The 144,179-nt window shown below is 39.1% G+C and overlaps 3 protein-coding genes, 1 long non-coding RNA gene, 3 other non-coding genes and 3 pseudogenes across 10 annotated transcripts; 8 read left to right on the plus strand and 2 right to left on the minus strand.

Annotated features, from left to right (window-relative positions):
- The first annotated feature begins 3,913 nt into the window (after nucleotides 1–3,913).
- Nucleotides 3,914–7,768, plus strand: LOC136792372 (uncharacterized). Its single transcript, XR_010836047.1, has 3 exons — nucleotides 3,914–3,993; nucleotides 5,157–5,212; nucleotides 7,506–7,768. It is a non-coding gene; the product is annotated as an uncharacterized lncRNA (long non-coding RNA).
- On the minus strand, nucleotides 7,355–26,059 carry LOC131767639 (pantetheine hydrolase VNN2). The gene is made up of 7 exons (XM_059082899.2): nucleotides 25,824–26,059; nucleotides 25,575–25,705; nucleotides 18,348–18,543; nucleotides 16,118–16,406; nucleotides 14,445–14,818; nucleotides 12,646–12,816; nucleotides 7,355–8,657 (listed from the first exon to the last, which is right to left on the minus strand). The coding sequence occupies exons 1-7, from the start codon at nucleotides 26,034–26,036 to the stop codon at nucleotides 8,466–8,468; spliced, it is 1,566 nt and encodes a 521-aa protein (XP_058938882.1). The 5' UTR covers nucleotides 26,037–26,059; the 3' UTR covers nucleotides 7,355–8,465.
- A 5,357-nt stretch (nucleotides 26,060–31,416) lies between these two features.
- LOC131767817 (splicing regulator RBM11 pseudogene) lies at nucleotides 31,417–32,070 on the plus strand (annotated as a pseudogene).
- Nucleotides 32,071–33,459: 1,389 nt separating this feature from the next.
- Nucleotides 33,460–59,007, minus strand: SLC18B1 (solute carrier family 18 member B1). Of its 3 annotated transcripts, XM_059082905.2 has the most exons (14): nucleotides 58,774–59,007; nucleotides 57,437–57,576; nucleotides 55,225–55,320; nucleotides 54,828–54,901; nucleotides 53,966–54,113; nucleotides 51,639–51,795; nucleotides 46,541–46,677; nucleotides 43,725–43,826; nucleotides 42,332–42,423; nucleotides 40,416–40,511; nucleotides 38,639–38,713; nucleotides 37,403–37,496; nucleotides 37,254–37,306; nucleotides 36,258–37,026 (listed from the first exon to the last, which is right to left on the minus strand). In XM_059082905.2, exons 1-14 carry the CDS (start codon nucleotides 58,814–58,816, stop codon nucleotides 36,960–36,962), a joined length of 1,374 nt encoding a protein of 457 aa, XP_058938888.1. In that variant the 5' UTR covers nucleotides 58,817–59,007; the 3' UTR covers nucleotides 36,258–36,959. The 3 variants fall into 3 exon arrangements, with proteins under 3 accessions (XP_066866907.1, XP_058938888.1, XP_066866906.1); XM_067010806.1 differs by lacking the exon at nucleotides 37,403–37,496 and having other exon boundaries at nucleotides 33,460–37,026; nucleotides 58,774–58,968; XM_067010805.1 differs by lacking the exons at nucleotides 37,254–37,306; nucleotides 37,403–37,496 and having other exon boundaries at nucleotides 58,774–58,930.
- An 18,171-nt stretch (nucleotides 59,008–77,178) lies between these two features.
- Nucleotides 77,179–79,829, plus strand: RPS12 (ribosomal protein S12). Of its 2 annotated transcripts, none has more exons than XM_067010807.1 (6): nucleotides 77,179–77,199; nucleotides 77,385–77,435; nucleotides 77,616–77,732; nucleotides 78,676–78,778; nucleotides 79,227–79,328; nucleotides 79,736–79,829. In XM_067010807.1, exons 2-6 carry the CDS (start codon nucleotides 77,422–77,424, stop codon nucleotides 79,796–79,798), a joined length of 399 nt encoding a protein of 132 aa, XP_066866908.1. In that variant the 5' UTR covers nucleotides 77,179–77,199; nucleotides 77,385–77,421; the 3' UTR covers nucleotides 79,799–79,829. The 2 variants fall into 2 exon arrangements, with proteins under 2 accessions (XP_066866908.1, XP_058938890.1); XM_059082907.2 differs by having other exon boundaries at nucleotides 77,181–77,255.
- LOC131740302 (small nucleolar RNA SNORD101) lies at nucleotides 77,955–78,027 on the plus strand. Its single transcript, XR_009330893.1, has one exon. It is a non-coding gene; the product is annotated as a small nucleolar RNA SNORD101 (small nucleolar RNA).
- Nucleotides 79,067–79,143, plus strand: LOC131740309 (small nucleolar RNA SNORD100). Its single transcript, XR_009330900.1, has one exon. It is a non-coding gene; the product is annotated as a small nucleolar RNA SNORD100 (small nucleolar RNA).
- LOC131740308 (small nucleolar RNA SNORA33) lies at nucleotides 79,483–79,612 on the plus strand. The gene has a single exon (XR_009330899.1). It is a non-coding gene; the product is annotated as a small nucleolar RNA SNORA33 (small nucleolar RNA).
- Nucleotides 79,830–79,929: 100 nt separating the features above from the next.
- LOC131767818 (small ribosomal subunit protein uS2B-like) lies at nucleotides 79,930–108,185 on the plus strand (annotated as a pseudogene).
- Nucleotides 108,186–115,680: 7,495 nt separating this feature from the next.
- LOC136792373 (small ribosomal subunit protein eS12-like) lies at nucleotides 115,681–116,164 on the plus strand (annotated as a pseudogene).
- Nucleotides 116,165–144,179: the final 28,015 nt, after the last annotated feature.

Below are 144,179 nucleotides of genomic sequence, written 5' to 3' on the forward strand. Positions count from 1 at the left end.
AGTTCCAATATCCATTATAAAACCTGCTTTCTATTTTTATCATCAGAGTCCTGACTCTGTGGCCAAGAGTTACTCTTACAGGCCCTCCATCAGCCCTTCTGATCTCACTCCTCCCAAACTAATCTTCAATCAATACTGCAAACTATGGAGTTCTCTTAACCCTTGCTTTCATTAAGTAAAATGCTTCCCATGTGTATATCAAATCAAGGCAGACAATCAGATCCTTCTCCCACTGAGTCCCATTTTACCTTTCCTGTTCTTAGCTAAGACCACCCTTCTTATTATATTTTAATACACTTAGCACCGCTCTCATCCTGGGTTGATTCCTCGCTAAATCCTGACCTTCCAACTCAAGTTTCTCACCTCTCACCTCTGTTGCTGTTCACTTCTCTGAACTCTGAATGCACTTACGGTCAGTAGCCACATTACTAATTACTTTTCATTCTGTATTCTACCGTCTTGCCCCCATAGTAGATCTTTTCTACTTCATACCTTTAACTACCCTCTGTGAACTGAAAACTATTCTCTATCTTTAGCTCAAACCTCTCTCCTGAACTCCAGGATTGTTTATCCAACTAAATAGACTTCCACAAGCTCCTACAGAGCATCAATCCACTTGCCAACATCCATGCCTATCAAGTCCACCTCCCCTCCTCTCACTATCAATGACTACTTATGCCCCTCTCTACGTCCTTTCCTTATCCTTGTCCACTGGATCCCAAAGACATTGCTTTAGAAATTCTCTCTCTTCCTCCTTATCATCAATTTTTCTTTGTCTATTGGGTTAATTCCATCAGCATACAAATATCCTGTTGCATTTCTTACCTTAAATAAAAACAACAAAACCCTCTCTTGATCTGACAACCCCTTCCAGTTCCTGTCTCATCTCTCTGTTCTATTGTACAACAGAACTCTTCTACATGGTTGTGTATACTCTCTGTCTTAATTCCTTCTTTCCCACCAGGATTTTGTCCCCATGACTTCACCGCCTTGTCAAGGTCACCACTGATCTCTGCGTTACTAAGTTAGTTGACGTGCTGGCAGCATTTGACACAGCTGCCACTACCTCATTTTTGAGGCACTTTCTTTGCCCACAGTTTCCTGGTTTTCCTCATTCTTTCTTCTTGGTTTTTGTACTTATTTACGTCAGAGTTTTTTGTGGGATTTTTTTCTTCCTGCTTCCTTCTCATCATCCCTAACCTCTCAACAATGTTTGCCTTGGAGCCCAATTCTTAGAAATCTTCTGTTCCTATCTACACTCACTACCTAGGTGAATTCATCCATTTTGTGGCTTTAAATACCATTTATATGTTAGTGATTCAAAGATCTCTATCTCAGACCTCTCCTTGAACTCCAGACTTCTGTGTCCTAAAAACTTTGTCTGCTCAGAAGCTCCACTTGGATATATAAAGGCGTATCAAACCAACACAAACAAAACTGAGCTTTTGGCCTTCCATTTCCGACACTCCTGAAGTTAGTCTTTCAGATCTCAGTTAATGGCTTCTGTAAACTATCAGTTGTTGAGGCCAAAGCCCTTGGAGTTATCCTTCCTTCTATCTTTGTCTCTCACTCTATACATGTTCAGTCAGGAGGTCTTTCACTACTGCAACTCTGGTCCAAGTCTACCATCATCTCTGTCCTGGATTATTCCAATACTCTGCTACCTGTTTCTGGTACCACTTCTTATATTTTTCACAACAGCAGTTAGAGTGATCCTATTAAAATGTAAAACTAATTGTGTCAATCTGCTCAAAAACTTCCAAAGTCCTCCTACTTCACTTTTCAGAGTAAAAAGCCAAGGTCTTGCAATGCCTGCAAGATCCAGCCTTCTGTTACTTCTAACATCAACTCCTAGTGATTTCCTCCATGTTCATTTGGCTCCAGTTGTATTGGCCTTGGCCTCCTTGATGTTCCTCAATGTGCTATTCTGCTACACTACCCTGAGGGAACTATTAGAATTGTCTCCTATATGGCTACCCTACATTTAGAATTTTCCCTTCTTATCTATCCTCCAAACTACTAGCAAAGTAATTTTTTATGGAAATTTAGTTGATTTACAAAGTTGTGTTAATTTCTGCTGTACAGTAAAGTGATTCAGTTATACATATATATACATTCTTTTTTTGTATTCTATTCCATATGGTTTATCATAGGATACTGAACACAGTTCTCTGTGCTATACAGTAGGACCTTGTTGTTTATCCATTCTGTATATAAAAGTGCAAAGTAATTTTTAAAACTATTTAGTTCATCACGATACTTGACTCTATAATCCCTCAATGGGTCTTTTAGCTTCAGGATAAAGTCCAGACTTGATTTGTGCTTCAATGATCTGGCCCTTGCCTATCTTTCTGGCCTCATATTTTTTCATTGTCTCTCCTTACCCTTCCTCCTTTTACCCTCCCCCAGCCTCAATATATTGGTCTCTACTTGCAGCATGCCATTCTTCCATGTCTTTGTATGCATGACTGTCTCTATCTAGGATGTTCTGATTGACTTACCCAACTGGTCTCTGACAACTCTCTTGTCTTCCAAGGCAAAATTGACCCATTATAATATTCCGTGATGTTCATTACATGTATTAAATGAGATACTTGAAAATGCATAACACAGTGTGAGGCATATTCTATTTCCTCACTATTTGATTATTATGATAATGAGTGACAATGATGGTGGTGATACTCTGTCTCCTAGACTGAGATTCTTAGAAAAGAAACTTTTGTTTTATTCATCATCACCATCCAACACAAGACCTTCCTGACCAGTTGTAGGAATCCAAAATAAGTTGTTGGACTTCTTAAGATGCACAGGGAGATATGTACAAGAATGCTCAGAGAAGCTTTATTTATAATAAGAAATAATATTAATAATAAGTATAATAGGTAAAAAAAACCCCAAAGTAAAAAAACCTAAGCATCCATTGAGCTGGACTAAACCACAGAAACAAACACAGGGACAAAGACTGTTGAAACTGGTGATTCAGAGTCAGCTGATGTTACCTTTTGATTCAGTTTGTCACTGAGAATTCATATAAGTTCCACAAAGTATATATTTGAGATCAACGATACGTGTCCCCAAAGCCTCTTCTCCCAGAGGTGCACCCAAAGTTTATGGTTTCGGCAGCCCTCCTGTAATGAAGAACCTAGCAGCTCAGAGGAAACCAGAGAATGGTCCTGCTGCTTTTTTACTGATGTCTGTGTGAGAGGCCATGACAACATGCTTGGGACCAACACTGCCTCACAGTTGACTGCTTCCACATTTTGTCCTTTACTATATTATCAAACTTACCCAAGATTTCAGTGCAGTGGGTTTGGCCATGTCCACCATATCTGGCAGTAGGAGAGAAGACAAATGAATATTGTCTTATCCATTGTATCAGATGATATGCAACCAGGAAAACAGAATCCACACCAGTTATTTTAAGATAATTTAACATAGGGATTTGGTTAAACAGATATTTGATGAATGAAGGACAAAAAAGGAACACTGAGGTAACACAGACAGGATAACTGAGGAAAGCAGCTACCACTCCTTATATACGTGAAAAAAGGGAAGAGGAGAATGCCAGAAGCTAGAAGCTTTCCAGGGAACCCTGTGGAGCTGGGGCTCAGACCCCTAGGGAGACGGTGATCTCCAGCTGGTGCATATAAGCCAGCACCTCAGAGGAGGACCTCCACAGAGCTGCAACTCATCGCTTGAGGAGACACTGGTTGGTGCTGACATTTTTGAAGGAGGGTAATGACACTGGTTCTGAAACTATGGAAAAAACGGAAAACTAGAACCACGTGCTACTGGAACAAACTACTGCTGTCAGGTACAGTACTGCTGATGGGACGACACTGACAGGTGAACGGAAGTCTCTCTACTACTCATCCAATCTTCTGTTTCCCTCTAGAGTCCTCTATTGGCAGAACCTAACAGGGAGCCAGGTGACAAAGGAGAAATATGTTTGCCTAGTCCCAGCCTCATCATCACAAAGAAGAATACAGAAAGGTGGGTTTGGAGCTGAGAGACGATAGCTGAATAACTGGCACACTAAGGCAACTGTACAACGTACACTGTGAAAATGCATGAGGTAGATTGATGCTTGTTTGCACAGATAAAGCTCAAAGTTTCTTATGTAAAAATAAGAAATATGCAGAATGATATGTATAATTTGATGCCACATATACAAAATTTTTAAAAATGCAAAATAGTACTAAGATATTTATGTACTTATGTAATAAACTACCAAGAAGTCATGGGAATGATCTAAAATAACCTTAGGATAATGACTTCCTCTAATAAAAGCAAACAGGGAAAGGAGAAGAATGCAATCGGAAGGAAATACAAAAGGACCCCGTTCTATTCATAACATCTTATTCCATAAACGGGGCAGAGGGTACATATTCTTTCACTTAATTTCTTGTACTATCACTTTATCATCTTTTCTAGTATATTTGGATTCCTTTCAAATTAGTGAGATGTTTAATTGATGAATAGGTTCCTAGCCACGAGGCATGAGTTAGGACTTAATAGTAAGGCACATATCTGCGCTCCAACTACTGCCCTCCTACTTCCATTTTCATGTAGTCAAGAGCATATTTATACTAGATGTCTCCCAGCAGGAGTAAATTATAAGCAATTGCTTTTCCATCATGTCCAAATGACAATGCTCTCACAATTCACTGATATGTTCCATGAATTGCTAAGATACTTAAACTTAAATTCACATATGGTCATATTGAAAGCGTCATCTGGTCAGTGAAAGATTTATATCTTGTACAGTAGGATCTACAGAACTATCATGTCCCAAATACAAACGGACACCCATTCTGGGCACCCATTCTCTCTGTTCTTAGTAATTTTTTTAGTTCATTCAGCAGCTTTGTCTCAGGCACTGTGCCATACATTAGAAATACATCATGATGAGTAAGCATGATTTCTGTCCCTGAGAAGTTCATTTCAGTGGTAAATATATCAAATGCGATGCTTTTTATAACATGAAGTGTTACTAGTACTTACCAAGGCCATGAGGGTTGTAAGAGTTTATAATGGATGTAAAGTCTTGTAGGAATAATTTATTTTAGGCCTCACATTCTTTGCTTTAAAATCTACCATTTCTTATATTTTTAATTAAGTCTTAGATTTCTTTAGCTCTGGCTTTTCAATTCTAGCACATGGAACCTTACCTGTAATCTTGAAGTTGCTATGGTGGACCTCCTAATTACAGGTAAGAGAAGGGCAGGCTAAATGCAGGTGGGTAGGGAATGAAAGTCAAACAAAAAAGCCACCTGAAGTGTATTCTATGTAAGGTCTGATGCCCAAAACATTAAATTCCTGTCCTATCACTGGCACTCACGTGAGTGTCCTTGTAATGTTGTCTGTGAAAACCCCCATTTTAGCCTTCTGGAATTCAAATATTTTATATGTCTGTTATGCCCGCTCTTCATTTATAAAGCCCCTCTGGCTCATTAGTCATCCTGGGTAACTGTATTTAAGTTTGCACTTCTGATTCTAGAAGATATATAAACTGCCATTTTTCTTTATCATAAAAAATGAGCATTGACCTTTTTTGCCTCTTTTCTTTGTTCATAAAAAAACAATCAGACTCTCTTAGAAAACTCATCTTCAAACAGTATAATGAAAAACTCAATATTAGCAATCTCCTAAAATGTTTTCATTCTTTATTAGTTATTTTACTAAAAAGATTGAAATTATAGTGTAAAATGACCTTAGCATAAGAATTCCTGAGTCTCCAGCTAATGGACTGAATTTCGAGAGTTCAACAGGAATAAGTGAAGGGTAGCGTATCTTTCTAAAAATTAACATCTGGGATAAAAAAAAATGAAATGTACATAAGAGGAGCAGGGAAACAAGGGCTCATAACTCTTATAACTGATCAAAGCTATCATCAGGGTTGTTCGATCCATATTTATATGAGGTGTCACAAGATATTTGAGGACAGGTAAGTTAATATCATACAGTTCATCCCTATTATTTTTCTCCTTTGACTTACCATCAAGTGGCCTGGAAATTCTCTAGGAGATTGCTAAAATATCTTCTTTCCTCCTCCAAGTACTACTTCAGGTCTCCAGGTCCAGTAACTCAAGAAATCCTCTTCCCAGTTTTACCGTTTTTATTCAATACATCCAAATATATTTTCAAGAATGCCTTTGTTAGAGGTATCTTTGTGTGGCTAAGGGTTTGAGAGTGTGTGTGTGTGTGTGTGTGTGTGTGTGTGTGTTATGACCATATTTACTTAAGCAGGCATCAGCCCTAAGATTTTTTTAGAACATTATCATCTATGAGATACCTAAGAGAGATGGTCAGAATGGAGTTAAAGAATGTGAATGGAATTTAAGAGAGGTCAAAACAGAGAAAAAAATGCCACTGGAAATCACTTATGTAGATGAATATGCTAACACCATGAGGATGGGTCAAAATGCAAAGAAGAAATAAAAAAGTAGAAAGTAGAGGTAGTGATCCTTGCAGAGTAGGCTGCGAATATATCACAGAAATTACTGGACTAGATTATATGACAGGGGCAGTGTCACAGAATGAATGGTAAAAAGATCAAAGAGAATGCATAGACCATGTCCCAGTACCTAGTGCCTGGAACATAGTATGAAATCAACAAATGCTATGTGAATGAAAGAACAAAAGACAGACAGTGAGCACTGAGGGAAACCTGAAGCTGAAGGAGCAGCTTTGCAGTACAGGTGCCAGCAACTGGGAAGCTGTGACAGCGCATTTTAGGAAGAAGCCTGGTGAAATCCAGGATAGGTGGAAACCAGAACCTTGTTTATTCCCTCCAGAACCACAGGAGACTGAAGAACTAACATGAAATTTTAAGGTGAGACAGAAAGACGCTTATCACAGAAACTGGACTCTGACATAAGATTCATTAGAAACTAAAGAGCTACTCCCTCAGGTGTATTTCCCTAAATCAATGCCAAATGAAACTGCTTGAGTTGTTTAATAAAACACAGTGGGTGTGTGAAAACCACTGATGAGATATGGGTTAAAACATTGTGATGCAATTTTGCAATTAAGTAGTCTTTATTTTCCTTGGGACTGGTGTTATTTGTTTTTCATTTTTGTTTTTATTTTTAATGAGTTGAAGTACAGCTGACAGCTCTAAGTGTGAATGAAGGGAAGAACTGTCCCTTAGAATCTGTGAGGATATCCTTGTTTGTATCTTTCTCAAACCAGTGGGTTTAGTTTCAGAGGTCAACTGGAAGTGAAATATCATTGCCCAAGTGTCACAGAACACATCGCAAAACCATTGCATAATGTCTAACTTCCTCAAGCGAAACCTGGCTAACCTGAAATGTTCTATATTTTATGAAGAGATAAAAGAACACACAATTTTGATGATTATGTGATTTTGGACTATTTACATACATGTACATTCACCACCACTAAAAAAGCAGATACTCAATGTTGAAAATAGTGTTACCATTAACAGTCATAGTGGGGCTTCCCTGGTGGCACAGTGGTTAAGAATCCGTCTGCCAATTTAGGGGACACGGGTTTAAGCCCAGATCCGTGAAGATCGCCCATGCTGCGGAGCAACTAAACCCGGATGCCACAACTACTGGGCCTGTGCTCTAGAGCCCGCGAACCACAACTACTGAGCCCGCAAGCCCCAACTACGGAAGTCCACGCGCCTAGAGCCCGTGCTCCGCAACAAGAGAAGTCACCGCAATGAGAAGCCCATGCACCGCAGCAAAGAGTAGCCCCTGCTCGCCACAGCTAGAGAAAGGCCGTACACAGCAACAAAGACTCAACACAGCCAAAAATAAATAAATAAAATAAATTTAAGACAAAAACCAAAAAACAGTCATGGTCTTTGTGTTACGGGATTTGTTCCCGTTAGATTACACCACAGCCTTTAGGCAGGACTGTTTGGAGCTATGAATACCCATTAACCTGGACTAGCTGTTATTTCCTCTAGAACATCTCAAAACAACTTTCACTGTTAAGATGAACTTCAACGTTGGAGTTTATGTTTCCAATGAAACTCCAATGAGTTTATGTTTCCATCTGATTAGAAAGCAAATCCTCCCCAGTCATTAGCACAGGAAACTGGATGAGTTCAAACTGTCTTTAATGTCAAATGGAATTCCGTCATAAACGTCTCTGTTCCCATCATTACGGTTCTCTCCAAAGGCTGCCACTATATGTACAATGTCCCTGGAGCTCTTCACTCTGTTCATGCACACACAAGCACACACAGCAAATAAGGCTGGAGCCAGGAGTAATCCTCATTTACATGGCCCAAACCTCACTTATACCATTATACCATATACTGTATTATTTCAGCATAGCCAAGAATGAGGCAAAATTACCATAACACTTAAATATAATCCTTGATGAGAAAAAAATATATATTTGGAAATCATTGGTCTATACTGAGGAGCGAGCCATTCAAAGTTTCTTAGTAAACTTGGATGCAACAATGAATGTGATAAAGCGATGTCCTACACCATCACAATATTTTGCAAAGCTATGATCATTAATAATGTGGATATTATCAGGTAAGTTGTTGCTGAGTTGCTGATCCTGCCTGAGATGGAACGTATGTCTTTAGTGTACCATCTGCCAAACAGTGACACTGTCAGGATAGGCTCAGATGATCCATTCTTGTTTACCAAACGCCCATCTTTTAGTACCTAAAGAAAAAGGGGGAAAAGTATAGTCAACTTGATTAGAATATACATTACAAGCAAACTCATGATTTTGAAACCATCCTAGATATCATGGTAGGTAAGGGAGCTAGGGCTGGGGCTGGGGGTTGGGGAACAGGTGGGAAAGATAGGAAACAGCTATTTTCTATGTAAGGAAGACTAGAGCCATTCTAGAGGGTTCAATAATTGAGTTTAAACAATCAGATGTAACCCTTAATGAAAAGTCAGAAATCATCAGTAGCAAAAATTTATTGAGTCCAATTATATGCAAGATAACCAGGAGCCAGAGGAACACAAATAACACCCTCCCCTCAAGAAGCTTAAAAGTTAATGGTGAAACTGAGAAGATCCCACATATAAAGAGAGAAATCAGTATATTAGTATATTGCAGAGAGAAACAGGTATGTGCTTAGGAGGTCTGAGAAGGAATAGCTGAACTGCTCTGCTTCCCAAGGTGGGATACAGTCTGCTACAAGGAGCAGTTAGGAATTTCTCCCTGGGGCTGTATGATGGAAGACTTTATGCCAAGTGGAAATCAAGCAGCAAAGGCTCATTCTGAGACAGGAAGGTATGTGACAGATCTAGGCAATGTGCTTTCTCACTCCAATTTGGTTAGAACAAGTTGTGTGCTGGAGCCAGTGGTGTGTAAGCTCACAGCAACAGACTGTTAAATCTCCAGGAACTTTGACAGCTGGTTGTTAAACATGGCTGTTCTTGAAATTGATGGTGGTGAGAATATTTACATCATGATAACTGGCAAATGCCACAAATAGGAGCTTTTCTTTTTCTTCCTCAGAGAGTGGCTTGTTACAATTTACAGCACATCACTAGCTGGAGTTGAAGATTATTGAAGAGGAGACTAAGACCATATGGTCAAAGAGAACTGTAGGGATCGGATTTGTGAAAGCCATGAATGATCAGATCTATCCCGAAGGCAAGAGGCTTCTCTGTAAGGGAGTAATGTATGCAAAGTAATGGAACAAGAATAGAAGAAAACACAAATAGACACGAATTAAAGAAAATGAGTTCATCATCAGTTGTGAGAAGGACAGTTTGGATGGGGAAGAGCTTAGAAGGTGAGAAATTAGATACTTTATAACTAGAAGTAGAAAATAACTAAATATCCTCGAAGATGATTATTGTGGTGATACATATACACAAAAACATAGCTCACTGACAAGTCGTCAAACACACAACCTGTTGGTAATTAAATGAACAAATATAAAATGTTAAATGTTCATTGTTTATTAAGTGTTCATTGTTTCTAAATAGTCCCTTGTTTATTAAATTGTTCGTTAAAGAACAAAAATGAAATAACAGAGGTATATTTCAAATTACATTTGGGTGAAAGTTTGAAACAAGTTAAACACAAATATTTAGTTTTCTTGTGACTTTTCATCAATATAGTAAAACTGTGTCTACTTTGACCTCCTTGGAATTAACTGTTCCACATCAGTGATTGTCCCTTGGGGTCTAGTTAGAACTTAGCATTTTTACTGTTTTCTTGTTACAAATTTTCCTAAAATATACTATATAATTAACTGGCCTTCTAAGTTACACACTCAAGATAATTTGACCTTTCTGACTATTCCCTTAAACTGGTAGTTTTTACCCACCAAAATCACCTGTAGGACTATGAAAAGTATAGGTCTCATCCTCAGAGATTCTGATTTACTGTATCTACAGTGGAACCTGACCTCCTACTCCTCCAGTCTGTCTGCACATTGATGTATACTTACATGATGTTCAGTACATGTGGCCTAATTCTGGCAAGCTTTTCCTCCAGTTGTTGATGAGTTTGGTTAACTAGGTAAACCTTTTGAGGTAAGTACCTAAAAATATATCCTGATATTTGTATAATGCTTCACTGTTCACAAAGTGCTTTCACATGCATTACCAAATCAGTGAGGAAGATATTCTCCCCATTTTACAGGTAGGAAATTCAGAGGTTAACTGACTTGCACAAACTTACATAACTAGTTAGTTGCAGAGGCCACACTTCTGATAATATACCTAAAATGCTAAAGCAAGATGTTTCCCACAGTTGTGGTGATGGTCAGTAACACTTCATGCTCTTAGCGTAGAACTAAGGATGGGGAAAAGATAGGCAATGAATATGCTGGAATCTCTGCAGAAGTGATCCGCAAAGATAATGTGTAAATATGTGTTGATGGAGAGTCCATCAGTCAAGGAAACTGGGGAAATACTCAGGAAGACATGGTCAGTGTGACTCATGTAAAAACTTGTCATCTATGGCAGGGGTCCCCAACCCCCGGGTCACGGACTGGTACCAGTACCAGTCCGTGGTCTGTTAGGAACCAGGCGACACAACAGGAGGTGAGTGGTGGGCAAGTGAGCAAAGCTTCATCTGTATTTACAGATGCTCCCCATCACTCATGTTACCGCCTGAGCTCCGCCTCCTGTGAGAATCTAATGCCGCCGCTGATCTATTTTTTAAAATTGTACTCAGAAAATTAGATTGTGTGCTAAATTTAAATGGCAGGGCTTACAAGATATAGTGCACCCATACCTAAGCTTACCTGGGTGAACCCTACTCGCCCATCTCTGACTTCCTTGAATTGGCCCCTGAAACTTTCAGTTCATTTACACATATTTGTGCCACTCTAGCCAACTTTCAACTACTGGATTTGAGTTCCAGACCCCTTACTTCAGATCTGATCAAGATTTTCTGTAGTTGGCATGTCAGCTTTTATTCCAGCCTCAATTTGCTCATGAGATTCTGCCTAACTAGGTTCTATGGCATCCAAGGATTCCCATTCTCTGGGTTTCCCAGCCTTAAGGCTGCACTGTGTGTTGAACTGTTGGTATCACAGAATTAAATATTTTTATAAATATGACCAATTCCAATCTGATAAAACAGGCAGACACAGATATATGACCATAAGCAATCTGCAATTTTAAAGATTTCCTTGCTTGATGTTCTGGATTAATTAACTTAGATCCTATTTTTCTTTTATAAAAAACAAATGCAGTGATTTCACTTTAGGTTCTGAAACTCTGCCACTGTTTGGCACAGTTCAGAGAAGACATTAAGGGCCAAACTTGTAGAGTATGTTTATATACGTGTGTATATGTGCCATGTACTGCCTAGAAGATACAAACCTACAGAATCTTAATGTTAATTTGAGACTAGCTTAATTTGTGGATTAATTGGCTATGGCCACTATGGTTTATGAAATAAATATTTGATTTTCTGTTTGTGACAAAAAGAAACATGTGACAAAAAGAAACTAAAAATCTGTAAGTAAATATTCTGAAATGAATGTTGCCTCAGGCTCATAGGGTCTAGGTATCTTATGGTGTTATTCCAACAAAGTGTCATCACTTTAGAATTAGTTGCTGTATGTTGCAAAAATGGTCACAAAAATATCCCCTCCTTTATCCATACCCTTTGCATTATGATTTTACAGCTCTTCCCATCGAGAGTTCTGCAGCATTTATTTCTCCACCCTTTGAATCTACCTTGGTCATGTGACTTGCTTTGGTAGATGAGATATTTGCAAATATGTTGCAAGCAGAGACTTGAAAAGAACTGGCCTATTGTGTCTTTCCCTATTTATGCTCTTGGACTCCTTAATCTAACATGTGAACAAGACAAGGCTTTCTGGAAGATGAGGGACCACAGAGGGAGAGTGGCCCCAATCATCCCACCTCTCTGAGACTATGCCATCACAAACCAGCCAGCCCCAACTAACCCACCTGCTAGTGGCACATGCATGAATGAGCCCAGCCAAGATCAATCGAGCCTCTTATAGTCCAGAAGAACAGCCTAGCTACACCCAGTTCACATCACCAACCACAAAATCAGGGATAAAGAAATGGTTATTGTGTAAAGCCATGAAATTTTGAGGAGTCTTTTACACAGCAAAAGTTAACAGATACAGTTGTCATAGCCTGTTTTATGTGACTTTAGAAAACAGATAAAATGAAGACACTCTTAAAGTTATCCTACCTCAAATTTTCCAGGTGCCAGATTGATTTTAGTAAGTAGCACTTCAGGGAAAACATACTCTGTTCTAAATGTGCCACTTAGGGAGAACATTTCAAATCTTGTCAGAGCAGTGTCTACTGGCTGTCCACATGTTGTCAGATTAGTAGATTTACATTTCACCATTGTGCATACCTGTGTAGAAGAGACGCAGATAAAATGCAGTGTCTTGCATCTAAGTTACTTGTACTAGAACTGTTGACTCAGTTTATAAACGTAGCAAAGTAAATATTTTCATCATTTGATAAAGGGATTTGGATCATATAATTACCTGCTTTATTGAAAATGGCAAATGATTAAGAACCAACCCCCACTTCCTGGGTAACTAGCAGGATTGAAAGAAAGAAGCCAGTTTAAAACTCGATTTGTAATAGGAAAGAACAAATCCACTCCATATTGGATCTGTTTCTCTTTATTTAAACCTTTGTAGTCTACTGCTTTTGCTACAAGTTAATCACTAAAGGCATGCTGCCTATAAGCTTTAAATTATACATAATGAACCATCTCTGAGAATTCTGCCTTTCATGTAATGAGCTAAAATACCTTTGTTTAGCTCACAGGAAACTTCCAGACCAGCACACCTATGAATCGCTGCAGGAAGGAAAAAATAAACACATCCCCTCCAGAGTCTGACTGGAACTAAGATTTTACCCCCTCCCCATTTAGTGTAAAAGAAGTCTGAATTCTACCTCAGGGAAGATGGTTCTTTGGGACACTAGTCCACCATCCTCTCAGTCTGCTGGCTTTCCAAATAAATTCACTATTCCTTGTTCCAACAACTCATCTCTCAATGTATTGGTCTGTCATACAGCAAGCAGTACAAGCTTGGACTTGGTAACAGATAAAACCATTAGTCTGGCATGTCAGATGATGGCATTTGAATTTTTTTTTTTTTTTTTTTTGCTGTACGTGGGCCTCTCACTGTTGTGGCCTCTCCCGTTGTGGAGCACAGGCTCCGGACGCGCAGGCTCAGCAGCCATGGCTCACGGGCCCAGCCGCTTCGCGGCAAGTGGGATCTTCCCAGACCGGGGCACAAACCCATATCCCCTGCATCGGCAGGCAGACTCTCAACCACTGCCTCACCAGGGAAGCCCAGATGATGGCATTTGGCCCAAGAAAGTAGAGGTATTTGGGCAACAGGAATACAAAAGCCAAAAGGATGATTAAAATTTTGATCTACTCTTTTTTTTTTTTTTTCATATCTGTTTCCTTAGGAGAAGGCAATGAGGCAAAGAGTAAAATAAGAAAAAACAAATGCATAGCCAACATTATACAAAAAGTTAAAAAAAATTGTAACTGGAAGGGCATGAAATGATCAGGACATTTGGTTACAAGAGAAGTTAAAATAAAAGTGATATCCCTACTTATTGTTGGTTTTAAAAGTTAAAACAAGACTTTATATTCAGATGTGACAGCAAAGCTACTTAAAGAAGCCTTCTTGAAGTTCACTTCAATATGTAAACTAGTTTCATTAGTCAAAGAGAAAATCAGCATCATCAGGCTAATGTATTCTTTTAATGTGCTCAAAGCAAGCAATCAATGATACTTAGCCCCCCTGCAAATATCACATGATTAATCCCAAAATGTGTGTGTGTGTGTGTGTGTGTGTGTGTGTGTGTGTGTGTGTGTGTGTGTGTATGAGACATTGGCAATGCATACAGTCATGCCAAGGAAAAGCATCTGGTTCCCCGGGACAAATATGAAAACTTAACCCTGGAATTTACTGACATCCAAACACTCCCTTTCTCTCGAGCTGAGATTACCTGCCAATACTCTCTTCTCCTTCGGCCATGAAGTCCAGCAAAAGCTCCTAGAACATACACTTCATTCTCCTCTTTTCCTAACATTCTGTAGCTTAAATGACAGCACAGCTCTTTTTGACACACAGTAAGGTTTCCTGCATTTTCAAAGAGTTCTGTGAAGTTGAACTCATCTCGGGAAATAAAGCCCCTAAAGGAGTTTTTCTGTCTTGGGAATGGTTTGACGGTGGTGGCGTAGGCACTCCAATTCACAGCTGGTGGGTAGGTCGGAGAGTTTTGGGGATACGAATCCACCTCTGCAAAGAGGATCTTTCCCAACTCTGTTTCCATATCATAATGGTATACTTTGGGAGAGTGTGGTGCATAGATACCACTGCCTGTGAATGGAAGACAAGTCTTTTAAAAACAAAAAGCAAACCCAACATCACCAGTTTCCCCATCAGAATTGAGCATGTGGTCATGTCACAAGATTAGTCACAATGAGAAAGCACAAGGCACTGAACACCTAAGTATAATACTTCTGCTATTCTCTACTGAAGGAGATTAAACTACATGATCAGTGGTCTCATTTCAAATAAACTTTGAATATAATTTACTAGCGTTATAGAAAATTTAGCCAAATATTAAAATTGTTGTACTCAGGCATTCCTGAGAGATAGGGAATTTAATACAAAATTCCCTCCCTTTCTCCATTGTGGTGGTTTTCAAGTATGTTCCAAAATTCTTCAACACTCCTTTCTCCGATGGGTGGATCTAATTCCCTTCACTTTGAGTGTGGGCTTGACTTAGTGACATACTCCTAATCAATAGAACATGGTAGAAATAATGGTTTGTGACTAGTCATTAATGGCAATGCAGCTTTTCTCTTTCCCACTCTCTCTCTATCTCCCACTCTCTCTCATTACTTGCTCTGGAGGAAGCCAGCTGCCATGTCATAAGGATCCATCACACAGCCCTATGGAGAGGCCCACGTACAAGAAATGAAGGTCTCCTCTCAACACCCACTGAGAAAGAGAGGAACCCTACCGATAACCATATGAGTGAGCCATCCTGGAAGCAGACCTGCCAGCCCCAATCAAGTCTTCAGATGACTTAGCCCAGCCAACAGTTTAATGTAACCTGAAGAGATGGCCTGAGCCAGGACCACCCAGCTAAGCTACTCCCAAATTCCTGACCAACACAAATTGTAAGATACTAAATGTTTATTGTTTTTAAGCCACTTTCACTTTTTACTTTTAAAGCAATTTGTTATACAGCAACATGTCAATGATACACTACTCTGCCTTGCCAGTTATAGGGCATATCTTGTTTAGTTCCCTGCTTTGCCCCCTACTATCTCGTGGCCTTTGACAAGTTACTTGCATTTTTGTGTATCTCAGTTTTCTAATCTGCAAAATTGGAATGATAGTACTCAGCGCATACGTAGAGTTGTTGTGAGGCTAGATGAAATAATACACATAAAAGTCTTAACACAGCCATAGCTGTTATAAGCAAGCAGTAGCTTTTCTTTTCTTCTTCCTCTTTTTTTTTTTTTTTTTTTTTTTCTTAATGAAAGGATACAAACATAGTGAGAAGTCCCAACAAAGAACCAAAAAATTACAACAGGTCATATCTGAGGCCCAAGTTTCTCTGCATTTAGAAATATAATCGGCAAACCACATCTGGTCATGAATTACCTGTCATTTTTAGGCTGACATTATGTGTGTTGGCCACAAGAAGATTAACTCTCATTCCCATTGCCCAAGCTGAATGAAATTCAATAGCTGTCAAAAAGGGCAAAACATTCATCCAAGCTGTGGGAAACAATATGGTGTCCACGTGGAAATCTTTCACCAGGGTCACAGCAGGATCATGGAAGAGAATATCAAAGCATGTGAAAATGCCAAACTTTCCAAAGGAGGTGTTGAAAGTCACCAACTCCGGCTTTTCGGGGACATCAAACTGAAGCTCAGAGTAGAGGTTGTACTATAACAAACACACAGGATAAAACCAGGAAAGGCTTGTTTATTGAAGAGGTGACACATGAAAACTCTCCAAGGTGGTAATTTTGAGATTTGACAATGCTCAATAGCAGGAAATCTATAGAAGGTGAATGACTCTGGTGAGTGGAAGTTAATTTCCAAAGAAAAATATGAAGAAATATAGTCTCTCTCATTCCCTCTCTCCCTCTCTCTCTCTCTATCTTTCCCTCTCTCTCCCTTCCTCTCTCTCCTTATGTTCCCCCCCTCTCTCAATCAGGAGCCAAATACCTCCCCATAAATCCTAAACACTATGTACTTCTTGAAAGCTGAAAACATACGTCATTTTTCTTTGAGTCCCTGATACCTAGAAACATAATAGATATACAATAAATATCTATTAATCAAATGAGGGAGGTCCTCTCCCTCTTTACAGCAACCCATCCAAAGTAATTTCAGGGACTCTTACTCAGCTTTCAAAATTGTTGTTAAAAATAAATATTTCATTTCATTCTCTCTGATTCCTTCCAAGTAAACTTGAGAAATTAACCTAGTCTAACTTAATAATCAGGGTCAACAGCTTAATAAAATGATTTGCAAAGTAGGAAAGACTGAGGGTTGGGAGCCAGACTATTAAAACTTCTCTCTAAATTTATTTTCTACCTAAAAAAAATTTTTAATTGAAATTTACTAGCATTTTAAGAATTGATTGACAAAAGTACTCTTATCAGATCCATATGTCAGAGAGCATGGGTCACAAACTGTTCCAAGGGACCCTGATGGAAGAGTGAGAGCTTCTCACTTTAGGGTGACCCAGGTCCTCATTAGCTGTCCACATCCAGTGCACTGTGCCATCCTGCCGTTTACTGGGCCTGGATAAATAGATTGACCAACTATGCTACCAGTTTAACTAGGTCGACACTTACAGAATGGAAGAGTAGCTGCGAAGAAAGAGCCTTTAAAAATGATACTCACAATGTGAACACAGTCTCAGAAACAAGGAAAATGGAAGTACTGACATCTCTATTTCCAGTCTGAGACACATTTTTGAGAACAAAGAAGTTTAATTACATATAAAAACAAGTTGTGAAACCCACAAGTTTATGAAGAAAACTTTTTGAAAGTTTTGTGTTTTATTTATAAATACACAAATAAACACACAAATAAATATAAATATATTTTATTTTGAGGACTCATATTAAAATTTTTTTCCATATAGAGGTATAGGATCAAAAACATTTGAAAGTCATTGGCTCAATATCACTCCTCTTGAGTAGTATTTATTTTTCCCTAGGACTTCCAGGAGATAATTTCTCCAGTCAGAAGATTCTGAAGCCACAATTAAGACACTTAGAAAAAATATGGGAGAGGAAAAGGGACATTCACACTGACCTGCACATCCCATAACCATTTAAAAGGTCAGCTTCTCTCCCGGTCCAATTTAGTATAAAATTATGACTTCAGGTTATTTTACTCTTTCAATTCAGATTTTAAAGTAAAAATTTTATGATTTGACCTTAAATCAATAAGAGGGTAATTAAATTAACTGGTATAGAAACTAAAAGAGAAAGATCATTTTTGTGACTTGATAGAAAGCAGGGAAATTAACTTCCATACAGCTGATTCATACAATGTGAAAACATCTTTTATCATTTCAAAATTAAATGGTATCCAGACTACAGTCATCTCAGTATCTTTTATATCAATATTTAAATTACTTGTTTTATATATGCAAAAACTTTATCACAATCCTGGACTATTACCAAACCTTTCTTATAGGTCTCTGCCTACAATTTTTTCCACATTTCTAAAGTGTCATTTTCTTTATTGCTCGCTTTAAAAAAAATCTTGGTAACATTGTGTTATAAGAGAATGAAGCTCTAACTCTTAAACACAGCATCCACCCCCTCATAGCAGGCTCCATATTACACACTCGCCCCCCTCTTACCTTATGGTAACGTGCCACCAGCTTTCCCTTTGCATCATACACCACGTTGGTGTTGTATTGATAATGGCCATTAGGAGGACATGCAGAGTCACAGGACGGATTACATGGCTTTTTGTCCCCAATATTTGCCAAGACATAGATAGAGTTATTCTTGGCCAGGCAGCTGAGTCTTGCTTGTACTGGTGTATGACCAAATCTAAATCCAATTTTAATTGACATTTCAGTAAGTCAGACAGAGAAAGACAAATACTGTATGATATAACTTATATGTGGAATTTTTAAAAGTCAAACTTGTAGAATGGTGGTTCTAGGGGCTGGATTGTGGGGAACTGGAGAGATGCAGTTTAAGGGTACAAACTTGCAACTAATAGAGAAATAAGTCCTGGAGACTGAGTGCATAACATAGCGCTTATAGTGAACAATCCTGCATGATAAACTTCAAAGTTGCTGTGAAACTGGATCTTAATTGTTCTTATACAAAAAAGGAATGATAATTATGTGACATGATAGAGATTATACGTAGAAGTCACAAATTATGCCTAACCTTGATGAATTTTTTTCCACATTGTATCTATTGCTCCAGCATTTATTATTCACTCCCCTGCATCAACAGTTGTCATCTCTCTACTAGATCATTCCATCAGCATGCAAATATGCTCTAGTACCTTTCATCTTTAAACAAAATAAAATAAAAACCTCTCTTGACCTCCAGGCCCCTCTACTTTATGCTCCATTCCTTAGGTCCATCTTACAACAAAACTCCCTGGAAGAGCCGGACATTCTGCTATCCTCAGCCCATCCTCTCCCTTGCTCTTTAGAAGGGCTCAGATCAGCTTTCATCGCTATCATCCCACCCAACAACTCTCACTAATGCTGACGATGACATCCACATGATGTCATCATCATGTGACATCTTGTGATCTTGTGCTACTTACCTGCAGCAGTTGACACAGTTACTTACACCCTCCTCCCGGAAACACTTCACCTTGCTTATTGGACCCCACGCTCTCATTCTCCTACTCACTGCGTGCTTCTCTCCATCTCCTTTTCTGGTTCCTCCTCATCTGCACTGAGTCTAAACACTGTAGTTTCTTATAGCTCAAGCATTAGATCTCTTCTCTAACTCACTCCATAGGTGAACTCATCACGGTGTTAAAATTTTTTTTCTCCCTCTTAGCGGTAAGTTTCTTTTCTTTTTATAAAGGAAGTTTATTCTTTTATTATTTCCAAAAATAATCCAGCTCCTAAAGTCTTGGAGTTTAAGATGTATTTGGGAATTTGTTTCTTGGTAGTTGGGGAATAGCCAAATGAGCGTTCCTTCTGGTGTGAGGGCGGAGGTAGGGGTCTCAGTTTGTTAGTGGTGGTAATCCGAAACGCAGACGTATTATCTGGGTAGTGCAGGAACGGAACACCACTGGAACTCCCCTGGAAATGGTAGTGCTGTGAGCCATTAGACCAAAGCCAGCTCTCAGTGCCCTGACGTTCGGAAGCCCATACTCTGAAGATACCAAGATGACTGATAAATAAATAGCAGACTACAGCAGAAGGGACATTATTTTTACCTTTGTGACTTTCTTTTTAGCTGTAACTCTGTGGCCTTATATTATGCAAAGCTGTCTATAATTCTTTTTTTTTTAAAACATCTTTATTGGAGTATAACTGTTTTACAATAGTGTGTTAGTTTTTCCTTGCAACAAAGTGAATCAGTTATACATATACATATGTTCCCATATCTCTTCCCTCTTGCGTCACCCTCTCTCCCACCCTCCCTATCCCACCCCTTATAATTCTTATCTTTGGAGATGAAAGGAGTGTGAACAGAAATGTTTGCAGGACTTATAGAAAATTTGACTACTGTGTCTTTACAATGAATTGAATAACTTTATATGATGAGACTAACTTTCCTACTATAGAAATACTTTTAAAAATTTATGTTTAAGGACATGAAAACGTGCTTGACCGTGAGTGCCTAGAACTGTGCCACTAAAGAAGGGAAAATCCTATCTAAGGAGGTACATTTCTGTACCAGAGCTGTGTCGTAACCATCCTTTGGACCCTCTGCTGGAAAAGTAGAATCAAGTCTCAAATATCTTTTTAATTATATCCTATAGTATTACAGATGTAGGACAGTACTGTATCATACCTCTGTGAAGGTAAACTATCTTATACCTGCTTTATGATACATAGTAGTGACCATGCTTTACCAGATCTATTTATAATGATGTTATTCTAGAATGTTTTCTTTCCAGATGATGATTGAGAAGCTAATAAAGAAAATGGTGCCAGGTACCACAACAGTAACAGAACTTTGCTGTTTCCTGAGGTTTTGTTTTTTACCTTTTTTTTTTTTTAATGGAGTGTGCTATATGTCTCTATAATTTTTTTCAGATGACTGCAGAACCTGGAAAAGCTGTTGCTGCTATTGATGCATAAAATACTGCTCTTGGTCTTTTTATATAAATAAATAAATCTCTCTATATATATACACATATATGTATATACATAAAATTGGAATTTTTGGAAACTTTAGCTGTGCTGTCAACTTTGGAAAAAGTATCTCTGTTGTACTGTGTTGGGTTGGCACTGTACAGAAATTAACAGCTATATTGGTCTAGAAACGTTAAAACATAATTTTTTCCATTTGTACAGGGGTAACACACTGTATTAAATATGTAAGGTCTTATCTACATGGATTTGATTACAGAAACTAACAAAGTATTCTCTAAATAAAAATAAAAATACAAAAATTAAAATGTACTTGAAAGGTCTCTATTTTTACCCCGAATAAAGAATATGTAGAGTGTTTTTTTAATTTTTGTGGTTTCATCTGTGAATTGGTAACTCTTTGAGACATTTCTGCTTCCACTGAGGACCAAGATTTTTTGCTCTTTGACATTACTGACCAATGTGGAGTTGGCAAAATACTTATTGATAAGTTATTAACCTTACTTGAGAATAGTCACACTAAATGTGAAAGGAACAGCGTGAGAGCCATGTCAGGCTTTTTAAAACTAAATATGATTATCAATATTTAAAAATGCAACTTTACTATTCTTGCATAGATGATAGATATTGTGTTTTATTTCCTAAAGCTTAATAGGTTTGAACACGGAGTTTATTTATAGAAGGCAAATAAGAGTAAATTTATAAAAGTGAGTGTCTGAATAGAATGATGATAAACTTATCCATCCTATAAACTACATTATTACATTAGTTTCATTAAGAGCAATGTGATTTGAAAAAAAGGCCGGTATTGGGCTTCCCTGGTTGCACAGTGGTTAGGAATCCGCCTGCTAATGCAAGGGCACGGGGTCGAGCTCTGGTCCAGGAAGATCCCACATGCCGCAGAGCAACTAAGCCCGTGCGCCACAACTACTGAGCCCGGGTGCCACAACTACTGAAGCCTGTGCACCTAGAGCCCATGCTCCGCAGCAAGAGAAACCACCGCAGTGAGAAGCCCGTGCACCGCAACGAAGAGTAGCCCCTGCTCGCCGCAATCAGAGAAAGCCCAGGTGCAGCAACAAAGACCCAACGCAGCCAAAAATGAATAAATTAAATAGATAAATTTATATTTTAAAAAAATGCCTGTATGTGAGAACATTACTGTGGACCTAGATTTACTCAGGAGATATTTATAGATGGTTCCTCATTTGAACTGCCACTGCTAGAGCACATCCCCGACCTCACCAATGAGAATCTAGTAAGATTCATCTTTGATTTTTATAGCACAATTATGTGTTTTGGAGCTTGCATTTAACAGGCAGTCTGAATTCAAACCTCAGTTGCTTCTTTATCATGACTGCACCTCCTGCTTCCTTACTGTAGCTCTTTATACATTTGCTGGTTACATGGGTGAATGAGTGAATGAATGAATGAAAAGGGATGGATTGATAGTTACTCTTATCCAGATTAGTAAATCTGATTTAAAAATTTTTTCTCCCTGACTTTCTCCCTCCAACCCTGACATTGTCTTTCATGCCAGACTCGAATATGCAACTGCGAAGGTTATATCTCCAGTTGGATATCTATTAAATCACAGCTCAAACTTCAGATGCACAAAACTGATTTCCTGAGTTTCATCCCAGACCTTCTATTCCTTCAGTGCTTCTGTAACCGAGAGGACCCTATGGGACCTTCCCAGGACAGGCTCCCCCCATCCTCCATGTCCTCTACCTGCTTCTTTTTTTGTGGAAAAGCTTTAGTCTCCCAGGCCTTCCCTGAGTCACAAAAATCTGGCTCAGGAATTAATGATTGGGGCTTCCCTGGTGGCGCAGTGGTTGAGAGTCCGCCTGCCGATGCAGGGGACACAGGTTCGTGCCCCGGTCCGGGAAGATCCCACATGCTGCGGAGCAGCTGGGCCCGTGAGCCATGGCTGCTGAGCCTGCGCTCCGCAACGGGAGAGGCCACAACAGTGAGAGGCCCGTGTACCGCAAAAAAAAAAAAAAAAAAAAAAAAGAATTAATGATTGGAAGAATGTAAACACATAGTAACAAAAAAATAGTAGTTGGGCGGGGAGAACTGGTAACAATTTAAATAATAGATTAGCTATACAGCAGAGTCACAGAATCTTTAGTTCCTCCCCAAAGAGCATAAATAATAGAATCTGACACACATTCCTCAATTGTTTTGCAGATACGAAAATCCCCACCAGATGGAAGAAGCTAACTGCATGATGAACATGAGCACATAACTCCCAGACTGGCTGGAGCCTGAGGATAGATGATGTTAACCCCTGTGACATCACCCTGTTACCTCACCATCAACCAATCAGAGAACTGTGCAAGAGCTGATCACACACCCTGCCACTGTCTCCCTCACCTTGCCTTTAAAAACCCTTCCCTAAAATCCATCGGGTAGTTTCAGTCTTTTGAGCATTAGCTGCCTGTATGCCTTGCTTGGCCCTGCACTTTCCTTCACTACGGCCCGGTGTCAGTAGATAGGCTTTACCGTGCCTGGGCAAGTGGACCCAAGTTTGGTTCAGTAACACTCCCTATGTCTGTAAATGCCAATTCCACACCTCCAACTGCTCAGGCCAAACACTTGGGAGTCCCTTTTTGTTTATTTGTTTTCTTTTGTTTTCTGGACGTGCCGAGTGGCCTATGGGATCTTGGCTCCCCGACCAGGGATTGAACCTGCGGTCCCTTCAGTGGAAGCACGGAGTCCTAACCACTGGACCGCCAGGGAAGTCCCATTAGCAGTAATCTTTTGATGTTGGGTTACCTTCTTTGTTTTTTCCTTTGCGGGGATTGCAAAAATTCCTATATATCTTGTCTCCTACCTTACCTCTTTGGAACTGTCTGAAGACGTATCTGAGGGGCTGTATCCCAGGCTAAAGTCCTTGGTAAAGCCCCAAAGAAAACATAATTGTCAACTATTACGTTGTGGTTTTTTTTTTTTTTTTTCAGTCAGCATCCCTATTCTTATCTCCAAATGACATTCTATATAATAAATGAGTTTGTTTACATCTATCTTCTCCCACTAGAATATTCATAAGCCTCAGGGAGGGCAAAGACTTTGTTTTAATAAGTGCTGTATCTCTTATTCTTAAAATAGTATCTGGCACACAGTAGATGCTAAATAAGTAACAGTTAAATGAATTAAATGTAACTGTATTGGGTGACAACGTAAGCCCATTGTCTGTCAAAATTTCTTTTTTCTAGTGTAGAGCTATGAAAGAGGTATTTACTAACCATATGGAATAGACCTCTCTCCAACCTTCACCAGTTTCCATAGCTACTGTGATATTTGACTAGACCATAAAGTTGCAACATGTTGTTTTTAACAAGAAGTCCATCTTACAATCCTACTGTGAGATGAAAAAAAATGGGTTGTCCCCCTTCTCAAAACTTCTAGGCAGAAAGACCGTCCAGGGCTTCCCTAGTGGCGCAGTGGTTGAGAATCTGCCTGCTGATGCAGGGGACACAGGTTCGAGCCCTGGTCTGGGAGGATCCCACCTGCTGCGGAGCAACTAGGCCTGTGCGCCACAACTACTGAGCCTGCGCGTCTGGAGCCTGTGCTCCGCAACGGGAGAGGCCACAACAGTGAGAGGCCCGCGCACCGCAATGAAGAGTGGCCGCCGCTCGCCGCAACTAGAAAAGCCCTCGCACAGAAACGAAGACCCAACACAGCCAAAAATAACTAAATAAATTTATTTTAAAAAAAAGGAAAGAAAGACTGTCCTGCTATTGCCTCTTCTTCCACAAAAGTGTTTCTTACAAACATCATAGGAAGCATCAGCTCAGAACAGGAACGATTGGTAAGTGGAGTGGTTGACTGCAATGTAACCCGATACTCTCCTCGTTGTGCGGTTGGTCTCTTTAGAGCTGAGACTCCACTCGACTGCAATGTAACCCGATATTCTCCTCGTTGTGCGGTTGGTCTCTTTAGAGCTGAGAAAAGCCGCTTTCTGATAACGCTTATATAAAATTTACACTAACCAGGAGTGCCTCAAAAAGTGTGGTATCCATAGTCCTCCAGCAAGAACATGGCAAAGGGATGTTTAACAAACTTAATTTGAGGTACAAGAGTGAGAGAAAGTGCAAGAGGGTAAGAGATGGTGAGAGGATGTGAGAGTTGAGAAAGAACGAGTGTGAAAGAGTGAGGGACTTTTTACTGCCTGTATGGAAGTGTGCATCCATGCCTCAATAATTCAAGCCTTAGTAGATAGTGGGAGTTATAGATTAAATGTACACACGTATATTAAATATTTTACATTAGAAAGTTTCTAGATTACTTTTTCCCAGGAAAATTAGCTTTATGAGCCTAGGAAAATGCAAAGTTTCAAAACATAAAGTCTCACTAGAAAGTAGATAGTGAGGTCTTTCTGCCTGGGAAACAGATTCTAGAGCAGAGAGACTATGAATTGAAATATAGTACCTTCAATAGAGATCTTGGAGTATTTTCCAAACACAACCCGTGTCCACTTCAGAAATTAATTTTCATGAGAAATTAATATTCATGAGATCATATTCCCCTTAGTTTCTAATCCCAGTAAGAAATATTTTTATATTTCTCCAAATTTAATAAAGATACTAGATGATAAATAATTGTTAAATGGCATTTAGGTACAATTTTTAAAAATCTAATGAATGCCAAGATATATATATATATAACAATAACATACACCACATACATGATCATTCAGGATTTATCATTTTGCTGAAGTGAACGTGTACATTTTAGAGAACCACAGCACTTTTGTACAAACAACTAGGATAACTCAAATACCTGTGTGGGTCTTGACATGGAATCCAATTCACCAGAGGATCTGGAATATCCTCCAGATAAGGGAAGATGGCTTCCCTGGTAAATTTCCATCCATAAATTGCATCTTCTGGAGTCACAATGATCTGAGCACCCTGTTTAAAACAAGTTAAATGAAAATGATTTCTCTATGTATGTAGACAATTCAACACTCCAATCTTCACCAGCTCTCATGCCCCTCATAAATTATGATTAGCAGAAATAAAAGAATACCTGTTCAGCAGCCTGCTTAATTGCTCTCTCCAGAATATCTATATTCTTGTTCATGAGGAGCAAGGCATCATCCTGAGAAACACGTGTTTCTGTGTGATTTGGCAATATGACAGCATGTTCATATACTGCAGCTTTGAAAGTATCCAAAGCACTGACATGCAGAATAATTAGGGCAAAAACTGCCACGGAGGTTTGAAAAGAGGAAATGATCATGGCCAAGGTCTAGTGAGTTCTGCAAGTGAAAGTAACATTCATGTAGTATTTATAGAGGAAGGAACATTTAGGTAACATGACTGCCAGCTCTTACTTTACAATCTCATGAATATTATGCCTGATAATTTTGGAGGAAAATAATTTCAGTTCCCTGAATACAATCAAAAAGTATTACAAGGATTGTACATGTACTATTAATAAGATTTAATGTCAAATTTCAAAACGACAAAATTCAAATATAGTACAATTGTACCCTTTTATTAATAGAAGGAAAATAGTAACTAAATTAACTCTCATGTGAAAAACCATAATACAACAAATCTCATTTATTAAATTACAAAAACTAGGTAATAATTTTTTTTCTGTTCTGTTGACAGATCTACATCATGTTTATTTTTAGAAGAGAAGAAAAATTTTTAAAATATTTACTACTAGGAAAATGCAATACAGGGCAATATTGGGAACAAAATTCACCCAAGTCAACACTCTGACTTATCTATTAAAGATTCTGAGCTTGCACTCCATAAAAACAAGATTTTGTGTCCGGTTTGCTCACTGCTTCATCCTTAGTACCCAAAGCACTGACCCTCCAGGTACTGGTCCCTGGTGTTTAGCCAGAGGACAAATCAAGAACTTCTGCTAAGGGGGCCCTAACCTTCCGGGGACTAAGCCTCCTTCCTCCCCCACTCCTTTCCTCCCCATCCCTCTCTCCTTCCTTCCTTCCTTCTTTCCTTTCTTCCCTCCTTTCCCCCTTCCTTCCTTTCTTTGGAGATAGATGGAAGGGAAGGGAAGCGTCTTCACCCGGGCTGGTGATTATAAAGATCATCTCTATTATAACCCAGATAAGATGTAATTTTCATTTTTGTTAGAGGCAAATAACCATATAAATGAGCTTTAAAAAAAACCCTCATATGTTATGTGACCTCTGATAACCTCCTAGGACATCCATATTCTCCCTTCCCCAGTCCTAATCCTATCACACAAGAATTTAGAGGGGTTTTTCGGTTTTTGATTTTGTTTTTTAATCTGAGTCTCTTCATTCAAATACTTTTAGACGTCATAGAAGAGTAGAAACAAATGAATAAACTTCTTTTATGTTTTCCCTCATACTGAGATAAAGTCTTGATATAGGTGAGGTCTAAGGGCTATAAACGAGGTCTGCTCATACTTTCTGCTTTGAATAGAAATTTTTAGTAAAGAAATAACTTCTTACCTCTATAGAATAGAAAATTGAAAATAATTTTTAGAAAAATGGTCAAGGCTTTTAGTGGATAATGTGAAGGGAAAGATATTTTTATAATCTATTTTTATATAGTAGATTATGAGTGCCTTTAGAGTCTACAGAGCATGTAACGCCAATGCTCACAATTTACAGGACAGGAATCTGAGTCATAGAGAGGCAGAGTGACTTAGAGCAGGGCGTAGGACTTTTCACTCCTGTTTCCAGAATCTTCCCCGATACCCAAGACATCATGCACGAGTCTGTACTCTGGTTTAATGTCTGCATCCAAGTGTCTGGACACTTACTTGCATCTTTTTTTTTTTTTTTAATTTATTTTTTGCTGCATTGGGTCTTCGTTGCTGCACACTGGCTTTCTCTAGTTGTGGAGAAGGGGAGCTACTCTTCGTTGCGGTGTGCGGGCTTCTCATTGCAGTGGCTTCTCTTGTTGTGGCTCGCAGGCTCTCGGGCGCAGGCTCAGTAGTTGTGGTGCATGGGCTTAGTTGCTCCGTGGCATGTGGGAATCTTCCCGGACCAGGGCTCGAACCTGCGTTCCCTGCACTGGCAGGAGGATTCTTAACCACTGCGCCACCAAGGAAGTCCCTCACTTGCATGTTTTAAGGAACCCCATTCAAAATGACCACCTTAGGAAGACCACAGATAAATCTAAATACTGAGCGAGTACTTGCTGTAATTGAGAACTGTAAGCTCTTTCATTTCTACAAGTATCAATAGAATTTGGATCATGATCTACTTCTTTGTGATTTGATCTCACCAATTAGTAATACTTCATTATCTCTTTTGCTTGTAAGTAGTTAGGTAAGCTGGTGAAAATAAACTAACATCTTTACTTTTGGAGGGTAAGAACAGAAACAATCATATATGTCTTTCACATCTCAGTGTCCCCACATTTCCTGGACGTTTTTCTCTCTCTGTGACTATAAACAAGAGAAATAGTGTCTTGTTTATTCGGGTTTTTTGGCTGGAGGGCGAAAGGGGAAATGGTTTCTGATGCGAAGTCAAGGTGATTAAGCTCCTTTTTTTTTCTCTGCAGCATTTCAAAATTGTCTCATAAAAACTGAGAATCTAAAAAAAAAACAAAACAAAAAACTGAGAATCTGAGTAACAAAGACAATGGCATGGAAGAGTCAGAAGCTAGTAAATGAAACAACAATTTAAATATGGAAAAATCCATAAGACATAAAGAAAAAAGTGAATAATTTTTACATACATTTGTCATAGAAGCAGCTGATATTGTTTTAAATCTTCAGAGGTAAAAGAGTAAATTCAGGACATAGAACTTTACGAGTTTACATTTTCATGCTCATAAAGGTGGTTGATTAAATAAGGCTTAATTAACTTTTTTAACTCTGTTATAAAATAATGTTACCTGGCCACAGGGTGCATTGATTAAGTATTAGTCACTGGTAATAGGACCTATTTACTAATTTACCAATTTGTGATTAATGGAATTGATTACGAGGGTGAAAAGTTCCAATCAATTCAAAATTATATGGTCAAAGGGCCAGTATAAAAAAAATAGACATAGTTCAAATATTTGTTTCTAACTGGGAATCTGATCATCTCTTAAAATAATATTCAACTGGACTTGGTTTTCTGGCTGTAATAAGTAAGAAGAGTAGAAGTGTAGTTTCTGCTTTGCTCTCCACTTCTCTGAAACTCTATTTCTCACCTAAAAGTTCAGGTAATCAGGGCTTCCCTGGTGGCGCAGTGGTTGAGAGTCCGCCTGCCGATGCAGGGGACACGGGTTCGTGCCCCGGTCAGGGAAGGTCCCATATGCCGCGGAGCGGCTGGGCCCGTGAGCCATGGCCGCTGCGCCTGCGCGTCCGGAGCCTGTGCTCCGCAACGGGAGAGGCCACGGCAGTGAGAGGCCCGCGTACCGCAAAAAAAAAAAAAAAAAAAAAAAAAGTTCAGGTAATCATATCTGCTCTATCACCTTCACAAAGTTATTCTGACAGTCAAAGACATATGAAAGTCCTCTGCAAGACTATGATGGGATGTCAATAATTAACCAAAAAGGGGAGACAATTTAGTAATGTAATGATCCTGACTCCATAATTCATCGTTAGGTCCACAGAGCTACTATTGTTCTGCTGGACAAATCTGGTCCATCGGGGGCACAGTGCTGAGGATGGGATGGGGACACAGCACCTGGGCACTTACTCCTGGGTCATGCCCAGCTGGGCCTGGCAGATGTACATCCTCGGCACGGCGAAGGCATCGTAAGAGCACCAACGCCCCAGAAAGGCAAAGGGGTGGCTCCTGGCTCTGATTCAGGCCTCAGGACTTCCTGGTCTGGCCCCTCTCCCAGGTGTGAAATGACATTAACAAAGAGTTGGAAATAGCATGTACAGTCACTGATGGCGTTTCCTCACAAGCAGCAAAGAGGACATCAGAAAATAAGTAAGCAAAAGAGAAAAACCAGGCCCTACTTTGAAAACTATTTTCTCTTGATACTGTATACCAAAAGAAGGATGATACTGTACCCCCCCCCCAAAAAAAAAGTACTTGGTGGTAATGAATAATGTTTCTGTCCCTGTCCCCATCGGAGACTTGCATTGGTCTTTAGCAAGCCTGTCTGAGTCAGCGTTTGAGAAAGGAAATGGCTGCTTGAGCGGAAGCAGCCTGAACGTTGACCATCTTTGGGGGCCATATCCCAGCCCAGGTGAGGTGCTCCTCCAGCTCTGGACTTGGATTGGTGTTCAGCTCTTCAGACAGTTCGCGCAGCTCAGACCAAGAGAGGACCTGAGAGGGTAATTATTCATCACAGCCTGCTGTTCCCACAATGGATGGAAAGGGTTGTGCCATAGGAAGTTGCTCATCGCCACCTGTTTTGGACCTGCAGCAACAGTGATTTCATGTGGTTCAAGCTACCCTTCTGCTTTCTGCTGTTAGAAGTTTAGGATCGTGGTTTGCCGGGCTGCAGTGGCCCCTTTGAACTGGCAGTATGCTCCCACATTGCCTGAAGTTCCCCTCTTCCTCAAAAGAAAGATAGTAACAAGCTCTCCTCTTGATGATTTCACTTGCAAATCCTTTATTTTGTTCTGATCCAACTCTGCCAAAGCTCATTGACTTCACCAACAGGAACTTCTGAAATGTCTGTTAGTTGGTGTCACAACCTGAGCGTTTGGTTCCACCCCCCCCCCCCAACAAATTCATATATTGAAATCACATCCCCTGTGTGGTGGTGTTAGCAGGTGAAGCCCTTGAGAGGTGATTACATCCTCAGGGTGAAGCCCTCCTGAATGCGATTCCTGCCCTTACACAGGAGATCCCAGAGAGCCACCTGCCCCTTCCACCATGTGAAGACACAGGACCACCATCTATGAACCAGGAACTGGGTCCTACCGGACCTGAATCTGCCAACACCTTGTTCTTGGACTTCTCAACCTCCAGACTGTGAGAAAGAAAGTTCTGCGGTCTTTGAGCCTCCCAGTTGATGGTATTCGGTTGTAGCAGCCTGAACTAAGACGATATTGGGTGATGGTTAGGGGTATGGACCCTGTAGCCAGAATGCCTGGGTTTGAAACACTTCCTATCTGTGTGGCCATGAGCAAGTTATATGTCCTCTCGGGGCTGCAGTTTCCCTCACCTGCAAAATGGTGCAAAAATGTGCTGAATAGTTTTGGCTGTTATTATTATCTCACACCCACGAGATGGAGGCCCTATTGTGAGGGTAATGCCCAGTGCAGTGTTGACCCACGTCTTTAAATCTCTCTGGTCAGATGCTCACCTGTTCGTGGCCACTAACTCACTAAAAGAATGTCAATTAGTTCACATTCTCTATTTTCTCATTGTTCTGTTGCTTTCCACAAAGTCGCTCATGTTTCCTGTCTTCTATGTCAATCTGACCTGAATGGCTTCTCCAGGGATTATTAACTTAAAGTCCATTTCTACGACCTCATCTGGATGGCTTTTCCTCCAGCAGTCCCACAGATTCGCCCTCTGATCAATAGGTCTCCCTATTTCACACATCATTCTATTTTTTTAAACCACACACACACACACACACACACACACACACACACACACACACACACACACACACCTTACCAAAAAAAAATGGGTTACTTCTGTGTTGCTGTTGGGAAGATTGTGAAATGATACAGCCACTCTGGAAACCAGCTTGGGAATTTCTATATGAGCTGCTTCTTCAGTTTCTTATAAGCTGGGCCATTAACCAAAGTGACTATATTCAAAGACACAGAAGAAAAGCTGAAGTCTGCGTTTGTCTGCTTTGACCACCCAGAATCCAAACCTTATGCTTTGCTAAATGGAATTTGTTCATATGGAAGATCAATTAATTAACTTCTTAATTAATCAGTTAAGAAGTCCCAGCATCTTTTGGGGACTTCTTGCTCTTCTGAATCAACTAACCAAAGTCCTGAGAGCTGCATTAAGACACATTAACCAGGTACAGGAATGGAAAAGTGTGGGCAGATCTTCCTTCTTATGCAGTTTTTTTTTCCAATTAATAATGCTGTTTTACTTCAAGAATATTTTTTCTTTCAGAGAATTTTCAGTGACACGCATGAAATTAAACCCTGCAGCTTCCTTACTACCAGATGGCAGTGCCACTTAATGCACATCCCTGTCCACACACTATTCGTGTTCCAGATCTAGAGGTTGGACCCAGCTCTTAGGAATGGACACATCGACAACCGGGTAACCCTGATCTTTATCAGATAAGTAAATAAAAGAGGTAAAAGCAAACCAGTAATAGCAAGAGAAAACAACAGAGGAAATGAATATAGCCATTCATTTCACCTAAGTTCTGAAAGTGAAAAGTATTAGTGTGATGTTTGCAAAAAATTAATAAACAGAAATCTCAATAAAGTTGGGAGACCAGAGAGGAAGCTCTCACACCCTGCGAGGATAGCAGAGCCCAACAGGGAAAAGAAAAATTCATCTTCTTTCCTGGCAAGAACTCAACCAACGAAACACCATGGGCTGTTTGTTTACCAGAGCCCTCCCAACTTCCTTCTTCCATCTATAAAAGTGTCCTCCTTCCCTTGCTGTGTGGGCACTTGTACGAACCCTGAATTGCAATTCTCTATTGATTCTAAATAAACCCATCTTTGTTAAAGAAATATCTGGCTGTCTATTTGTTTCAGGTCAATATGTTCAAATGAAATATATACCTACACTGGTTTTAATTCTCAAAAGAAAAAAACCCTATTCATATTCATCCAACAACTGATTTCATGGCTGTCATTTTTTTTTTTTTTTTTTAGCCTCAATGGGCAGCATTTGGGATCTTAGTTCCCCAACCAGGGATCGAACTGGTGCCCCTGCAGTGGAAGTGCAGAGTCTTAACCACTGGACAGCCAGGAAAGTCCCTATGGCTGTCATTTCTGAAACATATAATAATGTGACTTAACTGATTTGGTATTCAAATTTATCTTAAATGACAAAAACTTAAAAATGATAATAATGTACTGCTTTTTGTACTTGTGCTACTGTTGACCATGATCAACCAGAAATGCATTTGGCTTATTTTAGTACTGCTGATGCAACTGCACTAAAGTATAAACCAGAAGTTATTATTGAACATCATGCTTTCTCAGATTGTCACCTATAAATAGACTGGGATTCGAAGTGGAGCTGCGGATTTTCTGAAAGAAACTAGTGCAAATATTTTAAGAGTTTCGAGTTGTTCCTAATGAAAAACTAAATAAGTAGGCTTTTGTTTCATTTGTTAATACTTTGGATAACATTTTATTTTTTCTGTCTTAAGTATGTTGTTTCTTACTCTCCTGCGTGTTTATTTCACAAACTGAGGACATATGACAGTGAGACCAAAGGAAAGCTAACTATCATCATCTTTGGATCATTCCCTTTTGCTATGATCGTATATAAATAAAAGACATCGGCTTTAATTCTCATTTATTAATTGTACTTAATGAAAATTAGTTGGTTATGTCAGTATTTATTACCCACCTCTTTTGCCAGCTAGATATGAGAAGGTATGTTTAACATATTTAAATCTTGATAACTTAATAAACAATAGAATATTGCATTGATGTGTGATATTTAATCTTTATTGTCCAAATCAAATTTCCGATGTAAAATATATGGGTTATTTGGGGAAAAAAACTAATCATGCAATTACCAAACCACCCAGCAGTTGTATTCTTGGGCATTTATCCCAGACAAATGAAGACAGCTTCACACAAAAACCTGTACATGAATGTTCACAGCACCTTTATTTGTTTTACCCACAAACTGAAAACAATCCAGATGCACTTCAATGGATGAATAAACAAGCTGTATGTCCGTACCGTGGAATACTACTCAGTAAGAAATGAAATATGGACCCATGCAACAATGTGGATGGATTTCAAGAGCATTCTGCTGAATGAAAAAGGCAATCCCCAAACATAACATACAATAGGATTCCATTTATGCAGGATTCTTGAAACGACAAAATTACAGAAATGGAGAACAGATTAGTAATTGCCAGAGATTAAGGAGGGAGTGAGGGTGAGAGAAAAGTAGCAGCATGGGCAACTGAAGACTGGGAATCTTTCTTTATCTCAACTCTACCAATATATCCTGGTTATAGTAATGTACTGTTAAGTGTTGCGAGATGTTACCATTGGGGGAAGCTGGGTAAAGAGTACAGATGATCTCTGGGTATTATTTCTTACAACTGCATGTGAATCAACAATTAACCTCAAAATTTTTTTTAAAGTTTAATTGAAAAAACGATTTGTGATTTTAAAAAACGTGTCCTTTTTATTTTAAACACATAAAAGATACTTTTTTTTTTTTTTTTTGCGGTACGCGGGCCTCTCACTGTTGTGGCCTCTCCCGTTGCGGAGCGCAGGCTCCGGATGCGCAGGCTCAGCGGCCATGGCTCACGGGCCCAGCCGCTCCGCGTCACGTGGGATCCTCCCAGACCGGACCACGAACCCATGTCCCCTGCATCGGCAGGCGGACTCTCAACCACTGCGCCACCAGGGAATCCCAAAAGATACTTTTAAATTTATTATATTCTACATTCAGTCTCATTTTTTAAAAAGTGCTTTTAAACTGGGCACTTTGTTACATTTAGATGAATATAAATATAAACACATAACACAGATTTCCTTTGATAATTTTGACCTACCTTTTGGTTTCAAAAGGTTCAAAGTTCAGCTATTGTTTCTCATATTTTTAACTTTTTTGTCATTTATCTTAATACTTCAAAATCATAAAATGAGGAAGGGGCAAAGTTGTTTTTGTACAAAGCGGCTTCAAATACACTGGTATACACAGCAGGTACTGACAGCGGCGTGTTGGGAGGGGGAACAAAAAATTCTCTAGCCAGTAAGCCTGGAATCTTTGCGTTGACCTTGCACTAGTCTCAACAGTCAACAGCGCTGGTAACGGTAATAGGCAGACAGCCGAGTGACGCCGGGACGCCAGATGGGAGCGGTGCGAGCTCGGGCGCCGTGGCCCGGCTTTGAGCTGCTGGATCCCCGCGGTGCTTTAATAGCGACCCCACGTGGTACAAATGGGAACTACAGGCATTCGGCGGCATCCTCGGCCACTGGGCGGAGGAAGCGCGGCCCCGCATTAGCCTGCATCCTGGGCCCAAGGAAGGAAAGCCCCGGAGAGGGGCCAGGACGGTTTAACCCGGGAGATCGAGGCCTGGCCCTTTCCTCAGTGCACACGAGTGCAGGGGGCTGGGGTCACACTCGTCCTGGTGCCGCTCCGTTAAGCGGGTGACAGGCCATTTGTGCTTGGCAGTCAAGCGACCAGCCTCTGGAGTTCTCAGGGCGAGGGGACTTGGGGGAAGAGGAGAGTGAAGAGTTCATGGGAACTGTGAATATTCAGTTTTGGGAATTAATGCCAAACAGTCTTCCGAAACAGTCCGTAGTCCAGTTGCTGTCCATCTTCTCCAACCTGGGTACTGTGATCCTTTAAATTTTATTTTTCCCTTATGGTGGTGTGAAAGGGCATGGTTTAATGTGCCTCTTCCAGATCTGTTTCTCTCCCATTCTTCCCCATTTCACTAAGAGGCACCAGCTGACCATCCATGCCCTCAAGCCAAATCCTAGGAGTCTTCCTGAATTTCTCTCCCCTTCTCTGTCCATTATCAGCAAACCCTGTTGGTTTTACTTCCAAACACATCCTTTTCTCTACTTCAGCACCACCCTCCTGATCCAAACCATTAAAGTCTCTCTCAAAGCTTCCAAAGATTTCCCTCCACCCCTGGTAACCTGCATCCCCACTCACCTTGGCCATGCAAACACAATGACCTTCCAGGTATGAATCAAATTCTAGAATCCTCCATTCAAAAGCCGGCTCCTCTCCCCCGCCCAAGTTTCTCTGTTTACTAGACTCCAGCCATGTGGGCCGCGGCCTTCTCTTTGACCATGTCAAGCCGTTTTGTACATGCTAGGGAGGGCTCTCCCCTCAGAATGGCTGCCTCATTCTCATCCTTCAGAGCTCAGTTCAAGGCCTTATCTAAATGAGGATCCTCACACCTAATCAGCTCCAGCCAATTACTCTTTCATATCACCAGGTTTTTGTTTCTGTTTTTGTTTTCCATCATAGCATCTCTGCAAGAGAACTAGAGATTCTGATATTTATTTCTTGCTTGTCCCTTACACTGGAATATTAGTTCCATAAAGACTAGACTCTGTTTATCTTGATCACAGCTAAATCTGTAAGATCAGGCACAATGTCAATTCAGAGAAGGCATTCAATAAATATTTTTGAATTAATAAATAGATAAAAAATAGTTCTTCTACTAAAAAGGGGGGTGGGGTAAATGGGGCTACTACACCATGAAAATGGATCAGGAGGTATGAGAGTTGCACAGCATAGATGCAGTCACTTCAAACAACAGCATGGATTTTACCTGAAGTCAGAGGAACCCCTTCCCTAACATAGAACAAGCATTCCTGTGGGCTCACGTGCTCTGGGAATGGGATACATCTATTGGGAGTATGTTTTTTTTTTTTTTAAATGATAGAACTAAAACAGAGACATTAAGGGAAATGAATAATATTATACCAAGCATTGTTTATAAATCCAGATCCTAATTCACAGCATGTTACAAAATTGGAAGTGTTAAGTAATGTTATTCTTGTATCTTTCACACAAACAAAAGTTTTAGAAGAGTTGATGGCCAGGGTATGCAACAGAGTTTTTCCACAGTAGGATGGAATTTTGCCTTTTGAACAAAAACAAAAAAATCTTAGGACACAGAGAAAGCAAATATTTTAAAAACTGATTTCACACTAATTATTCTGTATATTTTGAGTTATCTTTATATTATTTTTAAGCATATCAAATCAATTCATTTCTTTCCCTGTTAATAAAAAGGGTACAGTCACAGAATCAGTGCCCTCAGAATAAAAAGTAAACAGAGGAAACAGGACACCTAGGGTCAGTAACATCCTCAGGGCCAAGTCTGGTCACTCAAAACCAAAAACTTTTGTTGATTTTCAACAACTCTTTGCATACTTAAGGTTTCAAATACGGCTGGCTCAGCAGACCAGCTCTTCAGGACAACAGTATGTGCAGCCCAACACAGGATCATCCAAAACTATGTTACCAATTTCAGGATGCTGGTGTGGAGTCCATGGAGTTTTGTGTGTAAAAATTAGGAAAATCCTTAAAGCGATGAAGTTCAAGCCCAGGAGCATCCATCTCCCAGCCCCGTATCAGTAGGGATTCCTAAGGTAAGGCTACGTTTCATCAGGCAAGAGAGCAGTCCGTTCCTCCTCTGTGCCGAGGATATTTTGAAGTTTAGATCTACGTTGAAGGAAAGAAGAGGCCAACCTCAATATTTCTCACCTTAAAAAAAAATTCAGTACCTACACCTCTACCCAACTACTTCCGTACATGTGTCTATCAAGTGATGAGGCTCAGAGTGCCCAGAAATCTCCAGAGTGGAAGACTGGATGGAAAATGGTATCTTTTCTCCACTCCCACAAGCCAACTTGTAAAGGGAGAAAAAAAACCTCAAGAGTTGACCATACCTCCTTCTTCTCCTTGAATGCTCCAATAGATAAAACAAGCCCATCACTAGTCCCTTTAACACAATGAAAGGTACTAGTTAATGTCAATTATCCAAGTCACATTTCTCCATAAACATAAGGAAAATGAAAGTAAAAGACTAATTACTCACACTTGTCAGAGCCCAGAGACCCTGTAGAGCAGCTGCCCATTCAAAACCAATTTTCTCATACAGAAATCCCCCCAGCGTTGGTCCTACAAAAGCACTAACAATGAAAAGAAGAAAGAGGATTATAGTGCAAAAAAAAGTTACTCCTTATAGGCTGCATAACCGCTTCAATTCATTATATTGAAACTATAAACACTAACGAAAAAAGCCAATTCCTGGATAGAGCATTAGGTGTAAGAAAATAATTCTACCTGATAATGATGATGTTTAAAATTTTTAAACAATCCTAAAATTATAACTGCTTCTGAAAAGTTGGTGCCTTATATGAAAAATTTTAAAAGATATGCATTCAAAAGAACCTTTAGGGCTTCCCTGGTGGTGCAGTGGTTGAGAGTCCACCTGCCAATGCAGGGGACACAGGTTCGTGCCCCGGTCCGGGAAGATCCCACATGCCGCAGAGCGGCTGGGCCCGTGAGCCATGGCCGCTGAGCCTGCGCATCTGGAGCCTGTGCTCCGCAGCGGGAGAGGCCACAACAGTGAGAGGCCCGCGTACAGAAAAAAAAAAAAAAAAAAAAAAAAAAAGAACCTTTATATTATTCTCTCTACTCTTCTAGGTATTTGTATTTAAGACAACTCAGTACATACTTATTGATGATAGCTACATAGCCAGCATACAGTTATCCCTCTGGTATAGTAGAGAGTTAAAAATAAATATACAAATGAATGAATAAATGAATACATTTTCAAAACTGAGACAGGCTCCTGTTAAAGGAACTTTAAAATATCACTTAGGGCTTCCCTGGTGGCCAGTGGTTGAGAGTCCGCCTGCCGATGCAGGGGACACGGGTTCATGTCCCGGTCCGGGAAGATCCCACATGCCACGGAGCGGCTGGGCCCGTGAGCCATGGCCGCTGAGCCTGTGCGTCCGGAGCCTGTGCTCCGCAACGGGAAAGGCCACAACAGTGAGAGGCCCACGTACCGCAAAAAAAAAAAAAAAAAAAAAAAAATCACTTAAATAAGACTTAGTATATGAGACGATTTTGATTATGTATTAAAACTGCTGGTATAACCATTGATCTTGAAGTCAGACAGCTGGATTAGAACTGCAGCTCTGCCCTAAGTGAATTATGTGCCTTCTGGCAACTCATCTGACCTCTCAGTGTCTGAATTTCTTCGTCTGTAAAGTGGGGATAGCATTTTCCAACTTGCAGGTGTGAATGGAATTCAATAGCTACTCACCCAACTGACCACAATGCACCAAAGAGACCTGACACAAGTCCCAAGGTACTTAATCCTTCTTCAAATCCATTTTCACTGCAAAGAGAAACAAGAGTGTGTCTGTGGTTAAAAGGGAAACCTGCATGAAACAAAAGAATAGTGTATGGTATAAAAATAAACCGGGGATAATCTGGATAAACCCAACAGCAAGAACATTCCATTTCTAAAATAAAAAGCTAATCTCATTTGAAGATATTACTATAGTAATATTTCCTCCAGGGTTTTCTAAAAATACTTCTACTGCATATATAGGATACAATATTAAGAATCGTGACCCACTTGCATTAAATGTTTATTAAAGTATATAATGAACTAAGAAATTCTTCAAATGAGATGAACATGTAGAGAGAACGATGGGCCACGTTTAGAAAATACAGAGGCAGCTCCTCATTCCTTTGAGACTTGTTGAACTGACAACAGCGGAGCCATCGGTGTTCTCCCTGCTCAAGCTCACTTTGTGTTCTTCAACATTATGCCTGCTAAACAAAAGACTGATGGCCAAGTGACAAAGATAGGACACATTTGGTCTTCTTCGCCATTTCTGGCACACAGTTCCTAAAACCCGTGGAATTTCTTAAGGGATGAAAGCCATTAAAAAAAAGTGTCTTTTGTTATGTTAACTGATGACTTTGGGACTAGCACCCATGTTGCCTGGAGAACCAACATGTGATTAGAGGGTTGGAACTTCCAGCCCCACACATCCCTCCCCCATAGAGAGAGGGGGTGGAAGTTGAATCAACTGCCAATAGCCAATGATTTAATCAGCCATGCATATGTAGTGATGCTTCCATAAAAACCCAAAAGGACTGAGTTCAGAGAGCTTCCAGCTTGGGAAGCCAGAATGCTTCCATGTGCCACTGTGTGGGCCCCAAACTCCACAAGGACACAGGCTCTGCTCCTTGGAACCTTATCGCCCTATATATCTTGTCATCTGGCTGCTGATCTGTATCTTTTAATATCCTTTGCAGTGAGCCAGTAGCTAGTGAGTGAACTGGTTTTCTGAGATCTACGAGCTGCTCTAGCAAATGAAGAGAACCCACGGAAGGGGTCGTTGGAACCTCTGATTTACAGCCAGTCAGTCAGAAACATCGGTAACAACCTGCATTTGAAATTGGCATCTGAAGCAGAGGGCACTCTTGTGGGACTGAGCCCTTAACCTGTGGGATCTGACGTTATATTAAATACTGTCAGAATTAGTTGAATTGCAGGACACCCAGCTTGGTGGTGTGAGGGAAGAAAAACCCGCACATTGGAATTGATACTAGAATCCATTAACCTGGTCACTCTGTGCCCTTGTGTGGACCTCCTCCATGAGAGGGAAATGATGCTGAGGCCTTCCCATTGTGCTTTGGCTTTTTTTTTTTTTTTTTAAATTTATTGAAGTATAGTTGATTTACAATGTTGTGCTAATTTCTACTGTACGGCAAAGTGCTTCAGTTATACATATATATTGCTTTGGCTTTTTTAGAAGTATACCTATACCGAAGTGTAAACTAAGCCAAGCCTCTATCCACAACCCATTTTACCTATCATTGTATTAATATTACTATTTTTTATCATTTATATTATTGTATTTTTGCTTATACTATTTATATCACAATATTGCATGACATGAAATCATGAAGATTTAGTATTGTAAAAAAATATCCAACATCCTTCAAAATTGAGAAATTCAAGAAAGCTTGTGATGTTTATTGCTAATCACAATACAATTCTTCAAGCCACGGAAGTAACTTACTGTGCGCAACTGAGAATCTCCGGGAAAGTTGAAATTAAACTCATTCCAGCAGAGATACCATTTATGACTAATATCAGCACCAACAACCAGAGGTGACTGCAAGAGAGTTTTGGAGAAAAATCAACATTTAAAGAGACAACAAAGCTTCACGCCGAGGAGGGCAGGCAGGATCTCAGAGAGAAGTTCGTTTCACAGATGACATGACTAGTCTGGTCCTTATCCCCATCTGATCCCATTTTGTTCAGTGAAAGCACCTTTTAACTCCTTACATTTTTGAGGGGGAAAAACGATCAATTTATCCTGCTATCCCAATATCTTTGGTCACACATGTCACACGCCTAGAGTCAACTTGCCTTCTTATCACCATGTAAAAAAGCCTTTGAAATTTGGTTAAAATGTCAGTGTTAATGTTGCTCCTTCAAGTACTTGGCTTTGAAATTCCACTGACTGAAAAATGGCACAGAAGGAAAATGGTAAAGGAAGTGACAGGAACCTGCTACGTGTTCCATGTCGGGCCCTACGTCAGTTACTTCACATCCATTATTCTACTGAATCCTTGCAGCAACCCTGCCATGTAAGTCTATTAAAAATGATTAAGGAAGACAATCTAGGTGATACAAACAAACTTTATTTAACACTTTATGAAGTGGATGGTCTCATTTTGGAGAACTGAAAAATGGGATGGAAGGCAGGAAGCTTTTACAGGTTAAGGGGGGAAAAAAAAAAGGAAGAGAAGATGGGGCTATGCAGTCCATCTGGTTTGGGGTGCGTGGCCCACAGTTGATGGCTTGGAGTTTGGGGGTGACTGGGTGACTGGATAGACTGCTTTTCTGGTCAAGAGGCGCATTTACAGGGACATGAAAGTTTTCTAAGTTTTGGTTTGATGACCTGGCCCCCTGGGCTGGAGCCACTCTATCTTGAGCCTAGAAAATTATTTCAACAGTACTATTATTGGCTTTTTTGGTGGATAAGAAAAATGAGGCTCTTGGAAGTTAAATGATTTGCTCAAGTTCACATACCAAGGAAGGGGCAAAGCCCAAATACAAACCCAAATCTGAAAGACTCTGAAATCATTCCTTTTTCCATATCATGTTTTGTCCCAGAGGTACCTAAAAAGCTCTAAGTAGCTCACTTTATTTTAGCAAATAAATTATAATAAACAAGCTTTATTAAGCAGCTACCATATGCTAAGGATGATACAGAAACAAAAAAGATTTAGTTCCCTCCTCAAGAGGCAAGAAGGAATAGAAGAAACAAAAGTATATTCTAAGAACTATCAGCTAAAGGTAGATAACAAATGCTACTTTTAAAATAAAGTACAGGACTTCCCTGGTGGAGCAGTGGGTAAGAATCCGCCTGCCAATGCAGGGGACACGGGTTCGACCCCTGGTCAGGGAAGATCCCACATGAGGCGGAGCAACCAAGCCCGTGCGCCACAACTACCGAGCCTGAGCTCTAGAGCCCACGAGCCACAACTACCGAAGCCCACGCGTCTAGAGCCTGTGCTCCGCAACGAGAAGCCACCACAAGGATCCCACACACCGCAACAGAGAGTAGCCCATGCTTGCCGCAACTAGAGAAGACCTGTGCATAGCAACGAAGACCCAATGTAGCCAAAAATAAATAATAAATTTTTAAAAAATTAAATAAAATGAAGTACAAATGTGCAATTGAAGTACAAAGGGAGAATAAGCATTTTTATCATTTGATTCAATTTTATGCATTCCTGTTTGCCTAGACCACTGCTAGCATCCAGTAATACTGTCAGTAAAACAAACAATTCAATATAGTCCTAAATTTGGTAATTATTTAAATAAGATTCAAAGATACTAAGCATATCAGTGTTACAGCAAAAATTTTAAAAATAATTCCTAATGTTATTTTGCCACAAATTCAAAAGAAGAAAAAAAAATTACCTCTTAATGTGCAAGAACGGGGCAGGTCCTAAGAGCATGTAGCAGCCTGCTGTGATTAAGTTTCCAAAAACGAGAAGCCATTTCCTTAGATGCTGGTAAAGAAAGTCCACAGAAACTCTTAGAGGTAAAGATCTTCCATAATTCAGGAAAATAAAGAAATCATTGAAGAACCCAAGTCATGATATTAAAAAATCCAAATACATTGGAGAAAACAAAAATTTACATGTAAGAGAAAACAGGTAGATGGTAAACACGAAAGCAAGCACAATATACCCCAAGACAGGGGTTGAGCAAAGGACAAGTATTCCTTGGAAAGGGAGTGTATTGCAGATTTTGCACATGATAAACTGTTCCAAATATAACAATTTAAAAAGCAGTCACCACAAGGAATGACCAAGTAGATGCACTATCTAGAAAATTCACATTATTAAAAAGTACCAAATAAAATGTTTCCTTATAAACTACTCAAACACAGGCTAAAAATTATAGGAGTACTATATCTGTTCAGTTATATAAGTCTATGCCTTAAAACTAAGTTACAAACACTGTTTAAGACACTTGCTTTTTCCACCTGGATTACCAAGTAATCTCCATGTAATAAGTCTTCATAAATATATACCCACATCTAATTAAGAGGGGAAACACAAAAACAAGCACTAAAGTCATAGAAGCTTGAGACCTGGCTAACAGTAGTAGCTCTGTATACTAGTCATCTGGACTGAACGGTTTAGACCTAGTTAAAGGAGAACAGAAAGGATTTTCTGTTAGGATGGCTATGGGATAACTGATGCATATTTACGTGACCAATCCTTTCACTCCCACAGAAAAACTTCTATCCTCTCAACTTGGTCAAGTCCTAACTACTTTTGGCGCTCTGCCCTAATTATTAACGTCAAGCCACTCTTTTGCAGCAAGAGAACTTTTTCCTTTAGAAAGTCTAACCCAAGAGTTTTTCAACAGTTTTAGCATAAGACTCCTCTTTTCCTAGATAAAGCAATTAAAAAGTGAATCTGTTCAGGGTCATGGCAGGTTGGCACATACTGAGACCTCACACTGGAACCTCTCCATCAGCTTAAAAAATTGAATATATTAAAATTTAAATGTTCTCACTGCTCTCCACCCCCCCAAAAAGGTAACTGTGGTGATGGATACGTTAATTAACCAGGTGGAGGGAATCCTTTCTCAGGGTGTATGTATACCAAATCACCATGATGTATACTTTAAATATCTTACAATTTTATTTGTCAACTATACCTCAATAAAGATAAAATTTTTTAAAACCTGAATATGTTAATTCTAATCAATGGACCTCTAGAGTTCAGGAAATACAGTTGGACAACCACCAGTCTAGACATACAAAAGTAACTCTTAAATATAGATGAAGCATACATACTGGCATTTTATCACTGAGTAGGCCCACCAGTGGTGAAGAAATGGCGTAGGATAGTGCCAAACCCAGGAATACCAGTCCCACATATCCAGCTGGTAAATTAAACTGTAAAAGAAATCCTGTGTTAAAGTTACATGGTTAAGTCATTTTTTCAATAAATATCTATCATTTCCTTCTACCATTTCTTCAGCTCTTACTATCTGCCATGAGGCTACTACTAACAGTCAGCATCCTTCCTAATTTTTGTCTTACTCTTATAAACGGATTACTTTTTCTCTATAGGCAAAAAATCCTAACCACAGGTCAGAAGTCCTGGATGTTTTTGATTTGTAGCATTACAAATTACAACATTAAATATAGTATAATTATCCTTCTATGAATCATAGCATTTTTACATGTCAATCAGTGCTTTGCAAATGTTAGTATGCACAAAAAATTACCTAGAGAACTTGTGGGTTTAAAAAAAAAATAAATTTATTTCTTTATTTTTGGCTGCATTGGGTCTTCGTTGCTGCGCACAAGCTTTCTCTAGTTGCTGCGAGCGGGGGCTACTCCTCCTTGAGGTGCGTGGGCTTCTCATTGTGGTGGCTTCTCTTGTTGCGGAGCACAGGCTCTAGGTGTGTGGGCTTCAGTAGTTGTGGCACACGGGCTCAGTAGTTGTGGCTCGTAGGCTCTAGAGCACAGGCTCAGTAGTTGTGGCGCATGGGCTTAGTTGCTCCGAGGCATGTGGGATCTTCCCGGACCAGGGCTCAAATCCGTGTCCCCTGCACTGGCACGTGGATTCTTAACCACTGTGCCAACAGAGAAGTCTGGAGAAGTTGTTATAAGAGGTTCTTGGACGCCAGCCCTAGAATTTCTGATTCAAAAAGTCTGGGATGAGGCCTGAGAATGTGCATTTCTAACAAAAATCCCAGGTATGCTCACTGCCTGCAGACTGAAGTGCACTGGTGTGAAAAACACTGAAATTATTAATATCTATTCTATCCATCTCAAAGAGATATTAATTTCTAATTAAATAATTAGATGGTATAACACATTTTAAAAGGCTTCTAAAGTAGTAAGCTACCTCATAACTCTGCTACTGTTACTGTTCCCAACATGATATAAATGCCTTTCTTGGTTATCTGAGTTGTTCTCATTTTCCTTAACTAATCCTGAATTAAGCCCATGAGATCTATTTATACATCAGTATATGGTTGAATACTTTTAATGACATAACTCAAGCTAAAAATCAGCCCTTTAAAGACAATAGCAAGATACAAAAGTCAGAAATGTCCTCTTCTGATTTTACAACAGGGGGAAGACAGGGTGGAACCCTCCTTCCCTAAAAGGCTGAGCAATTGGACAGCAAACAGCCAATACAAAAAACTGTTAAGAAGGCAGAAGAAGGGTAACAGGAACAAAAATGTGATAGAAAAAGCAGAAAGTACATTTCTAAAGATTTTTCATAAGTTAAACACGAGCAACTTGGGTTTATGAGAGATTGGTTACAAATTTTTTTTTTTTCATTGTTTGGACACACTTCTTAAAAGGACAGAAAAATGACTTAAAGAGACACGTTGGGCTTCTCTGGTTGTTCAGTGGTTAAGAATCCGCCTGCCAGTGCAGGGGACATGGGTTCGAGCCCTGGTCCAGGAAGATCCCACATATAGCAGAGCAACTAAACCCGTGCGCCACAACTACTGAGCCTGTGCTCTAGAGCCCACGAGCCACAACTACTGAGCCCATGTGCCACAACTACTGAAGTCCACACACCTAGAACCTGAGCTCCGTAACAAGAGAAGCCACCGCAATGAGAAGCCCGTGCACCACAATGAAGAGTAGCCCCCGCTCGCCGCAACTAGAGAAAGCCGCGTGCAGCAATGAAGACCCAATGCAGCCAAAAATAATTAATTAATAAATAAATGTATTTTAAAAAAAGAGACTTTGTTGACAATGTGAATGGAATGTGTCACCATAAACACAAAGTATTTTTCTTATGCATTACCTCATAGATGCTCACTTCTTAAGTGTGATATTATATTATTTTCTAAAACTTGGGTCCGGCACTAAAATAACAGTCCCCAAGTTTACCTGTGAAATACCCAAAACTGTCTTTACTGACTTGAAGGGGTTGTGTTTCTGGTAACAGTGCTTTTTTCATTCTAGGGCCTCAAATAAAGTGAGTATGGACTGCAGCTAGTAGATTTCTGTCTTTATAAACACAGATTAATTCTCCAGTATAATTAACTATCAGACTTAGTAATTTACTGCATTATTTATTAATAATCTTTTTTCAAAAATATCTAAGAACAAATTGCTATAACATCAAACTTTAAAATTCAGTATATAATTTTCAGCATTAAAAAGATGGAGAGCGATTCTTGGTTCCTTTCTCCCATCTCACAGTAATATAGCCCACAGTCTTTTGAATATGTATGCAATAGACTAAAAAGTAAATGGACCCAGAGGGGATCTGTTAGAAAAGAAGGGACACCTCACGTTAAATGAGCCACTAAGTACCCCAAATGCCTCACTGGAATCAAAACAGAGGAAAGTATCCTTATTAAGCAGCCAGGATGTTGCCCAAGCCAGACCTATGATGACTCGAGCAAGGCCTTGGAAAAAGGAGACCAGATGAAGGGCTTCTTTCATTACACCAAATCAGACCCCTAGTTATAGGGGCATCACAGAGGGAAGGTACCGGCTGTCTTGGTGAGTACGTCTCATTCTGCCTCCTTCTTGAAGCCACTCCCAGAATTTTCCATCAAACAGGGCCTGAGAGCAAGCAATTATGTCCACCTGCTACAATGCGGAGGTCTGCGTCCCCGGCTACTCACCTTCTCCAAAACAAAGAGGGACAGCGTAGGATCAAGGAAGCCAAAGCCTGAGCTGACTGAGGTAATGACGAAGGATATAAAGGCAACCTTGGGTAAAATGATGAGTTTCCAGAAGGAGTGTTTCCCTGGGTCAGACTCTGTGGGGTAAAAACAAAAAAAGAAACTAGAGTAATGAAAATTGCTTAACTTTATCTTTCAATGTATTTTGAAAAGTAAAATTGGTAAGGTCACCTTTATCCAGTAATCAAAATAACCACACTTGTTGAGTTTGCCTAAAATTTGCATATAAGTTATTCAAATCTAGAGGCCATTTCGGTGTTCTTAAAAATAATTTCTCTAGGGGCTTCCCTGGTGGCGCAGTGGTTGAGAGTCCGCCTGCCGATGCAGGGGACGCGGGTTCGTGCCCCGGTCCGGGAAGATCCCACATGCCGTGGTGCGGCTGGGCCCGTGAGCCACGGCCACTGAGCCTGCGCGTCCGGAGCCTGTGCTCCGCAATGGGAGAGGTCGCAACAGTGAGAGGCCCACGTATCGCAAAAAAAACAAAACAAAACAGAAAAAAAAGGGAAAGCTGTCTAGGAAAGAATTTCCAGAAGTAGTAATATCTAAGTTGCTGCCTAAAAGATGAGCTTGAGATGAACAAGCAAAGAAGGAGGAAAGAATAATCCAGGCATATTATCCAGGAATGGCTCATTCCAAGACTCAGAAGTGAGGGGAAAAAACTATTCTGTTAGAGGAAATAAAAGAGCAGAAGCAAAGGTGAGGACGGACACTGCAGGGCAGGGGAGAGAGGTCACATTGTACAAGGGTATGCAGCGATAAGATTATGCAGCACTTGTAAAACAGGCTGAGAAGCCCGGAACATCACCAGGCACTTCCACCAAAGACTGAGAAACAGATTTGTGCTTTAAAGAGACCCCTCTGTGGTCTCCTGGGAAACGGAGACAGGGGGACGAGTTAGGAGACTGTGCACTGAGCCAGACCAGGAAGCTCTCTGAGGGCCAAATCAGCACTGACGTATCCTCATTTCTCCAAAAGCACCCACCACAGTTCATTGCTCAATAAATTCTTGGTGAATGATGATCCAGTAGGGAGCAAAGTACCAAAAAAGCATAAAGTGTGGTTCAACTATTTTAAGTACTACACTTGGGACTTTGTCAGGATATGACAGATAAAGTTAAACTGTGTTGTTAGTTTCTTAATGATTAGCCAAATATTCAATGATGAACCAATTGTGAGCCCAGCCTAGGATGTTTAACTACAGACTTGACTTAGAACGGGGATACGCGCCACCCTGTGGCTCAGTGTGGCAGTGCCAGGAGGGAGACTTCATTGGCTGTGGATTTTGGATTGTATATTACAGATGTTTATTAGTCACCTTTAAAATATAAATGATACGGGCTTCCCTGGTGGCGCGGTGGTTGAGAGTCCACCTGCCGATGCAGGGGACACGGGTTCGTGCCCCGGTACGGGAAGATCCCACATGCCGCGGAGCGGCTGGGCCCGTGAGCCATGGTCTCTGAGCCTGCGCGTCTGGAGCCTGAGCTCCGCAACGGGAGAGGCCACAACAGTGAGAGGCCCGTGTACCGCAAAAAAAAAAAAAAAAATATATATATATATATATATATAAATGATAAAAGATCAACTGTAATCAATTACATTTATTATGCACATAGAAGGTATTATGGATGTATGGTATAAGACAAATTATTATGGCATAAATGGTCCCTTTCTCTAAATCCAAAGTGGGAAAAGGGGATTATCGCAATAGGAACATACAGGAAGGTATATGAAAATGAACACATAATGAGTTTAACTAAGCTGTTCATGAAGCCCAAGCGATGAAAACTTATGCTGATACCTACTTCCAGAGGCACGTGACAAAATCACCTGGAGAGCTTTTCCAAGCTACTCAGGTATTCTCACTGCTTCCTCCAATTCTGATACATTCTTCTTGGAGGGACAGGACTCCATGGTTGACAATGCCTGTCACAGGAAACTGCTCTTAGAGATGAGGAAGTGGTGTGGCCCTTAGGTGTGAAGGGGCAGGAAAAAAGCAGAGCACTGTGGCACTAGTGACTTAGCATTTAGATCACTGGTTGAGAAGGTTCAGAAAAACTTCCCCGAAGAGGTCATACAAATTAAGTTTTTTTTTGTTTGTTTTAGTTTTTGCGGTACGCGGGCCTCTCACTGCTGTGGCCTCTCCCGTTGCGGAGCACAGGCTCCGGACGCGCAGGCTCAGTGGCCGTGGCTCACGGGTCCAGCCGCTCCGCGGCATGTGGGATCTTCCCGGACCGGGAAATGAATCCGCGTCCCCTGCATCAGCAGGCGGACTCTCAACCACTGCGCCACCAGGGAAGCCCACAAATTAAGTTTTGAAGGATGAGTAGGAGTTAGGTAGGGTAGAAGTGGGAGACAGTCCAGCTCATGTGACTCCCCTGCTGACATCTAACAACAGCTCCTAGTGGCTTTCAGGATAAAGCTCTCATTTCATGCATTTAGGGATTTTTATTAAGAGGATTGTCATGTACTTGACTGTGTTTTAAAAATATTTCTTTAGTGCAGTATGGAAGAGGTGACTTGGTGAGCAGACATAAAGGATGAGAGAGAGGGAGGGACCAAAGTTGACTCTTAGACACCCAAACCTAAAGCTACATTGTTCATGGGTCTAGAAGCAGTTAAATGAGTGGGGTGGAACTTATAGAACAAAATTCTGCCAATATCATGAAAATTTTAAAAAAAATTAATTTTCTAGCTTCTATCTATAAGCTTTCCTAAAACATTAATTTTTAAAGGTACTCAATGGGAACCCCTAAATCAATATTTATACCCTCAACATTATCAATTTTTGAGATTAAAAAAAAACCAGGTTTTTCCATTCACTCTAAATAGAATATCCTTCTTTAGATAAACAGAAAGTTTGCCAAACCATTTCAAATGGACAAAAAGCCTAAATAGACATTTCTCCAAAGAAAATATACAGATTGTCAACAAACATATGAAAGAATGCTCAACATCACTAATCATTAGAGAAATGCAAATCAAAACCACAATGAGGTATTACCTCACACCGGTCAGAATGGGCATCATCAGAAAATCTACAAACAACAAATGCTAGAGAGGGTGTGGAGAAAAGGGAACCCTCTTGCACTGTTGGTGGGAATGTAAATTGATACAGCCACTATGGAGAACAGTATGCAAGTTCCTTAGAAAACTAAAACCAGAATTACCATATGACCCAGCAATCCCACTCCTGGGCATATACCCTGAGAAAACCATAATTCAAAAAGAGTCATGTACCACAATGTTCATGGCAGCTCTATTTACAATATCCAGGTCATGGAAACAACCTAAATGCCCATCGACAGATGAATGGATAAAGAAGATGTGGCATATACATACAATGGAATATTACTCAGCCATAAAAAGGAACGAAATTGGGTCATTTGTAGTGAGGTGGATGAACCTAGAGTCTGTCATAAAGAGTGAAGTAAGTCAGAAAGAGAAAAACAAATACTGAATGCTACACATATATATGGAATCTAAAAAAAAATGGTTCTGAAGAACCTAGGGGCAGGACAGGAATAAAGACACAGCCATAGAGAATGGACTTGAGGACACAGGGCTGGGGGAAGGGTAAGCTGGGACCAAGTGAGAGAGTGGCATGGACATATATACACTACCAAATGAAAAATAGATAGCTAGTGGGAAGCAGCCGCATAGCACAGGGAGATCAGCTCGGTGCTTTGTGACCACCTAGAGGGGTGGGATAGGGAGGGTGGGAGGGAGAGGCAAGAGGGAGGGGATATGGGGATATATGTATACGTATAGCTGATTCACTTTGTTATACAGCAGAAACTAACACACCATTGTAAAGCAATTATACTCCAATAAAGATATATATATATATAAAAGGAAAAGAATAAACAACAACAAAAAAGAAATCAAAGAAACAAACAAAAAAAAAACATAGCTAACTGTAACTTTAAGTTCATTGAAGATGCAGGGAAATTTAAATTGAGGAATAAGAGAAATGAAGAGGAAGAAGTAACCAGGTTGACAGGGATTAAAGGGGCTTCAAAAGATACCAAGTAGTGGGCGTGATGGGCAGAGATGAGGAGAGCAGGCCAGGATGCAGGGAATTCCCGATGCTGAGGCCAGTCCAGCACCCAACCACAGAAGCTCTAAATACACGTCCCACGATTAACTAGTAAAGTCTTTTTTCCTTATACAGTGCTACTGATAAAGAGTTAACACAACTCCTTCTCCTGCTGCAGGAGAATCTGACCTGGTATCAGTTTCTTAGTCAATAGCCAAGTGTTCACCTGTGAACCCAGTCTGGGCACAGTCCAGGATGCCCCACTACAGAAATAACCATCACTACGCACAGAAAGAGGAAAGGCCCTCCTCTAGCTCTGTTCCACTAGTAATCTGACAATGGTAAAATGCCTACTCCATTGCTAGGCAATCTTACGTACAATAACCCCCGACTGGTGTATTTCATCTGTACAGAAGGAACTATAAACAAACCATCAATATGCAATGCTTTGTGCGTCCCTGACTATGGTGACTACTGTACCTGGCGCGTGCCTCATGGAGTCCCTGGCAGCTGTGCCCATAGTGTTGTTAAGGACAGGACGACTCCTATGGGGAATGAAGCTTTGGAGCCAAGATGACTCCCATTACTGCCTGACGTGGCCCTGTGTCCTCGCACTTGAGCTGTGTTGTACACAGCTGCAAGCACCACAGGGAAGGAAGGTCTGACTTTGTCCTCCTGTCACAGAGCCTTGTAAGCAGATGGTGAATCTTTAATTTAAAATCCCAAAAAGACATCTGATGGGCACTGCATACGTTTTATGATAAGAAATTTAATGTTTGCTAGTTCTATAGGTCAGAAAGAATTGATGACAGACAGAAATCCACATAAACTGATGGCTTACAGCAACATTTCTGAAAAGAGCATCGATTCTTTCAGCATGCTCTACAAAGCTATTATTGATTATGTAAAATAGAACTGTGTATATGTTAAATTGGTCTCCTACAAAGGCATAAAAATACTTAAATTTAAGGTTCTTAAAGTGAGGAATATATGAGGTCTTACCATAATTAGGTAAAATATACATGTTGAGGGGAACCATCAGCAGAACTATGCATCCCAGAAGGATGAAAGGCACCTCATAGCCAAAGGATTGATACAAGAAGCCACCCAAAGGAGGCCCTAGTACTAGACCCAGTCCAGAAAAAGTCTCAAGACTTCCCTACAAATGGGAAAACAAAAGAAAATTGAGTTAATATATTTTGTTTGAAAAATGAACAAAGATTTAACAGGCAGGATCCGAAAAAAATTCTATCCCCTTTACAATTTATACACACGCCACACACACACCCAAGATGGACCAAAAATTTACACATACATATTAAAATCATATAAGTACTAGAAAAATTTAAAATGAGAGTTTTTTGTTTTCTAATCCTTATAGTGACGTAAATTTTCTAATTATGACATAAAAACTTAGAAGACACAAAAGAAAAGGCTGATAAATCTGATTACATGAAAATATGAAAAACTATGAATGGCAAAAAAAAATCAAAAGACAAATGAAGAATGGGGAAAAAATAGTGACAAAGGACTAACTTCCCAAATGCATCACAAGAGCAACTACTAATCAATGAGAAAAATCGACAATCCTATGGGAGGAACTTCCCTGGTGGTGCAGTGGTTCAGAATCTGCCTGCCAATGCTGGGGACACAGATTTGATCCCTGGTCCAGGAAGATCCCACATGCCATGGAGCAACTAAGCCCATATGCTACAACTACTGAGCCCACGAGCCACAACTACCGAGCCCACATGCCACAACTACTGAAGCCCACGCACCTAGAGCCCATGCTCCACAAGAGAAGCCACTGCAGTGAGAAGCCCGTGTACCACAACAAGCAGTAGCCCTTGCTCGCCGCAACTAGAGGAAGCCTGTGTGCAGCAATGAAGACCCAATGCAGCCAAATAAATAAATAAGTAAATAAATAAACGTATTTTAAAAAATTTAGAAAAAATAAAAAAACACAATCCTATGGGAAAATGGGCAAACGTTGTAACTAGACTGTTGACACATAAAATGAAATACAACTAGCTCTAATGTGAACTGGCCATCTCCAAGTTGCAGGACAGCAAAGCCACACTCCAAACATGTTTAGCCACAAAACCTTGTCTTACAGAGCATGTCAATGGACTAGCATCCTTCTGAACCCTTCTTGAGAAATGTAAACAGTACACCTGTTACAGTGGCCACCACTGCATGGCAAATGACTATAGAACCTAAAGTGAATCTATACAGATATATATGCATACATATATATATATATATATATACTTATATGGGTATATAAATATATGTGTACATATATTTAATAAAAGTGTGAAGATTTATATTTATACAGCAAATAGTTTACCTGAGGGTCAAAACTTTCAAACTGTAGTATTAATATGGGTAAATGAGAGAATCCTTGGTACTGAGCTGATTAGACCCTAAGGTCTCTGAGGGTGGCTCCTGTTCTGCAGTGCAAACCAGGAGTCCTTCCGGGATGTCTGGGTCCAGCGGAGTGAGCCATGGGAAAGGCTAGTTGGGATCAGGGAGACAGCAGCCAAGAGCTAGGACAGGAATCTGGTATGTCACTAATACCTGGTGTCGAGGCACATAGGCAATATATGAGAATGTATGCCAATACGATGCTACCAGGCTCTGGATTTTTTTTTTTTTTTTTTTTTTTTTTTTTTTTTTTTGCGGTACGCGGGCCTCTCACTGCTGTGGCCTCTCCTGTTGTGGAGCACAGGCTCCAGACGTGCAGGCTCAGCGGCCATGGCTCACGGGCCCAGCCTCTCCACGGCATGTGGGATCCTCCCAGGCCGGGGCACAAACCCGTGTCCCCTGCATCGGCAGGCGGACTCTCAACCACTGAGCCACCAGGGAAGCCCCTGGATATTTTTGGTAAAATAAGAGGGCGCTCCTCAGATTGACTGCACAGAAGCACTTATGGACTTCAGAATGATCTCTAAGGTCTTTTCTGTGAATCTGGGAAAAGTGGAGGAAGGACTCTAGTATAAATCTGCTTCAGGCGGCCTAGCTACAATCTAGGCTATAGAGAGACAGCAAAATACTATTAGAGAGGGTTTTTTATTTTTTAAGGGGTAAAAAGAACATTTGGTTTTGCCCATTCAGGGGCTTCTAAGCCCAGGAAGAGCACCTAAGTAGACTAGGGTATATTTATTGACAGCCTGCTGCTACAGGCAGAATTGGGGTAAAAGGTAACAAAAACATAAGTAGAAAAAAGGCAGGTCTAGAAGAATGGGCCCCAGGTTTAACTTGAAAGTTCAAATAAATATTTTAGCCTACACTAAAAGGAAAATAGGAAAAGTGTATAAAATACCTACCATTACTGTAGCCACGTTATTTGGAAAAGCCTTTGCAAGGATAGAAGAAGATGCGGTTATTGCTGCAGCAAAACTGATTGCGTCAGTTATTCTCACTAGAAAACACATAGCAATAAACATGGGTCCTTCTGGAACTTGATCCAATACACTAAAAAAAGAATAAGATGACTCTCAAATGCCAAATTGATTTTGATTTTTTTTAAACTGTACTCACTGAAAACAGTAGTACCTCAACCACAGTTATTAAAATAAATCTCTTTAGAATACAAATTTTTTAAGTTTCTTTGTTATATTTTTAGTAGGAGGAATTTGAGTCATAATGACAGCCTCGTACTTTTTTACTGATATATTTGATGCCCTAAATAATAATACTAAATAGGCCTTTTGAAAAATGTAGAGTCACTCTGATAAGAACATGTATAGAAAGCCTTCTTAGTTTTAGGTCTTCCCCCAAACAAACAAAAAAAAAACATAAGAGGAAAGCAAAACCAGGAACCTGAGAAAGATTTCTGATGACATTCTCTTAACATTTGTATCCTTATGTTCTTCAGCTGATTCTTTAGGTAAGAAATTCACCTTTCTGCTTAAGCCAAAACATTTTTGTGACTCAGAAAAAGGAGTTAAGTTTCTGTCTCTCATGATCACAGGAGTCCTAACGACAGATTCAGCAGCCAGCTTAATGGTGATCCCCTAGAGGACTCTTCTTAAGATCAATGTCATTCATTCCATTCACTGTATCATTCAACTCCCTTCAACATTAGTCACATGGTATTGACTGATTTACACAAACCATTAACATTTTAAACTGAAGATAAATTATGAAATCTGTTCAAGCTCCCAAACATATCAGAACATGACTTACCCAAAGAGAACTGTAACTCCTCCTGAGACAAACATTCCTGCTACAAACATAAATTTTGCTCCAATATGTACAAGCTATAATAAATGTCAAAAAAAGTGTAAATTGATGACTGCTACAAGTCTGTAGTGACATAAACAAATCCACTGTATCAGGAAACAAAAGATTTGGGGAAGATATGTACAGTTAACAAAACATTGTAAGTCTTTAATGGAATGACAACATGAATTGCTTACAAACATGGAAGAAATTAAAAATCAATCAACTTCAAGAATGGAATGGAACTGTCAACTGAAGCACAATTCATAAAATATAATGGTGGTTATTTCTGTGTCAGTGGAAATTCTAGACTAGTAAATTAGAATAACTCATTATACAATTTAAAAAAATTAATACTTACATATTTTCCAAATACCAAAGATGCCATCAAGTTAAACAAAGCATAACATCCAAAGATCATACCAATAACTGTATTGCTGGCTCCTTTCTTTTCAGCCTTTAAAGAAACAGAAAAGAAAACAAAGTTTGAAAGGCAAATTAACGCCAATATAGAAAAATGGAGCTATTAGATCAGAGCATCACCTTCTTGTAACCTTTATCTGTAGAGTAATTTCAAAGATTATTATTTTAAAATAAACAGAGTGAGGAAGGAAAGGAAATAAGAATCCTGTGCCAGAAGTTAAGAAGGGCCTTGTTCTCCCTTGATCTAATTAGCTCTAGCTAATAGGAAGGTTAACGGAATATGAAGGAGAAAGAGCAAGTTTTGCCAGTGCGTTTGTCAACCCTAAGGCTGTTATTAAAAATGAAAAAGAAGAGCCCACTTTTCAAATCTACACCCATTAAAGTTAGAACGCTCTGCCCCATGCCTCTTGGAAGCAAAAACCTAAATTAAAAACTTTAAGAAAAAGATAAAAGAAAAAAGGCACACATCAACAGCCTTCTTTTCCTTTGTCTGTATTCCACTAAGAGGAATCTAACACTAGTTGCCCTTGCTGAGTTCCAGCTGAACCGGGAAACACCCTTCTAACTTGATGGCCCACTTATTCCTGTTCTTCTCCATCGTAATTCCACAGGCTCCATCCATCACTATTTTTTTCCAAAACTGATATCTACTCAGTGTACTTACTCTGTCTTGCCCAAGCACCTCTGATGACTTCTTACTGACTACAACTTTGGCCTGCGTGGAAGGACCCTTGCATTCGAGCACCAACCTGCCTTCTCAGATCCTCTGCTCCCATCAGACCTCACTGAACCCCAGGCCCAAGCCCCACCATCGTCCGTGGTTCCATAAGAACATGCTATTTCCTTTGCTAATCTCGTGACTATCCCCTGCGGGTTTCTAACCTAGAACATCACTTTGACTCACCTTAGGGTTATATGGCCAAGCCCCTTTCAGTATTACTCCTTCTCTCCTTCCCTTCCACACCAGCCAGCCTCTCCCGTGGCAAAGTTAACCATTCCCTTCCCTAGAGTCTCCTAACATTTTGGACATCCTCTTCAAGGAGATCCAAATACTCTGCAACTTTTTGTTGTCATGTTTTTTCACTCCCAATGGACAGATGAGAGAGGGACATTTTCCTCATCTTTTTTCTAGCCCTAACACATCCAACGCCTAGCACACTCTAGGGTGGGACGTCGTTAAACCTCCCATTCCTGTTCAGTAAACAGAATTGAACTGGGCCAGTCACTTAACTTCGGAATCTGTTTCTTCATTTGCAACATGATGAGATTCTGGCTATTCTGCTTATCTTATGGAGTTGCTACGGAAACCAAATGGGATAATGTGTTGGAAAGTACACAGAAAACTAAAAAGCACTTATGGCTACAGAGCTGTACTGCTTCTTTAGCAGAGAAGCCATGTTTCTCATCTTTTGTAGCACACAGAAGGAAGGACCACATGTTATCAAAGAAGTTAGAGGACTGGGAGGGGCCCGTGCATCATGAGGCTTTGGCAAAAAGCATGAAGCAAAACACATGGGCATATTATCTCCACTCAGCCAAGTAGTATCATTCCTTCCATACCATACCTCACCAACCTCCAGATTCCAGGTGGACTCTCTAGGGGTTATTCCTTCTAGTCTGTGCCATTATCCATAGACCCTAACACCACATAAAACACTAATGATTAGAAGGACCTAATCAATATTAATCAGAATTCCTCCTTGGCACAAACATTGCCACTAGATTCCATATGAAATTCAAGTCAGAAAAGGGCATTTAGTGGACCATGCCTTCCTAATTCCAAAATATTAATAAACCCAAACTCCAGGAAACACTGTCTTAACGTAGATCTTTTGCAATAACGTTAAAATCTCAGTTATTCAGTGCATTTTTTTTTATCAGTTGCAGAAACCAAACAGATGAATCAAACTATATGGTAAACAAAGTAATCCTCAGAAGGTCAATTATACGTAGGTGAATTACTTCCCAAGATGATGTTATTTTTACTGAATTTTTTTTTTCTGGTATCAAATATTCTCTAAGAAGTCTTCTGTTGGCTGAAGTTCTATACATCATCTTTGCCATATGCAGATTTTTACATCCCCCACATGAAATATTTCAAAGGCTTTTTAAAAACACTAATAGTTCATAAGGATATAAAAATGTCTTACCTCCTTGGGGAAAAAAGGTCCAAGGATAGAATAGCACATCATGGAACCTAAGTTAATGGAAGCTGCTGATATCAGTACAAAAACCTGTTCTCTTGAAAGCCGCCTGGATGTCTCCCTTGCACCTCCTGAAGGGCCATCACCTTGAAGGCAAACATGCTGCAATTACAGACATGTAATTGGGGCTACTGACCAAAGTACAGAAGTGTCACTTCTGTGCACAGAAATGCACTCAGGATAACATTTGCCGAGCTAAGGGCTATTTTGAATACAGCACATTTGATCAAATGTAACACAATCTCTGTATATCACTGCAATTTTCAAAATATATCACTTTCATTGACATACTATTCCCTATTAGGATTTCAGTGCACAATTTATCAAACCATCTGCTTTGTTTTACCTTCACCATAAGGTCTATTTCTTTCACCTTTAATAGATTCCTTCAAGAAGGATGAGGCCACAGGGTGCTATCCAGAGTACTGCTCTCTGAAGTATACTGTGTTTTCTCAAGTCACTAGCTTCATATGCTACATGGACTCAATCACATTTTAAGCATGTCACATTAGCAATTTATTAAGAGGGTACTATTGAAGTCAAGTGAAGTGTAAGTAGGAGAAAATAAGCTAAATCATTCAATTGGAGAATTAATACTTACAATGGCAGCTCCTGGAAAGACAAGTGCCATAAATCTGTAAATCAGTGTTTTACAATAATTACTGGTCTTCAGTAACAATTAATTTAATACTTATTCCCAGGGCTAAACTTCCATTTAATTAAAGACACGAGGTCAATTACTCAGTTCCAAACATCCAGTAAATCTATTTGCTATTTTTTTTTAATTAAATGGTTTTGAGAAAAAAGAAATTTAAGTAAGAAAAGTATATTTGAATTGCTCTTATTTTTTCAGAGGTTGCCATGGCTGTCTGGAAAAAGAAATCTGTGCAACAGGAGGAAGTCTTAAGAATCTGTGTAAAAATTTCGGTAGCGGATGAGGAAGGGAACTGAGAGAAAGTTAAAGGGGCGAGGGGGACAACAGTGGGGCTCGAAATGTAATGATCTTCGTTTGTCTAACGGGCACACTTATTTGAATGCATTCTTAAACACATAGTACTTAAAAGTAGAGCTACAGAAAGTCATTAGAGGCCACATCCGCACCACCCCAGTGCGCAAACTTTAACCCTTTCCAGAGAGAAAAAACACGCCGACCCGCATCCCACTGCCAGGCCCCTCCTTTCCGAATCTCTCGCAAACAAACCACGCTAAAGCTAATTCAATCGCTGTTAAAGAGACACGACCCAAGCCACAGAGGTACATCCGGCCTCGATGCTCTCTGTAACCTCTTGAGGGGCGTGGGCCTTCAGGGTCCCCCGGCGAGTCCATGGGTAGTGCGCGGACTCCTGCGCCGCGGCTCCCGGGTCCAAGCCCGCGCCCTCGGACTCGATCTTGAAGGAGAGGAAAGGCTGGCGGCGACTGCTCAGCGGGTCCCAGGTATCCCAGATTCCCCACGGGAAGCGCGCCCGGGAGTTCCACGCAGCCCTAGAGGATAGGGAGGAGCCCCCGGGAGGCGGGGCGTTGGCGGGAGGAGGGCGGGGCAAGGACTTTTTTTTTTTTTTAATGCATAGCCTGTTTACATCCACCACTTACAATGTGCTGTACTTTTTCTCTCTGTATGAGAGAAAAAAAGATGAGTCTATATTTCAAATAGTTGAACCCCCTACCTTAAAATGAGTAAAATTTAGGAATACTAATAGTAAGAAAAGAAGCTAGGTATACACAGAAAAGACAGGGAACACCTAAACTTAAAAACACAAATGTGAATTAGAAAATTAGGTTCATAACGACCCTTTTTTTTTTTTTTAAGTGAAAGCAAGTTTATTTAGAGAGACACACATTCCATAGGCAGAATGCAGTCCGGCTCAGAAGGCGAGAGCAGCCCAGATTTTAAATTTAAAGTGCGTTATTCTTCATAGTGCGTAAACGATGTGGTGTTTGTAATCACTGAAGCCAGACATTAGTAACCTGTCAATGAATTAACTGATGTGAAGTACCCGGATTAGAAAAATATTTGCAGGAATTATAGTGAATGCTGAAGACGCATGGAGGAGTGGCTGGGAGTATCCCCCTGGAGGCAGAGGCTTGAGGTTCAATTCAAGGCACTAGTCGGCCCTCTGTATCATGCTTCTGCATTTCTCGAATTCAACCCAGGAAGGAGGGGACTGAAAATATTTTTTTTAATTTTTTGGAAATTTCCAAAACCCAAAACTTGAATTTGCCAAGCAGTAGCAACGATTTACATATCATTTAAATTCTGTTTACAACTATTTATATATCGTTTACATTGTATTGGGTATAAGTAATCTAGAAATGATTTAAAGCAAATGGAAGGGTGTGCTGTAAGTTATATGCAAATACTATGCCATTTTGTATAAGGGACTTGAGCACATGCACCGGGGAACCGATACCCCCTGATACCAAGGGATGACTGTACTAGCTGTATGTGACTTTGGACCACAGGTCAGTTTCTCCATCTGCGTGACCGGGATTATAATGCCTATCTTGTAAAATGGCTGTAAGCACTGGTGATAAACTATGTGAAGGGCTTGGCACTCGAACATGACGGCTGCTATGTTACTCTCACCCTCACAATTTTCTGGCACACAAAAAATAAGAGGCTTTACTTATTTTCAACTTATTTACTACTTGGGAAGGGTTAATGTTTGAAGACTGGGAAATTCTTCATTTGGGGCCAAGGTAAAATAAAGTAACTCAAGACCATTGAGTTACTACCTAGTGCCAGGCATTGCAAATTCAAAGATAAGTGAGCCCCATCCAGCCTCTGCCCTTAAGTAGCATACATACCTCCTTCTAGCAGATAAAACAGACACTGATTAACAATTTATTATAATGCAATGAGTTCTATAAGAGAAACATATTGGAAGAACTGTTTACTTTGGCTAAATGAGTCCAGGGTGGCTTCCTGAGGAAGCGATGTTACAGTGGGTATTGAAGATTATGTAAAAATTCCTGGGTGAGCAGGTAGGTTAGGAGAGCTTTTAGAGCCATTCTAAACAGGATTAGCTCTAGCAAAGGTTCTTTGAAGCGGCCTCCAGAATCTTTATTATCTAATCCCTGCCTATTTCTCCAATCTTATTTTATTCTGCATTCTCGCTCCAGTCTAACATCAAGTCATAGAGGATAATTTTTTAAAATTACTTCTTTGATGACTACATCCCCTTTTTATGTTCTTTCTGGATTGCTCTTTATGTAGCTATTGGGTCACTAGACTATTGGGTCCTCTTACTTAATACTCTTTTTCTCTTCTACTTTTCATCTCTTTCTCTTTTTGCTCCATCTTATTGGAAGTTTCCTTAACTTTATGTTCCAATCCTTCAACTGAATTTTTCATTTCTGTTGTCATGTATTTCCCTCTATCCCCATTCCCATTCCCTCTCCATCAGCAATCCTTCTTGCATGTTTAATACAAATTTTTTGTTTTTATATATTTTAATAAAATGCATGTTCTTGTTTTGCATCCATTTACTTTTAATTTACAATAAGATTTTGTGGTACACATATTCATACTCCTATCTTCCTCTCACATCTAACCTCTCTTTCCCATCCTCCTTCTAGATCCTTAGTGTTATGGTCGAAAATATTATCTCATTCGTCTTCTGTGGCTGCTATAACAAATAACCACAAGTTTGGAGCTTAAAATAAGCGGCAGTTCTGCAGGCCAGCAGTTCAACATCAATTTCACTGAGCCAAAATCCAAAATGATCTCTTCATCTCAAGATCTCTAACTTAATCACAACTGCAGGGACCCTTGTTTTCAAATAAGGTAACATTTATAACTTGCAGAGATTAGGATGTGGACATATCTTTGGGATCAATTATCAGCCTACCACAATTATCTGTTCATATTTTTATATGTTCACGTAGACATATATACACATGTGAAACATTTTTTCTTTACAAACTAAAATGGAATAATATGGTCTCTGTTTAAATGTCACCTCCTCAGAGTTCATTCTTACCCCTATATCAAAACACAGACACATAACCCTTTTTTTTGGTAAACATCTTTATTGGAGTATAATTGCTTTACAATGTGTGTTAGTTTCTGCTGTATAACAAAGTGAATCAGCTATTCGTATACATACATATATCCCCATATCCCCTCCCTCTTGTGTCTCCCTCCCACCCTCCCTATCCCACCTTCATTTTCTGCTTAAATGAGCAAAAGTTGTTTCTTTTAATAGCAACAGGGAACCCTGATTGCTACAAATGCTAGGAAGAAAAATAAAGAAGGATGAAGGGACAAAGGGTTATGGGAATGTAAATTGATATGATGAAGGAACAAAGGATTATGGGAATGTAAATTGATATGATGAAGGGACAAAGGGTTATGGGAATGTAAATTGATATGATGAAGGAACAAAGGATTATGGGAATGTAAATTGATATGATGAAGGGACAAAGGGTTATGGGAATGTAAATTGATATGATGAAGGAACAAAGGATTATGGGAATGTAAATTGATATGATGAAGGGACAAAGGGTTATGGGAATGTAAATTGATACACCCGTAACCCTTTGTCCCTTCATCCTTCTTTATTTTTCTTCCTAGCATTTGTAGCAATCAGGGTTCCCTGTTGCTGTTAAAAGAAACAACTTTTGGGCTTCCCTGGTGGCGCAGTGGTTGAGAGTCCGCCTGCCGATGCAGGGGATGCGGGTTCATGCCCCAGTCCGGGAAGATCCCACATGCCGCCGAGCGGCTGGGCCCGTGAGCCACGGCCGCTGAGCCTGTGCGTCCAGAGCCTGTGCTCCGCAACGGGAGAGGCCACAACAGTGAGAGGTCCACGTACCACACACAAAAAATAATAATAAATAAAATAAAAGAAACAACTTTTGCTCATTTAAGCAGACATTGAATGTATCACAGGTTATTAGGTAACGCACAGAGTTATCAGGAGGATTATGCACACCACTTAGAGGCTACGTGCCTAAAATCCCAGCACAGGAGCGACCCAGTACCCAGACTGCGTCAGCACTGCTGGAGGTAGGTACCAGACACTACAGTCAGAATTTCATCCCTACTCCCCTGGAATGCTGCCCCCCCTGCACCGGGGGGATTTCAGGTGGGGCCATCTACTTCTACTTACTTGCTTCCATCACGTGTCAAAATCTGGTATGTTTGAAGTCAGGGAGTGAAAATTCTCCACCTTTGCTCTTTTTCAAGAGCAGTCTAAATATTCGGGGTCCTTTGAATTTCAATAGAAATGTTAGAATCAGCTCTCAATTTCTCCAAAAAAACCCTGGGGGGGATTCTTATTGGGATTTTGTTGACTCTATAGATCAATTTAGAGAGAACTGACATCCAATTAATATTGTCTTTTAATTCATGAACGTGATATAGCTCTCCACTGACGTCAATCTTCTTTAATTTCTTTCAGAAATGTTTTGCATTTGTCATTGTAGAGGTATCTATGACATGCCTCATGTCAAGTTATTCCTAAATATTTTGGTTTTAGAAGTTATTAAAATGGATTTTTTTACATTTACTTTTCCAATCACTTGATTATATATAAAAGTAAATTAATTTTTATATTAATTTTGTACCCTGCAATCTTGCTAAATTTCCTCATTAGTTCAAACAGTTGTTTTATAGATTCTTTTAGATTTTCTGCATAATCATGTCATCTATGAATGAGTTTTACTTCTTCCTTTCTGAAGTGTATGCTTTCATTTTTCACTTACTTTATTGCACTGACTAGGATTACCAGGAAAATTTTGAATAGAAGTGTTGAGAATGGAGATACTCACTTTGTTCCCAGTCTTAGGAAGAAAACACTAGGTCTTCTACCATTAAGTATGAGGTTAGCTGTCGATTTTTCATATGTACATTTTATCAGATTGAGGAAGTTCTCATATTTCTAATGTATTGAGGGACATTAACATGAATTGGTGTTGGGTTTTTATCAGAAGTGTCTTCTGAATTTATTGTTAATAATTTCTCTTATTTATATTTTTAATATGATAAACTGATCAATTTTCTACTGTTAATCCAACCTTGCACTCTTGGGATAAACCCAATTTAGGACACACAGTATTATCTTTTTTATATAAAGTAGGTTCAATTTGCCAAATTGGATAAGGATTTTTCTACCTATGCTTATGAGTAATGTCCTGTAATTCTCTTTTCTTTTGTCAGGTTTTGGTATCATGGTCATCCTGGATTTGTAAAAGAAGTTGGAAGTTTTGCCTACTCCCAATATTTTCTGGATGAGTTTGTATGAGATTAGGGTTACTTTTTCCTTAAATGTCTGAAAGAATTCACCAGTTATTTGACTTACTTTGCCCTTACTTTTTATACTTTAGAAACATATCATTGATGTTAGCCCTTTCTTCTTTTCTAATATTAGCACAAAAGGTTTTATATTTCTCTCTATGCACTGCTTTAACTACATCCTGCAAATAATCATAAAATTTGAAATATTTTCTAATTTTCCTTATTTATTTATTTTTCCCATGGATTAATAAGAAGTGTGTTTATAATTTTCAATTATTGGTGGATTTTCCAGATATATTTATATTATTGATTTCTGATTTAATTTTATTGTGGAATATTTCTATCCTGGAAATTTCAATCTCTTAAAATTTATTGAAAGTTGTTTTGCAGCATGGCATGCATTCCATCTTTGTAAACAGTATCATGTGCACTTGAAAATAATAATATTCTACTGTTGTTGGATGTAGTATTTTATAAAAGTTAATTAGGTCAGAGTGATAGATTTTTTCATACCTTCTATAATTTTACTTATTTTGTCTAATTGTTCTGTCAATTGCTAAGAGGGGGATGTTCAAATCTCCAACGGTAATTTTGAGTTTATCATACCATTTAATTTCTGTATATATATATATATATATATATATATATATATATATATGTTATGTCTCTGCAGTGAACTTGCTCATTTGTCATTTATGATTGTGAAATACCTCTATTATCAGTAATAGTTTGGAAGTATATTTTATCTGATATTAACATAGTCACTACAGCCTTTTTGTTTATTGGTTGCATGGTATATCTTTTCTCATCCTTTTAACTCTTAAACTATTTAAAAATACATCTCTTCCAGTTTCAAGATTGGTTCAAGATGGCGGAGTAGAAGGACATGCGCTCACTCCATCTTGTTAGAGCGCCGGAACCACAACTAACTGCTGAACAATCAACAACAGGAAGACACTGGAACTCACCAAAAAAGATACCCCACATCCAAAGATACAGGAGAAGCCATAATGAGACAGTAGGAGGAGCATAATCACAATAAAATAAAATCCCATAACTGCTGGGTGGGTGACTCACAGACTGGAGAACACTTATACTACAGAAGTCCACCCACTGGAGTGAAGGTTCTGAGCCCCACGTCAGGTTTCCCAACCTGGGGGTCTGGCAACGGGAGGAGGAATTCCTAGAGAATCAGACTTCGAAGGCTAGCGGGATTTCATTGCAGGACTTTGACAAGACTGGGGGAAACAGAGACTGCACTCTTGGAGGGCACACACAAAGTAGTGTGCACATCGGGACCCAGGGGAAGGAGCAGTGACCCCAGGGGAGACTGAACCAGACCTACCTGCTAGTGTTGGAGGGTCTCCTGCAGAGGTGGGCGGTGGCTGTGGCTCACTGTGAGGACAAGGACACTGACAGCAGAAGCTCTGGGAAGTACTCCTTGCCGTGAGCCCTCCCAGAGTCCACCATTAGCCCAACCAAAGAGCTGGGTAGGCTCCAATGCTGGGTCGCCTCAGGCCAAACAACCAACAGGAAGGGAACCCAGCCCCACCCATCATCCGACAAGTGGATTAAACTTTTTCTGAGCTCTGCCCACCAGATCAACACACAGCTCTAACCATCACCAGTCCCTTCCATCAGGAAGCTTGCACAAGCCTCTTAGATAGCCTCATCCACCAGAGAGCAGACAGCAAAAGCAAGAAGAACTACAATTTTGCAGCCTGTGGAAGGAAAACTACATTCACAGGAAGACAGACAAGATGAAAAGGCAGAGGACTTTATATCAGATGAAGGAACAAGATAAAAACCCAGAAAAACAACTAAATAAAGTACAGATATGCAACTTTCCAGAAAACTAATTCAGAATAACAATAGTGAAGATGATCCAGGACCTTGGAAAAAGAATGGAGGCAAAGATCGAGAAGATACAAGAAATGTTTAACAAAGACCTAGAAGAATTAAAGAACAAACAAACAGAGATGAACAATACAATAACTAAAATGAAAACTACACTAGAAAGAATCAATAGCAGAATAACTGAGGCAGAAGAACGGATAAGTGACCTGGAACACAGACAGGTGGAATTCACTGCCACAGAACAGAATAAAGAAAAAAGAATGAAAAGAAATGAAGACAGCCTAAGAGACCTCTGGGACAACATTAAATGCAACACGATTTGCATTATAGGGGTCCCAGAAGAAGAGAGAGAGAAAGGACCAGAGAAAATATTTGAAGAGATTATAGTCGAAAACTTCCCTAACGTGGGAAAGGAAATAGCCACCCAAGTCCAGGAAGTGCAGAGAGTCCCAGGCAGGATAAACCCAAGGAGAAACACGCCAAGACACACAGTAATCAAATTGACAAAAAATAAGACAAAGAAAAAGTATTAAAAGCAACAAGGGACAAACAACAAATAACATACAAGGGAACTCCCATAGGGTTAACAGCTGATTTCTCAGCAGAAACTCTACAAGCCAGAAGGGAGTGGTGCAATATATTTAAGGTGATGAAAGGGAAGAACCTACAACTAAGATTACTCTACCCGGCAAGGATCTCATTCAGGTTCGGTGGAGAAATCCAAAGCTTTACACAGAAGCAAAAGCTAAGAGAATTCTGCACCACCAAACCACCTCTACAACAAATGCTAAAGGAACCTCTCTAAGTGAGATACACAAGAGAAGAAAAGGACCTACAAAATCAAACCCATAATTATTAAGAAAATGGTAATAGGAACATACATATTGATAATTACCTTAAACGTGAATGGATTAAATGCTCCAACCAAAAGACAGGCTCACTGAAAGGATACAAAAACAAGACCCATATGTATGCTGTCTACAAGAGACCCACTTCAGACCTAGGGACACATACAGACTAAAAGTGAGAGGATGGAAAAAGATATTCCATTCAAATGGAAATCAAAAGAAATCTGGAGTAGCAATACTCATATCAGATAAAATAGACTTTAAAATAAAGAAGGTTACAAGAGACAAGGAAGGACACTACATAATGATCAAGGTATCAATCCAAGAAGAAGATATAAAAATTATAAATATATATGCACCCAACATAGGAGCACCTCAATACATAAGGCAACTGCTAAGAGCTATAAAAGAGGAAATCGACAGTAACACATTAATAGTGGGTGACTTGAACACCTCACTCACACCAATGGACAGATCATCCAGATAGAAAATTAATAAGGAAACACAAGCTTTAAATGATACAATAGACCAGATAGATTTAATTAATATTTATAGGACATTCCATCCAAAAACAGCCAATTACACTTTCTTCTCAAGTGCACACGGAACATTCTCCAGGATAGAACACCATACACAAAAATAAACTCAAAGTGGATTCGAGACCTAAATGTAAGACCAGACACTATAAAACTCTTAGAGGAAAACATAGGAAGAACACTCTTTGACATAAATCACCATAAGATCCTTTGACCTACCTCCTAGAGTAATGGAAATAAACAAATGGGACCTAATTCAACTTAAAAGTTTTTGCAAAGCAAAGGAAATTATAAACAAGATGAAAAGAGAACCCTCAGAATGGGAGAAAATATTTGCAAATGAATCAACGAACAAAGGATTAATCTCCAAAGTATATAAACAGCTCATGCAGCTCAATATTAAAGAAAGAAACAACCCAATCCAAAAATGGGCAGAAGGCCTAAATAGACATTTCTCCAAAGAAGACATACAGATGGCCAAGAAGTACATGAAAAGCTGCTCAACGTCACTAATTATTAGAGAAATGCAAATCAAAACTACAATGAGGTATCACCTCACAGCAGTTAGAATGGGCATCATCAGAAAATCTACAAAAAACAAATGCTGGAGAGGGTGTGGAGAAAGGGGAACCCTCTTGCACTGTTGGTGGGAAAGTAAATTGATACAGCCACTATGGAGAACAGTATGCAGGTTCCTTAGAAAACTAAAACCAGAATTACCATATGACCCAGCAATCCCACTCCTGGGCATATACCCTGAGTAACCATAATTCAAAAAGAGTCATGTACCACAATGTTCATTGCAGCACTATTTACAATAGCCAGGTCATGGAAGCAACCTAAATGCCCATCAACAGACAAATGGATAAAGAAGTTGTGGTACATATATACAATGGGATATTACTCAGCCATAAAAAGGAATGAAATTGTGTCATTTGTAGAGATGTGGATGGATCTAGAGACTGTCATACAGAATGAAGTAAGTCAGAAAGAGAAAAACAAATATCATATATTAACACGTATATGTGGAATGTAGAAAAATGGTACAGATGAACTGGTTTGCAGGGCAGAAATAAGACATAGATGTAGAGAACAAACATATGGACACCAAGGGGGGAAAGTGGTGGGATGAACTGGGAGATTGGGATTGACATATATACATTAATATATATAAAATAGATAAGAACCTGCTGTATAAAAAAATAAATAAAATTAAATTTAAAAAAATTGCATCTCCTCCAAAAAAAAAAAAAAAAAAAGAAAAAGGGAAAGTCCTGGCCATCTGCTTTCACTGTGAGGGCATGGGTTCAATCTTCAATCCCTATTATTCGGGGAACTAAGATCTCACAAGACTTGCAGCCAAATAAATAAATATGCATCTCTTAGAACATAGTTGATGTTTTAAAAATCCATTCTAACGATCTCTGTCTTTTAATTTGAGCAGATAGTCTATTTACATTTAAGGTGAGTTTTGACATGGTTGGATTTATTTTAATTTTTATTTATTTATTTTTTGCGTGTGCTAGACGGGCCTCTCACTGTTGTGGCCTCTCCCATTGCGGAGCACAGGCTCCGGACGCACAGGCTCAGTGGCCATGGCTCACAGGCCCAGCCACTCCGCAGCATGTGGGATATTCCCGGACCGGGGCACGAACCCGTCTCCCCTGCATCGGCAGGCGGATTCTCAACCACTGAGCCACCAGGGAAGCCCGACATGGTTGGATTTAAATCTACTGTTTTATTGTTTTATATCTTCCTGTCTGTTTTTTTTTTTTTATTAATTTCTTCTTTCTTATCTTTTTATTTAATTGAAAACAAGTTTTGGAATTACATTTTAATTTATCTGTTGTGTTTTTAGGTATGTCTCTTTGAATTATATTTTAGTGGTTGCTTAGGGTTTACAAAACACATTCCTTACTTTTCTGATCTATTTTGAGTTAATATTGTAGCACTTCATGCAAAACATAAGAACCTTACCCCCATATAGGTCCACTTATGCATCGTCAGCTTCTAATCATTTATGTTCTAGTTTTCATAAGCATTATATCTAGAAATAAGTCCATAATAAAATGTTATAATTTTTGCTTTAAATTGTTACATGTATTTTTTTTATTAATAAGAAAAATAATGTATCATGAATGATACATTGCAGAGACTCTGGATTCTCTTGTATTCTTTCAAAGAATATTGATTTTTTTTTCTTTTTAAATTTTAGCAGAGTTAGTCAACCTTGACTCAAAGTTTATAATCTGTTTCTCCGGTGTTGGGAAGCAGCTGAAATCTCTGTGTATTTTCTTTAGCTTTAGTTGTGTTGCTTTGAGTCTACCCCACGCATTAGCTCGGGGCCAGTCAGAGATTTAGCTGGGTCTATACACAGAATATCGGTCTGCCCCTCTCTGGCTCTCTCCTTTCTGGAAATTTCCCCACTGCCCTCCATTTTCAGCAGCTGCGGTTGCTCTAAACTCTCTCCTCTGGTTTTTAGGACAGTAAAACTGAGGACCTCTGACTCTTAGTTGTTCCATGTGGCACTGGGGGCTCCTCTCATACTAAAAGCCATAAAAATGGGAATTCAGGGGCTTCCCTGGTGGTGCAGTGGTTGAGAATCTGCCTGCTAATGCACGGGACACGGGTCCGAGCCCTGGTCTGGGAAGATCCCACATGCCGCGGAGCAACTAGGTCCGTGAGCCACAACTACTGAGCCTGCGCGTCTGGAGCCTGTGCTCTGCAACAAGAGAGGCCGCGATAGTCAGAGGCCCGCGCACCACGATGAAGAGTGGCCTCCGCTTGCCACAATTAGAGAAAGCCCTCGCACAGAAACGAAGACCCAACACAGCCAAAAATAAGTAAATAAATTTTAAAAAAAAAAGGGAATTCAGCCAGTGCCATTGCTTTTCCCAAGTGTCAATCTCCACCCGCGCCCTCCAGTTCTGTCTGCTTTTGGTCATTCTCCAGTATCTTCAGGTAGTTGTTTCTAAAATGTTTAGGCTTACATTTATTATCTGCAAGAGGGTTAGTCTTGCAGAACCACTAGTAATTAATATTTATTGTATTTTATTAAACTAATTATCTGTGACAGACTGGGTGAAAAATCTTCATTCAGTCAGTTAGTCAGATAGTTTGAGAAGCACTAACTTAAGAGACTTTGTAAAAGTTCCTGTAACCAAGATCCCTGGAACTATTCTGTTTCTACCATTTCCTGAACCTGATTGCTCAGCAAACCCTTTTATTTCCTGAGCCACTTTTTTTTTTTGTTTAATGTTGACCATAGGTTATTCTGTTCCATACATAAGGACTATAATTGATACAATATTATCCAAGTTTTCTATAATGAACATGCTTACTTGTCCTAATATAAAAAAGCAACAGCTGGGACTTCCCTGGTGTCCAGTGGTTAAGACTGTGCTTCCATTGCAGGCGGCAGGCGGCACGGGTTGAATCCCTGGTCAGGGAACTAAGATCCCCATGACGTGCTCACGGACAAACAAACAAACAAAAGAAGGAACAGCTGTACTTACAAATAAAGAAGTCACCTATAACCTGGAGACACAGGAGGGAAGCTGGCATCAGCTACAGCTCAGTGTCTTGTGGCTGAAGTCATATGATATCGGAAAATGACTATGGCAGACCACACAGATGTTCAACATTTACTAAAAGTTAAAATTATTGTTTCAGGGCTTCCCTGGTGGTGCAGTGGTTGAGATTCTGCCTGCTAATGCACGGGACACGGGTCCGAGCCCTGGTCTGGGAAGATCCCACATGCCGCGGAGCAACTACGCCCGTGAGCCACAACTACTGAGCCTGCGCGTCTGGAGCCCGTACTCCGCAACAAGAGAGACCGCGACAGTGAGAGGCCCGCGCACCGTGATGAAGAGTGGCCCCCGCTTGCCGCAACTGGAGAAAGCCCTCGCACAGAAACCAAGACCCAACACAGCCAAAAATAAATAAATAAATAAATAAATTTTTAAAAAATTATTGTTTCAAAGTGATGACACAGAATATCCAAACCAAAGGAGTGTTTAAAAGCATCTCATTCAATTCTCTACTTCATTTTACAGATGAAGCACTTGAGAGGCAGAGACTAGAAGTGTTTTGACCAGAACTACAGAGACAGAAAACGGTAGATAAGTGATTATGGAACTCGGACTTCTTTTTGTTTTTCTTTAATATAGCTCTAGTTTTAAGCACAGCAGTGGTCCTGGCTTCATTTCAATGATTCTCCAATAAGAACTGCAATTGTCAAACACATGTTAGAGCATAAGGACCCATTTTTCAAAAAAAAGTTACACAGATAACAGCAGAGCTGGTCTATAGGAAGTAGCATTGGGATCTGGAATCCTGCACACCCAGGTCCTCCTTGTACCCCAAGTGAATAAATTTAATGTTAATTTAGAGTTTGTTCTATTAGCCACTATTTACTTCATTTATAAATTGCCTGTGTTTTTGGTTTATAATTATTTTATTCATAAACTTTAAGTATTGCCTCTAATTATCTTCCTCGGTACGTTTCGTTCCTACACACCCTGAATCAGCCCTGTAGTGAGTAGCCATGGCGCCCAGAGAGCTCTGCGTAGCATCTGGTAGCAAGAAAAACAAGGGCTGAGGAAACAATCTTAGTAATACTTAAGAACACTTAGGTGAGAATTACACAAAAACCTCAAAATATATAGGCTTCATACTTGGCAATACAATGAATTAGCCCCACTGTCCCACAAAGCCTTTTTTTTTTCTTTTAATAAACTGGGTTTTCAATGGAAGGCTTTAAGTATTAATTTTCCAAACTACTACTTACAGCCTTTATTAATCTATCCCACTCTTATTCGTCTGCTTTATTTATTTTTTATTTTCTTCCCTCTCACCAACTTTCTCCTTCTCCTTTGATTCATCCCTTGATATAATAGGATTCTATTTTCTTTGGTCCAAACCTTTTTTCAGCTACAACTATTTTTCTTCACTATGTTTAAAACCATATGCTACATAAGCCAAGGCTAGACCTACATGTTCTGGGGCTGCAGCAGGATAATATTTTTGAGTTTTCTCATGTTTCTTAACTTCCATTTCCATCCATTATATTTATTTCTACCCCCAAAGGTAGGAACATTTAAAAAGTTTCAAATTAAAAGTGGCTTCCTGGGATGCCCAAAGCCTCACAACAGGCATTCATTTAGGACAATAGTTGCCAACATGGCTTTATTGTTGGTGTGCCTACTACCCAGATGCTTAATCTTATTTCATTCCATGAATTCATTCAGTACATGTTGGTTTAATGACTCCAATATGTAAGTCACTGTACTAAATGCTAGATGCTTTAGGACAGGAGGAAGGTAATATTAAGAACCTTTCCATATATTCTCATGGGAAGTTCTTTATAAGGTAAGTAACTACTTAACAGGCACAGTGGCAAACACTTTCAACAACTATCTCTTTTTACCCCTCATGATATTCTAGTATTATCACCGCTTTACTGACTCGGAACAACAAGTCATTTGCCAAAGGCCCCAGAGAGAGCTGGAATTGGAACTCAGCTCAGCTGGACCCCACCACTCCATGATATTTGTCTTTCGTGTGTACTGGTTTAGCTTCTGTTCCCCTTGCTGGTCTTTCTTTTTTTTAAGTTAGTTTTTATTGGAGTCTAGTTGCTTTACAATGTTGTGTTAGTTTCTACTGTACAGCAAAGTGAATCAGCTGTACAAATACATCTATCCCCTCTTTTTTGGATTTCCTTCCTATTTAGGTCACCACAGTGCATTAAGTAGAGCCCCCTGTGTTATACAGTATGTTCTCATTAGTAATCTGTTTTATACATAGTATCAATAGTGTATATATGTCAATCCCAATCTCCCAATTCCTCCCACCCTCCTCTTCCCCCTTGGTATCCATACATTTGTCCTCTACGTCTACGTCTCTATTTCTGCTTTACAAATACGTTCATCTATAACATTTTTCTAGATTCCACATATATACATTCATATATGGTATTTGTTTTTCTCTTTCTTACTTCACTCTGTTTGACACTAAGTCCATCTATACCTCTACAAATGACCCAATCTCATTCCTTTTTATGGCTGAGTAATATTCCATTGTATATATGTACCACATCTTCTTTATCCATTCGTCTGTCGATGGTCATTTAGGTTGCTTCTGTGACCTGGCTATTGTGAATAGTGCTGCAGTGAACATTGGGGTGCATGTGTCTTTTTGAATTATGGTTTTCTCAGGGTATATGCCCAATAGTGGGATTTCTGGGTCATATGGTAGTTCTATTTTTAGTTTTTTAAGGAACCTCCATACTGTTTTCCATAGTGCCAGCTCTGGTCTTTCAAGTAAGCTTTTTGCAGTTCAACTCAAAGATCTTTCCTATCACTTAATCTGTTCTACATCCCCTTCTTTTTTCACATCTGTCGTGGGTTGAATTGTGTCCCCGCCCAAAATACAAAGCTGAAAGTCCCAACCTCAGCACCCCATATCAAGACCTTATTTGGAAACAGAATTGTTCTAGATGTAATTAATTAAGATGAGGTCATACTGGCATAGGGTGAGCCCCTAATCTAGTATAATATATATAATATATATATACTATAAATATATAAATATTTATATACTATATAAATATTTATATACTATATAAATATATACTATATAATTATAGTATAATTATATATAATATATATATAATCTAGTATCCTTATAAAAAGGAAAAAATTTGGACACAGAGACAGATATGTACACAGGGAGAACATCATGTGAAGATTGGAGTTATACTGCCACAAGCCAAGGAACACCAAGTTTGCTCGCAAACCTCAGAAAATAAACAGGAAGGCATGGAACAGATTCCCTCTCACGGCCTTATAAGTAACTGACTCTGCAGATACCTTAATTTCAAACTTCCTGCCTTCAAAACTGTGAGAGGAGGGCTTCCCTGGTGGCGCATTGGTTGAGAGTCCGCCTGTCGATGCACGGGACACAGGTTCGTGCCCCGGCCCAGGAAGATCCCACATGTCGCGGAGCGGCTGGGCCCGTGAGCCATGGCCGCTGAGCCTGTGTGTCTGGAGCCTGTGCTCCGCAATGGGAGGGGCCACAACACTAGAGGCCCGCGTACCGCAACAAACAAACAAAAAAAACTGTGAGAGGATAACTTTGTTGTTTATGCTATCAGTTTGTGATACTTTGTTAGGGCAGCCCTAGCTAACTAATACATCTACATGTAGATGATTCAGAAACCCAAATTTCTACTGCTCTCTTTTCCTAACACTCCAATACTCCCTTTCTCCAATTACGTGACTTTTTAGCACAATAAGGTAGAACCAGTCATACCGTTGTCAAATGTGAGGTGCAAAGAGTTATCTTTGAAATCTACGATCTCCCTCCCACATTTGGGCAATCATCCAAATGGCTGAAGGGTTAGAAGCACGAGCTTCGAAGTCAATTGGGCTCAAAGATCAGTTTCCACATTTACTAGCTGTGTGATCTTGGGCAACTCTCTGAAGTCTGAGTTTCTTTCCCTGTTAAAGGGGGCTAACACCACCACTACCACATGGAATTTCAATGATTAAGGGAGAAAATATATGATAATACTTTAGCACATAAACTGGCATGTAGAAAGGTACTAAACAAAATTACTTATTATTATCATTATTGTTTCTAAAATAAACTTTAGAATTTATTTTTCATATGTATTTTGGACACACATTTGTGTATATTATGTAAGTATAATGATCTGCTGGTATGAGAGTGACTCTACATATTACGTTCTATTTTGTTTGTCTTTCACCTTTGCCAATATCTAAAATTGAGAGGGCGTGACCTTAAAATAGTGAAGTAGGAGAATCTATATTAGAGAATCCTTGAATCACTAGTGTGCCCTTTAACTTTATCCCTGAGATTAGAACCAGTTATATAACTAGGACATCAAAAGAAAAACGCAGCTCCAGTTCTAAGAAGGGAGGTTTCAAACTGATAGAAAAAGCATTTATTAAGGTGAAATGTTAAGGCCCATGATACCTGAGTCTAAAAGGTATTTAATCATTTTTCCCCTATATAAATACATTGTTTGGCAATGATTATTTTCCCATGTCTTTACCAAATTCCGTGCCTCATCCCTAAGATTCTTTTGGGGGGGGGGTTAGAAATCTAATATGCTTAGCATATTAACTTTTATAAACTTTAGATGAAAAATTTGCTGAAACACTATCACATTTCCTTTCAAAAATACAAACATGGTTAAGGTAAAAAAGACAAGGAGGCATCCATGCCTTTGGCCTTACTCTTTCCTTCACTTAGAATAATTTCTTTCCTTCTACCCTTCCTGTTTGAAATCCTTTCTTTCTCTTTTTTCTGTTTCTTTCTTTTTTCTAAGACAGTTCCAAACGCTGCCACAGCCTAAAGGCCTTCTCTTACCTTCCCACTTTATACATCCCCTGAGGCCTTCAGGTATTCTCATCTTTGGCTCAAATCTTAATCCCACCACAAACACGAGAGCAGCAGAAATAAACATTCTCATCTTTATAAACTCTGCAGTATTTTTTAAAAAACTTATTTATTATCTTCGGCTGCATTGGGTCTTTGTTGCTGCACACGGGATTTCTCTAGTTGTGGCAAGCGGGGCCTACTCTTTCGTTGCGGCGCGTGGGCTTCTCACTGCGGTGGCTTCTCTTGTTGTGGAGCACGGGCTCTAGGTGCCTGGGCTTATTAGTTGTGGCACGCGGGCTCAGCAGTTGTGGCTCATGGGCTGTAGGGCACAGGCTCAGTAGTTGTGGCACACGGGCTTAGTTGCTCCGCGGCATGTGGGATCTTCCCGGACCAGGGCTCGAACCCGTGTCCCCTGCCTTGGCAGGGGGATTATTAACCACTGCACCACCAGGGAAGCCCCTGCAGTATTTTTTTTTTGCACCACCAGGGAAGCCCCTGCAGTATTTTTTTTTTTAAAGCAAAAGTTCAATAGTTAAATGAATAAGTAAAGTGAAGAACTTTTTAGGATGAGTCATGGATGGAAAGAAGCAGTTTCAACACTTTTAAAATGAAAACTTAAAAGTTAAAAATGAACGATGTTAACTTATTAAAATTCCAGTATATCACTATTTTGGCTAACTCTACCTCTCACTCTTACCACGTTACTCATTTTTGCTTTCTTCACAGCACTCAAGAATTTAACGTTATCTGTTTGCTCTTGGCTGTTCACTGTATGCACAGTGCTGGCACCTATGAACTGCTTAATTACTGTCTTGGCGACTTGTCAGAAGAGGAAGTCAAAACACTAGGAAAAGGACGGTACTGATTACATTCGGCTGTATTTCATGCATTTGCGTTGCAAGTGCTGGTAGGGGAATGGCCAATCAAATTCAGAATGTTGCTTCCCGTGAAAATCCGAGTTAAAATTGACTTCTCAGATTGCACTCCTAACTCCGTCAGTCCTGGAAGGCGAAATTAATGCCGGATTTCTCAAAGACTACGTTTTCATCTCTGTATTTCCAGACCCTGTCCCTACGTATGGTACATTGCAGGTGTTTAAATGCACCTGTTAAATCCCGATTTGGACGGGGTTACAAATCCAGGGGGCAATTTACTGTTAAAAAAGAAAACGAAAACAAATAAACCTTTTAGAACGAACTGTATTAGGAAACCGTAACCAACCACCGGGCTGGCCAGAGGTTCCACTTAACTAACAGTCGCCGGGAAAGTGGAATTTGCAATGCGCTCAGAAGTAGTGAGCTTTCGTTTCATGAAAACAGAGAGACGCGCGCGCGGGCGAAGATCACCCACAGAATGAAAAATTCATGAACATTCAGAATGACTTAAAAGTGAAGGGAGAGAGTGTGAAGCTCAGTGAGGCCCAGTTAGTGGGGTCGACAGGAAATTACAACTATAGTGTCAGAAGGGGTTAAAACAGGTGTTCCGACAGAGCCTGGGCTCCGCGGGCCTTACAAGATCGCGCAGACAGGAGAACTTGGCCCTTCTCGCGCTCCGTACGACGAGTTCTCTGGGCCTCCGCGGGCCCCGGCCCCGGCGGGGAATGACGTTTGGAGGCTGCCCGCGTTAGTGCCTGTTATGCGGGCCAATGACCGCCAAACAGAGTCATGGCCGGTCCCGCTAGAAGGCTAGCAGGACCCCTGTCTCAGAACCGTCTCAATCCGGAAACAGAAATTCTCGAGACCCGGCACTGCCAGAGCCAGCTCTTCCACAGAAGGGAGTGCACATGCGCCTAGGGGTCCTGGGAAACCCTTAAATACCGTCTTGAGGGTAAGTTCGTTCTCTTTCCCTGCCGCCGCGGAGCCGCGCGGAGGCGGAGGCGCGGGGTGAGTGGAGGAAAGCGAGGGTGGGGTTTACGGAGCGTGGCTCGCAGATTTTTGCGTGGGATTGGCGAGGAATATCTGTACCTACGTTGAACTTTTTTACCAACCACGTTTTTGTTTTTTGTATTGTAGTGCACTCAAGATTCGGCTCCACCCGTAACCCACCGCCATGGCCGAGGAAGGGTGAGCCCCAGGGCCCGGGGTGGTGGTGCGGCCCAGGCGTGGCCTTCGAGCTGGCAGTGCGGGCTCTGGGTCGGCCGTGGCGCCTTAAGCGCGTCTGACCTATTTTGCTGATGACTGCCAAGTGCAACGCGTTAGGTGGTGTGCGGGAACTGACTAATAGCTTAAATTTTTGTGTTTTAGCATTGCTGCTGGAGGTGTAATGGACGTTAATACTGCTCTGCAAGAGGTGCTGAAGACCGCCCTCATCCACGATGGCCTAGCACGTGGAATTCGCGAAGCTGCCAAAGCCTTAGACAAGTACGTGTATCAGTCTCAATACGGTGGGGTGTTGGAACCGGAACAAAACTGCAGCCGAGGGAAGAAAGCGTGAAGTTCATGGTGTTAGCACAAAGGTTCTGAATGGCATCCGTTCTACAGGAAACCTAGGAAAAGGTATCAATTCAGATCTCTAATGGCCCACTTAAAGTGTGTGGGTTTGGAATGGGGATGAGCACTTGTTTCTTAAAGTGAAACTACAGTGTTTGAATGATGACTTAAATTGTCGGATACCCCTTCACTCCTTTTATGAGTGAAAACTAACAGTCTGACAAACCTGTAGCTTTTGGGGCTAATTTCACTGTTATTCAGGGGATACGTGGGAACCTTTATTTAGCAATTTGCAAATTAAAGCCGTTATGTTAATGTGGTAGAAACATCTGGGTTTGGTATGAACTTTGTACAGTAGCTGTGGAGATCAATGTGGATGTGGGATAATTGTAAATTTACTCAGGTCTCTGGGTGAGTAACATTGGCAAAACAACTGTTAACTATTAGATGAACTTAAATGTCGTGAACGGGTTACTAAGCTAGGTAAATTTAAGACTATTCAATTTGGTGTAGGTTGGCCAGTTGAATCCAATGAAAACAGCACTTGTTGGAAAGTTCCTGATACGAGTCTACTATTTGTATCTTGAAAATACTCTGCAGTATTAAGGGTCTGGGCTAGTAACAGGTAACAACTTAGTAAACTAGTTCCTATATGTAACATTTGAAGCTTTAAGAGTTACTGAAGACAGGGTGATTCTGTAGATGAAGTTAAGGAACATATATGTGCCCAGTGGTAGCTACATCAAACTAAAGTTGTGTTCTTCAGTGGCTGCTTATGTTTTGCCAGTGTAGCCAGTGCAAAGATAACTCTTCTAAAGCACAGTAGTGGATTTAGATCTGAATTTTAGCGTCTACTGTTGGATTTTCATTTCAGGCGCCAAGCCCATCTCTGTGTGCTTGCATCCAACTGTGATGAGCCTATGTATGTCAAGTTGGTGGAGGCCCTTTGTGCTGAGCACCAAATCAACCTGATTAAGGTAAGTTTCTCATTGACTTTTGTTTTTCTGAAAGCCAAAGTAGCTTAATGGAAATTGGGCCAGTTAGGGACATGTGTCCACATAAATGCTATCCATAATGATTTTTGTCATAGCAGAGCACATTTTGCAACAAGCTCTTTGTTTTCTGCAGGTGTGAAAAGCGTCACAAACTTGGCATTGTTGGCTATGATAAAGCTAGTTCTAGAGACATTTTTATTCCTGCAGAATTAAATGCTAATATTATGTTGATACAGAACAAAAGATAGGGTGTTGATAGGGGGTCTTGGTGCTGTGCATGATGACAACTGGCTCCCTCTACCGAACTGATATGAGGAAACTGCCATGTCACCCTCTCTGACGACAGCTGCCTTTCATACAATGTACTGTGTTATCGATAGCATTAAAGCCTTGGAGTGTGGTGATCTTTGTTTTTATTCCCCCCTGATAGGTTGATGACAACAAGAAACTAGGGGAATGGGTAGGCCTCTGTAAAATTGACAGAGAGGGAAAACCCCGTAAAGTGGTTGGCTGCAGCTGTGTGGTGGTTAAGGTAAGTCGGTACCGGTGTGCAGGGTGAAGGCTGCGCTGGGTAGATGCGCTTCACTGTGAGTTAAGTCAAGAATCTCTGAAGCAAAAAATGCGTAATCCTTAGCAGACTTAGAAAAAGCCTTCTGCCTTGCAGAAAAGGGAAATAAGCCATAATTAAGCCAGCCAATGAATCTGCTTACCTGAATGTGATTCTGCAGAAATTTAGAAAATGCTGGCAATAGGAAAGCCATGTTACGAGCCTTAAAAACATTGAAGTCTTTAAGGTCCCTGAAAATGGCTATAAGACATTTTAATGGTGGGAAGCATTTTCATGAGACGTGCTGATTTTTTTAAAAGCTTCATTATAACTAGTGCTAACAATTTAGTGGAGTTTCTAAATTTTAGTAAAATCACATATGTTTTTTTTAGGATTATGGCAAAGAGTCTCAGGCCAAGGATGTCATCGAGGAGTACTTCAAATGCAAGAAATGATCAAATAAAAAAACTGGGCTCTTGTTCCTCATCTCTGGTTTTTTATTTGGGGCAGTAAAGTAAGGTCCCTGTTAATGAAGAACAAAAGATATTCATTGCAAAGTAACTGGAAGCATGCTATCTGTCGCCTGGTTCTAAGTGAAAGCCTATTCTCCCAACCAGTAAGTAACTTCAGTGTTGGCAAGTAGAAGAGCCCAAGTAAAGATAGGTTTAGAGTGAGGTATTAGTGACAGGGTTTCTTGGGTGTGGACATTTATCATGACTATGACGAGGCCATCCTAGAACCTAGAGAAATGGGTTGAGGCTAGTCAAATGTGGGTGTCAATAATTTTAAATCCTCAAGCTGGATTGGATTTAGTCTGTGGGACACTAGAAGGTACATGAAGTCCAGGTACGCTTAATCACGTGCCCATTAGGGAAGGTCAGTGTCTTATTTACCTAAATATTAGGCACAGAAAGAAGATGTGTTTCCATATATTTCTAGTCCCTCTAGAAAGTAGGGAGAAGTAATGGTGACCCATGTACTTCAAGCCTGGATCAAGTTGGGATTGTTTGTGTGAGTACGAAATGTTGAGCCAGGTAGGACTAATGGAAGGCTTAAAATTGGAATCCCTCGTAAATTGCCAACTGGGGTACTTTCAGTGTCTCTCCCCTGGTTTGCCTGTCTTACTATACAGTTATAGGGCACATGTGAAAGGAAAATGAATTCAGTTTGCTTTTAATTGTGATTTCTTTATATCACTGTCTACTTAACATTTTGAGTCCCTATGCTGTATTTGGTGCTGTTTTGAGTCTGTTGATGTAGTGGAAAAACCATATTTTTGTTTGATCCTTTGTGGGAAATTGTGTAATTCAGGCTAGGGAAAACTGTTGGATTACAGCAAAGTGCATTTTCATATTCACCCCTTTTTGAAATTAGTGCTGGGAAGACTTTGTGAAGCTAATCTGTTTGCTGAATGTTAACTCTGATTTGGGATTACATCAGCATTGGTTTTCCGATATTTCCATATCTGCTGTCAGCTGAGCTACGAAACACACTTAAAGAAATATTCTACCCTTGACCCTATTTTACTGTAAATACTACCTGGCTGAGTCCATTGTTGAAAATTCATTTTTAGTGTGTTTTCTGGCTTCTGTCTGCTAGAATGTTATGGTCACCAAGACACTTATGGTCAAACTAGCTTTTTAATGACCTTTTTCTTTTGACTTCTTCCTGACTTCTTTGAAAAATTTGTGGTCTACTTTGGCCTTTGCCATACTGTCCCTTAGTCCCTTGCTTCTCTCTCTGCCCACCCCTTCTATTGTAATAGTTCCAGAGTTCAGGCTGGTCCTGTTTACTTCCCTAAGGCCTGGGACACTTTCCACTTTGTCTGATCAGTGCTACACTAATGGTGCACACTAGACAGTACCCCATGAAAACGTTTTGTGTGCCTCAAAGTGAATTTTATCTTCCCCTCAAGGTCAGTGCTTTTTGTGAGAGGAAGGGGAAGAGCTGTTGACGTGCTAATGTATGCCAAGCTCTGCACCAAGTGTTAACATTTTTTGGTGTTACTTCCTGTCGATTTCCCAAGCCAGAGCCCTCGGATGTCCTCTGCTCCTACCTCTGCCTTTAATAGCCTGTAGACTCCAGGTGGCAATGGCCCCAGTTTTTCATCCACACTGCTCAGTTGGAGTGAAGTGATTATCCTTTTTCTCATGACTAAAATCTATAAGCTCTTTCTGCCTTTGCCCGAAGTACCTTTCTTTTTTGTCTACCTGGCAGTCTTCAAAACCCAGCTCAAAGGAACATAGTTTTAGCCTTGAATTTGTGACTTGTCTATAGCTTCTATGGGATTCATGAGGGAACCCATCCATGCAAAGGTGCCAGGGCAGAAGCAGATGTCTTCATTCTCTTACTGGGGAAAATAATAGTTTGAGGGCATCCCTCATGAGACTCCCCTTTCACTGGGTTGCAAGAAAACCTCCAAGCCAAATCCATTTTCTGTTCTTAACTCTTACACTTTAAAATTTTTGCCTGGTCCTGATTTTATTAAAATTTCTATTATATGTATTTTTGGTAAACCACTTTAAATTCTTTTAAAAATAATCAGGACATCATAGAAAAATTGTAAAAAGGCTACAAGAATTTGCCTATCTTAAACTGGATTGTTGAGGCAATGAAAACGTAGGCAGAGGTGTTACAAACCCGAGAAATGTGGAAACATCTGTCTTACTGAAGACTAGCCTTGTAAATGGAGCTTGAATTTTTTTTTTCTTTGTAGATGAGAGTACAAAAAGTTGGGCTCAAGGAATATGTTAAGCACGAGCAAGCTTTGCATCTTCCTGCTCTCTTCATAGATAGAGGAGGAAGGAGAGGCTATTTAACCAAGATGGGGAAGTAAGATCACAGCCTTCATTCCAGGCTGAGGGTGGGGCAGGGTGATGGCTCAGTGGGGTAGGGCATTGTCCTCCCAGCTGGGGTCCTCATAAAGCCCAATCCACAAGGCATTATGGAATTTGCAGGAGTAATTTCTAGCAAGAGCAATGGAGGCATCATGGCTGGGCTATGCGGGTGCCCAAGAGATGCCATCCGGCTTCCCCAGCCTCCCAGAGAGAAACTTCGATGAAATCTGACTCATTGCCGGTGGCCAGGTGCTGGGGGCAGAGGGGTGGTCACAGTCAAAATTGAAGAATAATTGTACAGAGGGCGATCAGGTATTTAGGGCTTGGGCTACATAAATACTAACACATGAGTGGTCAGAAGGATTGGTGGTACTGGTGCTCCCCAGGCAGAAATCAGTCCTTTTTAAAAAACAGTGGCTTACACTTCAAATGGCATAAGCACACCTAAATTAAAACTTTCTCATATCACAAGTGAGATGTTTCAGCCAGTTTTTCTACCCAGAACATACAGGGCCGAGCCTGCTGATTAAAGTTCCATTACAACCTGGCTTTTGCTTGAAAAGGCTTAGAAATGAGGGAGGTGGGGGACCCTAGGAATTATTAAGACCTGCACTAAAGGGGCAATCTTTTAAGCTCTTAGTTCATATGAAACATGCCTTAAGAGTGTCATTTCTTTTGCCCCTTGTTCACTGACCACTTTCATCACCGCATTCCTAATTTGTTTTCAGTGATAAATAGGCTTTGGGAAGGGGATGAACAAGAGTAGAGACAAGTGCTTTTATAGGTAGAAGCCGGGTTTCCTCTTGAGGAACTAAACTGAGTTGTGAAACATGAAGGTGGAGACTGGTGGTTATTCTGTGGCCCTACCAACCTGGGAGGTTCTGTTAACCTTGCATTTTCTGTTGATAAAGGGTGAGAGAAATTGTAAAGCATCAATTTAGTTTTAACCCATTCATTGATCAATTACAAATGAAAGAATGGTTATAGCTGTAAGTACACTTACTACAGAACTCTTAATAGGATTTGTTGGTTGAAGGAGGGGAACAATTAGGTAAAATGTGATACATCTACATAACAGGGTATTATGGTGCCATAAAAATGGACAGAATGGAAGGGTATTTGTCAATGTATTTTTAAGGCAATAGTTAAAGCATGTACAGTAAGACCACATTTTGTAAAAAAAAAAATAAAAGGCACATGCCTTCAGAGAAGAAAGGTTGGAAGGATATACATTAAAGTTTTAATGGTTACTTCTGGAAAGGTGGGTATTCTGGTTTTCCTTTTTTCTTTAATCAATATGTATTGCTTTTTTAGTAAGAAAACATTCTTAATTAAAGAAATGAAAGGATGGTACAAGGTAGTCTTAGGGTTAATTTTAAGTAGTATTAATATAAAACTTAAAAAAAATTTGTATGTTTTGTGAACATGTAAATTTACTTGTTTAGTAAAATAGCACTTGGATACAACAGGGCAGCTTTAAGAGACCGAGTTCAGACCTAACCAGCAGAGGGCAGTAAGAAGCTATTGTCAGAGGGACAGATCAGTAAAAGTGGAGATAAGCACCGACTATACAGCAGGCTCCCCTTAGGAAAAGGTTGTTCTCCCACTCCTTGAAAATTGTTGGGCTTTAGTTTACTATTTCTGGTTGCTTTTGCTCTTTGTCTTGATATTGTAGAAGCCACACTCCCTAGCTGGTGAGGTCAATTCAACTTGTGCTTTGGGAGGTTGTCAGTAGAGGTGACTAGTTATTTTATATACAATTAAGAAATAGAGACTACAGCATATTCCTAGAGGGAAAGGTTTTGCTCTGTGATAGTGGATTGTATGTTCTTGTTAGGCCCCTTTCTCTTCCACTAAATGAGAATTTGTCTGAAGCTACCTGAAGACTAAAAGGTTTCAGAGCAGGCCTATCCTGAAAAAATGGGCATAATTTGGAGAGCATCAAGGCAACAGCCATACTCTGGAGATTAATTATAATCTACAGTATAACTCCATGGAAGCACTGACTTTGTTGTGTGCTGTTATCTCTAGTGCCTAGAGTAGTGCTTGGTGTAATAGGCACTCTTATAATCTGCTATAATCTGTTGGATGAATAGATTTGACCTATTTGTTCAGTCATTTAATTTGTAGGTTTCCTTCTCAGGCTTTAACTCCCCAGCCTCTTTTGACACTTCAGTTTCTCATGTTCCTTTTTTTCTGGCAACAAGTGAATCTCTCAAGCTGGGCCTCTTCTAAAGTAGAACGGTGCCAAGTTGTCTCAACCTCCCGTCTCTCCAGCTCTACTCTAGGGAGCAGGGTAGAGAAACATATCCTATCACAATATGGGGTACACAGCTCTAAGGCTAAAAAAGTTGTGAAAGCCATTACGAGACTTGGGAACAGTAAAAAGCATGTGAATTCAGGGAAACGCTTTTTACACTGCAGTAATTTCTTTTTGAAGCTTGTTTATTGAGACGCATGCCAATAGCACAGTATTGTATGAGTGACGTGAACTAAACCTTACACAAATGTAGTATTTGGCTTTTTATTTTTCCTTCTTTCAACTCAACTGCTCCCAACTCAAATTTACAAACATAAAAATCCTGTTTGTACCTGGTTGGCTTAGAGAAATATGGGGTAAAAGACCTGTGATATTTCACAGTGCTGCCAGCAGGTTAAAAGGAGCAAACTACACATAAATACGAGATCTGTAAGGGGAAAATAAAGTATTAACATACAAAATGCTGCAAATTAAAAATTCTATCTTCTCTTTTAGATTTGATGCTTGCATATACTTGGTGAGTCCCAGGGGTCAGCAGATGTTTTGCTAAATGGGTGCATGTTGTGTCTTGCTGGGAGGTCTTTACCCACACATAACATCATAAAGTTGCAGTTACACCAGTGTTTCAGGAGGGAGTACATGTATAATTTTTAAGCAGAAATAAAATCTTTTCTATCCCCACCCACAATCTAGGGTTTTGAAATTAAATTACCCAGTTCAAAATTTTATATTCTAATTATGTCATGTAAAGAGTCTAGAAATTTTATTTTCAAATAAACATGAAAATGATAATGTGGATATTAACATGCAGAAGCAAAGTTCAGAACCCTACGTGGAGAGGAAACAGTTTATGTCAAATTTCTTAGATTTTAAAATAACTTATCAAGGCATAAAAATTATACTTACTACCTTTATTGTAGCCTAGTGGTGTCCTGTGAAGTGAGGCTCATTCAAAGTGTTGCAGGTTGCATTGCTGCCATGTGGAGTCTTGGGTAATAGGCTGCAGGGCAGATGGAGGTTTAGCTAACATTCAGTTACAGTTTGAAACTTTCCTTTTGGGTGGTAGTAAAAATAAAACAGGTAAGAAATCAGCTGCTCTTCAAAGAAAACTTGTGTGTTTTGGTAAAACTGCCGAGGGTGTTTATCCTGTCAGAGGTATAACAGTGCACAGCAAGTTTCTTCAGTGAAGCAGATTTGCAAGTAAGAGTACAGATTATTTGTGGCAAGTGAAGGCAACATTTTAAAAGCAAGCTGTATTTCTGAGGAGTGGGGGGCGGAGAGGGAGACAGGGAGAGCGATGGAAGGAGGAGATGGGGGTGGAGGGGAGGGAGAGGTGACGTGTTTAGTTGCTTATAAACTAGTACAAAGCATTGATTTACTCTACACATTTTCTTCAGTTAAAAAAGAAAATGAACATTCACCTTTGATTTTGGAAGGTGAGCATTCACTTAACATTATAAATCAGTCGAAAATAAGTATAATTGAGTTGAATATTAGCTGACCAGTTATCTATTATTGCATTGGGTAGAACCCCAGTAGTTATTTTCTTTGGTCTCAACTGAAATGGTACGTTAATCAAGTGAATGCTCGTAATCATTGCCAGTCCCCAGACTTGTACTGGTGTGTTGAAAGTTTTTCTCAGCAGCAAAATAAAATATTTTACCCTACCTATACAGTTTAACTCTTGTCTTCCTAGTAAGGCATTCACGTTTAGAAATTAACAGCCAGTTTGGATAAGAGATGCAAACTCTTATTTAAGGGAGGATATACATTTAATAAGATTTATATTGCTTTATGTAAACTAGAAAATAACTGAAGCAAGATCTCCCCAACATATAAACAATATGTAACAAAAACAAAACCCCTATGTAGAGTTGAGTGGAAGAGCATGTAAACTGTTCCTTTAACCCTATAATTCTGATTCCTTGATTTCTACTTTGATAATGAAAGGTAAACAGTTGTGCAAAGAAATACAGCTATTTCTTTTATCTTAACATTTTGCTCTCCTATGCGATTCCCAAACTGCTTCATTTTTTTGTTTTACCCGCACCACGGGGCATGGAGAACTTCCCTGACCAGGGATCGAACCCACACCCCCGTCCCTCAACCTGCTTCATGTTTTTTGTTTTCTGGGTTTTTTTAAGAATTAATTTTTGGCTGCGTTGGGTCTTTGTTGCTGTACACGGGCTTTCTTGTTGCAGTGAGCGTGGGCTTCTTATTGCAGTGGCTTCTGTTGCAGAGCACGGGCTCTAGGCGCGTGGGCTTCAGTAGTTGTGGTTTGCAGGCTCCAGAGTTACAGGTTCAGTAGTTGTGGCGCACGGGCTTAGTTGCTCCGTGGCATGTGGGATCTTCCCGGACCAGGGCTCGAACCTGTGTCCCCTGCATTGGCAGGTGGATTCTTAATCACTGTGCTGCCAGGGAAGCCCAGGCTGCTTCATGTTTGATTTTAGTCCTTTGAAGAGGCCCTACCAGGAAGGGGCTCTTATGTAATTCCGGGCTCTATTTAAGACTAATCATTTAGTGTAAAAAAAAAATTCTATAATAACTACATGATTACCTTTCAAAGTTAGTTTATTGGTAAATGATACAAAATTTAGGGAATTAAAACAAATGATTAGATTTCTTAATAACACAAGTGATAGTCTTTAATACTATCATCTAAAGTAATCATTAATGGTGATTGTGGTAAATTACTTTCTAGAGTTAGTAGTATCATTACTGGTTGTGTTATTTTCTAGAAGTAACTGGCCTGACCAAAATGTGGCCTTGCTACTTTCTTGCTGTATTTTTGGAGAAGATGCTCTCTTGCCCAGAAAGAATTGGGCCGGGAGTTTAAGCCTGAAGTGACGAGTCGCCCATTGCACTCTACTAGCAGTTAGAATCTGAATTTTTCGGTTGGAAGGACCTGAAAAATGATCTCATTTGGTTCCCTCATTTTCCATCTGAGAAGGCAGAGCCTCCACACCCCAGGATATGCTCCAGGCAGACTTGGACATGTGGGTAAACTGATTATAGGAGTTTTCATTTTGTTGAAGATTAAAATATTCTATATTTAATATATGTGGAAGGAATAATATACTTTGTAAATTGATATGGGTGTGTTGGTGAAGAATATCAGGGATGAGGACTTAAATATACTATGAGTCCAGAAACACTTTTTAGTGCATGAAAAATAAGCTAACAAGGGCAATTTATTGGCTTCCACAAGAGGTGTGTACAGATGTGGAAGAATGTTTATACAAAGCCAAAGTACACAAGCATCATCTCCCACAGGCCATCATTTGCACTGTGCACTTTGAGTTTGTGCAGTGTTTTCCTGATCTGTACTTGTTCCATTAATTTAGGGCACCAACAGTGATGTAGAACGATGAAGTCTCCAGAACTAGGGATCTACCACAGAACCCTTGTTGGGCCCCTAATACACAGGTGAACTAGCAGATCCGAGGATGTGTCTTCAAAGAGAAGGGAAGACGAGGGGAGGCATTTGTCCATAAGAGCGTGCTTTGAAGAAAACCTGTCTCAAAGTGAATAATAGTTGTGTTTTACAAAAGATTGCAGTAGTACTTTGCCTTGCCATTAAAGTTAGTAAATTAATGTTAATTTTCAGAAGCAGTTATAAATAACTTTAAAGGAGTATCGTTATCTATAGTTGGTTGGTAGAATTGGACTTCTTAAAAATAATCCTGGATTAGGTATCCTATTGTGTTGGCAGAGAAGAGCCTGCTTCTTAAAGATCTCTTTAAGATGAATGAGCGTAAGATGCAGATTCCCAACCTAGACTACAGTGCAGTTCCTATGCACAAAAATCTGGGGAGATAATTGCGTTAACACGCCAGTGTTACTGATTTAGAGTTGATTCCAAGAGCAGAAGAAAAACTTTTTGGAGATATGGATTTCTGGTGGATATGTTTTCAGATTCTGACATTGAGAGATGGAAAGAGCCTTTTGAAAAGTTCCTTTATTTTCTTGTATGTGTGCTTCAGTAAAATTCCAAAGGAAGACTTAATTTCTGTTGTTAGCTTTTGTCTTCCACTTACTTGCTTTTTTTTTTTTTTTTTTTTTTTTTTTTTTTTTTTTTTTTTTTTTTTTGCGGTACGCGGGCCTATCACTATTGTGGCCTCTCCCGTTGCGGAGCACAGGCTCCGGACGCGCAGACCCAGCGGCCATGGCTCACGGACCCAGCCGCTCCGCGGCATGTGGGATCCTCCCGGACCGGGGCACGAACCCGTGTCCCCTGCATCGGCAGGCGGACTCGCAACCACTGCGCCACCAGGGAAGCCCCCACTTACTTGCTTTTTAAAAAAATAATAATTATATTTATTTTTGGCTGTGTTGGGTCTTCGTTGGTGTGCACGGGCTTTCTCTAGTTGCGGTGAGTGGGGGCTACTCTTCGTTGTGGTGTGCGGACTTCTCATTGCGGTGGCTTCTCTTGTTGCAGAGCATGGGCTCTAGGGTGCGTGGGCTTCAGTAGTTGTGGCACGTGGGCTCAGTAGTTCTGGCTCACGGGCTCTAGAGCTCAGGCTCAGTAGTTGTGGTGCACGGACTTAGTTGCTCTGTGGCATGTGGGATCTTCCCGGACCAGGGCTCAAATCCGTGTCCCCTGCATTGGCAGGCAGATTCTTAACCACTGCGCCACCAGGGAAGCCCTTCCTTGCTTCTTTTTGAGTGTTTCTAAATTTGGATTCATTGGAGAGAAATCAATTTCCTGAAAATGCTTTTGCTAATATTAAAATTTAACATATATGATTGTTCTTTTTAATGTTTTAAAATGTTTTATTTGTATATGTTTAAAATGTTGTAGTTTAATGTTTTAAAATATTTTATTGTACAAAATAGATCATTACAATTTAGGTAATATGAAAACAGTATTCAGAAAAGTCAACTACCAGTTTAATGATTAAAGACTTCAAAACTTCTCTGGAATAACTTCTGTCTAAAACAAACCAAATTTAAAATTATGGTGTTGCCATCTTGATTAAAATTGGTTTTAATTTACTGGTTTAAAAAACCTTTATAATAAAGAGCGAACAATCTCTAGTTGTTAGTTTTATCCAACACCACTTTGTGTTCCTTTTGGGGGTCATTTCAGTACATTCTGTGCAGTGAACAGGAGAGGGCAGCATGACCTCAGCTGTTGGAAAAGCAGTGCAAACCAGTCTTTCTGAACAGAGAAGACTGGGAGCTGATGAAGAGCAGAGTTATAGCAGCAGGTGCTGCAGCATGTCTATCAAGCGGGATACACAGGAAACAAATGTGAAATAAAACCGTTTAATGCCTCTGAATGCTGTGGATTTTTACGCGTATTTTCCAGAGTAATAGCCCCTTCCCTTGTAAAAATGAAATGGGTCAGATGTTGAGATTTTTATGGGATTTAGAAAGCTGTACATGCCTAACAAAGAACTTGGCTCCACAGCTGTGGGTTTTCTAATCTCTATATTTTTAATGGAGTAGTAATTTTCTAATAATACTAGACACTCATCTTCCTTATTTCTTCTCAAATTTCTGAACCAATTTTAATAATAATAAGTAACCAGATCTCAGGTCAGTAAAAGTACATATATGCACCTGAACTGCTACTGTCTGTTTTGTTGTAGTATTAGTGCAGGAGAGAAAAGGTTAGATTGGTATATCCATGGATCTCAAGGTCTTAAGACCTCAGCTTCTGTTTAGCATCCAGTTTGGTACCTCTCCTTGAGGAGGCAGCTTCCAGGGAATACAAACCTGCAGTGTGCAACCTGGATATATTTTGCTGGAATGTGTGTGTGTGTGTGTGTGTAAGTAAATTTACGTATGTGTATAAAGAACTTGTATTCTTTCTTAAGGAAATTTAACCAGCTATTGGAAAAGTTCCTGGAGAATCAACATGTATTGGCTTTAAGAAAAAAGAGGAGAAAATGAAGGCCTAAATATGAAAGTTTTCTTGCTGCTTATGTTAGGTCTTTACCTTGGTTAGGAAAGAAAAGATTCAAAGGATTATTTTAAATTGACGAGTTGCATTCCAGCCTCAACTTTTCACTTAAAAATTCTATATTCTTAGAAGTCTAGTTTAGGAGATAATTCCCAAAAATCTTACCTCTAAAATATGGATTTCTGTTGCTCATTTTCATTAACTTTTGAGCTTTAATTTCCTCATGTCTGCATATAATCTGCTTTGGGCAATGCTTGCTGTTCCCTCCCACACCCCACCAATTTGAGAAACCAACCCTTTTGGTAATGGCATAAATTTGACTTTTGTGCATTGAACAGAACATTTTTAATATGCTCACTCTTCCCATTAAAAAATCCTGGGTTAACAAATGCATAATACAGCATTTATGGATTCAGCAGAGATCCAAAGGTGAACCTGAAATTTCATCTACCGCTTGACAGCTTATATCCCTGGCAGGGTTACTACATCAGAAATAATGACTTGAGTGTGAATTTGAATGAATGAAAAACATAGATGTAGAATCGTAATGAAGTCAAGAGGTTTATCCTGGCCACCATACATAGTAGGGAGGGAATATCTAATTTTAAAACCCATTTCACCTTTTTTCAGTATGCTAAGTCTCATTAAATAATTGTGAATAAAGACACTGGTACTAATTTTCATCCCTTTGACATACTAAGGATTTTCAGATGGGATTCAACAGGTTTTTGGTGTGTCTGTAGGGCCGACCGCTGGGCATCAGATTGGTTAGTATAGGTTGTTATAGTGTCCGTACCAATTCCCTTAAAAAGGGGATGGCAGTGGTGTGTGTGCGCGCGCGCACACACACGTAGTGGTTGTTCAGCCCACACTGGCCTTTATAGTCGGGTGAGTGGGTGGGGTCCTTGGGTGTGAATCCTGGCTTTGCCAGTTAGTAATTGTGAGACCCTAGAAAAGTCATTTAGCTTATTTATTTATTTTTAAATTTATTTATTTATGTCTGCGTTGGGTCTTCAGTTGTGTACATTTATGTCTGTTCAGACTCCTGTTCTTGGCTTCAGCTCTCAGCTGTGGCTTTGTGCCTCCATAGATAGCATGTTCATTTAAGAGCATTGGTTGTGGCCATTTGGAGCTTTTATCCTGAACAATATTTCCCAAACAGGAAACTTTTGCACTGTGTTAACATACTGGATGTTTAATACAATGTGTTCATTTTAATTCTGTAGAATCTCTTTGTTGTTTTTACCTAAGAAACAAAATGAGTTTAAGTATGTTGAAAATCTAGGTCTTCTTACTTGAAAGCTCTTTGATTTTGGGTCCTTTGTGCTTTCTTACGACTACATTTTAGGTCTTTGAGCAATGAGGTCAGATAATCATTCTTTCCCTGCCCTTCATTCTGGTTGCCCATTTGCACTGCCCATGTTAGCTTATAGATTGCATACTTAATTTCTTGAACTTGAAGGTAGGAAACACTCTTCTTCTGTGCTTTCCCTAATGCCTAATAAGATGTTTTGTTCAAATGGTGCTTAAAAAATGAGGACATGAACGTGAACTGTATATTTTGTGCATTAGGGGATGTAAGCACTGCCAAGGCTCCTGGAAAGATGATGACTGAATACTATGATAGGGAATGTGTATGGTACAGATGAGCACACAGTCTTTTTCCCATTATAATTTCGGCAGATTTAGAAAAGAAATTAAACAGCTACTTTACATATTGAGTAGATAACATGTTTCTCCAAGGGGTGATATGGGCTGAAAAGAGTAAGTTTGGTTAAGTGTAGAGGCAAGATGTAGAAGGAATATTTAAGGGAAGCTGTGGGTTTTAAGAAATCTGAATTTTAAAGCTAATGTGAGCTGCTGCCATCTTATGGTATTTCTGCCAAGATTGAGTCTTTCTATTACACTGGCAGGGCCCTGGCTTTGACAGTAGGACAGTTCTTATATTTTTAGAAATCAAAAAGAATTGAATGTATCAGTTATAATTGTTTTGTCCTTGTCCCCAGCACCTTTCATTCTCACCTAGCAAAACCCCCACCCTGGATAATACAGTACTCCTCTTGGTCCATCCCTGTACCCACATAGCTAAACACCATCACAGAACAGCACACAACCAAACCAACTAGTTTCATGTTGAATATGGATGCAGGTAAGAGGTTAGAAATTGTGGTGGCAACTTGGTGTAATTCTTCCTGATTGTTTCTGTTTTATCTCATTGAAATAAGAAAGCAAGGTTACCAGCTAGAATCAGCATGAGGGGAGGAGGTGATGAAGATTTGAGGTGAGAGGCCGAGTGAATGGGCAAAGCATGTGATCCCACATCCCCTTCAGATACGGTCCCAATTTCTCAATTCCCAGTACAACAAAACTACCCAGAAGAGTTGTCTCTATTCTCCGTCTTCAGTACTGCTTCCAGTTAATCTGAAAACCACTCCAATCAGGTAATCACTCAAAATTCCCCTGAAACGTCTCTTGTCAAGGTCACTGGTGAATTACATGCTGTTAAACTTAATGGTCAATTCTCAGTCCTTAACTTTTTTTCAGTAACATTTGATAGTTGACCACTCCCTCCTCTGAAGTACTTTCTGATCTTCTGTTTTTTACTACTTCATTGGCTCTCCCTTCTTGGTCTGCATTACTAATTCTTAATCCTGTCTCTGACCCAGTCTTGGAGAACTCAGCTTTCATTCCCTGGATCTCTTCTAATCCACATCCGCTCTCTTGGTCTCATCCATATAGATGTGGAGGGCTTCCAATTTATATCTCCGTCACAGACCTTAACTCCAAAAGCATTTACCCAGCTGCTCGCTTGACATCTCTACTTGGATATGTAACAGGCTTCTTTAACCAAACTTCTGATATTTCCTCAAAAATCTTACTCTGCTCATGATTCCTGCCCATTGCAGGAAATCACGACTTTATCCTCTTAATTGCTCAGGATAAAAACTTGTAATCATCAAGCTTGCCTTCTCTCTCCTGTATACTCCACATTCAGTTCTGTCAGAAGATACAGTCAACATGTGGTCATCTCTTATCCCTTGTAGAAAATAGAGCAGCCAGATGTCACATGGTCCAAATCCATGCTGATCATCACAAAGGTAGGAACATGAATTAGGATACATTTTGGAGAAGTTGATAGACCGATGTTGCCTTTTCCTCAATATCAAGCTCCAGCCAGTCAAATGTTCACAGAAAGGTGATGATAACTCACTTTTTCTATGTCTTTGGCATCTATGCTCTCCAACCTTAATATCTCCCTCATTGTTAAATTTATTTAGCATGTCCTATGATTGCATGATATTAATTTGTAAATAGGATTAACAGGCCGCCACCCGTTCACCTGTGTCGAAATAGCTCTAAAGGAGAAGACATCTGCGGAGGATAAATGAGAGGCACTTACATGGCCAGAGGAACCTAAAATAAATGGAAAAAAAAAAACCTGAGACGCTGCAGAACTTGGGAAGCAATTTTATATCAGTTCTACAAAGTTAGAGGGAAATTCGGGAGAAAATCTCTTTCACCTGTGATGGGGACAGCAGCAGGCTGGGCACTTCGGGGATCAGTAGGTATAGTTTTTCAAATACGTGTGTATTGGTCTTGTGTTTGTATTTGCAGGTATGCACAGTGCTCATAGACTGGACATAAAGAACAAATTGTGCTTTATTATGGGACTTTCCTGGTGGTCCAGTGATTTAAGACTCTTGGCTTCCACTGCAGGGGGCACGGGTTCAATCCCTGGTTGGGGAACTGAGATCTCGCATGCCATAAATAAATACAAATTTTTTTTTTTTAATTAAAAAGAACAAATTGTTCTTTATTATAATTTTAACTTAGTACTGCACCTAACAAAGGGCTTTACATATTAAAAATGCAAGCACTAGTTGAATGAATAAAAATCTGAAAAAAGCATCAACTACAGCATGTTAATAAATTAACACTTATTCTCAGTGTAATGTTTTGCATATTTAACTGATTCCTGTCTTGATTGAATCTGTTAATTGAAAATAGTCAATTAATAGTCAATAATCTAACCTATCCAAGAGATACATTGAGATACATACCTGTTTTCTTAGCTAAAAGTTAATTGCTGTGATTTCAAACACCTTTTGGATCTATCCCTAAAGAAGTTACAGAAAAATCTATTCATTTGTTAATCATTAATTATACAGCCATTGTGACTTAGGTGTATAAATATACAAACTAGATGCTCATGTTGTCAAGTTACTGCTGATTTATAACTTGGATCCTGAGTTTCCTTGGCCACTTCTAACTTGAGCAAAGTATAGATGACAGCAGTGAAAATCCAGTGCCTCTATTGGATGAACAAGTAAAAGATGTGTCTCCAAATGGAGGATCAATAACATCATTTTATGTATTTATGATTTGGCATGTTAAAGAATTCAGTTTTAAATTGAATTGTTAGAACTTTATCATTGCCTCTGTGGTTGCTCCAAAAGCTGAGTTTGTGCCATCTGAAGTCACTAGGTAAGAGGAAAATGAACAAATGTATTTCACTTATTAGATTCATATGTAAATTGAGTGCAGTTGTAGGCTTCAGATGAAACACTTGGCTCCTATAGAATTCTTTACATACTGCATAATAAAAGTCTGCAATATGATACCTCACACATCCCCATTAACCTCTGACATGGGATTTGTTCTATTCTGATTGTTTTTTCATTGATACAAGTGTTTGGTGAGGAATTAAGGAGCTTTCCTTCACAAATGTTTTGTTTGATTTACAGCATTTTTGGCTGTGATAGTCCTGGTTAGAATACTTTACTGTTGAAATCTTAAAAAAAAAAATTAGTTAAATTCCCAAAGGATAAATGTGCATCAGTTCTATGTTAAGCTCTTTGTTCAGATTTATGGTTTCAGCCTCCAAAATGTGTTTTCACTAACATTATAGCGTGATAGATGAAAAAGTGTGTGCACGGCTTAAAACATTTGGAAATGCTTCTATAACTTACTTTTATACTGGGCAGTTTACTTTTTCCATAAAGGTATTTCTGTTCCATACTCTACTGTCGCACAGGTTTCTGAAAGGTGAACATGAATTCTGTAGGAATTCTATTTTTGGACTTAAAAACTGGAGTTGTGTGGTAGACAGTTTTTACTCTTGTCTAATTGAATTCTCCAACTTTTCGCCTTCTTGCTTACACAGACATCAGTTTTATTTGTTTTCCCTTGAATATTTATGTGTGCTTCCTTCACTTAAAGTACAAAAACCTCCCAGTTAGAGTTGTGTCATATTCATCCTTCATTTTTCATGCTCCTTTTTGACTTCTCTAATCACCTTCTTTCCGCAATCACTTAGTAGTTGTGAACCATCAAAATGTAGTACCATCACCAAGGCAGCGTACATCACTAAGATATTTACCGCTTTACACCCCGGATCTGTTCTTCCCAATGTGGCTGCCGGTAGCCCTAGGTGGCTGTTGAGCACTTGCAGTGGGGCTGCAAGTCCAAATTGAGATGTGCTGAGTGTGAAACACACCCTGGATTTCAAAGACTTAGTACAAATAAAAAGGACGTAAAATATCTTATTAATAATTTTTATGTTGATTACATGTTGAAAGATGTTGAGCTTATTGAGTTAAATAAAATGTCTTATTAAGAAGTTTTCTTTTTTAAATGAGGCTACTAGAAAATCCTTTTGAAAATGTAGCTACCAGAAAATGTGGCTTGCATTATATTTAGATTAGACAGTACTGCTCAACATCAGTTTTTCTCAAACCTGGTTACCTATCAGAAGCATCTAGGAAACTTAAAAAAAACCCACAGTTTCCTGGGTCCTACCCCAGACCTACGATTTCCAAATACTGTACATGGGTCTTAGGAATCTACTTTTAGAAAGCTCTCCTGACAGTTTTGAGGATGCCAGTTAGTAGAGCAACGCTTGTAAACTTCTATTCCAAATGCCCCTCTTTTGCTACCTCAGGGCAACACTTTTTGGCCTGGATCTCATGTATTACAGGAAACGCTATTATTTTATGTGACTGAATATGGTGTGGGTAAATCAAAAACAAGTCCCTACCTACTTGCTGAAGTAGTTTCCTTTCCCTAATGTATTTAAATTTAGAATTCTGAAAAGTGGCTTAGTGAGTAAGGGTATTTGAATAATGCTATATCTAATTCAGTTGGGACCAGCGATGGTCATTTACTTTTCTTTTTTTGTTTTTAAGACTTTTAAATTATTTTTTTAAGAGTAGTTTTAGATACACAGCAAAACTGAGAGGAAGGGACATAAATATCCCATATACTCCCTGCCCACACACATGCATTGCGTCCCCCGCTTTCAGTATCCCTCACCAGAGTGATGCATTTGTTACAATTAATTGATGAACCTATAATGACATGTCATCATCACCCAAATCCATAGTTTAACTTAAAGAGTTCACTCTTGGTGTTGTATTTTTTTTTTGCGGTACGCGGGCCTCTCACTGCTGTGGCCTCTCCCGTTGCGGAGCACAGGCTCCAGACGCGCAGGCCCAGCGGCCACGGCTCGGCCCCAGCCGCTCCGCGGCACTCGGGATCTTCCCGGACCGGGGCATGAACCCGCGCCCCGCGCATCGGCAGGCGGACTCCCAACCACTGTGCCACCAGGGAAGCCCTATTGTTTGCTTTCAAAAATAGCAACTGGGTGTGCGGTGGGAATGATATATTCATACACCAAACATTTTATTTTAACTTAAAAAATATGTACAGACATTCCATTGTCAATCTTTTGATGTAGGGCCAGAGTGTTTTCTTGACATACTGGTCTGCTGATTAGAGCTCTCCAGTATCTTTCTTTCACAAGCAACATCCAAAATGCCTTCTTTACAATTTCCACTTCTATTTCTTTAAAATGTAGAATGATCTTAAATATACATATGAGGCCAATCTACGTGCAGTACTTTCTAGATTATTGCTATCTTTTCCCCTAACCTGTAGTTTTGTCACTTAATTAGGCAGAAATCGTTTTACTACTTATCTTTCCAAAGCATTTCACTTAGCTTCCACAGAGATAACAACTCTTTGTTTTTGCTCTTATGCTTTATAAGTTTACATAATATTTATTAAATTACAAAATTCTAATAACTATTACAGTGGTCACAATCGAGTTTGGCAATAAATTTATGTGGCTTTTGTTAAGCATAAAACTCAATGTACAGGTTTCCGAGATGTAGGCTGCGGTCGAGAGCATTCAGAGTGCTGTGGGCATCAGTCTATATGCTTAACAGAAGGAATGGATATTATGGTGAATTAATCTGGCAAATCAGTTAATGGAAGGTCATTAGAGAAGTTCTACTATAAAAACAATGGTATTAACAATAGTAATAGTAACTGATATTTATTGTACACTTACTATGTGCCAGACACAAACACATATATATATATTATCATACCTCACTTCCACTCACAAACATCCTTTGAGGCATGATTTATAATTAGCCTCCTTTTACGCTGGAGGGAATTGAGACTTCCAGAGGTTAAGTCACTTAAGGTCATACAGTTTTAAGTTTGGAGATAAAATTCAAACCCAAGTCAGCCTGATTCCAGAGTCAGTGACCAACTTTTAGCTTCAAAAGCCTAACCTTGGCGAGAGGGTTCATGCTGTCCCTTTCTGGAGATCTCACTTGGTCTGACATTGATCTATAGCACTGGATCAAAGGCAGAGACTCTGCAAAGCAAGCAGTCACCATAACAAATAACTTGCATGTGTGTCTTAGATCAGAGGACAACTCTATAAACGTTTTTTAGAATATGATGAAGCATCATGTAATTAATATATCTAATGTCTTAAACCAATGAGTAGATTTGGGTATTTTGAAGCAAATTTTGCTGAGAATATTATTTGAGCTAGAGCCCAGGCTTCAAGGAGATAAATTCTTATCCTCATTTCTGGACAGTCTATCCTGGGATCCCAAAACGAGGTATTTATCATGCTGTCTCCTTTGTGGTGCTTTTCTTCGGTGTGATAAATGTGGCTTCCTGGAAAGGCTGCTTTATGCCAGCCTTGAGGCAGAACACTTTTAGCTCAAAGAAAAATAAACTGGCTTCAGAAAAAAAAAAATCATTGTCAACCTTTTAATCCTTCCTTTTCCATCTTCTTTTTCCTGACTGTGGTACCACGCATAGTTCAGTCTTCAGGGATCCATTGTTCATTTCTGGAAGAGCGTCAGGTGACCCACACGTGCACTTTGAGTGCCTTTTACATGCTTTGTCACACCCATATTTGTACGTGATAATCAATCACGCGTGGACCAGTCAGCTACAACACTGCCCCGGGTTATCTCTGCCCCCACCACCATTTTCCTCCCCCAGAACAGCAGGGTGGATAGCTTTGCCAAGGTGTCATTTGGTAACAGAAGATTTTTTCCAAGGTGTTTTCCAGGGAGCTGTGGAGCACACAGCGATCTGCACCTATTTTCTTGTCTTTGCAAGCGAGTAATAGCATTTACTTTCTTTGAAGTATAATTATGCCCGAAGAAGTCACTCTATTAATTTGGTGGTTCTAGATTTTCTGAGACTTTACTTTTGAACCTGCCACCCTGGAAATCCTTTTTTCTAATGATAATTTTGATCCGGCAAAGAAAAAAGCAAGCTGTGTAGCTTCTTTTTTGCACTGGTAAGAGTAATCAGAATTATCCTGTAAAGTTTTCAGTTCATAAAAACTTGCCAGGGAAGTGAGCAACTTTGTTTGTGCCTTCAACTCAGTTGGACATAGACTGGCTGTGCCGTGTCATTTGAAGTTAAAAATTTCTGAGTGCCAGAAAATAAGCAGCTGCCACAAGTAGGTCCAAAGGGAATAAAAATACTGAAATTTCTCTTCTTTCAAGTCTGTTTCTGGGTGTCTGTGAGACAGTATTAAACATCAGTTTCATTTAATTTCAAAAACGTTAGCTTTATGGTTAAATAGCCGTCATGATGAAAAGAAATTCTGTCATTGTTTTTCGCATTTCAGGGCTGGAAATCAAATTGAATATCAAGAGTGGATGGGAAGTTTGCACATAGCTTTATAGATGGACAAACTCAAACAATTTTCAGAGGGCACCAGAATTTGAATAATGGCTCACATGTGTTTTGTAAAATAAATGCTGCTTGTGTAGTAGACCAGCAGCCCTCAAAACAGTGGTCCCTGAACCAGCATATTAGGGTCACCTTCATCTGAGGAAGGCAAATTCTCAAGCACCACCCAAATCTTATGGCAAAAACCCTGGGGAATTCCCTGGCAGTCCAGTGGTTAGGACTCAGTGCTTTCGCTGCCGGGGCCGGGTTCGATCCCTGGTGGGTGAACTAAGATCCCACAAGCTGTGCAACGCAGCCAAAAGAAAAAAAAAACAAAAACAAAAAACAAAAAACAAAAACCGAAAAACCTCTGGGGGTGGAGTCTAGTGATCTGAGTTTAAACAATCCCTCCAAGTGATTCTGTATACTAATGTTTGAGAACCACCGCTGTACACAATTATTTTATTTGGAAGGAAATTTTGGCATCCTCTCTCCAAACTCGTCATTTAATAGGTAAAGATTTGAGGCTCAGAAAAGTTATATAGTTCATCTAAGGTGGTGTTTCAAGTTGCAAGAAACAAAGTCAAACAATGATTTAGTTAATGGACATTTTGTGTGGTGTCACTGATACCAAGTCTTAGAATCTATTGTGTGGACTCTGGCATCTTTTCCACTGTCTCTGTTATTTCTAATACTTCTGACTAAAGAATGACCTTCTCTTCTCTCTACCTCATGGCTTCTGCTTACATCTTTTATTGCCTAACTGCTTTTGCTTAATGCCTTTCCTTTCCATTGGTAGTTTTGGTTTGTTTTGTCTTGTTTTTCAGGTTCTGCATAGTTCACGGCCTGTATCCCACTCTGTGTATTACTATTTAAAGTCCCTAAGAGAGATGATCTGGTAAACATTATAGAGTTCTTCCATTAGGCAGAGCTCTAGTGCCAGACCATCTCATTCATTCATTCACTCAACAACTGTTTACTGGGATTTTGTGTCTTTCATTATTCTGGACTTTGGAGACACAACAAAGAAGATAAACAAAATATTCAGGTCTCCACAGCTCTTAAATCTTAGTTGGGAGGCTGGACAGAAAATAGACAAAGAATAAATATTTACAAGTCCACAATCTTTTATCTGCAATTCTGAAATTCAAAAAGCTCTTCAAACTGAAAGGTATTTCCTAACTCAGTTGGCAGCAAAACCTGACCTGACTTGAACTTCTCTGGCAGCAGAACGTGACCTGGGGAAAGATGAAGCTATTTGTAGTCTTTGTTTATCCCTCTTGGTATGAATTCCTGTGAGCTGCACTGAAGAAATGTTAATGTTTGCTTATGAGGAGCTGTCACAGAACTTGATGGGAGTATGCCATAAAGCCTTCCTAAAAATTCTAAAACAATTAAATTTGGAAGCACAGATGGTCCCAAAGGTTTTGGGTAAGGGATACATACCTGTAATCAGGGTTGCTAAGCACTATGAAGAAAAATTATCAAGGAAAAAGAATGAGAGACAAACACGGAATGCTATGTAGATTATAAACATTAATGATTGTTGTTGTCCACAGCATGCATCCAACTCTGGGAGCGCTCACTAATGTGCAGGGAATGTCATCACCAGTACAAGACAGAGGGGCTTTTGCAAATAAGTCATGCAAAAAGAACATGCTAATTTCAAAACTTCTAATCCATTCCCACCAAGTAATTCCTTAAATACAGTGGAAAATATTAAAATTATGGCCTGATGTAGTAGGACATTAATGCTTTTAAAGCATGTAGAGTCCAAGGAGATGGATTTAAATGATGCCCTTCCCTAGTGAGGGCATACGTATGTTTAGATAAATGATGACTAAGTGGATTAATTAGTGACATGGAGAAGAGATTATAAAGAGCAAGGGAATTTGAATTACCCCTCTGTGTGTGTGGTCCAATCTAAGCAAATTTGTGACCTTTTTTTTACACGCAGAAATAGCATATGGAAATCTATGCGATGTTAGTGATAGCATCAGTCTTGCCAACTTCAAATTCTGTGCCACTGTTTAAATTTTTTTCTCATACTACATGCAATACAGTCTCCACCTGCTAGGAAGTATTGTTACTAAGCTGTTATCAACATGTTTCAAAATATAAGTGCTGTTGACTCTATTGCCTTTCCTTATTATTTTATCTTAAGTGTATAATTTGTAACCATATCTAATGTGCACTGTACTGTGTCATAAGCCCAGAATAAACTTAATGAATATTAAAGGATGGATATGCATCTTGTCATAGGCTGCATTTAAACTTTTAAGTGATTTCTGGCTTTTTAATCTCTAAAAATTTTAAATAAAAAGTTATGTTTGGCAAAGGATCATGCATTGAGATCTACAAAATCACAGTGCTGGGTGAAAAGTTAAGAATTTCTTCATCATCCCCCTTGGCACATGATCACACGGTCTCTGCTTGGACACTCGAAGTAGTAATACTCAACCAACTCTATTTCTTTTTTACCACTTCGTTTTTGCTCTATGTGGAGTAAAATATATTAGCAAAAGTGCTCTGTTGTGTTTTCTGAAGTTACAGAGACTGGTCTGCTCTTCCAAGTTTTGCTATATCTCACCATAGTCTATCATCATCTTTTCTTTGCCAAGTTGTCAAGAAAATTAGTTTGTGTAACTTTTCTTCATAGCTCATGGTTTCTAAACCGATTTGTCTCCAGTAGACACTTATTTTGTATTGTCTATTTAAAGATGTAGCACCCAGCTCCAGGCATTTAGTGCTGTTCTGATCCACATAGAATAGAATGACACTAAAAGTTTCCTAACTCTGGAACCATACTGTTATTTCACAGTCCTGTTATATATTTTCTTATTTATGTTCTCACTCAGAGCTGTTGTCTTTGGCACTTGCCTGGCACTTCGCTTGGGCTGCTCTGTATTTTAGATTTTTTTTTACATCCTATCCTACAGATTCATGCTTGTTGGTATAAATGGTGGGCAGAAATCAGCCAATTTACTAGTACGTTGGTAGGTTGATGTGATGCTACACCCAGGAATAGTTCCAGATTAGCTGGAAAAACAGATTACATTCATTGGAATTTTAAAAGCAGGATTTTCATTCTGTTTTAGATTTTGAGGGATAATCCAATAGTTAACCTTGCTGTTCACAATATTCTCATTACTGTGTACCCTACATTTATTGATTTCAGAAAGTGTTGGTGGGGATCCATGTTCAAGATATTAAGCCCTGAACTAACAAGTAATAGCTTCAAGTAGTGTTGACGCCTAAAAAGTTTTCCGAGGGAAAAAAAAAAAAAACCCTACCTTATCTTTGTGTTTGTTTCCTAGAATTGACCATAAGGATGTTAGAGGGTCTTTTTTTGAACTTATGTGGTTAAAAGAATGAGTTACAGTGTTGATTACAGATCTTCATTGCAGACCCTCGGTTTATGAGGTTAGCAAGTGATTTATAATGTTGACTATAGGTCAGATTGTCCTTGAGAAAGCTGTGCTTTCAACACCACAGGATTAAAAGGAAGAACCGAAAGGAAAAACAGTATATTAAAAACGACTCTCCTCCCAGCTCCTATTCTCAAACCCCACTCTCCCCAATATCCTGGTTTATAAACCAGTGGAAAATTGATGCTGGTGACTGATGGTCTTTGCCTCCATGTGCTGACTTCCTTCCCTACTGTTTTACTTTTCCCAAGCTTCTCCGTCTGTGCTCATAACTTTCACTCATGCTGGTTCTATCAGGATTATTAAACTGGCTGGGTCCTGCTTTGTGGTCTCTTCGAAAGGAAACTCATAGCTACAGCCAAAGACAATGGAAGAAATGTCACTTTCCTGGTTTTAGCACCACATTGCTAAGGGAGTTACACTGTGTCATGGTTACCTGACTTCCAAGACCTCACTCATGGATGTAACCCTCAGGAAATATCAATAAAGGCAAGAATCCAAGAAAGCCATATTCAACTCCCTGAAGGGAGTTATATTTTTAAGATAGTAAACTTTGAAATGTTTTATGTATGATCCTTTTAAACATAACTGATTTCCTGATTATAGAGAGTGAAGTGGCCAAAAACATAAAAATACAGAAGATAATAGTTTGGAAAAACTGCCATTTAAGTATTCATACTGACTGGATGTGGCAATAATGTATACTGCATATTTTTTCATAAATTAATTAGACATTTATTTTAGATTTTAAATGTTCTTTTATTCCAACCGCTTCCCTCGTCCCAGAGTTTTCAAGTTGACAAAAACTTTCTTAATTGTACCTCTACCTAACATGGATAATTTAGAAATTAGAAATTCTAATTCATCTGGTATAGAACCAAGTTACCAACATAAATGCGTGATATTATCTTTCAGAAAAAATTATTCTCCCGGGAAAATACCTATTGACAATGATAAAACTGCCCAGATTTTATTCTTTTTTTTTTTTTTTTTTTTTTTTTTTTGCGGTATGCGGGCCTCACACTGTTGTGGCCTCTCCCGTTGCGGAGCACAGGCTCCAGATGCGCAGGCTCCGCGGCCATGGCTCACGGGCCCAGCCGCTCCGCGGCATGTGTGATCTTCCCGGATCGGGGCAAGAACCCGCATCCCCTGCATCGGCAGGCAGAATCTCAACCACTGCGCCACCAGGGAAGCCCCAGATTTTATTCTTATAGTAGGTAATATAATCAGAAGATTTGGGGGAGTCAAGTCCTTAATAAATGTAAAATATTTCTTTGGAGGAGTCTATTGACGAATTATAAGGATCTTGAAATGTGCCCCTCTGTACAAATAGGCTGTATTTCCACTGAACTTGCCTAATGACCTTGTAAACTAAAAAAATCTCCAAAGTCGAGTGGTTTTTTCATTGTCACTAACAATAAGTAGATAAAACTTCAGTCACATAAGAACTCCTTAAGTGTATATATGTTTTTCATTATCATAATTTGCTTTTTAAAAGGCATATCTATATTAAATGTATGTGTGAAACAGAATTGCCTTCTGGAAAGAGCTAACCAAATACTTATGGAAAGAGCTAACCAAATAAGTGTAGGCCAGAGATGATCTTGAGGTGTGAACTCTGGATGATAGAGGACATTACAGGAAAAGCCAATCACCAGAGAGCTAGAGTGGCAGTTGGAATTATTGTTAATTGTCCCTCCTAGCAGTTTTTAGTTTCTCTGATTCATTAAGTAACAGAGTGAAAATTTTTATTTTGATCAGGGAAAAAAGATCTGTGGCAACTCAAACATGGGCTAGATTTCAGTTAATCTCTGCTCTGTGAACAATTAACTCATTAAAAGCAGTGAACAGGATTATAATAGAAACGTGTGCTTTAGCATCAGACTAAAAATCTTGCAGCTATTGAAATGAATCTTTCCAGATAGTCACCATGTTACTTACAAGTCTTCCCTAGTCTTTTCATCCAACTGGAATTTTTCACTTAGAACTCAACACTTTTCTTTCTTCCTAGTTCTAGTTCTGAAAGCAATACAACCCATTCTTAAAACCAAAACCAAAACCAAAACCAAAAAAAAAAAAAAAAAAACCAAACTTCTATAGTTTTGATACTTGCTTATGCCAGTGTAATGTACGCATTTTGTTTACTCCTAACATTCAAGTTCTCTATGTAGATCAGCTGTGCTCTTTTCCATCATTGCCTTAGATTCCAGTTCTGGGTGGCACAGGCACCAAAGCTTCATGCAGGCAACAGTGGGGATTAGGGGTGGGCAGCAATGGTGGGTAAGGGAGGCTCAGAAATGGGCCATTAGCCGGGAGCTGATAGAGACTCTCAGGTCAAAGTGACATTAAGGAAGTGAATCCTTTAACTCTTATGTCCCCAAATCTCCTCTCTTCCTAGTTGTTTCCCCACCCTGGGAGAAGGCCAGTTATGAGACCAAATCCAAACAGGGACAAGATAATATAGTAGTCCAGGTCCCCTCCAGCCATGGAAAACAATGGAAACTCAGAGGACTAAGATGGGAGCTGTCCAGGATTAAGGTGAGGAGTACTCAGTGTTAGAGGCAGAGCTGGATCCTTCAAGCATTTCTTTTGGAAACTGAGCTTGGAAAAAAAAGAACAGGACCTAATCCCAAAGATTTGTGACTTGGATAACAATGTGGGAACCATGAGGTATTTGGATGGGTAGGAAGGAATGTGGCTTCCCTGGGTAGCTGGAAGAACATACAGTAACTTCTGAACACTGTCAAAACTCCTCATTCTGGTCCATGGTTAGTTCCTCTCCTTCCATGTCTCACTGCAACCCCAGAAGCCTACCAGATAATTCAGTACACTGATTTCTGGATTTCTCCCTTGACATGGATGCCAAGATGCTGATTTTTATTAAAAGAATTACAGTCAAGAAATACTGCCACATTTTCCTCAAATACCTGAATAACTTTAAGGTAGCAAGAGGCCACTAAGAGAACGGTTTTAGTCTCATTACACGTTGCATTAGGGAAGGTAAGAAGCGTATGTATGCCCCCCTCCCCAATTATTCTTAACTGAGGTCCTGTGTTGAACCTTTCTTTCAAAACTGCTGCAACACAAAAAAAGTGCTACCTCGCTTCATCCTCTTACCCTTCTTACCTTCCCTAGGCCTTTGTCAGCCTCACCTGGATTTCTCCTCAATGGCTTCCCTGACTCCAGTATTGCTACTCTCCAAGCCAAGCTGCATTTCTGCTAGACAGGTAAATTTCCTAAACCTCTGTGATGACCTATGTGGGAAAAGAATCTACAAAAGAGTGGATGTATGTATATGTATAACTGATTCACTTTTCTGTACAGCAGAAACTAACATGACATTGTAAATCAGCTATACTCCAATAAAAATTAAAAAACAAAATAACCGGCTTTGGGGAGGGACAATCATGGCGCTCCACCCTGGGAGAAGAAACTGACTTTATACATTTGGAGAAAGCAACTCAGTGTCTTGATTTTGTGTGATGACTCTGCATGACACAGCTAGTTTCATTACTGAGGCCTTTGGGCTCCAGCTGGCTCTACTAACAGGTATTCTGAAAAGGTTTTTTTAAGAAATTAACTCCATGGAATATTGAGGCCTGTCACCTCTCTGTTGGTTCTAATCTTTCTGACATGATTTTTCTTGCCAAGAGTATGCATGTCAGTTTTATATTCATCACTTTGGTTGAAAATGTTTGGAGCAGGAAAAGCAATTCTATGGCTGGGGCTTTCTAGGTGCATGGATTTCAGTGGCCTCAGATGGTTGCCACACCATAATTCCTGCAAAAGCTCCCAAGCTTCTTGTCCTTGAAGTTCCTTAAAAGCAAGCCTCAGAACCCTAGGAGATAATGTAAGCAATTGGTCAGCCTTCTACTGTCCACTCTTCTTGATCCTAAACTAAATTGGCATGATCTCATTTATTCTCCAACTTTTTATTGACAGCCTATTATGTATCAGGTTTACCCCCATGGAAAACACAGGGTAGTGAGAAAGTCAAATAACCAGACTGGCAATAAAGTAAAGCCTCATACATACCATGACAGGTGCAGTGTAGGTTAGGGCTCTGGGGCCAGACTGCATTTGAACTCTACTGGCTGTGTAATGTTGGCCAAGTAACTTAACATCTCTGTGTCTCAGTTTTGCTGTCTGTAAATGAAAATAATAATAGCACCGCCTTTCCACACTACCCAGACAGGGGTCCATATGGCTTGTTCTGCATTCTCACTGTAACTTAAAGGGAAGCTCTCACAATGTCCAGAGCCCTCGATGTCCTGAAAACCAAGGAGGAGGATGTCCTCATTCCTTGCAGCAGGAACCTACTTAGGTGGCACCAACCTTGACTCCCAAACGGAACAGTACGTCTACAAAAGGAAAAGTGATGGCATCTACGTCATAAATCTGAAGAGGACCTGGGAGAAGCTTCTGTTGGCAGCTCGTGCCACTGTTGCCATTGAAAACCCAGCTGATGTCAGTGTCATATCCTCCAGGAATACCGGCCAGCGAGCTGTTCTGAAGTTTGCTGCTGTCCCTGGAGCCACTCCTGTTGCTGGCCGCTTCACTCCTGGAACCTTCACTAACCAGATCCAGGCGGCCTTCTGGGAGCCAATCCTTCTGGTGGTTATTGACCCCAGGCCTGACCACCAGCCTCTCACAGAGGCTTCTTACGTTAACCTGCCTACCATTGCTCTGTGTAACACAGACTCTTCTCTGCGTTATGTGGACATTGCCATCCTGTGCAACAACAAGGGAGCTCGCTCAGTGGGTCTGATGTGGTGGATGCTTGCCCGGGAAGTGCTGCACGTGCGTGGCACCATCTCCTGTGAACACCCATGGGAGATCATGCCTGATCTCTACTTCTACAGAGGTCCTGAAGAGGTTGACAAGGAAGAGCAGGCGGCAGCTGAGAAGGCTGTGACCCAGGAGGAGTTTCAGGGTAAATGGCCCTCCCCACCTCCTGAGTTCATGCTCCTCAGCCTGAGGTGGCGGACAGGTCCGAAGGTGTGCAGGTGCCCTCTGTGCCTGTTCTGCAGCTCCCACAGCTCAGGCCACTGAGTGGGTAGGAACAGCCACTGGGGGTCTTGAGCTGCTCTTCCACAAACTCAAAGTGGAAACAGGTTGATGGAAAATAAACAGTTTCTAAAGAAAGAAAATAGCACCTAATTTATAGGATTATCTTGAAAGTTAATTGAAATGATGTAAGAAAAGTGTTTAGAGCAATACCTGGCACAAAGGAAGTACTCAGTAAATATCAGCTAATATATTCCAGCCCAGTGGAAAGGTGGGGTGCAATGAAACAGAGCATAGGCCAGCTGGTTATCGTTGGTACAGACTAGTACATATGAGAGTTTGATAGCCGGAGTCCACTTTGACTGGTCATGGCATCTGTCCTGATTGGTCAGTATGTCCATTTTGATTGGTGGGGAATTAATTGTGCTGTATGGTTTGTTTATTTATATCATCCCAGAGTCTAAATCATTGGTCCTGAAACATTAATATACACTAGAATAAGTGGAATGCTTGCTAAAAATGTGGTTTCTTGGACCCCAGCCCAGAGAGTTTGATTCAGTTAACATGGAGTGGACCCAGAAATATCTTATACAAGCACTGCAGGTCTGCTGTCTGAGAAACTCTGATTTGGAGGGTCAGGGAAGGTCATCTAGAAGAAGTAACATTTAAACCAAGATCTGAAATTCTAGTTCCTGTAGGCAAGGAGGTGGAGAGAGCAGAATGGAGTAGGAGATTATTCTTCTCAGGGGGAACATTGTGGGCAAAGGCACAGAAGTTAAGGGAGAGATGTTCAGAATGGCTGCAGTATTGAGTATCTTTGGCACAACAAATAGGAAGTCACTTCACATATTTTAAGGAAGGGTGATAGGATTGTATTCACACACCGGAAGAGCTTTGGTTTTGTGCAAAGGGGAGAAGTCCAGCAAGTCAGAGGCAGGAGGCCAGCCAGTGGGTTCGCTAGTGAAAACTGTTACCTTGACAGGTGACCTGTCTTCTGTCCTCACTCTTGCACTTGGCACTCTCCCTGACTCTCCTCTCTCCTTGACCCCCTGAACCTCTTTTGACTCGCTTAGCCACTCAGGTCTTACTGGTTTTCTTCACATCAGGTGTGGCCTCCCTGCTCCTGTCTCTGGCAAGAAAGATGCACCAGTCTCAGTGCCTGGTCACATGGGTGCCTGAGGAGGAGGAGAAAGAGGTTGGAGGTGACTCTAATGTAAGATGTGAGAGGGCAGGTCATGTCCATCTCTTTGTGGCTAGAGAAGTGGCAACGTGTAGCAATAGCATCTAGGGGAGTAGTATATAGTAGGTGCTCAGCAAATACTTGCTGAAAGGAGAGCTCTGTCTGCAACAGTGGACCCATCCGTAAATACCCGAGGGTAATTCTAACTGCTACAACCTTGTCATTGTCAATTAGGAGTCTTTTTTTTTTTTTGCGGTACATGGGCCTCTCACTGTTGTGGCCTCTCCCGTTGCGGAGCACAGGCTCCGGACGCACAGGCTCAGCGGCCATGGCTCACGGGCCCAGCCGCTCTGCGACATGTGGGATCTTCCCGGACCGTGGCACGAACCTGTAGCTCCTGCATCGGCAGGGGGACTCTCAACCACTGCGCCACCAGGGAAGCCTAGGAGTCATTTTAATTCATCCATTTGATCACACTTTCTTCTCTTTTTTTCTCCTTATTCTTTGCATATTTCCTAACAGGGAAAGGCAGTTGGACATCATTTTTTCATTAGTTAGTCAACCTCAGAATGTTGTTATTTTAGCGATGCATGTTATCCTGCTGTTATATCTTTGGCTTTTTGAAATTACTTTGCCAAAGCAGAGAAAGTACAAATCCTAGAAACCTGTTACTCTCTAAACTCACTTCATAAGCCAATCCAGAGTCATTTTCCACAATGGGATTGAGAAAGAAAGGTCAGTAAAGAAGCGTAGCACTTACTAGCTTACCCTTCAGATCCCATCCTTCAGCTAGCACTTTCGTGCAGGATCCCAGGAGGGCAAGACGTAGAGAATGGGGGTTAAATAAACTTCTAAAATGCTATAGTTTTCCAAGGGCCATGCTTTAAAACCCTGGGATTAGTCCCTGGAAAATCATTTATTCAATTATTAAGGCAAAGTAAAGTTATGGATAATGCTTTTTCCTCCACCTGACTGGATATTTGCTAAAGCTGAGTTGTACCCATTGACAATAGGGATTAGGAAGCTTCTGCTATTAAGTGCCAACTGTGTGTTTAATTGTTACTGAAAGAAAAATAGAATTTACTGGTAAAATGCAGAATTTGAAACAAAGTACCCTTTTTACTTTTGTAGGAATATGGATGCTAACCAAATGTGTCCGCATGGTTTCAATTAAGTGGAGGAATGTTAAATGTAAAGCTAAATTGATGAAAATAACCAAACTTTCTGACAAACCAATAAATTGGAGTCTAGAACTCATTGCCCATACTGTATGGCAGCCAGAGAAACATCGCTAGATCATCAATTTTTACTTAATTTTTTGAGTTAGTTTATACTTGAAAAGAAAAAAGGAGTGCTAGGCAAGTAATTTAAATTCTTCCCAGCTATAAACAGAATATGCACATTGGATGTGGACTTTATTCTTCACTCTATGCAATTGAACTGATTGTTTATTCTTTTAGCAATTTCCTCAGAGAAATTTTCGGAAACCTAAGACAAAGTTTTCAGGGAACTTTCATGTCAACATTTTGGCAAATGATCTGGCAAAATGCTAGTCACTGGACTATTTTTCTAAACTCCTCTGACTGCTCCATAGCAATCCTTAGTCTTTTAAAATAATGTTTTAATTTTCCTTCCCTCAAATTTTTTTACTCCTTCAAGTTGCCGTCATGGTGAGATGACAATGTTCTCAAAGAATTATGAGTTTGGAGAAAACTCTAAATTTCTTGCTGAAGACAGGATAAAAATTACACATAATCTAACTCTGTGCACATTTCTGCATATGTCAGAAATTTCTAGTATAGAAACTTACCTCTGAATAGGTCTTTTTATTTTGTGGGTAATGGCAGGAAAGAAAGTTTAAACAAAAAAAAATGTGGAAGCTAGGGCCATCATCTTTACTGTTGTGATCTTCGTGTGATGTGAAATGCGCACTCCTCGCTGAATCATGGCCCGGAAACCCTCTCCCCACACCTCGGTCCCCATCGCCCTACAGGTTCAGAGGCCTCCTGAGATCCTCTTGCTTAGAAAGTAGAACTGCCGCCAAATGTAGGGCGGAGTCTCTTGGTTTTCATGGCCCTGGCTCAGGTTCAGAGATTGCCAGATGGACCCTGTGTTCTAATTTGGTGAATTCCCAGCCAAGAGCCTATTCACAACCTATTTTATACTGTAATTTTAACAACAGTTTTTTTTTTTAATTAGATGATCATTCAGCACATGTTTTTGGTGACCACTCAATAAGTGTTATTTTTGCCAAATTACTTTTTGGGCACTGTCATGAAATGGCTCCTTTAAATGCTTTCAGATCAAGTTTTCAAACCATTTTTTTCAAACTCACCCAAAATTTTAAATCAGACATAATTAAATATATTACATATTTACATTAGACTCTATTTCAAATTTTCACTACCTATTTAAATGGCATCCAGAGGGGGAAAATAAAGTAATCTTGTTTGAGAGCAGGTAACACAGTTTTCCCTAAATTTACCTTTGGATCTAGTTGTTTCTAATGGTTCTGACTTTACTCAATTAATATTGCTGCTACCACCCCATTAGCTGCTATATTTAATATGTATTAAGACGCTCTATTGATAATAACGTATTTGAGCGTTTTATCTAATGATAACCATCCAAAAGTTGTATCATCTGCACATTTGACTAGCTTAAACCTCTAAGGTATTCATTCACATCACAGATAAAAATGTTGTACATTTGAGTCCCGTGATGAGCCACTGAACATCTCCCTCCAAGTTCAGCTGATCTGAAAATTCTTACTGTGCATTCTCTGCTCAGCCTTGGGATGCAAAGATAAAGAATATTACATGGTCTCTGCCCTATTTAGAGTTCAGTAGGCATGATAGTAATGCACTGATTGATAAATATATTCCAGACAGCTATGAATCCATTTAATGTTGTATTCCTTAGGTCACATTCCTGATTCTTTCAATTTATTAAGTGGCTTCTATATATCAGGCAATATGATAGGTCTTGGGAAAAACATAAAATATGGTCTGTGATCTACAAATTTATCCTGAAAGACTGTATCAAGGGTTTTGCTATAATCAGTATCCACTATGCCAGTTGATTTAGGATAGTTTCCACCATGTGGCTTTACTAAAGTCAGATAGCCATGGCTTGTAGAGAGCAAGCTAGCTCTCAAGTTTAGGATGGTACCTGAGGCTTTCTGATACTCTGGCTCCTTAGACATCCCTTTGACTTTATCAACCTCTTTTGTAGGTTTTATATTTTTCTTATTACTTTATTTTTAGAAAACTCCATCGTATATTTGTATTTTTTAATATATAAATTTATTTATTTAAGTTATTTATTTTATTTATTGATTTTTGGCTGCGTTGGGTTCATTGCTGCGCACGGGCTTTCTCTAGTTGCAGCGAGCGGGTCTACTCTTCATTGTGGTGTGCGGGCTTCTTATTGTGGTGGCTTCTCTTGTTGCTGAGCACGGGCTCTAGGCACGCACGCTTCAGTAGTCATGGCACGCAGGCTCAGTAGTTGTGGCTTGAGGGCTGTAGAGCACAGGCTCAGCAGTTGTGGCGCATGGGCTTAGTTGCTCCGAGGCATGTGGGATCTTCCCAGACCAGGGCTCGAACCCGTGTCCCCTGCATTAGCAGGCAGATTCTTAACCACTGTGCCACCAGGGAAGTCCTGTATATTTGTATTTCTCATTCATCCTTTCTTCTCTAGTCTTTCAAAACTCCCTGCTCTCCACTTCTATCCAGGACTTCTCAATTTTCACACTAGTGTTCAACCTTAAGTCAATTTATCACCCATTCCAACATTAGTACATGGACATCTAATATGTCCATGTAAGGACATATGTAAGGACATCTAATAAATGTGTTGGGCATGATATTTATCAGTTGTTGTACATTATCACTCTCATTATACATTTGCTTTAAATATACCTGAGATCACTTTTGTCTCTAGCCAAAAGAAGTTGTCATGTGTAATATGGGGTAAGAAACGTTACTTTTTACAACACAGAATCAAGGCCTGATAAATGCAAGGTTATTATGAGGATGGTGGGGCAGTGTATTTCAAAGAGGGGTTTTCAGGAAGGTCTTAATGTAACATTCTGCACTAAAGAAATACCATTAAGCCCACTTCATCTAATTTTCCCTTCAAGGCCCATTTAGAGTACTTATGAACCTTCCTATCACAGCATAAGAGTTAATACAGTTTAGAAGCTTTTCCACTTGAGGGATGGTCATCCGTTTTATAATCCTTTAATTACAATTCTGTGCTGTCATTTTGGTGCAGAAGTGATAACATTCGGACCCAACAATCATTTATTATTGAGGGCCTATTGAGTATAGGTGTTCTGATAGGCACTTTCATAATAAATTTTTATTCTCTATTTCAACAAGTATATTATCTTGAGAACTTATTTTGTGTCAAGTTTGTGTACTATATGGAAGATTTGATATTTTGTCTAAAATCTTGGGAGAATCCTATTGAATTTGTAAAATATGAAGTTAAAGCCTCTAAGAAAGTTCTTTGTGTTTATTTTACCAAAATAATTGTGTGAAAGTTTTCCATATTCCAGAATCTTAGATACAGAACAACAACAAAACAAAATGAGAAACTTTTATTATAGGAATATTGTTAATATTTTTATTTGATTTTCTCAACAGAATACAGAATAAAGCAAAGATCATGTATGAGAGGAAATACATACATTTTTCCTTTTTACATTTTTTCTTTTATTTTTGTCTTTTTTTTGCTTGAAAGTCAAAATAATGTACAATGAATATAAATTTACATGTTTAATAATTTTGTATTTTATTTGAATTTTAATGTCAGTTTTCAAATTCAAACAATGGTTTGGATGAATCCAATTTATATATGAATGACTCAATTTTGGTCAGCAGGAAACTTGTGTAACTCACTTTTTGGTGGATTCCCTTATATTCACCTTTCAAAAGTGCTGACTTGTCAGTGTTGGTTAAATTCTAAAAAGAGATCAGCATGGAACTCAGAATAGGCTCACAACTCAGATAGAAAACCTTGTTCCTAGTTCTAATTTAGGCTGTAACATTAGCCATATTCTTTTGCTTCTACATATTTAGCACTGGTAAATTTCTATTGAATAACAATCTATAGGGATTCACTAAAAATAATTTTAATTTTAAGAAGTTTAAAATAATGATAATAAAAAACAACAGCAACATCAGTAATATTAGCTAATATTTATAAGGCAAATTGTTTTAAATATACCCTCTTTTTATCCTTAGAGCACTTTATGATTGTAGGTTATCAAAATTATCTCCATTTTGCAGCTGATGAAACTGAGGTTTCAAGAGGTTAAATATCTGCCATGTTCTTAATGCATATTTTATTGAGCCTCCTTTGGATCTTTCTCTCCATTTTATTTGTCTTGTATGAATATTACAGTGATAATAGATATACCTAAAAATCTAAAACCAGTTCTCATCACCATTGTTTGAAAGGTTTTGTGTAAATATGTGTGTGTGTGTGTGTGTGTGTGTGTATTCTTACAAATGCTTACCTAAATAGTGTATAGAATCTGAGATAACATAAAAATACTAAAGAAATGCTAGATTTGAAATCTGAGACTAAAAATAATATTGTTCAATTGTTAGTAGCATCAAAGAAGCATTTGAAAATAATATTATAGAAGGTTAAACAAATGGGAGAGGGTTTATAATCTCAGGCAGTTTATGAGATTTAGCGAGAAACCCATAGGGTCCTTGGGACAGCCTTTAGAAAATGCTTTTGCACAGGATGACCTCTTTTTTCTCCTTCGGGCTGTAACAAAGGGCATTTTGTTAATAGAGCAATTTATGTCAAATCCTTTTTTGAGCCCAGGAAGACCAGATTTTTTCTCCCAGGTTGTATTTCTCTCATCCTTCTAAGGCCAAGGTTTGAAAAAAATCTCTAAAAGCAAGATTCAATAAATACATGGGCTTGCTAGAAATATTTAGTCACTTGGTCTTGTGATTGCGGCAAATCATTCACTTGAGCAGAACCCAAAGGGGTTGTATTTCCCGTTATGGGAAATACAATCTGGGTAAGATGGAGAAGGTTCTTTAAGGGGAGAGGTTTGTGGGTCACTTCAAAGTTACGCATGCTTACCTAGGGTTCTCTCCTTGCGGAAACTCTGTTAGCATCAGCATCCATATTTCTATTTTTAGTTTAGAATGCTCATTTCTCCTCCCCACTCAGCCCTCCCTTCCTGTTTTGTTTTGTTTTGTTTTTTTCTGATAGTTTTGCAGACTCAAAATGCCTCTCTCGGGACACAGTGCAGAGGTCTGGGATGTGATGCTGAACCACCAGCAGTGATTTAGAACAATCAAGACCCCCTGGATGTATTTTTATACTTTACCAGCAGTTTGATAACTAAGGACTATAAACTTTGAACGGTGATTCCAAGTCCCCATAGACTGTCAGGCTTACAGTTCACCTTCCACACTATTTTATAGAGAATGACACTAGCTCCTGCCTTTTAAAAAAAAGTAACTTCTGGTTCATTAGAAATATTGAAACCTGGTATGTTATAAATGTTGAAAAACTATGATGGTTGACAGTATTCTTATGTATAAATTCCTTTTTAGGATGACCTTTCCTTATTTGTTACTTACAGTAGCAAATAATCCGCCCAAATAAGTTATTTGAATGTACATATCCATCACATAAAACCCATTAAAAAACTCATCATAGCTCTTTCCCTGCCACCGCAGAGTCGCGCGGAGGCGGAGGCGCGGGTGCGCTCAAGATTCAGCTCCACCTGTAACCCACCGCCATGGCCAAGAAAGGCATTGCTACTGGGGGTGTAATGGAGTAATACTGCTCTGGAAGAGGTGCTAAGGCCCGCTTTCATCCACGATGGCCTAACACATGGAATTCGTGAAGCTGCCAAAGCCTTAGGCAAGCGCCAAGCCCATCTCTGTGCGCTTGCATCCAACTGTGATGAGCCTATGTATGTCAAGTTGGTGGAGGCCCTTTGTGCTGAGCACCAAATCAACCTGATTAAGGTTGATGACAAGAAACTAGGGCAATGGGTTAGGCCTCTGTAAAACTGACAGAGAGAGAAAACCCCGTAAAGTGGTTGGTTGCAGTTGTGTGGTGGTTAAGGACTATGGCAAAGAGTCTCAGGCCAAGGATGTCATCGAGGAGTATGTCAAATGCAAGAAATGATCAAATAAAAAAACTGGGCTCTTGTTCCTCAAAAAACAAACAAACACACATAAAAACTCGTCATATCCTTTTGGTATAGAGTGGGAATATCTTTTCTCATGCAAAAAAAAAAAATGGATTCTATGTTGATTTTTAAAATTTAACAAACATTCACTGAGAATTGGCTAAATGCCTTGTACTCTGCTAAGTGCTGGAGAGTAAAAACCAACAGCTCCTGTAGTCAAGAAGTTTCCAGGCTAGAATATTTCATTTCCACAAAAGTAGTGGTATGTTATTAAGATTACATTAAATATTATAACCAAAAAAAGACAGTGATTTTCAAGATACGTTCTTAGTGGAACTACTGTTTAAACTGCAGTGTATGAATAGGCTATACTGCGAGGAAGTGTTCTGCAGTCAAGGAAGTTTGGAAAATGGTGATTAGGCAAATTTCAATCGGATTCTTTTTGTGCCCTTCCTCCAGGAGGTGGGATGGTGATCAGCATCCCCAATTTACCCGAGCTCAGAATTCTTAACCACATCCAGGAGCAGGGTCTTGTGGAAAACAATTTTTAACAATGAAATATTCATTTTTAATAACTTTAAAACTTTTGTTAAAGGACACTTGCTGAACTAGAAAGTTCCAAGTGACAGTTCTCAGGGCACTGAAAGATCTGCTGCGTGACAGTTTGCTTTCATGGTTGGAGAACGCCCTGAGCCTGTCAACTGCTTACCTGAAATGCTGCTCCTCAGAAAATCCCAGCTCCTGCCTTGCCTTGTTTCCTCAGCCATCCCATAGTCCTCCGATGATAAGAGATGGGAAAAATCGAAAGGGAGTAACCAGGAACGTCACAGAGCGGTGGTAGGTGCACTGACACGAGGGCAAATTCCTTGGTTTGATTTGGAGAGCAGCTGGGTCAGGCATCACCTATGAATCTCCTGGGGTAACTCAGCTCCATGACTCTTTCATAAACCTGAGTATTTATTTTACCAAGTGAGATGTTTCTCCGAGGCTTTGTTTATATACAGGGATAGTGGAGGCAGCTGTGAGGGACGTGGCCACGATATTCCAGGCACCAGCCCTGCTCTTGGATTTTCCTTGAACACAGACGCCTGTTTTAGGGGAGATTTCCAGTGGTGCTTTATAGCTTTCAAAGTGCTTTTACGTAGTTCATTGCATTTGATCCTTTTATGAACCCCCTGAATTAGCGTGGCAGGAATCCTTTCCACTTTAGAGATGAGCAATTTAGGTTTAGAGATGAAAGCACTTGCCTAGAGTTACATGCTAAGGAAATAACCAAATCAGCATTAGTCAAGAAGCACCTTGGGATTTAGTAGGTCGATGTGGCCAGAGATTCTGCCTTCCTAACAGCCTCCTAGGTGATTCTGATATGGCTGGTTCCCGCTAGACCATACTTTTGATAGCAAGGATCTAACCTAATTGCCTTACATAAGTAAAAATTAGTTGAAAACGTATGGGCAATTTAATTCCAAAAAGCCATCTTACCAAGATGTCACTTGAGTAACTCTGACTCATGATGGCACTAGATGTGTCTCTGTGGTCACTTAGCTATGCTGCTCATTCCTGTGGCCAGGGATGCTCCTGCGCTATGCTTTGCATTGAACACAGTCTTTTCTTTTTTTTTTTTTTTTCTTTTTTGCGGTACGTGGGCCTCTCACTGCTGTGGCCTCTCCCGTTGCGGAGCACAGGCTCCGGACGCTCAGGCTCAGCGGCCATGGCTCACGGGCCCAGCCGCTCCGCGGCACGTGGGATCTTCCCAGACCACGGCACGAACCCGTGTCCCCTGCATCGGCAGGCGGACTCTCAACCACTGCGCCACGAGGGAAGGCCTGAACACTCTCTTTTCTATTTCACATTCTTTATTCATATCTGTCCATCTATCTCCCATGTTTAAATAGTTGATCTCATCTTTCTCCTAATTTGGATCCATCTAATTTGTCAACATTCAAAATATATCTTTACCAAGAATTTCCCCCAATTGAATTAAACCATCCAATCCGTATCTCGGGGACTCAATTAATGAATCTCTACAAATATGATACATATTAAATTTTTTTGGTAGCCTATAATATATTCTATGTAATACACACGTTTGTATAGAGTAATATTTACTATAAGGAAAGAATAGAGTTTTAAAAATATCTTTATTGGAGTATAATTGCTTTACAATGGTGTGTTAGTTTCTGCTGTATAACAAAGTGAATCAGCTGTATGTATACATATGTCCTCATATCCCCTCCCTCTTGCATCTCCCTCCTACCCTCCATATCCCACCCCTCTAGGTGGTCACAAAGCACCGAGCTGATCTCCCTGTGCTATGCGGCTGCTTCCCACTAGCTATCTGTTTTACATTTGGTAGTGTATGTATGTCAATACTACTCTCTCACTGCACCCCAGCTTACCGTTCCCCCTCCCCGTGTCCTCAAGTCCATTCTCTACATCTGCTTCTTTATTCCTGTCCTACCCCTAGGTTCATCAGAACCATTTTTTTTTTTAGATTCCATATATATGTGTAGCATTCAGTACTTGTTTTTCTTTCTGACTTACTTCACTCTGTATGACAGACTCTAGGTCCATCCACCTCACTACAAATAACTCAATTTCGTTTCCTTTTATGGCTAAGTAATATTCCATTGTATATATGTGCCACATCTTCTTTATCCATTCATCTGTCGATGGACACTTAGGTTGATTCCATGTCCTGGCTATTGTAAATAGTGCTGCAATGAACATTGGGGTACATGTGTCTTTTTGAATTATGGTTTTCTCAGGGTATATGCCCAGTAGTGGGATTGCTGGGTCATATGATAATTCTATTTTTAGTTTTTTAAGGAACTTCCATACTGTTCTCCATAGTGGATGTATCAATTTACATTCCCATCAATAGTGCAAGAGGGTTCCCTTTTCTCCACACCCTCTCCAGCATTTATTGTTTGTAGATTTTTTGATGATGGCCATTCTGACCAGTGTGAGGTGATACCTCATTGTGGTTTTGATTTGCATTTCTCTAATGATTAGTGATGTTGAGCATTCTTTCATGTGTTTTTTGGCAATCTGTATGTCTTTAGAGAAATGTCTGTTTAGGTCTTCAGCCCATTTTTGGATTGGGTTGTTTGTTTTGTTTTGTTTTTGTTTTTTTGGTTTGTTTTCTTTCAGGAGGATAATGTGGTAATATATTTCATAAGGCAGAAGAAAACATATTCCTTGACACAAAAATTCCATTATTATTTTATTTATGTATTTATTTTGCGGGCCTCTCACTGTTGTGGCCTCTCCCATTGTGGAGCGCAGGCTCCGGATGCGCAGGCTCAGCGGCCATGGCTCATGGGCCTAGCCTCTCCACGGCATGTGGATCTTCCCAGACGGGGGCACAAACCCGTGTCCCCTGCATCAGAAGGCAGACTCTCAACCACTGCTCCACCAGGGAAGCCCAAAAATTCCATTATTTTTAAGGAAGCAATCAGTTATACAAATGATTTCTTTTTTCACACGCACACACTGTATTTTATTTTTACAAGAGATAAATAAACTGACACCGAGCGTTGTAAATAGATGACCACAGCAAAAGCAACAATGATTGCAGTTACCAAACATGAAACATACTCATACTATGTCATAATATTGACCTTCAGTCCAGTAATCCTCCACTGTAACAGCTCCTTTACTTTGCAGTGAAAATTGATTTGTATAATTTTTGCCTCTGAGTCCTTGTGGGATATTTTTTAAATTCAAACAGAAAGTCACAAAAGTTATAATCATCCTCATCAGTTCACTCAGTCCCATGTAATTAATTTTTTTAATGTTGATCTTTTGTTAGCACGTTTATGAATTCATCAGTTTTTCATTAGAGTTCTGAAAATGCGTATTCATTCAGTTCAGCAGTATAGTCAGTTACCAGAAACTTGTACTTGTCAGAGTCTTTTCCATGAATTCCTTGAAGATGAAACCCTTTTATAGGAACATTTTTGCAAAAGCATCGGAGTACACCCAGAACTGTCTGTAAATGACAAAAGACTTAAAAATGACCATGGTTAAAGATTTGATGAAAGTTCATAATAATGCAATTGACAAGGAAATTTAGTTATTTCTGAGATATACATTTTAGAGTAATAACTAGAATTATGACTTATAACATTATACCAGAACATATAAGATTTTTAGAAATTTCATGTAATGTCTGAAACGTTTATATTAACATATTTCCATACAAATAACCCAAAGAAAGTTTAGTATTAGGTTTTTTTGTTGTTTGTTTGTTTATACAGCAGGTTCTTATTAGTCATCAATTTTATACACATCAGTGTATACATGCCAATCCCAATTGCCCAATTCAACACACCACCATCCTCACCCCACCGCGGTTTTCCCCCCTTGGTGACCATACGTTTGTTCTCTACATCTGTGTCTCAACTTCTGCCCTGCAAACCAGCTCATCTGTACCATTTTTTCTAGGTTCCACATACATGCGTTAATATACGATATTTGTTTTTCTCTTTCTGACTTACTTCACTCTGTATGACAGTCTCTAGATCCATCCACATCTCAATAAATGACTCAATTTCATTTCTTTTTATGGATGTGCAATATTCCATTGTATATATGTGCCAAATCTTCTTTATCCATTCGTCTGTCAATGGGCATTTAGGTTGCTTCCACGACCTGGCTATTGTAAATGGTGCTGGAATGAACATTGGGATGCATGTGTCTTTTTGAATTATGGTTTTCACTGGGTATATGCCCAGTAGTGGGATTTCTGGTAATTCTATTTTTAGTTTTTTAAGGAACCTCCATACTGTTCTCCATAGTGGCTGTATCAATTTACATTCCCACCAACAGTGCAAGAGGGTTCCCTTTTCTCCATACCCTCTCCAGCATTTGTTTTTGTAGATTTTCTGATGATGCCCATTCTAACTGGTGTGAGGTGATACCTCACTGTAGTTTTTATTTGCATTTCTTTAATAATTAGTGACATTGAGAAGCTTTTCATGTGCTTCTTGGCCATCTGTATGTCTTCTTTGGATAAATGTCTATTTCGGTCTTCTGCCCATTTTTGGATTGGGTTGTTTGTTTCTTTAATATTGAGCTGCATGAGCTATTTATATATTTTGGAGGTTAATCCTTTGTCCACTGATTCATTTGCAAATATTATCTCCCATTCTAAGGGTTATCTTCTTGTCTTCTTTATGGTTTCCTTTGCTGTGCAAAAACTTAAGTTTCATTAGGTCCCATTTGTTTATTTTTGTTTTTATTTGTATTTCTCTAGGAGGTGGATCAAAAAGGATCTTGCTGTGATTTATGTCATAGAGTTTTCTTCCTATGTTTTCCTCTAAGAGTTTTATAGTGTCTGGCTTTACATTTAGGTCTTTAATCCATTTTGAGTTTATTTTTTGTGTATGATGTTAGGAAGTGTTCTAATTTCATTTTTTTAATGTAGCTGTCCAGCTTTCCCAGCCTCACCTCTTGAAGAGGCTGTCTATTCTCCACTGTATATTCTTGCCTCCTTTATCAAAGATAAGATGACCATATGTGCATGGGTTTATCTCTGGGCTTTCTAGTCTTTTTTTTTTTTTTTTTTTTTTTGTGGTACGCGGGCCTCTCACTGTTGTGGCCTCTCCCGTTGTGGAGCACAGGCTCCAGATGTGCAGGCTCAGCGAATGGCTCACGGGCCCAGCCGCTTGGCGGCATGTGGGATCTTCCTGGACCAGGGCACAAACCCGCATCCCCTGCATCAGCAGGCGGAGTCTCAACTACTGCGCCACCAGGGAAGCCCTGGGCTTTCTATTCCATTCCATTGATCTATATTTCTGTTTTTGTGCCAGTACTATACTGTCTTGATTACTGTAGCTTTGTAGTAGTCTGAAGTCAGGGAGCCTGATTCCTCCAGCTTTGTTTTTCTTTCTCAAGATTGTGCTGGGGGCTTCCCTGGTGGCGCAGTGGTTGAGAATCCACCTGCCGATGCAGGGAACACGGGTTCGTGCCCCGGTCCGGGAAGATCCCACATGCCGCGGAGCGGCTGGGCCCGTGAGCCATGGCCGCTGAGCCTGCGTGTCCGGAGCCTGTGCTCTGCAACGGGAGAGGCCACAACAGTGAGAGGCCCGCCTAGCACAAAAAAAAAAAAAAAAAAAAAAAAAAAAAGATTGTGCTGGCTATTTGGGGTCTTTGGTGTTTCCATACAAACTAAAATTTTTTTGTTCTTGTTCTGTGAAAAATGCCATTGGTGGTTTGATAGGGATTAAATTGAATCTGTAGATTTATTTGCATAGTATAGTCATTTTCACAGTATTGATTCTTCCAATCCAGAAACATGGTATATCTCTCCATCTGTTTGTATCATCTTTAATTTCTTTCATCAGTGTTTTATAGTTTTCTGCATACAGATCTTTTGTCTCCTTAGGTAGGTTTATTCCAAGGTATTTTATTGTTTGTGTTTCAGTGGTAAATGGGAGTGTTTCCTTAATTTCTCTTTCAGATTTTTCATCATTAGTGTATAGGAATGCAAGAGATTTCTGTGCATTAATTTTGTATCCTGCTACTTTACCAAATTCATTTATTAGCTCTAGTAGTTTTCTGGTAGCATGTTTAGGATTCTCTATGTATACTATCCTATCATCTGCAAACAGTGACAATTTTACTTCTTTTCCAATTTCGATTCCTTTTATTTTTTTTTCTTCTCTGATTGCTGTGGCTAAAACTTCCAAAACTATGTTGAATAATAGTGGTGAGAGTGAGCAACCGTGTCTTGTTCCTGATGTTAGAGAAAATGGTTTCAGTTTTTCACCATTGGAAACAATGTTGGCTCTGGGTTTATCATATATGGCCTTTATTATGTTAAGGTAGGTTCCCTCTATGCCTACTTTCTGGAGGGTTTTTATCATAAATGGGTGTTGAATTTTTTCAAAAGCTTTTTCTGCATCTATTGAGATTATCATATGGTTTTTATCCTTCAATTTGTTAATATGGTGTGTCACATTGATTGATTTTCATATATTGAAGAATCCTTGCATTCCTGGGATAAACCCCACTTGATCACGGTGCATGATCCTTTTAATATGCTGTTGGATTCTGTTTTCTAGTATTTTGTTGAGGATTTTTGCATCTATGTTCATCACTGATATTGGCCTATAGTTTCTTTTTTTTGTGACATCTTTGTCTGGTTTTGGTATCAGGGTGATGGTGGCTTCATAGAATGAGTTTGGGAGTGTTCCTCCCTCTGTAATATTTTGGAAGAGTTTGAGAAGGATAGATGTTAGCTCTTCTCTAAATGTTTGATAGAATTCACCTGTGAAGCCATCTGGTCCTGGGCTTTTGTTTGTTGGAAGATTTTTAATCACAGTTTCAATTTCAGTGCTTGTGATTGGTCTGTTCATATTTTCTATTTCTTCCTGGTTCAGTTTCGGAAGGTTGTACTTTTCTCAGAATTTGTCCGTTTCTTCCAGGTTGTCCATTTTATTGGCATATAGTTGCTTGTAGTAATCTCTCATGATCCTTTGTATTTCTGCAGTGTTAGTTGTTACTTCTCTTTTTTTCATTTCTAATTCTGTTGATTTGAATCTTCTCCCTTTTTTTCTTGTTGAATCTGGCTAGTGATTTATCAATTTTGTTTATCTTGTCAAAGAACCAGATTTAGTTTTATTGATCTTTGTGATTGTTCCTTCATTTCTTTTTCATTTATTTCTGATCTGATCTTTATGATTTCTTTCCTTCTGCTAACTTTATTTTGTTGTTCTTCTTCTTTCTCTAATTGCTTGAGGTGTAAGGTTAGGTTGTTTATATGAGATTTTTCTTGTTCCTTGAGGTAGGATTGTATTGCTAAAATCTTCCCTCTTAGAGCTGCTTTTGCTGCATCCCATAGGTTTTGGGTTGTCATGTTTTCATTGTCATTTGTTTCTAGGTATTTTTTGATTTCCTCTTTGATTTTTTCAGTGATCTCTTGGTTATTTAGTAACCTCCATGTGTTTGTATTTTTTACAGTTTTTTTCCTGTAATTGATATCTAGTCTCATAGCATTGTGGTCAGGAAAGATGGTTGATATGATTTCAATTTTATTAAACTTACTGAGGCTTGTTTTGTGACCCAAGATATGATTTATCCTGGAGAAAGTTCCATGAGCACTTGAGAAGAAAGTGTATTCTATTGTTTTTGGATGGAATGTCCTATAAATATGACGTCCATCTTGTTTAATGTGTCAGTTAAAGCTTGTGTTCCCTTATTTATTTTCATTTTGGATGATCTGTCCATTGGTGAAAGTGGGGTGTAAAAGTCCCCTACTATTATTGTGTTACTGTTGATTTCCCCTTTAGTGGCTGTTAGCATTTGCCTTATGTTTTGAAGTGCTCCTATGTTGGGTGCATAAATATTTACAATTGTTATATCCTCTTCTTGGATTGATCCCTTGATCACTATTTCTTTGTCTCTTTAATAGTCTTTATTTTAAAGTCTATTTTGTCTGATATGAGAATTGCTACTCTAGCTTTCTTTTGATTTCCATTTGCATGGAATATCTTTTTTCATCCCCTCACTTGCAGTCTGTATGTGTCCCTATGTCTGAAGTGGGTCTCTTGTAAACAGCATATATTGGGTCTTGTTTTTGTATACATTCAGCCAGTCTATGTCATTTGGTTGGAACATTTAATGTGATCACATTTAGGTAATTATCAATATGTATGTTCCTATGGGCATTTTCTTAATTATTTTGGGTTTGTTTTTGTAGGTCCTTTTCATCTCTTGTGTTTCCCACTTAAAGAAGGTCCTTTAGCATTTGTTGTAAATCTGGTTTGGTGGTGCTGAATTCTCTTAGCTTTTACTTGTCTGTAAAGCTTTTGATTTCTCCATCAAATCTGAATGAGATCCTTGCTGGGTAGAGTAATCTTGGTTGTAGGTTTTTCCCTTTCATCACATTAAATATGTCCTGCCACTTCCTTCTGGCTTGCAGAGTTTCTGCTGAAAGATCAGCTGTTAACCCTATGGGGATTCCCTTGTATGTTATTTGCTGCTTTTCCCTTGCTGCTTTTAATATTTTTTCTTTGTATGGAATTTTTGATAGTTTGATTAATATGTGTCTTGGCATGTTCCTCCTTGGTTTTATCCTGTATGAGACCCTCTGTGCTTCCTGTATTTGACAGACTCTTTCCTTTCCCATATTAGGGAAGTTTTCAACTATAATCTCTTCAAATATATTCTCAGACGCTTTCTTTTTCTCTTCTTCTTCTGGGACCCCCATTATTCGAATGTTGGTGCATTTAGTGTTGTCCCAGAGGTCTCTGAGACTGTCCTCAATTCTTTTCATTCTTTTTTCTTTATTGTGCTCTGTGGCAGTTGTTTCCACTATTTTATCTTCCAGGTCACTTATCCTTTCTTCTGCCTCAGTTATTCTGCTATTGCTTCCTTCTAGAGAATTTTTAATTTCATTTATTGTGTTGTTCATAATTGTTTGTTTGCTCTTTAGTTCCTCTAGGTCCTTGTTAAACATTTCTTGTATTTTCTTCATTCTATTTCCAAGATTTTGGATCATCTTTACTCTGAATTCTTTTTCAGATAGACTGCCTATTTCCTCTTAATTTGTTTGGTCTGGTGGGTTTTTACCTTGCTCCTTCATCTGTTGCATATTTCTCTGTCTTCTCATTTTGTTTAACTTACTGTGTTTGGGGTCTCCTTTTCGCAGGCTGCAAGTTCGTAGTTCCTGTTGTTTTGGGTGTCTGCTCTCAGTGGGTGAGGTTGGTTCAGTGGCTTGTGTAGGCTTCCTGGTGGAAGGGACTGGTGCCTGTGTTCTGTTGGGTGGGGCTGGATCTTGTCTTTCTGGTGGGCTGGGCCACATCCTGTGGTGTGTTTTGGGGTGTCTGTGAACTTAGTATGACTTTAGGCAGCCTCTCTGCTAATGGATGTGGTTGTGTTTCTCTCTTGCTAGTTGTTTGGCATGGGGCATCCAGTAGTGGAGCTTGCTAGCCATTGGGTGGAGCTGGATCTTAGGTTTGAGACTGACATCTCTGGTAGAGCTCTCGCTGATTGATATTATGTGGGGCTGGAATTTCTCTGGTGGTCCAATGTACTGAACTTGGCTCTCCCACCTCAGAGGCACAGACCTGACACCCAGCCAGAGCACCAAGACCCTGCCAGCCACACAGCTTGGAAGAAAAGGAAGAAAAAAAAACTGAAACAGATAGTACCCGAAACTAAATGGTAAAAGCAAAACTAAACAGACAAAACCACACAAAGAAACATACGCACACACGCTCATAAAAAGAAAACGAACAAACAGCAACAACAAAAAAAAGGACCATCTGAACCTTAGGAGAAATGGTAAAAGCAAACCTAAACAGATGAAATCACACAAAGAAACATACACATACACAATCAGAAAAAAAAGAAAAAAGAAAAATAAAGAAAGAAAGAAAGAAGGGAGAGAGCAACCAAACCAATAAACAAAGCCACCACTGATAACAAACACTAAAAACTAAACTAAGATAAACATAAAAACCAGAAACAAATTAGACGCAGAAGGCAAATCCCAAGTCTCCAGTTGCTCCCAAAGTCCATTTCCTCAATTTTGGGAACATTTGTTGTCTATTCAGGTATTCCACCAATGCAGGGTTCATCAAGTTAATTGTGTGGATTTAATCTGCTGCTCCTGACGCTGCACGGAGAAGTTTCTCTTTCTCTTCTTTATTCGCACAGCTCCTGGAGTTCAGCTTTGGATTTGGCCCCACTGCTGCATGTAGGCCACCCTCAGGCATCTGTTCCCTGCCCAGACAGGAGGGGGTTAAAGCAGCTGCTGATTAGGTCTCTCTTGCTCACTCAGGACTGGGAGAGGGAGGGGTACGGTAATCATAATTGGAGTGTGGGGCAAGCTTTTGGCAGCCGAGGCTGGTTTGACACTGTAACAGCCTGAGGTGCTCCATGTGTTCTCCTGGGGAAGTTGTCCCTGGATCATGGGACCCTGGCAGTGGCGGGCTGCACTGGCTCCCAGGGGGATGTGGATAGTGACCTGCACTTGCACACAGGATTCTTAGTGGCAGCGGCGGCAGTGTTAGCATTTCATGCCTGTCTCTGGGGTCTGAGCTGATAGCCATGGCTCTCGCCTCTCTCTGGAGCTCACTTAGGCAGTGCTCTGCCTTCTGTGGGTGCACAGAGCAGGAATCCCCTCTCCTCCAGCACCCAGAATCAATGGTCTTTTCCCTCTTCGGCAGGTCCAGACTTTTTCCTGGACTCCCTCCCAGCTAGCTGTGGCTCACTAGCCCCCTTCAGGCTGTGTTCACACAGCCAACACCAGTCCTCTCCCTGGAATCTGAGCTCTGAAGCCCGAGCCTCAGCTCCCAGCCCCCACCCAACCTGGCAGTGAGCAGACAAGTCTCTCAGGCTGGTGAGTGCTCATTGGCACCAACCTTCTGTGTGGGAATCTCTTCTCTTTGCCTTCCGCACCCCTGTTACTGCACTCTCCTCCTTGGCTCTGAAGCTTTCCCCCCCACCCCCCGTCTCCACCAGTGAAGGGCCTTCCTAGTGTGTGGGGACTTTTCCTTCTTCACAGCTCCCTCCCTGAGGTGCAGGTCCTGTCCCTCTTTTTTTGTCTCTGTTTTTTTCTTTTGCCCACCCAGGTACGTGGGTATTCTCTTGCCTTTTGGGAAGTCTGAGGTCTTCTGCCAGCATTCAGTAAGTGTCCTGTAGGAGTTGTTCCACATGTAGATGTATTTTTGATGTTTTTGTGGGGAGGAAGATGATCATCACGTCTTACTCCTCTGCCATCTTGAAGGTCTCTTGGAGAGAACAGATTTTTAACTGTAGTTCTCTTGTGGATACATTTTTTTCTAGGTAGGTGAAGTGTCTCAGAATTGTATCTTGATTTAGTAGAAGTGTAAGGGGTACCATGGTACAAATAACAGTGTGAGGTAATGGTTTCCATCTGGCTTCTGGAATCACACAGGCTTGATTTGAATCCCAGAACTTCTATCTATGTGACCTGGGTAGTTTATCTAACTTCTTCTATACAATGAGAGTAAATGATAGTACTTATCTCTTCACATTAGATGTTTAATAAATGTTAGAACAACATTTTCTGTTTTACAGAGAATAATTGATATATTCATGTTATTGTCAAAATATAATATGTTAAATTTCACTTTAATATCAATTTCATAAAATTGTACATGAGGATAAGGAGCTGAGTGAATAGATAAATGATTAATTGACAATTATATACCTTTGAGAGCTGCAGTGTACGATACTGGAGTCTTTGCTTTCTAAAGTTGTAAGATTTATTTTCTTCTAATTAAAATAATTTAAGATTATTATGTATATTTACAAAGCCCCAAATAGAAATCTTGAGTTTTCAAAATACATGTTTATTATTTTTTTTAAATTTGGAAGGTTCTTGTTAAAAAATTCAAAACAAAAATAATCTGTGACCTTTGTAATTATCAAGTTTGTTTTCAGTAAGGTTTGAAATATCAAAAGAGGTAACTCATTGTCATAGTAAATATATATAAAGCCTTTCAAAATAATTCCAAAACTTTTTTGGGCATCAGAAATCTAGAGAGAGTTTGAATATACAACATATAGCAGAGAAGGTGGGGGCAGGTTCTAGGCGGAAACCATGTCCTTTTAAACTCACAGCATGCCTCTTAACATTCATGCATACATTACTACTTCATGCAACTGTAGTGTAAACATGACAATATTTATTATTGAATACATTTCAAAAAATAGTGATGAAAAGTTGAGCAAGATTACATATTCTTGATAAATTTATATTGTGTGAGAAAAATGGCAGTCTTCATAGCAAATAAACTTCTAAATTTCAGTAAGAACAGTATAGGAATAATTATTAAAATCATGTAATATATTGAGAGATTATAATCATAAAAGCATGTATATGGATGTAAATGGACTTTCCACTCTTCTAAGACCACCTTCTTCACTATATTGCCCTCTTTTTTTTGCAAGAACAAACTTCATCAATTCTTTGCTTTCTAATGAGTTATTCCTGTCAACAGACAAACGTTATTTCTTCAGTCTTAACCTTTATGAAGAAAATCTTCCTTAGCCCCACTTTCTCTTTCAGGTTTTGCCCATTTTCTCTGCTTATAGAATAATTTCTCAAAAGAGTTGACTTGTTGCCTTTGATTCCTCTTTCCCCATGCCTCTTGAATCCACACTAATCAGCCTTTCACTCTTATCCTTTTACTCCACCAAAACAGCTCTATTAAGGTCCCCAATGACCTCTACATTGTTGAATCCAATAGTAAATTCTCAGTCTTTATGTCATTCAGCCTCTCAGTAGCATTTGATGCACGTGATCACTCCTGTGAAAAATGCTTTCTCCATGCCACACACTGAACTCTTGATCTTTCAAACATGCTCCTCCCATAGTAAATGACAACTCCATCTTTCCCATTACTTGGACCAAAATCCTTAGTGTCATCCTTGACTTCTTTCTTTCTCTTAAACCCCAAATCTGATTTGTTGTCAAATCCTATTGGCTCTATGATCAAAGTATATCCAGAAATCTGGCCACTTCTACTCTTGATGGAAGATAGCATCATCTCCCACCTGGATTATTATAAATCTCCCAAATTCTCTCCCTATTTCCACCCTGTCCTTTCCTATGGTCCATTCTCCATACAACAGCCAGGGATACTTTCAAGAAGTTAAGACATATAATATCATTTTTTTGTTCAAAATTCTCCAATGACTTTCCACGTCGCTCAGTAAAAGCTGATCTCTTCATGATGCCTATGAGTCCTGTATCATCTGGTGCCTGCTACTTCTGTAATCCTGACACCCCAATAGCTTTGATACACACATGTCAGGGATATTGAACTTGTTGTGTCCTTTGCTTGGATCTCCTTGTGGCTCACTCTCTCAATTTCTTTAAGAGTTTGTTCAAATTTCACCTTTTCAATGAAGCTTTCCTTGACCTGCGTATTTAAAATTGTAAGTCCTAGCCCTTTATACTCCCAGCCCTCTTCCATGCTATTTTTCTTTTTCTTTTTCTTTACTGCACTTGCTACCATATAACGAAATATATATTTTATGTAAATGTCATCAGAGTAGGGATTTATTTCCATTGCTGTATCCCAGCACCTAGAACTTGTTCTGGCACATTATATGTATAATTTGATCCATTCGTATATATGAATGGACCAAATTAAAAATAAATTCAGCCTAATTTGGTTTAATAAAATTACTTGCATTCACCTTATATTGAACATCTGGAATTTTGTTCATATTGACTGTAGAGTATTTTAGATTCCAATCCAGTGATAATCCAATGATAAATTTCAAAGGTTGTTTAAGTATTTTAGGAAATATTGGTTTCAATGAGAACATTACTTTATGGAAAGTAATCTACATTTGTAGTAAATGCATCAAGGAACTAGTGTATGTGAGAAGGCCCTGGCATGGGTTATCAGTGATTATCAGCTTCTCCACAGTGTTCTCCTGGCAGTAAATATGGTTCTTTCCATAGTCAATGATTTAATGAGAACACTGTAGTCAAATGGAAAGAGCCTGAGATTTTAAGAAGCCTAAGCTACCCCTCATCTGTTGTGTGACCCTGGGTGAATTATTTAACCTCATTGGGTCTAAAAAAATGGTAACAACAGCAGGTTAATTGTGATGATTAAATGAAGTCTAAAAAATTCTTTGAGAGGAGGGACTTTGTTTTGTTCACTGTTATATTCTCAGTAAGTATGACATGTGAACAGTGTGTATCCAGTATTTATTCAATAAAATAAATACTTGTTGAATGAATGAATAATGTGTGTAAAATACATAGACCAGTCCATGGCCCAGTGTAGGCACTCAATAAATTGTATCTGTATGATAGTTATTAGCAAATTAACTAAATATCTTTATTTATACAGAACACTTGGAGATTTAAGGGCATATAGTAGATTCTAGCTGACTTCAGTTGTTTGTTTTTTTATTGGATAGAATTGAAGATGTTTGAGTTTATAGATCAGAATTTTAAATGTAGAGTTAGAAAGTATTTTTATTTGCTTTTCCCTTGATGACAAGAACCATTCAATACTGAAACTATAGCTGTGGTTAAAATAGAAGCTGCAGTACATTTTTGTTAACAGTGATGTCAAAATACAATTTCCTTTGGTTTTTCTATGAATTTGATGGTAGAACTACAAGTTAATGGTCCTGATGCTTTTAACTGAGTTGATAACCCACGGTCTCCTCACATAGTGCTACCACAGCAGAATCCAGATGTAGCAGTTATCCAGTTACACCACCTTGTAGACAGATCTTTGCTGATGTGTTCAATGGTTACCAGCACAGTGTTGGCCATATTTACCTCTAGACACAGAAGAGTTAACAACAGAGGAACTGGAATTGAAATATCTAAATTCTAGTCACAGGACTACAGTAAGTAAGCATATGATGTTAAATTATTTGACTCAGTTCCTGATCTATTAAAGGTGGATAAAAAGTACATGCTTTATATTTTAATATAGTTTAGAAAGGACAAGTACTTATTTACCCAAGGATGCTTTGGTTTCAAGCAACAAAACAACATCTAAAGTTTCTTTAAATAAAGGGAGAGTTTTAATAAGATAACAGGCATATCTCATGAAACCAAAGATGAGATGTGTCACTAAGGTGTGAATGAGGTTTTGGAACAGAGAACTAGAAAGCCCTCAGAAACCATAGCTCTTTAATCAACTGCCTCTTCTCTGCACCACTTGTGTTCTTTATGTTGCTTTGTGTTTCTAATTCATTTTCTTGGTTTTCCCCTTAGATTGGCTCTATTGTTTGGCTCTTTATCACACCAAGTCTTCAGTTGGTAGTCTTAGCCACTTATCTAGCAACTTGACAAGTAGAGTGCCCTCAGAAAATCAATTCAATCTCTCTGTGTTTTAATAGCAAATTCCCAGAAAAGAGAATCTCAGAGACCTTGCTTGGATTAGGTGTCCCCTCTGGTCCAATCAGCCATGGCTCAGGTCTGGGTTACATTTCTTGCTGCTCATTCAGTGGATTCTGAGGGAACTATGGGTAGACTGTTTAAAAGAATGTCAATGTGCAAACAAAATGATTAGCTTTTCCGGTTCATGTCTAAATTTAATTGGAGATTAAAATTAAATATATGAAAAATTTAAATTGATCATCTGTGTGTTTTTCCCAGTATATTGATACTTGATGTAAAACATTTCTATTGTCAAGAAAATTGACTTGATTATCTATGACCTGAAAAGTTTAATTTACTCAGAGAAGTGTCTAATTTACAAGTATGGAGTGATACAGTTGGGGGGGGGTAGTGTTCAGAGTGCTTCATTTGAGGTTTTAACACCACAACTTCCTTCTCCCAAAACCTCAGTGACACCCACTCACTTAACTTTCAACTCCTTTTATCTGATATTAAAGAGAACATGAAACAGAACAAACTAGCAAACAAAAAACTCTGGGAAGTATTTAGATCCTTATAAAAACACAGGAAGAAAGAGCTTGCTGGAAAAGTTTTCAAAAAGTTGTATCTCTGGGGTATATGATCTATCTCAAGTAATTTGTTTTTATTTCATTTTATGTAAACATATATATACACACTCACACTACCAAATTAATATTGACTGGACTCCAGTGTATTTTTGGTTACCTGAGTACTCTGGAAAGTCTCTTTTCAAAGATTTCTAAATGAACTTTACTCATATCTCACCGCATATGTGGCTATAGAGAAAAGTTTGGGGCATATGAAATAGTATAAAAAATAGAAAAAAGCCAGAGAAAATCAAACTACTTATAGGCACCAATTGTTCATATTTTACCATACTTCAGCATTTTTTTCAATATTTTTTATGAATTTTTTTCAGACTGCTTATGTGCCTTGGTACCTTGTTTTTTCCACTTACTATTTTATTATATGATGCTTCTGTGTCATTAAATGCTTCATAACATCATTAATAGTGTCATAATGTTCTGCCAAATGGATGTGCCCTGTAGTAAAAAGTTTTGTTTACCTTTACTCTAACAGTGGACATTGAGGTTGTTTTCTATTTTACTTTATTAGAACTGCCATATGTGACCATTTTTTAGCATACAATTTCCCAATTTTTGTTATTACCATAAGGAAAATTGCCAGAAAAGAATTGCTTTGATCAAAGTTTATACACTTTTTTCATGCTTCTGAAACCATTTCCGAATTTCTTTCCAGACTCTCTGTACCATTTTACAAATTCATCAACAATGAAAAGATGTCTTTCCTTGTACCCTTGTAGTATAAAATATAATCATTAGAAACAAAACAAATAAAAAAACAAAACAACCCTCTGCTACTGTTATAGGGAAAAATAGTATTCTGTTTTCTTTGACAACTTAGCAAGGTTTACTTTTTTTTTTTTTCACATTTAGTCACTTGGATTTCTTCTGAGGAGCATCTGTTCATATCTTTTGCTCATTTTTTCTTTTGAGGTCCTAATGTTTTCCTTATCAACTTTTATGAACCTTCTATTTATAACCATTTGTCCTATAATTTAGAAGTATCATGTTGTTTTACATACAGATGCTTTACATTTTTAGTTCATTAAATCTATTGTTCTTACTAGAAAATTTTCCTTCTGACTTTTTATTTAAAAAAATTCAAACTTACAGAAAAAAACAAAAGGATAATCCACTGAGCCCTGTATACTCTTCAGCTAGATTCACTAGCTGACAATGTTTTGTCGATTTTTCTCCCCCACTCTTTCTCTCATATATATGACAAATACATATATATGTATGTGTGTGAATATATATTTGTGTGTGTGTGTATACACACACACAATGAAAGAGTTTTATTTATTATTGTTGAACTATTTGAAAGTAAGCTTCAGACACTTGGCTGCTAAGTTCTTCACTGTATCTCTCTTAAGAATAAGGATATTTTTCAGCATAACTAGAATACTATTAATAATACAATTAAGACAATTAATAATTCGGTAATATCTAATGTTTGTTTCATATTTGAATTTTCCCTCTTATCTCGCCAATAAACCTTTTATATTCTTTTATTTTTTATCCAAAATCCAATCAGATTTCATATATTGTTTCTATCATATGTCTCTTTAGTTTATTAAATACTTTAAAAAAATTTAAGAAAGTCTTTTCCTAAAAAGAGATTAAACAGGTTTCACCTATATATTCTATTAGTTTTTTAATTCTTTTTTTTAACAACAAATTTTCATATCCGATTGGAATTTATTTGGGTTATGGTGACTGCTGAATATCTCAGATTATTTTTTCTTTCTAAATAGCTTATTTTCTCCCAGCAAAATTTATAAATATTTCTTGAACTTCTAACTTATTTCTAAAATCTTATTTCTAAGATCTTAGTCAGCATTTATTAAGTTCATATACATATTAACTAGAATCTGTTTCAGATAATTTCTCTGCTCCATTGATCTTGTACCAGATCCATATGAATTTCACAATTGTAGATTTGTAATGGATTTTAATATATGATGACTCTAATCATCAGTGTTCTCATTTTCCATTGGCTTTAAAAAGTTATTACATAAGTTTTGTTTCTTAAATAAGTGTTAGGATCTTTTTTCATTTCTTCCTCCATTGTATAAAGAATACCACATTGATATTTTCATTGAGATTCTAGTAATCCTTTAGAATTATCTTCTATTAAAGTTATATATTTCTCTTACTTGATAACTCTTGGTACTTATAGGAATGTTCATCTCTATATTAACCTCATTCAATAGCCCCCAAAACTTAGGTGAATATGTATGGAATATTGCTTGAAATACATGTTGTTTACCCAGTCATAGATGTTCTAAATTCTAAGCAAAGATTAAGCCACAGAGGGCCACAATTCTGTACAATATTTATTATTACCCCTCTCTTCTGCCCAAATCCACCCTCACTGTGCTTATGAAATTGTACTTTAGATGAGACCATTAGCTTTGATTATTAAAGAGATGCCTCTATTAAATTTGTTGCTGTTTCAACATTAAGGATGCTGTTTGTGGCATTATATAGGGTCTTACTTGTGAGAATCTGTGGGAAACTTTTTTCTCTAGCCTCACTGTAAGGAATGCTTTTCCCAAATAGATGCTGTGTTTTAATCTTATGGATACTGAATCTTATAGTTTACTATATTTGAATTTGTACTTTCATTGTTTGAAATCATAGAGCCAAATTTGTGAACCCCATTCCTTCGTTTATTCCTTCAGATCCCCAATCATTAATGAATGATTTTTAAAAATTCATAATTTCTTGACTTTTCTTCTATGAGTACATACTTGGATCCAAAGGGAGTTTCTGCTACCTGTTTAAATTGCTGCTTTAATTGGTTTATTTGTGATTTTTTGCCTTTCTTTTTAAAATATTGCACACTTACCTATAAACTGAAGGAATGGTTTCAGGGAGCAGTAAAAGAATGGAAAGAATACCCACTATGGTAATAATGAGCTTGAGTCTTATGTTTTAAAGAGACTGTAAGTTTCAGCTTTTGCCCTGTCACTGGAGCAGGAGTATTGTAAACACTTGAAAACCACTAGATCCAGGCCTAAGCTGCCTTTGCTACATTCATTCTATAAACCTTCACTCACGCCCTTCAAAATATGAGAGAACTGACCTCATTACTATTTATAGAGATTTTACTTCCACAAAAGCTCAAGGCTCTTCAGGGGCTCTTAGTATTACAGCACAGATTGCAAAGATTTAAATTAGTGCATTGTTATATATTCCAAAATGTTCTTTTAAAGAATGAGTGTACCACAGTCCCTCTTCCCCAATTCAAGGAGGAGAACGAGTTCTGATCCCATATTTAAACAGCTGCCTGAAAGGAAAAGATATTCTAGTCACACTGGGCAAAGTCTCCTGACATGTCACAGACCATTCTGCCTTCAGACAGAATAAGGTGATGACAAACTATTTACACACATGTATCAGGAGAAAGGGCTGTATGCTCCTTTCCCCTTCCTGCAACTTTCTCTTTTGATGAATGGTTTTCTTTAAAAGCTAATATCCTCATTGTAATATAAGGTGCTATAAATATATGTATGTGAACATATGTACGTGTACCTCTTTTTCTCTTGGTACTTTGTAATAAGTCAAAAGTCATATTTATCATGACATCCCTTCATGTAGAACAAAGAACCTAGAAATTTTTTTTAAAACCATTGACTTGTGCACTTTATTTATTTATTGGCCACGTGGCTTGTGGGATTTTAGTTACCAGGGATTGAACCTGGGCCCTCAGCAGTGAGAGTGCAGAGTCCTGACCACTGGACTGCCAGGTAATTCCCTAGGAAAAAAAAAATTTTTTTTTTTTTTTGTTAGTAAGTAGTATTGCTAGAGGAAATTAGAAGATTACCTTTTCACAAGCTGAAGTAATAGGCTGATAAATTCAGGACAAGAGGTCATGGAGACAAATGTTTGGTTTTATTCCTAAAAGGGCAGAATAGGGTTATCAAACCTCACACCATTGCATAAGAGGTTAAGCCAATCCCTCTGAAGAGCTGGCAGACATTTTTCTTTTACACCTGGGGGTTAGGCCTCCATCTGGAATTTTTGTTCCTTGTGTGCTTTTTAGATTTTGTGTGTACATAGCTAAGCTTTGAAGAAGTTCACTCAAAGTAATTATATCTCTGAAATTGCAGAGTGTTTTGGATTAAAGTCATAATTATTCAGTTGCCTAGTTTTTCTTCCAATAAAAATTGTAACCATCAAACTGATAAGACTCAAGAATTTCCGAAAAGCACTTGGCTGAACTATGTAATATTTGCAACTTTTAAATAAGGAAACCATTCATAGAAACATAAGAAGAGAGGTCTTTTTAGCAGACAAACTTTAGATATAGATGTTATTTTACTGTTTTGCTGTCAGTTTTGGGTTTCATAGCTAGGTCCTTGCTTTATTCTGAATAGGAATTTGTATTTATTGGTTTAAGGTGATACTGTGTAGAAATAGATTCATTTCCTTGAAGAAACACCAAATATGAAGGGGTCAGCGTAGAATTTTCATTATACTTTATTATCAAAGAACTGTATTTTATACTATTCAATAAAATTAAACTTTAACTTCATCATAGATTTTTCACACTAACAGCCAAGTGTTGTTGCCTTTGGTGATCTCTGTAATGCCTGTTTCTGCCTTGTGATTGTTACCACTGTTAGTGGGAATTCTCCTTTAGCCACCTAGGGTACCTTATTGGATGACAACGCCAAATCTGGAAGTGCCTCCTATCCTTCAAAAAAAATGTGATGTGCATTTTGTATTTACTGGATGTTCTTGTAGCGCATATTTTTGAAAATGGGTAATATAAAAATAGTATATGGATCACTGATAGCTTTCTTTTGATTTTGATTATCATGTTTGATTATCATATATACATTTTTGATTTGTTTGATTATCATATGTACATTTGATTATCATAAGTACATTTCCCCAAATCTTCTGGGTAGGCATTTGCTGTAATTTTCTGGGAGTCATTTCCACATATGTGTCCATCCTTGACAAAGCAAAAGAAAGAAGAGTGGCCAGATTTTTCTGAACCAGTATCTGACCTGATTTATTTCTCCCAAGGAATTATCTATCAATCAGGCTTGATTTGTAAGACATGCTTTGTTGTTTGAAGCATAACTATTCACTACTTTTAATAGAAAAATACAGGAGCTGTAAAATGGTTTTTAAAACAGAGCCAGCCCATGTAACTTATGAGCATAATCTTTTTATAAAATATTACAAAAATCCTTCCTTCCAACTTTCACATTCCAATTGAGCCTAATCACTTTGCAGGTTTTGATGATCCAGCAGGTATGAAGCACTATACATTAAATGCAGTGTTGACAAAGGAAATTCACTAGCAAGGGTTTCATTAACTGGGGATTAAGCTAAAACCCTTTCCCAGTATTGCCAATAAATGAGACTCTAATCTAAAATTTCACATTAAGTTTAGTACAACTAAAATGTGTGTGTGCACATATATGTGTGTGCTTGCTGAATGAGTGTGTATATGAGTAAGGGCAAATCCTAAAATGAGGTTTTTTTGATTATTACTTTTTAGTTGGCTTGAATAGTACACATTTTTCTGGTTATTTTGTAAGTATAAGGTACTAAGCAAGAAAAAGTTTTACAACTTAAAGCATACTCTGTAAATCTGTCCAAGCAGATGCAGAAATACATAATTGAGAGATTTGAAAGATGAGCTCTTTACTATGTTATATGGGTGGATTAGGTCTGATTTGAGAAAATAGTTTTAATATTAATTTTATAGAATTCACTTTTTAAGAAGGATGTTTGTAAAGTTGATCCTGAAAATGCCATTCTGAAAGAATACTTTGCAATTTTTCTTGTATTTTCTGTTATATTTGGACTTGGTTGTAATTATTAAACTACCCTAAAGTTAGAATGAAGATGTCTCAGATCTTATTGACTTTTTTCAATACTGATTTAAGTAAAGATTTTTGAGACAAAATTGGTTGTAATTACACATATCAATGGAAACCTAATTTTATGATTAAATTACAATAGTTGGCTATTTATTAACTGTATTTTTTAGTTAAGGGTATGAGCTTTACCAATTGTGGGTCTGAATAATATGAGCTAATACTGAATCTAATGGATAATGGCTTATTAAATTCCAGTTTGTGCTGTTGTGGTCTAATTTCAATCATGAAGGCTGTGATAATTTTGGAGATGTTTATCAAATAATCATCCTGAGAGCTTCAAATCAACTCCATGGACAATTTGGTTTAGTTTCCCTACTTTGAGGCTGATACATTTTATCCCACCTCTGCAAATGAGTAAAAAAAAAAAAAAAAAAAAAAAAAAAAAAACTTTGAGAAGTTAAGTGACTTGCTTTTGGCCTTGCATCTTGTTTGTATATTATAAATGGGTGACTAGAATGCAGGTAGGTTTCCCATCATCCTGTTTAGAGTTTCCTTCATTGCATCACACTGCATTTTAATTAATTTATTAATTTTTCACTTAAAAAGGTGAACTAAAAAAAAAAAGGTGAACTAATTCCAAATATATCCAAAATTACAGAATAGTATAGAAACCTTCATATATTCAACATCCAGATTAAATAATTATCAACTCATAACCAGTCTTTTTTCCATCTACACCCCAATTTACTTTCCTTCTTACATATTATTTTGAAGTAAACCCCAGATATTACATACAACACACACATGCACACATATACAAAAGATGAAATTTAAGTTTATACTGATGTTTCCACAGGACTACAGGATTTTTTTCTCTCTGGTAAATGTTATCTCTTTTCTCTCAGGCTGAAATTCCTGGTTCTCAAGAGTTTGTTAGAAGTAGAATATGATCTAATTTGCTAATGACTAATTTGCTGTTACATATTACCCACATAACAGCCTCAGAATAGCAATACCAATAATATTACTGACAATATTATTGCTGAGAATTGTTTAATTTATTGTGTATTTGTGTGTGTATGGGTCAGTGTGTGATTCTTTTTGTACTTGGGGTATAAAATATTTAATTGAATTCTTCTTCAGTTACTTGGAGATGACAATAAACCACTACAAAAATAAAATTAGGGCATGTTCAAGCATAGGAGAAAATTCTCTAGAGAGCCTCAGAAGTTTCTATGGTTACAAAGTTAAACACAATGTGAGGAACTGCATAGGTAATGAAAAGCAATTCCTTTATATTTTACATTGGTCCCTGTGGTGAAATCATAACCAGAACACCATGCATACTCCCTAGTTCTTTTCTTTTAAAAAAAAAATTAATTTATTATTATTTTTTAAATTAATTAATTAATTTATTTATTTAGTTTTGGCTGCATTGGGTCTTCATTGCTCTACACGGGCTTTCTCTAGTTGTGGCAAGCGGGGGCTACTCTTTGTTGTGGTGCGTGGGCTTCTCATTGCAGTGGCTTCTCTTGTTGTGGAGCACGGACTCTTGGCGCATGGGCTTTGGTAGTTGTGGAATGTGGGCTCAGTAGTTGTGGCTCGTGGGCTGTAGAGCTCAGGCTCAGTAGTTGTGGCACACGGGCTTAGGTGCTCCGCGGCATGTGGGATCTTCCCGTACCCATGTCTCCTGCATTGGCAGGCGGATTCTTAACCACTGCACCACCAGAGAAGTCCCCTTAGTTCTTTTCTGGTGAGACAAATGAAACCATTACCAAAAATTTAAAAAATATTCTTAGAGACTAGGAAAATACAAGTAGGAAGGACACTGGGGGAAAAAAAAACACTGGAATTACTCAAAATGGAGAAGTGAATCTTAGGGGAATAATTGTGTCACAATCCTCAAGTATGAAATATTTCTTTCTCCACTAAGAATAGAAAGCTGATGAAAATTAAAATCAACCAACATTTATGAGTATTTTTATAAACCCCAAACAGGGCTATGTCTTCTAAGGGAGACAAGAATATATGAAACCTAGTTTCTTGTTTTAGAGTTAATGCTGTAATAGACATTCTTGGGTTATCTTCCCAGTTCCTCTTCTCTGGCACGTGATCTCAAAGCAGATGTCCCTGGACATAGCTCATTTGTTCAGAGGTGGATATATGGACCTAAGCTGGGGTAGTCATATTGTCTCTTTCAGGAAATATCAACTGAGACTAAAAGAGTTAGGTCTCCATCTGAATAAGTCTCTTAAACACAGGAGGTGTATAAGTCTGGTATGTATGGTGTGGTCATTTTTTGTTAGGTGGATAGAATTGCAGCCGGAAGAAATGAAGAATATAGAAGAAAGTAGGTGTACTGAGAGAAACAGTGAGAAGAGGTGGAAAGAGCAGTCCTCTGACTTCTAAGAGCCTCTCAGTTTCTACTTTGATTCTTTCTGGAGGCTTAGCTATATTTCTGCTATTGGATTCTGTGAGACACTCCTGCACACTCTATTTGTGGTTATCTGTTTATTTTATCCTTTCTTTACTCACTACAATATGTGAAGAACATGTTATGGCTAATATTCTAGGATTCACATGGAGTTATGACCAAACTGATTATACTTTGCAATTGTACAGTAACTGGTGGGACTTCTTGAATTCCCTGTGTCAGTGTTTCACACTTTTCACCCAACAAAGGATAAGAATGGATGCTAAGAAGCAAAAGGCATGTATTGTGCTGGGTATCTTCTGTTTGCTCCTCCAAATCTATTCCCTACCCTTCCTTCTCTCCCATAGTGCTGACCTGTATGGATTCTAAATAGACATCAATGTTCTTATCATTGTACAGGTTTTTTACTTTCAGATTTCATTATTTTATTAACTTTTCCTTCCCTCATTCCTTTGGCCCAGGATGGTAAGCTCTGTGTTACTGGACTGTCTTTGTTGCTTCCCCTATAGGGACACACTTGTAAACAGTATCAACTCTCCTTAAATTATGCTATGTCAAGTGTATCAGCAGTTTCCTTGGGGACCCTGGCTAATGAAGATGGTGAGTAGTTTGGGATGTGTTGAATTGAGGTCTTGGAGATTTACATTGAGGGAAGTTCCAAAGAGAAGAGATGGGGAAAGGTCTGAACTGGTGACATACTTTTGGAAATCAGTAACAGATAAGTAGAAGATGAGATCACCCATGTGGAGCACCAGGTGGAGGATAGAATATTGGGAACATAGACATTGATGGGGCAGGCGTAGAATGGGGATCTCACAGCGGAGGGGGAAGATCGACAGGCATCACATTATTGAGAGAACCAGGAATGTGCAGCATAAGGGTAATAAATGGGGTGGAGGGTTTTTAAAAAGGCTGTCATTTTCAGCGTCTATATGTGGCAAAGAGAGCTAGTAAGATGATAGTTTAAAAAAGAAAACTCTATTTTATGTGGCAATTGCAAAGTGAAGATTGTGGAAGAAATTGAAAAGTCAGTATAGACCCAGTAATGTTGTGGAGACAGAAGCTAGATTGAAGATGGTTGAGGAAGGGGTGGGAACTACCCCTTCCTCAAAAATAATAAGGGCTAAATATAAATACTGAGTATAGAATTGGCTAATTTGAAAACCCCAATCAGACATTTAAACAATGACCTGTAAGTGGGGAAAGATACAGTCAAACTTGAACCATTTTACCTAGTTACTAAATTGTTAATATGGAATAACTTGGGCTATACCAGATTAAATATTTGAGAGTCATTATTGATCAGATGAAAGAAGGTGAAAATACATTTGAAGAACATATTACATGGTGACAATTACATAGTACTCTTGTACAAAACTTTTGGAAATAAAATAATATTTAAATAAAGAGGAGGGAAATTTCCAAAATGTTTGAGTAGCAGATCCAGTCTGCTGCTGTATATAATTTGAAAAATCACACACTTTACTTCTTTATTGTATCTCCCTAGTTCTCAGTACAAGTTTCTCTTTTTAATGTTTGGTGGGAAAACAGAAGTATCTGAGTTTTTACTTTGACCTTTTTTTGATATAGCCAGTGGAATCAAAACTCCTTGGGACCAAAAATACATAAAACAAGTGTACATGAACAGTACTTTAAAATGAACTCAAATTCATTAGAGTCATATCCACCACTCTTATTTGTGTCAAATAGAAAGTTGAGATGGCTTAAAAAATAATAAACATTTTTTCTCTCAACAAAAACTCCATTTTCTACCTCAGATAAGGGTGGTCTCAAGTCATCAATAGCTGATCTGACAGAGTAAATCTCAAATTGCTGCCACGATAATCCTTCTTTGGTATGACAGGCTGATCAGGAAAGAAATCACAAGTGTCTCAGAAATGAGCTTAGTTGGCGAACAATACTTTCATTATCATCTAATGCGGTGAATATAATCTCTTTTATCTTTATACATTAAAATAAAGTATTTTTTAAGGAACAAGTATGTTTATCTGGATAAAATAAATGATCACCTAATTATCTTTAATAATTTTGAACCCAATAGGAATAATTTAAAATGAATACATTTTGTTTGCTCTTTCATTTATTTAAATTGCTTATGATCTCTGTGTGAAATGTCATTAAATAAAATAATAGTCATGTGAAAGTCCAATAAGGCTTAATGTATAAGTCTACCAAACAAAGAAGCATCATTGTTCAAATGTCTCTTGGGGTGAAAATGGAAAACAATTAAGTTTTAATGCCCAAGTTTGGTTCTCATCCCTGATTTTGTACCTAATGATCATCCTACCTGCCCTCTAGAATCGTGTTTTATATGACATTTCAGGGCTCCCAAAATAATACCATGATTATTGACCAAATCACAGGTCTAGTTGTTGAGATAGGTCAAAAGGCTTGATCTGGAGACTAGAACTAAAAGGCTTTTTTTTTTTTTTTTTTTTCAATTACAAAACGTCTTTATTTTAGTTGCTTATATTTGGACTTAATACTTTATTTAGTACATTTCATTTTGGTTGTCTCAACTCCAGACCTTTGGCTAGCTCAAGAAATTATTCCAACTAGAGTTACAGAAGGACTGTTTCAGGTGGGTTAAAATATGATACTTGTAATATATATTAAATAGCTTATGAAACAACAGTATTTGATGCAATCAACAATTTTTTTTAATATATGAGAAATGATTTAAATATGGATCAGATTTGAAAAGTACTATGTTAAAGCCTCAGAAACAAGATTTTTTTTTAAATTCTAGGATTTTAGAAAACTCTTCAATAGCAAGCAATTACAAAATATCAATTTTTCTGAGCAATTGATACAGGTAAAAATCCAAACGTACCAAAAAATGGTACTTAGATTTCCTTGCAGGCCAATTCATTTTAAGTTTCAAATCTAGCAAGAAAGACCCAAGTGTGTTTTTATTAAAGCTTAAACAACCAGCTAGTGTAATGTTCCTGAAGTTTCATTCATCATGCTACCAATTTCTTCATACTAGAGAAACATTATATTCTCTTGTTATGTCTCCAAGACAAGAAATACATTCAAGAAGTTTTGCAAGTGACAAATGAATAATTGAGAGAACAAAAGTCATAGGCAGCATTGTGCTTGCTAGAAGGTATTCAGAAGGTAGGGCAGAGATTTCCAAAGCATTTTACTGTAGTATGAACCATGTCCAGTTGCTCTTGAGTGGTGAAATCTATGGACTTGCTTTTGCATTTTTCCTGGTCCCGCAGAATTCAGAGCTCATTCAACAGTTAGCAGTGGAAATAGCCCCAGAAATCAC

This window comes from Kogia breviceps, chromosome 13, assembly GCF_026419965.1.
Source record: "Kogia breviceps isolate mKogBre1 chromosome 13, mKogBre1 haplotype 1, whole genome shotgun sequence".
In the NCBI taxonomy this organism is placed as follows: domain Eukaryota; kingdom Metazoa; phylum Chordata; class Mammalia; order Artiodactyla; family Physeteridae; genus Kogia; species Kogia breviceps.

What these genes read in the sequence shown, in the direction of transcription:
- LOC131767639 (XM_059082899.2), bottom strand. Translation starts at nt 26,036, where the DNA reads ATGATCATTTCCTCTTTTCAAACCTCCGTGGCAGTTTTTGCCCTAATT. An exon ending in CCATGTCAAGACCCACACAG is followed by an intron (nt 18,544 to 25,574) that starts GTATTTGAGTTA and finishes AATTGGATTTAG; the next exon opens with ATTTGGTCATACACCAGTAC. An exon ending in TGGCACCTGGAAAATTTGAG is followed by an intron (nt 8,658 to 12,645) that starts GTAGGATAACTT and finishes CTTTTTCTTTAG; the next exon opens with GTACTAAAAGATGGGCGTTT.
- SLC18B1 (XM_059082905.2), bottom strand. Translation starts at nt 58,816, where the DNA reads ATGGACTCGCCGGGGGACCCTGAAGGCCCACGCCCCTCAAGAG. An exon ending in GGAGTTACAGTTCTCTTTGG is followed by an intron (nt 54,114 to 54,827) that starts GTAAGTCATGTT and finishes TTCTTTTTTTAG; the next exon opens with TGTATTGGATCAAGTTCCAG. An exon ending in CCGTTCTTGCACATTAAGAG is followed by an intron (nt 40,512 to 42,331) that starts GTAATTTTTTTT and finishes ACTCTCTTGCAG; the next exon opens with TCACCTCTGGTTGTTGGTGC.
- RPS12 (XM_067010807.1), top strand. An exon ending in ACCAAATCAACCTGATTAAG is followed by an intron (nt 78,779 to 79,226) that starts GTAAGTTTCTCA and finishes CCCCCCTGATAG; the next exon opens with GTTGATGACAACAAGAAACT. An exon ending in GCAGCTGTGTGGTGGTTAAG is followed by an intron (nt 79,329 to 79,735) that starts GTAAGTCGGTAC and finishes TGTTTTTTTTAG; the next exon opens with GATTATGGCAAAGAGTCTCA.